Source organism: Scylla paramamosain, chromosome 4 (genome assembly GCF_035594125.1).
Source record: "Scylla paramamosain isolate STU-SP2022 chromosome 4, ASM3559412v1, whole genome shotgun sequence".
Taxonomy (NCBI): Eukaryota; Metazoa; Arthropoda; class Malacostraca; order Decapoda; family Portunidae; genus Scylla; species Scylla paramamosain.
In genome coordinates, this window is record NC_087154.1 from 10,459,284 (window position 1) to 10,603,462 (window position 144,179).

Consider the following 144,179-nt stretch of genomic DNA (forward strand, 5'->3'; position numbering starts at 1 on the left):
CAATGTTGCATATCTAGCTGTCTTCTACCGCTATTTTCATGCTAACTGCTCTTCTGATCTTGCTAACTGCATGCCTCCCCTCCTTCTGCGGCCTCGCTGCACAAGACTTTCTTCTTTCTCTCACCCCTATTGTGTCCACCTCCCTAACGCAAGAGTTAACCAGTATTCTCAATCATTCATCCCTTTCTCTGGTAAACTCTGGAACTCCCTGCCTGCTTCTGTATTTCCACCTTCCTATGACTTGAATTCCTTCAAGAGGGAGGTTTCAAGACACCTATTCATCAATTTTTGACCACTGCTTTGACCCTTTTATGGGACTGGCATTTCAGTGGGCATTTTTTTTATTAGATTTTTGTTGCCCTTGGCCAGTGTTCTTGCTACATAAAAAAAAATAAATAAATAAAAAAATAAATAAATAAATAAATAAATATATATGTATATATATATATATATATATATATATATATATATATATATATATATATATATATATATATATATATATATATATATATATATATATATAGAAAGAACTTTAAACGTGTATAACTAGAGCTATATAAAGCCTATATAAAGCAATGTTTTTAGAAAAAAATGTTGAATATCTGGCTTGGGCAACATTAATAATTGCAGTAATTAAGGTCAATTTTCCCCACCTAAAAACCCCTATTTCTCACAGGTCCCCCAAGATCATTGGGAAAAAGATTTCGGCATAAGTTATTAAATTAATTACTTGAAAACTAAGCATTTGCGATGGAAGTGATGTAGACCATCAGTCAATATAGTACACATTTCACCAGAAACACATAAGCCACATCAGAAAATCGTTGGTTTTGTGAAACTGAAAATTGACCGTAATTAATAATTATAGTAAAGATGATGATGCCAATAATAATAACTAAATATAATATAATGATAACTCAATCAGATGTTGAACAGTGAGACAATAACAAAAAATATACATATGTATATAAGTAGACATGCATATACTTATAAATATATGTAAGTAATTACCATATATACTACTTTAAAAAGTTATTATATCATATATATATATATATATATATATATATATATATATATATATATATATATATATATATATATATATATATATATATATATATATATATATATATATATATATATATATATATATATATATATACACGTATGGATAAACATATACTATGTATAAAAAAAAGAGTAAGTTTGTTAACAGCTCATTATGTGTTTTAATTGGCTTCTGAATATGCTCAGGGAGGGAGGGAGGAAGTCACATGCCTAGAAACATTAGATTACTGACTGATTTTCTTAGCGCATCTTCAACATTCATGTCTCTCGCCCATCCTTTGCCTCACATCTAACATTTCCCCATAGGGAAACCCAACTTTTCTACTCTCTTCATTACACTTCTTCCGTAACGTTTTTCAATTCCAAATAACTATCCTTAGGACTTGGTGTTAGTCCTCATTAATAATTATAACTTAAACACAGATGTGACCTGTTTTTTTTTTCTTCTGTGATAAAGAACAATTCTTTCAGGTTAACAGGAATATACTGCAGCCCTGTATATATTGTACTGTGCAGGCATTTTGCTATGCCGAAAAGTGACTTCTCAGGGTTTTTAATTTCTCTTTTTAGGTTACTATTTTTACTTTGTCAGCATGAAATGTGTTCGTGTGGGAATGGTGGCGAGGACAGTGTAGCAGTAGGTGTACTGGAGTGTCCGACTATGTGGGGCACCAGGGGCAGTGAGGCCGCTGTTGTGTGCAAGTGCCCATCTGTACGGAAGTGTACCTTGTGTTCCACACCCCTCAGTTATCTTTGGTCAAATTCATGTATGAAAGAATCTATGGTCTGATATTGCACCCAGAGCACGATCATCAATTGTCATTATGAGTGCATATAGCGCATCCTCAGTAGTCTTATAATCTATTATTTATCAAATATTTGAAAACTTTGGTGAATGTTTTCCTTCGAACCAAAACTGTGGACCTTATTTCGTTTATATATGTTACCACAATCACTGTGTGTTATCAAATAATTACGAAACACGAACCAAAACTGTAGACCTTATTTCGCTCATATATGTTACCACAATCACTGTGTGTTATCAAATTACGAAACACTACATTTTATTAAGATTTTCTGAGCGGACATCAGCATCGTCGCATCAGAGGTAAAGAGTCGAAGTACTTTGACCAATATATTAGTTTATAGTTAACATTTCTCACTGAAATATTACTTGGAACAGCATGAGTCATTCTTTTCTCTACACTACCAAAGAAACGTGGAATTCACAGTATTTACTTCCAAAGTGAAAGTGCAAGATGATATGTTCATATCGTACAGAACTGTTCGAGTCGGAGGTTTCAAATATTCGATAATTAATTGATTATAAGATGTGTTCAGGATTTGGGTATATAATCACTATATGACACCTGCGACTCACTCTTGCTACAGTTTCACATAGAGCCAATTTCTTGCTTGTAGGTCGAGTTCTTACTGTAGCCGTACTGGCTGGGCATCAATTGGCTCTCAGGTGATCTGTTTTACTGATCACACCCATCATCGTAGGGTCGAGGAAAGGCAGTTCTCCCTGACACGTTTATTGATGAGGTAGGCATGACTGTAAGAACTGTGAACAAGTTCTCGGTCTCAATTTCTTACAAAATAACATTATACACTGATATTAAACACTTTCAACATATTACAATATTCATTAACAATACATGCAGTCAACTTGGCACTATGACAATTAGTTTTTACTACAAAATTAAAGTATTTACCACGGTCACCATCCTGCCTGTCTTTGTCTGAGCGCGACTTGGCCGTGAGTGACGCCTGCAGGCGATCAGTGGGTTAACCACACTCTACCAACAAGTGAGCATCGGCTTCGGTGCTTAATACAGCATTGAATACTGATACTTACACACATTACACATTTTCATGAAAATAGAGAACTATTGAACATTTCACTTATGAATGCTGAGGAATAATGACGTGAGGTACATACGCTTTACATACAGTAACATGGCTCTCCTAAATTGAGTAACAATTTACCTTAAATTAGCATTTAAATACAGCATTGAATACTGATACTTACACACATTACACATTTTCATGAAAATAGAGAACTATTGAACATTTCACTTATGAATGCTGAGGAATAATGACGTGAGGTACATACGCTTTACATACAGTAACATGGCTCTCCTAAATTGAGTAACAATTTACCTTAAATTAGCATTAGTATGTACCTTAAAACTAGGATTAGCACTTAATATGTTTTGTTACACTGGTTCCTTGGTGGGGAATGCTCCGGTCTGTTATTATGCATTACCTTCTAACAGCAATACTAGACTATGTATTGGCCTCTCTATGATGGTCCTGTTTGCCTTTGTGCGTCTTCCCTGGTTGTCGAGATTACAGTCTGACACCAGGACCTTAACCTTTCTTACTAGGCCATCATGATCAGGAGATACTTTATCCATTTAGGTTTGACATAATCTGGCACCTCATTATCCCATTGAACTGCATTCTTACATAATTCTTGTAAAATTTGCTTTCCAGTCACTATGAGAGGTGACACTAAACCTAATGGATCACATACAGAGCTCACTGTTGACAGAATGCTTCTCCTGGTGAGTGGCTTGTCTTTCAGCTTTATTCTAAATTGAAATGTGTCAGATTCTATGCACCACTCAACTCCCAAAGTTCTTTCTATAGGCAGTGTGTCTTCATTCTTACTAAAATCCAAACTTTTAATTCCATCTGCTCTCTCATGAGGAGAAATTGCAGCTAATACATCTTTGTTGTTTGACAAGAACTTATGAAAGTTAAAAACTCCCTTGTAACATAATTCTTTGCTCTGCTGAATAAGAGTGACAGCTTCATCCATTGTAGCTACTGACTTCAAACCATAATCAACATAAAAGTTGTTTCTTACAAACTTGGCTGCATCAGATCCACACCTGTAGTCATCTGCAGCTTTCTTAAGTGCAAAGTTAGCTTCTCTTGGGGATGATGTAGCTCCAAACAGGTGAGCTGTCATCCTGTATTCAGGTATCTCATTATTAAGGTCACCATTTTCCCACCAAAGGAATCTTAACATGTCTCTGTGTTCTGGGTTAACCTTCACTTGATGGTACATTGCTTCAATATCACATACAAGTGCAATGCTTTCTTGCCTAAACCTATACAACACTCCAATAACTTTATTGGTAAGGTCTGGGCCTTGTAACAGGTGACTGTTTAGTGACTGGTTCCTGTAGTTTGCACTACAGTCAAAGACAACTCTCAACCTCTTTGGCTTTCTCGGATGATAGACTCCATGATGTGGAATGTACCAGACCTTACCATTATTCCTAACTAAATCCTTTGTCGGTATAACTTCTGCATAATCTTTTGTAATCATATAATCCATGAACACTTTGTAGTCACCTTTGTGTTGATCATCCTTCTCAAGTTTAGCTCTTAACTTATTGAGTCTCTGCTCTGCTGATAGTTTGTTGTTTGGAAGCTTGACGTTATCATCTTTAAGAGGAAAGGGCAACTCATAATGGCCATCCTTCAGCTGATGTACTCCTTCTTTCATCTTAAAAAAAAAAAAAAACTTTTATCTTCATATGATAATGGAGTGTCAGCTGACTTTCTATCACTGAAGTCAAGTTCAAACATATCTCTCACTTGAGAAGGATTAATCATCTCTTTGGTTTTAATAGAAATTAACCCTCTTTTTCTTCATTGATTTCTACTTCTTGTGTCACTGTTTTGTAGACTACCACTGTATCCTCCAATGGACTTGAATGGGGTGAGATTCTACCAATGATCCCCCAACCTAGCTCTGTCCTACGAGCATAGGGATGCTTCTTGCTATCACCTGGTATTTGCTCTTCTGCCATAATGGCTTCTGCACAATCAAGACCAATGAGGAGTCCTATGTCAACATTTGGGTCATATTTCATTAGTTTGTCAGAAATCGCCTTTAAGTGGGGCCAGTCACAAGCAGTCTCGGGCCTTGGTATCTGACTCCGTCCAGTTGAAATGTTTTCTGTTGAATATGTTGAAGGGACTGATATTTCCACTTCTTCATTATAACCTCTCGCTTTAAGTCCATGAATTTTGGTAGAATCAGTGACTTGTTTTCCACTTATTGTGTGGTTATTAAGTGACCCCGATGGTCCGCTAACTCCCAATTTATCCAGAGTGCTTTCCTTGATGAATGAAGCATCAGACTGCTCATCCAGCAGGGCATACACTAAAACTTTATTCTCTTCATTACTAACATGATGTAACCATACAGGAATAATCATGGCGTGCATGTTATGTGTCACTGATTCTGTAACTTTGACCTTATTTGCTACTACTGTGGGTTTATCATCTTTAAGCTGAGTTGCTTGTGCTGGCACCCTTTGGCTCTCAGTTTTTGTCATATCATCATTGTGAAGAGCTGTGGGATGGTATCTCTGACATACTTTACAAACTTTCCTTCTTCTACAATCCTTTCCTTTGTGACCCATTTTTAGACACCCTGTACATAACCATTTTTCTTTAGCAAATTTGTACCTAGTATTACCATCAAGTTTGGCAAATTCCTTGCAATCATCTAAATCATGATCCTTTGTACAGTAGTGACAGAATCGTCCTTTTCTTCCCTGGTCCTTGGGATACTGTTTGTTGGCTTGTACATTTACTTTACTTTGGAATGACCACATTGGTTTTTCCTCGATTGATTTAGCCATGAAAGTTCTACTCCCTCTATTCTTTGTCATGATGTTTGATTCCCTTGGTTTCCAATTGGTTGCCTTTGTTTGAGTTTTGATCCAATCATTTACTTCCCTACTTACTGAATTCCAGGAAACAAAGGGATTGCTTGCTCCTTTTGCTTCTTTCTGGACAAATTCACATAACATTTCAAAGGGTGGGTGGTGCTCTTCATCACTACTAGGAGTGTTGTTATTACTGTTAGTATCAAGATATATCATTACTTGCTTTCTTCAGTCATGAACAATATGTTCAGGGAGTTTTGCTAGCACCTTTCTCTGCTCTCTAGGGTCATTCAGAAATGACAAATGAGAAGTGTGTTTCATTGCAGCTAAACAGCACTTCAAAAAATCTGAGAATGCTGTTAATGCTGGACCATTATGCGGAGAGATTGGTAGCCAATTCATTAACTTTTTTTGTGTAAGCATCAGCTATGATGCTTTTGTTTCCAAATCTATCCCTAAGAATTCTCTTTGCTTGCACATAGTCAGCATCGGAGTTAAAGTGCATTAACATTTTAATGGCATCCTTTGCCTCACTAGTTGTATACCTGTCTAAGTAGGCAAATCTCTCTCTACTAATGGAAGTTCTAGATTCTACACAAGTTTCAAAGTTTTTCAACCAACTTGGAAATTCCATGGCTTCTCCATCAAAAGTGTTAGGTTCTATTGAAGGGAGGCTCCACTTGGGATCAGGTATGTTGATTGCAAAGGTTCCCCCAGGATGGGAAAAGGATTGATGATTCTGTCTCACATTATTAGGCATGTTGACATTATGACTGTGTCTCCGAGAGCTTGGTACAAGACTTTGAGCTGTAGGGTTGAGATTTATTGCTTGAGGTTCACTAAATATTTGTCCATCTACTTCATTTGTCATCAATTAATTATCTCTATTGCAAGAAGAAGGTTCCTGTGGGTCATGGAATGTAACATAGGCATGAGGCATGGCATTGTCACTTTGTTGATTTGCAATTGCTTGTGCTTTCATTTCATTTTGTGACTCTATGTATTGTTGAAGATAACTTTGCTTCTCTACACTTTCTTCATTATCTGGAAGCATTTTTACTTCTTCTTCAACTAAGCTAAGAGCATTAAGTTCTGCACTAGCGACTGCTAAATCTCTCTCTTTCTTTTTCTTTGAGAACATTGCATCTGCCTCTGCTTTTGTCTTATCTAACATAACTTCTGCCTCTTCTAAACTATCATGATATTCCATTTCCTTTCTAAGTCTGGCTACCTTTGCTGCTACTTCTTGCTTTCTTTGTGCTGATGAACGTGATGCAGAAGATGAGACTCTAGAATGTCTAGACCGTTTGCTCGAACAAATTGATCCATTGTCACTCTTTAACTCTTTTCTTTTACATTCTATACTTTCTAATATTTCATGGTGAACTCGTTGGTTGTGTTCTAGCTCTTCATTTAGCTCCTCTGACTTTTCTGGCACAAGTTCCACCAGTTTTGTGTATTCCACATAATACTGATGAAATGCCTCTATTACTTCACTTGACATGGGCTCTAATTCAAAGGGGCTAATTACAATTTTTAGTCCTTTCTTAATTTTGCTGGTAACACTGCTCCATTTACGCTTACAGGACTCTGCTCTTCCCTTGGTTATACTGACTTGATATTCTCTTCCTTTGTCGGTCGGCACTCGCTCCCTGACACTAACTTCTTCATAACAAGCTTGACCCTTGTCCACTTGCTCACCCTCACCTTCCCTAAGGCCATCTACGGCATTAATTTCCTCAGTATCAGACATATTTAACAACTTAATTGTGTCAATATTGAGACACTGAAAGAGCAATTAAAATTACCACTCTAATACTAGCTAATTGTGAGTAATTTTCGTTCACTTAGGCTACTCAGTTCAGTGCACATACATACTATTATACTTTCTTGCCTGTGACCATGGGTTCTACAAAATGGTGGCGAGGCACAGTGGGTAGAAGGGAGTGGTTGTCATCAAGGGTAGAGCTGACCCCAGGGCCTCAGAGGTCAACCTATAGGCTTACGTCAGCGTCCCCTCGTCCTGTGACTCACTCTTGCTACGGTTTCACATGGAGCCAATTTCTTGCTTGTAGGTCGAGTTCTTACTGTAGCCACACCGGCTGGGCATCAATTGGCTCTCAGGTAATTTGTTTTACTGATCACACCCATCATCGTAGGATCGAGGAAAGGCAGTTCTCTCTCTCTCTTTCGTTTATTGATGAGGTAGGCATGACTGTAAGAACTGCGAACAAGTTCTTGGTATCAATTTCTTACAAAATAACATTATACACTGATATTAAACACTTTCAACATATTACAATATTCATTAACAATACATGCAATCAACTTGGCACTATGACAATTAGTTTTTACTACAAAATTAAAGTATTTACCTTGGTCACCATCCTGCCTGTCTTTGTCTGAGCGCGACTTGGCTGTGAGTGACGCTGGCAGGCGATCAGTGGGTTAACCACACTCTACCAACAAGTGAGCATCGGCTTCGGTGCTTAATATAACATGTAATACTGATACTTACACACATTACACGTTTTCATGCAAATAGAAAACTATTGAACATTTCACTTATAAATGCCGAGGAATAATGACATGAGGTACATACGCTTTACGTACAGTAACAACACCAATTGGGGGCGTTTGCCATGGGAGGGCCTACACACAGGAAAGTCACTGCACTCTTCGCTTGTGTGAGCAATCTCATCTTGTGATTGGTCGCCACCTTCTCAGCAGCTAACCTAACCTAACCTAACTACCCTGTATCAAATTACTGGATAGGATCTTTTATTTATTATGACACATTATTTTGGTTATGGTAGGTTAGTTAGGTTAGCTGATGAGAAGGTGGCAGCCAATCCCAAGACGAGACTGCTTGCTCATGCGCAATGTGCGGGGACTTTCCTGCGTACAGGCCCTCCTGTTCGCCATGGGCTGGAAAAACGGACATATTCACCAGCCATCTTAATTTTACACATGAAAAAAAAAAAAGTTATATTATTAAACCAGCTAATAAAATATTAGCAACATTTTTAGCCACCATCATCAAGCAGAGAATAAGAAATGTGGCAAAACGAGCTAAATACTATGCACATTATCTCGGATTTGGGATATATCATCACCTTGGAAAAAAAATGATATTTTTTCCTCTCTATATAAGTTTAGTTCATCCATTTAGGTTATACAGTTAACATAAAACTATAAATATTGGTATATATGAAAGAAGAAACCACATTTCAATGCCATATCTTAGAAGGACACTGGTGAAGATTGTCTGTTTACATTGTGTCTCCCAATGTCTTCCCTGAATTGCCGCTTTCTTCTTTGGAAATACAACTCATCCTTTCATAACTAGGTTCTTCTTTCGTGACATGTCCTTGCAATCAGCCACAGCACCTGTATATACCTGGGTTTGACAACAGCACTGAAAACACGTATCTCCCGCCTCCGTTCTTTTTATTTATTTATTTATTTATTTATTTATTTATTTTTATTTATTTATTTATTTATTATTTATTTATTTATTTATTTATTTTATTTTTTTTTTAGAAATCGGTATGTCTTATATCAGCCGAGGTTTTCAACTAGCCACGGTTTCGGTCGTCAGAATATCCTGACAGCACAGTCAATACTTGCTCGACTCTTTTTGCGGGATGGTTATGCTGCGGGTGCTGACAGCCACGTACAGGGTGACTAAGAATGTGGTGGACGCGGCGTTGGTTACCTACCGCCACACTGGGGTTGCGTCAGGGCTCCCCCACCTCCTGCCTTCTCTACATTACACTATGTAACATGATTTTTGTTTGATAAGCAAGTGTTATTTTTCGGCTCTTTTCATTGCAAAACAATAGAAAATGTCCATTATTCCTGTCAAACTTTGCTTTTGTGGCTTTTAGAATTATTTTTTTGCCCCAAAATAGCTAAATTTCACCATTTTTCAAGATGCTATCACAGAGAACTTCTTTACTCTTGTCTTAATGATGATGTAGCAGAATGCATCTGGAGAATGACTGCAGCCTCTTGATGCCATTTCACGTCTTGTGATGTGTCTTCTCAGGCAGCCAAAGCAGAACTGATTGGTGGTCTGCAAGTCCCTACTTTATATTGTCAAGCAGTACTCTAAAATATTCTTAATCTTTCTATAATGTGTTCCAGAATATTCTCAATCTTTCTAGAATATTCTTCAACCTACTTTAAAATATTTTGAATCATTCTAGAAAATTCTTGTAGATTCTAGAAAATTCTTGATACTTCTAAATATCTCTACTGTATTCTAGAAATTTCTAGAATATTGTGGAAATGTTTACATTGAATAGAATGTTCTAAAATGTTCTAAAAACTTCTAAAAGTTTCTGGTAGAACATTCTGGAAGATTTGAGATTTCTGAAATGTAAGCAAATTTTTCTAAGTATGAGAAATTTCTTGCTAGATCTGGTCAGTTCAAGAATGATCTTATTAGAATTTAAAATCTTTAGAACACTTTATGCTCTTTCTTTCATTGTTTTAAATTATTTGCAACATCTCAAAAGCAAACAGATAAACAACTGAGATCTTTTACCTGACATGAAAACCAGTAGCAACCCGTACTATAATGAAACAAGGCAAAAATTTTCATTGTTCTAACCACAACCAAAAAAAGCAAACTTTTAGGATCAAAATAACTTTTTTCTATTTTGTTTAGATGAAAATAACTCGAAAATTATGGTATGGGGTCAAGGACAAGACAAAAGTGAAATTTTGTTACATAGTGTTATTTTTGTTAATGGGTTAGTGAAGATGTTTAAAGAACGGTGTATGACAGAGAGATTTTTAGAGTGGTTATATGTTTTATTATCAATAATTCGAAATAATTTAATAGGAAAGGTGGACATATTTGACCATTTTTGTAGAGATTACGGTATGACTACAAACAAAGATAAAACGAATTTCTTTGTTCTTCATGGTGAGGATGGCGACGCAAACACCATCCATGTGAACGATCTGGTCAATGAACACTGCCGTAGTTAATTTAGGATCACTATTCACCAACGATGTTTCTGTGTCCTCTACGGTTAAGACTCATGCTACAGCAAAGCTATGTCATGTGTTGAAATGTGTCTCATTTGTTGGGAAAATTATTTGCCTTTTATTGTGAAACGGCGAGTATTTGAGGCTGCTTTAATGTCTTCAATTTTATATGGATGTGAGTCATGAGTCTGCTGTTAAGTATGACATAATCGGCTTGAATGAAGTTGAGACGTTTCTCCCAGTTACACTCCCCGGCTATGGTTCATTTAAAAGTGAAGTAAGAGGGTCTCCTGAACGAGGGGGAACAGTGCTATTGGTGAAAAATTATTTGCTAAAGCATCTAATAAATGTAGACATAAGTATGATCAGTTTTTGTTCCCATTTCGGTGTATACCGAAGTGTTTGTTTGGGTATTGTTATATACCACCTCCTGATTCAGATTGTTATTCTCATAATTCATTTGCTTCGATACAGGGAAAACTAAAATCAAGTAAGTGTTAAGAATTTTGTGTCATAGGGGATATGAACACTAGATTCGATTTATCCGTTAGGAAGTTGATTAGAAACGTTGAATACCGAACCAAGAATGCGTTGGCTACCCAAGTATTCCAGACAATACACTGTTGTACCAGACATTACCATGTGTACCGAATGAGAATGCACTATCTTGTCAAACATATGTAAGGAGGAAAGACTAATAATTCTAAATAATATGAAAATAGGGACGAAACATTTTGCGAGTAGCAAGACCTACAGAAAGGGTGGTGAATGGGTCTCAGAATTAGATACATGCGTATTGAGTCCCTCGCTTCTGAATCGGGTGACAAGATTCTCAGTGTTTCAGAGCGAGTCGTTACCGTCGGATCACTCTCCTATTGCCACCACCATGACCTTGCCAGGGTGGATATTGAGAGTCTGGCTGCTCGCGCTCATTACCTGGGAGACCATGCTGTACTGCATTATGAGATTGTTGGCGACAAAGAAGTTTAGAGAGCCATACATTGTAGGGATATCTATGAAACGGTGTTCTTAAATAATTTACAGTTAATAGATCTTCCCACTGATATAAATTCAGTTGAATTCAAAGTAATTTCGAACATTATATATGAATGTGTGAACCAAACCAAAGAGTCCTCAGGGCACCCGAGTGTGAACCGAATTTGGGAGGGTGGGAAGGAGGAGGCAATAGGCACCTGCCGAAACTATAATTACTCCCATTGAGGTCCAAAGCACTGGATCAGGGGGTGCTGTGAACTTACCATTAAACCCAGCTGTGACCTCACTGAACGTTTCCCTTTGTGTCTCACAACACAAGGGGCAGTCACAGCCTGCCTTCTAAAGACAACTCTAGTCCTTCACACAAAACTACATGCACCTAATTACACACACACCCTTCACTCAAAATTCAAAATTATCATGGCGATTCCTACACCAACCTCGGGGTCCCGATCTGGGGAGGGGCCCACAAATGTCCCCAAGTCGGACTGCTCTTCTGGTATGGACCCTAAGTGTCTTGACACCCTCCTCAACTTCTTCTTCATTAACTTCTGCAACATTCACGGTCTTAAGTCTAATTTTCAATCTGTAGAACACCACCTCTCCTCTACTTAACCTCATTTTCTTTTCCTCACTGAAACACAGGTGTCTGAGGCAACTGACAATAGCTCCTTTTCTGTTCCCTCCTACTTCCTCTATTCTCATTTTCGATACAAAGCTGGATGTTACGTTTATGCGCACAACGACTTGACCTGCTCGCGTGCCCACGCGCTTGAATCTTCCGAGTTTTCCACCACCTGGCTACGACTACAGAGTTACTCTCTTACTAAATTTATCTGTGCTGTATACCTCTCACCTAATTCCTCTGGCTATAAGAAATTCTTTGACTACTTAACTTCCATAGTGGAGCACATTCTAACTCTCTTCCCTTTTGCAGAGATCTCCATTCTTACAGACTTCAGTGTTCACCAGTAGCTTTGGCTTTCCTCTCCCTTTACTGACCATCCTGGTGAACTAGCCTTCAGCTTTGCTATCCTCCACGACCTAGAGCAATTAATGCAACACCCTACTCATATCCCTGACCGTCATGGAGATACGCCCAACATTCTTGACCTTTTCCTGACCTCTAATCCTTCAGCTTACGCTGTTACCCTCTGTTTTCCGTTGGGCTCCTCTGATCACAATTTCATATCTATATTTTGTCCTATCGCTCCAGTTCCTCCTCAGGATCTCCCTAAGCGGAGGTGCCTCTGGCGTTTTGCCTCTGCTATTTGGGGGGACCTGAGGAGGTATTCTGCTGATTTTCCTTGGAATGACTACTGCTTCCGTGTCAGAGACCTGTCTCTCTGTGCCAAACCCATAACAGAGGTGATAGTGTCTGGCATGGAGGCGTACATTCCTCGTTCTTTTTCTCGACCTAAACCTTCCAAACCTTGGTTTAACACAACTTGTTCTCGTGCTATATATGATAGATAGGTAGCTCAAAAGGTACTTGAGCCTTCCATCACCAGAATCTCATGCACTTTATATTTCTGCCTGGAAACATGCCAAGTCTGCTCTCCTACTGGCCAAAACTCCTTCATTAATAGAAAATGTCAAAATCTTTCAAGATCTCACTCCCCTCGTGACTTCTGGCATCTAGCCAAAAATATCTCCAATAACTTTGCCTCTTCTTTCCCTCCTTTATTTCAATCAGATGGCACCACTGCTATCACATATATCTGAACTAGAGCTGAACTCTTCGCTCAAACCTTTGCTAAAACTCTACCTTGGACGATGCAGGGCTTGTTCCTCCCTCTCCTCCACCCTCTGATTACTTCATGCTGCCTATTAAAATTCTTCGCAATGATGTTTTCCATGCCCTCGCTGACCTAAACCCTCGGAAGGCTTATGGACCTGATGGGGTCCCTCCTATTGTTCTCCGAAACTGCGCCTCCGTGCTTACAACTTGTCTGGTCAAACTCTCTCAACTCTGTCAACATCTACCTACCCGTCTTGTTGGAAGTTTGCCTACATTCAGCCTGTTCCTAAAAAGGGTGACCGTTCTAATCCCTCAAACTACCATCCTATTGCTTTATTTCCTGCCTATCTAAAGTTTTTAATCTATTCTCAACAGGAAAATTCTTAAATATCTATCACTTCACAACCTTCTATTTGATCGCCAGTATGGGTTCCGTCAAGGCTGCTCTATTGGTGATCTTCTGGCTTTCCTCATCCTCTTTTAGAGATTCTGGTGAAACTTTTGCTATTGTCTTAGACATATAAAAAGTTTTTGATAGAGTCTGGCACAAAGCTTTGATTTCCAAACTATCCTCCTATGGCTTCTATCCTTCTCTCTGCAACTTCATCTTGAGTTTCCTTTCTGACCGTTCTATTGCTGCTGTGGTAGACGGTCACTGTTCTTCTCCTAAATCTATTAAAAATGGTGTTCCTCAGGGTTCTGTGCTGTCACCCATTCTCATCCTATTATTCATCAGTGATCTTCTAAACCAAACTTCTTGTCCTATCCACTCCTACACTGGTGATACCACCCAGCAATTTTTCAGGTCTTTTCACAGACGTCCAACCCTTCATGAAGTAAACAATTCACACAGGGAAGCCACAGAACGCCTGACTTCTGATCTCTCTAAAATTTCTGATTGGGGGAGAGCAAACTTGGTATTGTTCAATGCCTCAAAAACTCAATTCCTCCATCTATCAACTCGACACAACCTTTCAGACATCTGTCCTCTGCTCTTCAGTGACACTCAACTGTCCCCCTCTTCTACACTGAACATCCTCGGTCTGTCCTTTTCTTATAATCTAAACTGGAAACTTCACATCTGATCTCTAGCTAAAACAGCTTCTTTGAAGTTATGTGTTCTGAGACGTCTCCGCCAGTTTTTTTTTTTTTTTTTCATTCTCTCCCCCAACAGTGTTGTGCGCAGAATATTTCCTGATAGGAAAACTAGCAGACTGCCTCTTGAGAGATTAGATATTACATAAGTGATACAAGATGAATACTACATGACACGGATTAACTGTAGTTTATATGCTCTATCACTGTCTACTTACCCTTTTATGTAAGTTACCCTTTAACACATGCAGTACATTTTCTTTCGTCTACAAAGGACCAGTTCCGTACAGAGTTTCCAACACTACATAATACAATCTAGTTATATTACTTATGTGCATTTGTTTGATTCACTTATTATTTGAAAATCTTTAAGTTTAAGAACAATATGTAGCAGAACTTCGCGTCTCGGTCCTGTACCAAGCAACAGTACAAGTAAAGCAACAATGAAAAAGGTATTCAATTGTGTTATAAGTGTGATAATCATGTGTTTGTGTGTGGTGTCTTTATATGTAAATAGTAGTAGAGTTACAGAGACGCATTGATCATTTTGAAACCAAGGTTCTTTCATACAGCAAAATCCTCAGATTAGTACAATGCAGGAAGATCGTTTCCCTTCAGCAATGCTTTACAGCAATATCTTTAGGTTTAACCCTTAAACTGCGCAATTATGATTTCAGGATAGCTGCAGGGTGCGCAAAAAATGGCAAAAAATCAACTTGCTTGAAAACTATCTTTGATCTTTTGAAACTCAAAGGAGACATGTAGAGCACTGAAATGTGAAATAAAAAATGAAAAAAAATACATTGTGTGGCAGTGATGGATGGCTGAAGTTCTTTGGGAAGTGGCTGGGGGCCAGCGACAGGGGAGCCGGGAAGGTGTCAAAGAGATCATTTTCCTGTTCTTTCTGCCAGTGTGAATCATCAGAAAGTGTTGAGAGTGATTCCTCAGAATCTTCTATCAATGGTAAAAATTTTGATGGTGTCAATGGCATATTACGGGCTTTGCCTGGCAGTGAGGCAGCGGCAGCGTGCTCCTGACCTTGAGAGGCAGGAGTGTGTTTACGGGATTTCTTGGGCTTTCTCACAGCACCAGAAGTTGATTGCTGTAAATAATCTACATCATCAGGGCCTAGTCCAAGCTTTCTTTTTACTATATTCTTCTTTTTACGACATCTGCCTCCCCCATGGCCATGAATGTGGGAGCCAGGAGACTGGCCAGCATCGGAAGATGATAATGAATCATCGTCTTCCATGACTGCCTAAGGCTGACTGAGACAATAATGCCTATATGGAGCGAAAAAGAGATGATGTTGCCAAATGATGTTCATTGGATTTTACGGTGGCTGTGCGGGAACTTTTGAAATGCAGCTTAGAAAACCTGTCATCTTAAGATGTCTCGCGCAGTTGGTCGAACAGCATCTTAAGATGTCTGGCGCAGTTTACGGTTTAAGGATAATATGTATACCAGCAGTAAACTTGTTGCCCCTCCTGGGCTATTAATTACTCAGTAGCGATACCTGTCAACTACCCAGCAGGCGAAGGCTTTTGTTTTCCTGTGATTGGTGTGACCACTGACCACACGCGGTCACTCATGGAGACGTGACAACGCCTGGATGAAACATTGCCAAGTATTGTGGTGTTTGAAAAAATAAAATAAATAAATAAACTAAAAAATAAATAAATAAACATAAATTGCACTAATTTGCCTTTTCTGGAGCATCACAGTATATATATATATATATATATATATATATATATATATATATATATATATATATATATATATATATATATATATATATATATATATACTAAAACACCATTTAATTTTGAGGTAGGAAGAACCTGACATGAAGTGTCTTGTTATAAGTGTGGCAAGGAATTCCCCGCAGACGGACAGGACAACGCCTAAACGCTCAATTCAAAATGGTCAGACCATAGGTTTTCTTTGTAGTTACATAAAGGGCAGCTTGTTTCTTCATTTATATGTTTACTCCTTCATCCTAATTCCAGGGTATTTGTTCTTTCCTTGAACAGCAAGTCAAATGGTAAGGTGCTATCATATATTGCCGTCTCCGTCTTGATTTCATTTTTATACTTTCTATATATCGCTAAACTGTAGTTTCCAATTCTGCTTTCCAGCATTCAGTGTCCCATTCCTTGATTTTGTTGTTCATCTATTCTTTTCTTATTTTCTTATTTTATTAACATTTATATTTATTTTTAACATATATGTCTTAGCCGTTTTGATGGTGCTACTTTGGCTTATCTACCTGTCATGAATCTTCTTTGGTATGCGATCTACACTTTATATTGCGATTTACCTGTTATGAACTACTTTTGTATGCAATCTACACTTTATATTGTGATCTACAACAAAAGTTGTACTTATCAAGAACAAGAAAAACATGACCTAGTTTCGAGAGAAAATGTCTGGTTAGTGTCTGAAGCATGAGTGGAATGTCTGTTCTGTTGTCGAAGTTCAAAGAGACCGTGAGACACTTCACCCAATTATTCAGAGAGAAGTCTCAATAATCCATCCCGACGACTGGCCTGCTTACTCTAATTTAAACCAACTCAAACTTCGTCACTTTTCTGTAAATCATCAGCAATGTTACGTCGATTCTAACATGGGAGCTCATACTCAAGGAACTGAAAGATCCTAGCTTGATGCGAACATTCGTATATTGAAAATAATGTGAGGCATCAAAGAGTATTTCAATCTTACTGAGACTACTTCTGTTGGCGAATGATGAAAAAAGAACCTCCTGACCTATTTAGCATTTTTAGCTGATGTACTGTACGTCCAGTTTATCGCTAGAATATGAATATAAGAATTTTTTTTTTATATATTTTAATTACATTTTCTCTATGCTATATATCATTCCAAAATAGAAAAAAAAAAATGTACGGTGCAGATACTTTTTCCTTGTAAATAACAAGCCAAAGTACGGTGTAGATATTTTTTTCCCTGTAGATACAAGCCAAAGTAGCACCGTTTTTATCCATGGATCTTTCGAGGTTTCCATTATATCTTCAAAGATTGTTTTTAGTAATATATTGTTGCCTTGTGTAATGTGTCTTATATAGTTGAGTTTGGTCTTCATATCTCTTGCTGTGTGAGATGATGTTCCTATTTCTCATCTTATTGCACTGTTTGGGGTATAGATTGGGGGATTCATTACATATCTATATGCTCTGTTTTCTGCTTCTTGTAGTGTATCTGTTTCTTTTTTTGTATAGTTTATTACTTCACCCCCAAACATTACTAATGGTAAAAACAACACTTTTCCAATATGTTGTTCCTATGAGAACTTTATTGCAACTTCTTGTGATGGATACTATCATGTTTGTATATCTGTTTGCTTCTTGTACAATATTCTTCTTGTGTTCAAGCAGAAAGTTCCTCTTGTTCATTAGTTTTATTCCTAATTACTTTATTTGATGAGTAACTTCTGTTTTCAGTAGTACTGTTCAAGTAAATTTTTTTTTTTTATTTATTTAATTGCAATCCTCTGACCATATCTGGTCTAACTTCACAATTCCTTCATCTCCTGGTATCCTTCTCTCTCCCTTAAGTGACCACTTTCCAGTATTCCTAACCCTCCCAATCCTAGAAAAGCTTAATAAGAACCATAAAATATTCTTCAGGTTAAGAAATAGAGAAAATAGTGAGAAATTCAAATCCATGCTATCAGAAATCAATTGGAATTCCTTATTAACACACCAAGATACAAACATAAACTGCAACATATTTCTGGACACAGTGTACAATATTTACTACTCTTCCTTCCCTAAGGTAACAAAACTCATATCAACAAAAAGACTAAAAAGCCTTGGATCACCCAAGGGATCATCAAATCTATCCAACATAAATTCACCCTATATAAAGCATATAAATTAAGAATTATTAACTTTTCTCAACTATTGTTGATTTATATTAATAATAATAGTTCCTATTAGCTTGTATTACCTCTTCTACTATTTATAAAATATGTTATTAGCTTGTATTACCTCTTCTACTATTTTATAAAATATGTTATTCCCAAAATTAAAATTTTTACTTGCTATTGCCCCATAAAGCTCCTGCTTGTAAAGGGCTGTTTGACCTATTAAAAATTGCATGTAATAATATATGTATACATGTCAAGCACAATAAAGTGTTTAAAGTGAGAGAGAGAGAGAGAGAGAGAGAGAGAGAGAGAGAGAGAGAGAGAGAGAGAGAGAGAGAGAGAGAGGGGGGAATAAGCTCTCTCTCTCTCTCTCTCTCTCTCTCTCTCTCTCTGACTATCTTTATTTTTATGTTTATTCTTTGTTTATTTTTACATGTACCTCTACATTATATTTCCTAGCTAACAGCAATTACCTACCTTTCTAATTTTACACTGTCCTACCTGAATTATCTTTAATAAACATTCCCCACCTCATCTTATCTCCCCTTTCCTTTTTATTACTTTTTCACCACCTTAACTTTTCTCACTTTAAATTTTACTCATTTATCTAGACCCATAATGCTATACTTTAACCTAATGCTCTTTCTAACGTTATATTACCCTTCCTTTATTTCACAACCTAACCTTTTCTATGTGTATAATTTACCTAACATAACCTTCCCTTACCTAACCTTAGTTCAAGCTGTCCTTTCTTACTAACTCCAATAAATTGTTCTCCTGAACACAACTCTACCCTCACTTTATTCACTGCCTAACTTTATCTATCTAAATTTATCAACAACTCACCTACCATAGGTAACCTGCCTTTAACCTAACCATTCTACAAGCTCATATTACCTTAGCAAGCCTTACTTCATTTATACGCTTCACCTAACCCTACTTCACCTGTTATTATTTTCTTACCCTAATTTACCTTACCTTACCCTAACTCTAAGTCTGAATCACCCAACTCAGTCTACCTTACCTTTTTTTTTTTTTTTTTTTTTTTTATGTAGGAAGGATACTGGCCAAGGGCAACAAAAATCTAATAAAAAAAAATGCCCACTGAAATGCCAGTCCCTAAAAGGGTCAAAGCAGTGGTCAAAAATTGGTGGATAAGTGTCTTGAAACCTCCCTCTTGAAGGAATTCAAGTCATAGGAAGGTGGAAATACAGAAGCAGGCAAGGAAGAATGTTGCAGAAGTTAATGAAGAAAAAGTTGAGGGGGGTGTCAAGACACTTAGGGTCGTCGACGGAAAGGCAGTCCGACCTGGGGACATTTATGGTCCCCTCCCCAGATGGGGACTCCGAGGCTGGTGTAGGAGTCGCCATGATTTTAAAATTTTTGGAGTGAAGGGTGTGTGTGTTATTAGGTGCTTGTAGTTTTGTGTGGAGGAAGAGAGTTGTCTTTAGAGGGCAGGCTGTGACTACCCCCTTGTGTTGTGAGACACAAAGGGAAACGTTCAGTGAGGTCACAGCTGGGTTTAATGATAAGTTCACAGCACCCCCTGAACAGTGCTTTAGACCTCACTGGGAGTAATTATCGTTTCGGCAGGTGTCTACTGCCTCCTCCTGTCAAATAACCTTATTCTAACTATGACTTTATCATCAAACTGTATACTTAGTAATGACCTATACATAAAAATAATGCAATCTCTGCAATATATTTTACTCCTGGGTTATTGGTTCGCTGCTTTCCTGGAAGGCTTACTGTACTGTGTTGTCATTACTTTGCTTTATCTTACTGTACCAGCTAGATAATCTCTCACTCTAATTACATCTCATATACCTCATACTTAATCTACTAAAGCCCAAATATTATTTGTGTGTATACTGGTATATGTGTGTGTATATGTATGTATATATGTGTACATGTATATGTATATGCATATGTGTATGTTATGTGTATATATATGTATGTATATATGTGTGTGTGTGTGTATATGTAATTTGTATTTTTTCTTCATTCTAGTTCACTTTACCTAATGTAGCTTGTGTTAACCCAACTCAGTTTATACACTTAAGAATGCTTTTTCCTGCCAAACTTTTTTCCTTTTCTTTCTTTAACTTCTACTTACTAAGTCCATACTTATTCCTATAATCTGCTATTTTACCCATCAATGTTATGCTTAACTAAAACTGCATATGGTGGAAATTATGCCTATACATTATAGTGACTTGCACCTCAGTCACTTGTTCACTGCTTAAGGTACCTGGGGAGCCTACTATGTTCTTCTTTTTTATTATTATTATTTTATTATTATTATTACTATTATTATTATTATTATTGTAGTTATTGTTATCATTATTATTATTGCTATTATTACTTTTCACATCCCTTATGGAGAACCTATATAAATCACTGTCTGATGATGTCAACCAAAATGAGGATAATATTAATGCTTTCAACATTGCAATAGATATAATTACTAAAATCTCAGGTCTATATGATATTAACTCTTTACCTAGATACTTCAATTTTCAGGAATATAGTTCTACTACAATCTCACTAGTAAATGATTATCTTAACTTGTATTTAAATATTAGATCATTACACAAAAACTTTGATTCTCTAAAATTATTGCTTACTTGTTTACCCAAACTACCTGATGTTATTCCCATTACAGAAACATGGTTACAAGAACACACTAAGCATCTTTACTCCATAGAAGGTTACACTCCATTTCACTTAATCAGAACTGATAGAGAGCATGGAGGGATTACTATCTACACCAAGAATATGATAAATGTACAAGTTCTAAATCAGTTCTCTTTTATAAATAGGAATATTTAAATAAGTACAACAAAGCTAATCCTAGGAAGCACCAGTTATATTACCTCAGTAATTTACAGGCCCAATAGTAAACATATCGCTGTTAATGAATTCACAGACATTATCAATAATTTACTAGTTGCTGAAACTTTTGAAAATAACAGAACAATTCTCATTGGGGACTTTAACATTAATTTACTTGAACATTCCACTCATCTTCCTATCAACCTATTTCTCAACACAATGCAAACTTTAAATTACTTTCCTCATATATCTCGACCAACAAGATTTCCTGACAGCTCTGACCTTGGTCAACCATCATTACTAAACCATATCTGGACTAATTTCACACTTCCATCATTATCAGGTATTTTACATTATTGTATGATTGATCATCTCCCTATATTTATCAATATTATACAACAGTCCGTGCCAAATACCAAACTTAAGATTGTCTTAAGGGACTTTAGCACAAATAACCAAAGTTTATTTACCAGTGAACTACAAAGGATAAATTGGGATGAAATACTTAATCTAGTAGACACAAATGATAATTTTAATCTATTCTTTAATATTGTTTATAAACTCTATAACAAATGCTTCCCAGTAAAAACCAAATATATAACAGAAAAAAGACTCCAAAACACATGGCTAACTACTGGAATACTTAATTCTGTTAAATATAAATGTAAACTTTTTAAGATGTATAAACTTGATCAAATTTCACACATGATATTCAAACAACATAAGAACAATCTAGCTCAAGTTATACATGCTGCCAAATCCAACTATTATTGTCAAATATTTAGTAATTTCAGAAGCAACACAAAAAAAAATCCGGCAAACAATGAAATAAAAGGCAATACACAAAATAAAAACACAATTAAGACATTGCAGTATAATGATTTCATATTCAGCAGCCCATCTGACATCTCTGAAGCTTTAAGTAATGACTTCTCTAATATTGCCCTGGAACTAGACAGTAATCTCCCACAATCAAATAAAAACCCAATTCATTATATAAGAGGCAATCACCCACACTACATGGTATTTCCTATCATTACACCATGTGAAGTCAGTGCAGTAATAAAGTCATTAAACAATAAAAATTCTGGTATACAGGACATAACTGCTCCTATTATCAAAAGAAATTCTAATATATTTTCAGTCCCTTTGTCCATACTATTCAATCAATCTATTGCAAATAGAACTTTTCCAGGTATTTTAAAAACTGTCAAAATCACTCCCATACACAAATCTGGACCTGCCAATGATCCTAAAAACTACCGACCAATTTCTCAATTTACATACATCATTTTCAAAGATATTCAAAGCCCTTATGAAAAAAAACATTTAATGCGTTATCTGGAAAGCAAAAACATTCTGAATCCCTCCCAATACGGTTTTAGGCAAAACAATAACACTTTTACAGCACTAAATAAATTTTCTAATGATGTGTTTTATGCCATAGATAACAAATTACCAGTTCTATCAATCTTCATTGACTTCGCTAAAGCATTTGACACTAAACCATAAAATTCTTTTGAACAAAATGCACCAATATGGAATTCGTAGACAAATTCTTTTATGATTCAAAGATTACTTAGCAAACAGAAAACAATGTTATTTTTAATAATGAAAAGCCTTCCACAACAACAACCACACTTGCTGTTCTGCTAGGTAGTGTCTTGGGTCCCTTATTGTTTCTAATATACATTAATGACATTTCAAATATTTTTTTTCTGAATCTAGAAGACTATTATTTGCAGATGACATGACAATGTACTTGTCAGGCCCAAACCCAGATCAACTTATACATAATGCTAAGGATGAAAAAAAAAAAAAATGAAAATAAGAAAATAAAAAATAAAATATATATATATATATATATATATATATATATATATATATATATATATATATATATATATATATATATATATATATATATATATATATATATATATATATATATATATATATATATATATATATATATATATATATGGTGTTTATGCAACAGACTCACTATCAATACAACAAAAACTTACTTCATGCTATTTACAGTAAAACAAACTTTAAATCTTCCCCAATTATGTATAAATGACAAAATAATTTTAAGAACTGATAAAATAAAATTTCTTGGTGTTACTTATGATGATTCATTAACTTTTAGGCATCACATGAACAACCTCACTTTAAAAGTATGAAGACACGTCGCTCTACTTCATCAAGCAAAAGAATACATGCCACAAGAAGTACTTAAGACCATTTATTATGCCCACATATATCCACTATTAACTTATTGCAATCCAATATGGTAATTTATCCAACTTATTTAATTCCTCTTAAATTACAACTCAAGAAAATAGTAAGAATAATAACCAATAGTAATTTCTTAGAACATACAAATCCTCTCTTCAAAGAAACAAAAATGTTAAAGCTAGATGACATTACTAAGTTTGCTATCGCTACTTACATGTATTCAAATAAGAATAAAATACAGAACCTGCTTCCATCTCATGACCATAACACCCGCAACCATGATAACCTCAGCATTCCCCCTCATCGACTTAAAAAATTTCAGCACTCAGTTTCTTATCTAGGGCCTCGTGTAGGGAACTCTGTACCTCTCCAAATTCAGGATGCACACTCTATCACCACATTTAAAAAATAAAAAAATAAAAAATAAAATAAAAATCGGATCTTAGCCACCTACTAATTTGAATTATTACTTCATTCTAAGGCAACAGTATGTCCAGACTCTTGTTATCATATCTAGTACGCTACTTTATATTGAAATCATCAGTATGCTACTGTTATTGTATCTACTATTCATATTCTAGAATATTTAATATTCCTATATTTTATTTATTATATGTTTGATTTATTATTGCTATTTATTATATAATCTGTATTATCTATTATCATTATTATTCATTATATCTGTATCTCTATTATAACTGCATATATATTTATTATATTTGTTTTGTAACCATTTATTGCAAATTCCTTCATAAATCATAGTATCTAATGTAGGAAATGAACTGTACAAGATGTTATAACCTTGTTGCCATCTGCCACATTTCTTATTTATCCATTATTACTCACCATTTTGCCTGAAAAGCTCTGCTTTAAAAAGGCTAACTACAGTCACATTAATCTTCACTATGTATATATGTACCTCCCAATAGTAACTGTTAGTTATTAATAAATGTTCAAATGCTCTCACTCTCAGACACGCTACCCCAGCCACCAGGTCGCGTCCAAGGCCCGTGTACATAACAACCCCTAAAAGACTTTAAATTTACTCCCAGCCAAAAGCAAATGCAAAAAGTGTATACAAGAAACTATAAATTTTTTTCTAAGTCACTTTTAGCTAGAAGTAAAAGTAAAATCTAAATTCGCTATAAGTGCTTTGTTTAGCTTTTAAAAAAAGATCCTAACCATTATATTTTTGCACTTGAATGTCCTGGAATTATTCCACTATCAATGACATTATTTAATGCTTGTAGGAGTGTCCTTTTACATTTATCATTGTGTATCATAGCAATAAGAAGTTCTGTCTTAATTTCATTGGGTCCTGCTGCTTTTTTTTTTTTTTTAGTTTTTGTCTTTTTTTTTATTTGGTAGTCTAACTCAGTCATTGTTATTTCACAATCTTTCATTGGTTTTATATCATCAGTATTCATCATGGATGTTGCATCTAGGTTCTCTGTAGCTGATATGGTATTGTTAATTCATTACCATCTATATTAATTGATTTTATTGTCATAATGGTCCTTAAGTGTATTTTCATATTCTTGTTTTATATTATCGTTCCATATTTCAGGTATATTATTTCTTTGTTATAAATTTTCTCTCAAAATTCTTTAATCTTCATGGGATACTCATGTATTTTCTCTCGTACTCCTTTTTCATCATATAGTATAATCTCTTTTCTTATTATTTTTACCTCAACTTGTTTATATGCTGCCAGATTTTTCTGTTGTTTTTGTCTGCTTTTATTTTTGAAGTTATTTTTCTTCATGTTTTGTTAATTCCCTTTTAATTTACTTTTCACTTTCTTTTTGTTTGTCGCATAGTTTGTTATGTTTTCCCTTTCTTTCTGTATTTGTTGAATTTCGTAGTTTCTGGTTATATTAGTTTCTTTTTCATTCCTGTTCTTATTAAACAAAATTGGTTCTGTTCTTCTATCTTCCTCATTTAGTTTTGCATTTACTATTTTCCTTATGATCCTTTTCATTGTTTTTGCTGCTTGCTGCTTTTTATTTTTATTTCTAAGTCTGACATCGTGCATTCACTGGTACTCAGCTTTTTTTTTTTTTTTTTCTAATTCCTATATAGTATGTTCCTCTATTTTCAAGTAATGTGTTTCTTTGTACTTTGACCCTCCTTGGGTTTCCTGCAATTTTCTATGATTACTAAAGTTCATAGTTATTAGTTATGATCTGATAGATCATACTCATCACCATTTTCATCTGTTCGCATATTATCAAAGTACTTATATAATTTTTTTATTTGCCAGTACAAAGTCAATAGTACCACACTGATCATCTCTTTGCCATGACATTTTACCTTCACAGTCTATATCGTAGTTCAATATATTAAGATTCAGGGGCTGATCATCTCTTTGTTATGTCATCTCTCCTTCACTGTCTATATCGCAGTTCAATATATTACGATTCAGGGGCCACATTTTCGAAGACATTCGTAGCAACGTCTTCTCAGGGTTCTACGAACATCTTAGCTACACCGAGCTAAGACCACGAAGCATTCTTAAATGGCTTCATAGACCTGTGTAACTAAGATGTTCTTAGCTGCACTTCGTTCACTTCAACCAGACAACGTGCGCGATACGAATTGGTTTGGCGGAAAATACAAACAGTTGCCGGAGCTCTGGGGCTGAACCACTCGAACACACCTTCAACAATGGAGCCACCGAAAACCAAACGCGCTTGAAAACCTAACTTTTTCAGTGCTGAAATGTTTATGTTAGTGCAGGAAGTGAAGAGGAAAATTATATTACTGCAGCTGTGTGTGCACATGGGGGTGTTCCAAGGGAGGTGGAGGAAGTAGGAAAAAATGTGCTGATTTGCGATCGCAGGTCAAAACAAAGGCAACAAAAAACGAGAGAATTCATGAAAACAACGGTGGGTTGGATTAGGCTTGATTTGGGTTGGTAAAGTTATGATGGATTATGTTTGAAGCTGTGCTAAATGAGCATGCATCTTGAACCTGAGATATTATGCTTGTCTTATTATCACAGGGATATTATCATAGAAAAGAAACACTCATCTTTTGTACTTCTTACAATTATTTATTTATTTATTTATTTTGTGTGTGTGAATGTGGAAGAAAATGTCCAGACAGACAGAATTATTTTTTATTTTATTTTTTTTAAAGAACATAATGAATAAAAGTTATATTTGCAATTGTCACTTTTAAATATGGGTAAGGTCATGATTGGAATGATCGGGTTAATAATAATTGGCCTTAGTTTGTGTTGGCTACGCACATTGAGTCATGTGTGATGCTGCTCTCCTAGCAAGTCAGCTCAGCACAAATGAATTACACAAAGTAAAAGACTACTCAGTGTGTTTGAGAACTACTTCATATTGGTAATAAGACCAATCTTAATATTTACTTGCGGTTTCTATGACTGCATTTTATTTTCAGGCAAGGATATGTTCATATCGCACGTTATCCATTGTTTTTGTTGTTGAGAAGGAGAAACTGCTGTTCTTAGTGAGCTACGAAAGCCCCGACCCTGCCGTAGCTACGAATGTTCCATGGTTCTTGGTTGCGAATGATCTTGCTTTCGAAAATGACCAACTAGCGCTAAGATGTTCTTAGCCCACTAAGATAATCGTAGAAGGGTTCAGGAATGGGCCCCCAGAAGCTCTGAAATGTTAAACACTTACATACCATTATTATTTATTTTCTCTTTTCCAGCATCAAAACATCACCCAGGTATTTTATATATATATATATATATATATATATATATATATATATATATATATATATATATATATATATATATATATATATATATATATTATCAACTACTTTTTGAGGTTTTATTGACAAATTACTATTGCTTCATTGTATGTGGATATGTTAGGAATGCAGTGAGTGATAATAGTGAGTGATAACAGAGCATCAAAACTTTCTCCCTGTGCAAGTGTCAAGCCCTACTACCATGTTATGTATTTTGCGCATTATCAGTATCGTTATGGAGTTTTATTGAAAAATTAATAATGTTCCATTGCCTGTAGAATATTTTAGGATAGGAATGCAACAAGTAAACAAGAGTAGTGAGTGATAACAACACCAAAAATCTTCTCCTTATGCATATGTCAAGTCCTATCACCATGTTTTATGTTTGAAATATTCCACAGGCAATGGAGCTTTAGTAATTTGTCAATAAAATTCCATACCGATGTTGATAATACGTGAAATACATAAATATAAAACATGGTGGTAGGACTTGACATATACAAAGGGAGAAGATTTTGGTGCTGTTATCACTCACTGCTCTTGTTTCTTTGCTTTATTCCTATCCTAACATATCCACATACAATGAAACAATAATAATTTGTCAATAAAACATTAAAAAGTTGTTGATAATGCGTAAAAATATATAAAATACCTGGGTAATATTTTGATGCTGTCGCCTCGATGTGGTGCCCACGTGTAGTGGCGTCAACCGGGAGAAATGTGGACCCGGGAAAAATTTGGCACAACCGCTCGCGCGAAAATTTGAAGCATCACTGCTGAATATAAATTTTAACTCAACATAATCATCACATACTATATGTCAAATTATGTTGCACATAATGGAACATTATATAGTTGGTAATTTTTAAATGCATCCATAAATATAAGGAAATTTGAGCTATGACTAGATCCCCTGAATTATATTTCGTTATATTAGTTGTAATAAATAAATAGATTTGTGGAAAAAAGCGGAGGTCTGGATGTGTGTGTGTGTGTGTGACGGGACGGAGAGAGAGAGAGAGAGAGAGAGAGAGAGAGAGAGAGAGAGAGAGAGAGAGAGAGAGAGAGAGAGAGGAGGGAGGGGGAGGAAAGAGAGGGAAGAAATACAAAGGAATACAAAGGAAAGCCAAACAGCAACAGACCTTTTGGTCCTTGCAAGGCTGTTTGGTAACTACTTCTAACTAGCTACAGGGAAGAGAGACAGGACAGCATAGCAGAAGGCTCCTCCCCACCCACCACTCCCTCCAGCTTGCGCTGGCATGGAAATAGTTGGGAAAAGTACCGTGCAGTATGAAAAAATTGACATGGAATTTTCATAGGAAAGGATGAAAGGAAGTTCTACTATTCACCCTACGGTGAACTCTATACGCCTATCTGAAAGTTAATGCAATTTATAATAAAACTGGTGTCTGTAAAATAAGAGTTTATTAGTGAATTTAGTAATTATTCGGACAAGAAGAGAGCTTGTTTGGGATTTGATTTTAAATATTTGTCCATTTTATTTTTGAATTATTCAATAGTATTGCTGTTCACAATTTCTGCAGGAAGTTTATTCCATATATTTACTATACGATTAAAAAAAAATGTTTGGACTCGTGGGATTTAAAACGTTTGGGTATAATCTTGAATCCATTATTTCTTATTAGGTTAGAATGATCAATGGTAAAATATTTATGTGCATCAATATCCTTTGAAATTTTTTAACACTTCAGTTAGGTCTCATATCCTGCGCTTTGTTAAACTAAATAGGTTTAGTCCTTCCAGTCATTCCTCATACGGCTTATTATGCAATCTTGGAATAATTTTTTGTGACTGAGCTGTATCTTTTCCAGTTTTTCAATGTCTTTTTTGTAATATGGTGACCAGAACTATATACAGTATTTTAGATGAGGGCTCACCAGTGAGTTATATAAGACAAGTATAACCTTTTCTGATTTAAATTCAGAGATTCTTCCAATGAACCCTACTAATTTATTTGCTGTCTTTACTGTTTCTGTGCAGTGTTGACTCGGCTTTAGGTTGTTTGACACAACGACACCAAGATCTTTTCTTTATCGGCGCTTGACAGTGCCATGTTATTCATTACGTATCTCGCCTGAACATTGTTGCTTCCAATATGCAGAATTTTACACTTTTCTATATTGAATCTCATCTGCCATTTTTCTGCCCAGCTTGTTAGTTTACTGAGATCACACTGCAGTTCTTGCCATTGTGACACAGACGTTACTCTACTTGTTATTTTGGTGTCGTCTGCAAATTTACTTTTTTTTTTTTTATGTAAGAAGGACACTGGCCAAGGGCAACAAAAATCAATAAAAAAAAAATGCCCACTGAAATGCCAGTCTCGTAAAAGGGTCAAGGCAGTGGTCAAAAATTGGTGGATAAGTGTCCTGAAACCTCCCTCTTGAAGGAATTCAAGTCATAGGAAGGTGGAAATACAGAAGCAGGCAGGGAGTTCCAGAGTTTACCAGAGAAAGGGATGAATGATTGAGAATACTGGTTAACTCTTGCGTTAGAGAGGTGGACAGAATAGGGGTGAGAGAAAGAAGAAAGTCTGGTGCAGCGAGGCCGCAGAAGGAGGGGAGGCATGCAGTTAGCAAGATCAGAAGAGCAGTTAGCATGAAAATAGCGGTAGAAGACAGCTAGATATGCAACATTGCGGCGGTGAGAGAGAGGCTGAAGAGTCAGTTAGAGGAGAGGAGTTGATGAGACGAAAAGCTTTTGATTCCACCCTGTCTAGAAGAGCAGTATGAGTGGAACCCCCCAGACATGTGAAGCATGCTCCATACATAGACGGATAAGGCCCTTGTACAGAGTTAGCAGCTGGGGGGGGTGAGAAAAACTGGCGGAGACGTCTCAGAACACCTAACTTCATAGAAGTTGTTTTAGCTAGAGATGAGATGTGAAGTTTCCAGTTCAGATTATAAGTAAAGGACAGACCGAGGATGTTCAGTGTAGAAGAGGGGGACAGTTGAGTGTCATTGAAGAAGAGGGGATAGTTGTCTGGAAGGTTGTGTCGAGTTGATAGATGGAGGAATTGAGTTTTTGAGGCATTGAACAATACCAAGTTTGCACTGCCCCAATCGGAAATTTTAGAAAGATCAGAAGTCAGGCGTTCTGTGGCTTCCCTGCGTGCTATGTTTACCTCCTGAAGGGTTGGACGTCTATGAAAAGACGTGGAAAAGTGCAGGGTGGTATCATCAGCGTAGAAGTGGATAAGACAAGAAGTTTGGTTTAGAAGATCATTAATGAATAATAAGAAGAGAGTTGGTGACAGGACAGAACCCTGAGGAACACCACTGTTAATAGATTTAGGAGAAGAACAGTGACCGTCTACCACAGCAGCAATAGAACGGTCAGAAAGGAAACTTGAGATGAAGTTACAGAGAGAAGGATAGAAACCGTAGGAGGGTAGTTTGGAAATCAAAGCTTTGTGCCAGACTCTGTCAAAAGCTTTTGATATGTCCAAGGCAACAGCAAAAGTTTCACCAAAATCTCTAAAAGAGGATGACCAAGACTCAGTAAGGAAAGCCAGAAGATCACCAGTAGAGCGGCCTTGACGGAACCCATACTGGCTATCAGATAGAAGGTTGTGAAGTGATAGATGTTTAAGAATCTTCCTGTTGAGGATAGACTCAAAAACTTTAGATAGGCAGGAAATAAAAGCAATAGGACGGTAGTTTGAGGGATTAGAACGGTCACCCTTTTTAGGAACAGGTTGAATGTAGGCAAACTTCCAGCAAGAAGGAAAGGTAGGTGTTGACAGACAGAGCTGAAAGAGTTTGACTAGGCAAGGTGCAAGCACGGAGGCACAGTTTCGGAGAACAATAGGAGGGACCCCATCAGGTCCATAAGCCTTCCGAGGGTTTAGACCAGCGAGGGCATGGAAAACATCATTGCGAAGAATTTTAATAGGTGGCATGAAGTAGTCAGAGGGTGGAGGAGAGGGAGGAACAAGCCCAGAATCGTCCAAGGTAGAATTTTTAGCAAAGGTTTGAGCAAAGAGTTCAGCTTTAGAAATAGATGTGATAGCAGTGGTGCCATCTGGTTGAAGTAGAGGAGGGAAAGAAGAAGAAGCAAAGTTATTGGAGATATTTTTGGCTAGATGCCAGAAATCACGAGGGGAGTTAGATCTTGAAAGGTTTTGACATTTTCTGTTAATGAAGGAGTTTTTAGCTAGTTGGAGAACAGACTTGGCATGGTTCCGGGCAGAAATATAAAGTGCATGAGATTCTGGTGATGGAAGGCTTAAGTACCTTTTGTGGGCCACCTCTCTATCATGTATAGCACGAGAACAAGCTGTGTTAAACCAAGGTTTAGAAGGTTTAGGACGAGAAAAAGAGTGAGGAATGTACGCCTCCATGCCAGACACTATCACCTCTTTTATGCGCTCAGCACACAAAGACGGGTCTCTGACACGGAAGCAGTAGTCATTCCAAGGAAAATCAGCAAAATACCTCCTCAGGTCCCCCCAACAGGCAGAGGCAAAACGCCAGAGGCACCTTCGCTTAGGGGGATCCTGAGGAGGGATTGGAGTGATAGGACAAGATAAAGATATGAGATTGTGATCGGAGGAGCCCAACGGAGAAGAAAGGGTGACAGCATAAGCAGAAGGATTAGAGGCCAGGAAAAGGTCAAGAATGTTGGGCGTATCTCCAAGACGGTCAGGAATACGAGTAGGGTGTTGCACCAATTGTTCTAGGTCATGGAGGATAGCAAAGTTGTAGGCTAGTTCACCAGGATGGTCAGTGAAGGGAGAGGAAAGCCAAAGCTGGTGGTGAACATTGAAATCTCCAAGAATGGAGATCTCTGCAAAAGGGAAGAGGGTCAGAATGTGCTCCACTTTGGAAGTTAAGTAGTCAAAGAATTTTTTATAGTCAGAGGAGTTAGGAGAGAGGTATACAGCACAGATAAATTTAGTATGAGAGTGACTCTGTAGTCGTAGCCAGATGGTGGAAAACTCGGAAGATTCAAGAGCGTGGGCACGAGAGCAGGTTAAGTCATTGCGCACATAAACGCAGCATCCAGCTTTGGATCGAAAATGAGGATAGAGAAAGTAGGAGGAAACAGAAAAGGGGCTACTGTCAGTTGCCTCAGACACCTGAGTTTCAGTGAGGAAAAGAAGATGAGGTTTAGAAGAGGAGAGGTGGTGTTCTACAGATTGAAAATTAGATCTTAGACCGCGAATGTTGCAGAAGTTAATGAAGAAAAAGTTGAGGGGGGTGTCAAGACACTTAAGGTCGTCGACAGAAAGGCAGTCCGACCTGGGGACATTTATGGTCCCCTTCCCAGATGGGGACTCCTAGGCTGGTGTAGGAGTCGCCATGATGATTTTAAAATTTTTGAGTGAAGGGTGTGTGTGTTATTAGGTGCTTGTAGTTTTGTGTGGAGGGAGAGAGTTGTCTTTAGAGGGCAGGCTGTGACTGCCCCCTTGTGTTGTGAGACACAAAGGGAAACGTTCAGTGAGGTCACAGCTGGGTTTAATGATAAGTTCACAGCACCCCCTGAACAGTGCTTTAGACCTCACTGGGAGTAATTATCGTTTCGGCAGGTGTCTACTGTCTCCTCCTCCTTATTTTGCAATTTATCCCTTCATCAGTATCATTAATGTACATTATAAAAAGTACTGGTCCTAATACAGAGCCTTAAGGAACGCCGCTATTTATCTATTGCCACTCTGACTCTTTTCCATTTATCACAACACGCTGTTTTCTGTCAGAGAGCCAGTCTCTCAGCCATTTCAGGGTGTTTCCGGCAATGCCGTGAGCTTTTACTTTACTGATGAGTCTCTTATGGGGAACAGTGTCGAAAGCTTTCTGGAAATCAAGGTAGATAATATTAACAGCTTTTGTCTCGTCATACGAGTTAAGTACTTCATAAAAGAAGTCTAGTAAGTTTGTTAAGCAGGAACGCTTGGTTCTGAAACCGTGTTGCGAATCCCTTATGATTTCATTTTCTTCTAAATATTTAATAATTTTATCTCTGATTATTGTTTCCATCAGCTTGCACACTACTGAAGTGAGACTGATCGGTCTGTAATTGGCTGGGAGATATTTATTTCCTTTTTTAAAGATTGGCGTGACATTTGCTAATTTCCATTCGTGGGGAACTTTATCCGCTAGTAAAGTTTTATTGAATAAAATCGTAAGCGGTTTCACGAGCTCATTTCTTGCTTGAGAGAAGCTTGGGTGATATCTTGTCTGGCCCGGGTGTTTTGCGTTCATGCTCTTCGTGACTGAGAGGATTTCAATTTCTGTGATGGTGAAGTCCGGCAGCGTGGTGCCTCGTGACTGAGTCGTGGGGATCGGCAGACTGCCCTGAACATCCTCAGTCGTGAAGACTGTTGAAAAGTACTCGTTCAGGGTGTTCGCCATGTCTGTTTCGCTTTCTATTTTTTTGCCATTTTCTGTTATTAGTGGACCAGTCGTTGATGTTAAAATCCTTTTTGTTTTTACATAGTTGTAAAATTCTTTCGGGTTCGTTTTACATGAGTTCGCGATCTGAGCTTCAACTCTTTTGGGTTCGTTATTACATGAGTTCACGATCTAAGCTTCAGATTTTTCGCTGCATTTGATCAACTTTTTAGTTTTTTTTTTTTTCTACACAATCTGTCGGGCTCTAGTTTATTATTATTTTGTTAATATGTATTCGTGGTACGCATTTTTTTCTTAGCCAGAAGGCAGCATCTGATTTCGTTATTCCACCATTTCGGTTTGGTGTTTTTTACCTTCCGTCTTTTTCGTTGCGGTACACACAAAATCGCAGTTTCATTTAACTTTTTAGCAAACACTTCCCATGCTTTGTTAATGTCTGGTGTTCCCAGCAGTTCATTCAGGTCTATGGATGCAAGCTGCACGCGAAGGAGAGAGAGAGAGAGAGAGAGAGAGAGAGAGAGAGAGAGAGAGAGAGAGAGAGAGAGAGAGGGGGGGGGAGGAGAGAGGGAGAGAGGGGGGAGGGGAAGGAGGGAGAGAGGGGGGAGGGGAAGGAGGGAGAGGGAGGGAGGGGGATGGGGAGGAGAGAGAGGGGGGAGGGAGAGAAGAGAAAGTGGGAGGGAGGAGGAGGGGAAGAAAAGAGAGAGGGAGAGAGAGAGAGAGAGAGAGAGAGAGAGAGAGAGAGAGAGAGCATTCCTCACAAGTTCTATCGCATATAGAATGTCACCAAGGACAGGCAGAACTCTCGATCAGCTGAGCATCACTATATTCTCGTAGGACGCCTCTCCTTTGCTGAAAATTGAGGTGTTGGGCTGTCATCCTGCTGCCTAAAAGTAATTTTAGGCGCTAAAAGTCTTTTAGGTCTTAAAAGTAATTATGTATTACTTTTAAAGAACTTTTAGCAGTAAAAGTAAAACTGGTCACTAAAAGTACATTTAGCCTGCTAAAAATGTTTATGTATACAGGCCCAGGATATATATATATATATATATATATATATATATATATATATATATATATATATATATATATATATATATATATATATATATATATATATATATATATATATATATCCCGTCCACACGAGGGTAGATGCGTTGCATATCATTCCTTTGATGTGACGGCAAAAGACCGACAAATAGTGGATCGAGCCCGTTGCGTATCTTTGTATCATATTTTTGATACGCAACGGTGCAATGCTTTCCCGTCCACACTGCTACGCAACGATGATACGATACGTGGAAATGCAACAAGGTGTGGACGCGGCCTAATAGGTGGAACGCACCCGAAACGCGGAAATAGTGTGAATATTATATGCAGAGACAACATCAGGCATCATTTTGACCTGGAATATCTTGGTCAGGCTGGGTAGGATATGCCTCTTCTTTAAATGTAACAACCATTAAACAAGAATAACCAATGTGTCTGCCTGTCTCTCCTTCGATCAGAAGAAAAGCAATGAATCGGCTCTATGTGACTATTTTTATTCAACTGACATTATCACAAGGTCTGGAGGACCAGCTATTCACTTCTAAATATCATAAACTTAAGGAGAGAGTGGTTAAGGCTGCTGCGGTCTCTGTGAGGGACAAATCGCCAATGAACCTTTTTTCCTTGGGCAGCACGCCAGGCAGCTCCAATGGTCAGTGTGTAACTTAAAATTAGTGATGTATATTAAATTTACATCTATCTGCAGCCTTCTTTCTGTAGTTAGCATTAAAGTTGATCATTTACCTTTTAATCGACAAAATATTATTTACGTGAATTTTTATTTTATTAAGTAATGAATGACTTAAATATTCTAATAAACAGCCGAGAAACGTTAAGTATCGCAGATGACCGATAAATTCCTTGATAACGCAGTGTTGTACCGCGCAATAACAGAATGGTTTGTGTTCGCAGGGAGCGCAGCTACGATCAAAACAAATCGAGTAAGAGAAGGAAGACAGGTTAAAGAAGGCAGGATGTCTTTATTTCTCAAGCGTATGGGAAGGGAAGAGACATTTAATCTCCCACCTGACAAGGAGAAGGTAAGTGTTAAGTGTTTGCGTAGCACAGTGGTCAGTAATAAGTACAGGCAGTGGATGAGGAGGGTTGACACCTATCCCGAGACTGGCGGGAAGCATGTTAAGGACTGTCTGCTGGACACTTCACTTAGATTAATTGTAAGATTTTGCAGTTCAAATTTAGAGGTTATTAGTATTGTCACAGATATTTCTGCAAACAACAATATGTTGATACTTCACGTCCAAGATTACTTAGATCTTACCTGTAATTGGCACAGCTGAGGCTTATCTCCGTCCGAGATCTTACCCCGTCTCGTGCCCCAAGGATAATTAAGCTTTCTCGCAAGAGTGGTTAAGTTTAGTTATCAGTCATGAGGGCATTTTCTACAAAAACTTTTATTTACCCTCTGTAGATGCTGCATCTTATCCTCCACAGTCATGGCAGGAAGGAAAAAAATCCAGTTTTATTGTATTTTAGCTCTATTATATTGTTGATTATAGCATGATCTTTCAGATTTTGATAATTCAGGACTGAATTTCTTAAGGTAATTCAGGATAATTTTTTCAAACAAGTAGTCATAGAACCCACAAGGGGGAGCAATATTCTAGATTTAATTCTTACCAACAGGGAGGAAACAATCATGCAGATAGAGGTTGGAAGACAGCTAGGTAACAGTGACCATAGGGAAATTAGGTACAATTTAAAATGGGAAGAAACTTTTAGAAGCAAAAACACTAGTAAAATACCTGACTTCAGGAGAGCAGATTTTAAGGAATTAAAAAGGTACCTCCAAGGAGTTGACTGGCAATGGATGCAGGGTGAGGTCAGGTCTGGGACAGAGTTGAGAGAGATAAGGCAAAATGAGAGGGATGAGGTGAGGTGTGAAGGTGTAGGACAAGAGGAGGGAAGATGTGTCCAGAAGGGGCAGAGGAGAGAGGGAGGGGGAGATAGGTGTGAGTATGTTGGAAGGTCATGTCATGTTGACATGGGAGAGGTGAGATCGAGGCGAGTAGATGAGGGAGTGGAGAGGATGGTAGGGGCTGAGATGAGGGGATTAGGTGAAGTAAATGTAGATGAGATGCGTAAATATTTTGTAGATAAATTGCATACATGTCAGTTAGCAGACATCCCATATAGGGCAATAAGATCACAGAAAAATTACCCTAAATGGATGACTGCTAGGTTAAAGCATTATGTAGGGCGGAAGAGAAGCATATATAAGAGATTAAGGGCAGGTGAAGAAGTTTAAAGGCCACAATATAATGAATTAGAACAGTCAGGAGGTTAACAAGGAAAGCTAAGGGCAATTATAAATTAAAGGTAGCCAGCCAGGTGAAGACGGACCTCAGGGGATTTTATCAGGTATACAGGATGAAGAATAAGGATACTATAGATCCATTAAAGGCAGCAGATAGGGAGCTGGTTAGTTATGGGGAGGAGATTAATAAAATTCTGAATGAGTATTTTTTAATTGTCTTCACTGAGGAAAACATGAAGGATATGCCAAATAGTGAACAGATGTTTAGAGCAGATGAGAATGAGAAGCTGACAGATATTTCCATAACTAAGGAGATAGTGGAACAGGAGATAGATAGGCTAAAAAAGTTCAAGACACCAGGACCAGATGAAATATAACCCAGAGTACTTAAGGAATGCAAAGAGGTTATTAGTGAGCCATTAATTTCTGTCTTTAGGAAATCACTTGAGTCAGGTGAGGTACCAGTAATGTGGAGGCAGGCTAATGTAGTATGCATCTTCAAGAGAGGAGATAAAACTTTAGCATCTAATTATAGACCTGTTAGCTTAACATCAGTTGTAGGTAAAATATTGGAGTCAATAATAGTGAGGAACATTAGCGAACATTTAGAAACATAACTTGATAAATCAGTCACAGCATGGCTTTATGAAGGGAAAATCTTGCTTGACAAACTTGTTAAGTTTTTACAATAAAGTGTACGATGCAGTAGATAATGGTGATTGTTATGATATCTTATATCTGGACTTTAGTAAAGCATTTGACAAGGTACCCCATCAAGGCTCCTGAGAAAGATTAGGGCACATGGGATAGATGGGAAGGTGTTAAGCTGGATAAGGTCATGTCTTAGTGACAGGTGGCAAAGAGTTGTAATAAACAGCTCTAAATCCGAGTGGGGTCATGTAATTAGTGGGTTGCCACAAGGATCAGTATTAAGGCCATTGTTATTTCTAATATATATCAATGACTTGGATAGTGGAATTAGTAGTGATGTTAGTAAATTTGTGGATGACACAAAGATAGGTAGATTAATTAGGTCAGAATCGGATGCCATCGCCTTGCAGGCAGATTTAGATAGGATTAATGAATGGACGGGCAGATGGCAAATGCAATTTAATATCAACAAATGCAAAGTACTTAGCGTAGGTAGAGGAAACCCACACAGTAGGTACACATTAAACAACGAAACTCTGGTAGGTACAGGGTACGAGAAAGATTTAGGAGTTATAGTTAGCTCTGAACTCCGTCTAGGAAAACAATGGATAGAGGCCAGAAACAGGGCAAATAGGGTACTAGGATTAATTTTTAAGAGTGTTAAAAGTAGAAGGCCAGAAGTAATGTTAAAGTTATACTTGGCGCTGGTCAGACCTCATCTAGACTACACTATGCAGTTCTGGTTCCCACATTACAGAAAAGATATAGGTCTATTAGAATCAGTACAGAGGAGAATGACTTAAAGGATACAGGGGATGAGGAGTATTCCTTACAAGACGAGATTGAAGCTGTTAAATCTACATTCTTTAGAGAGACTTAGGTTAAGAGTGGACCTGATAGAAGTCTTTAAGTGTTATAAGGGGATGTTATAAGGGGGATGTAAGCAAAATTCTTGGGATCAGCAACCAGGTTAGAACAAGAAATAATGGGTTCAAGCTTGAAAAATTTAGGTTTAGGAAGGAGATTGGAAGAAATTGGTTCTCAAATAGAGTGGCAGATGAGTGGAGCAGACTCAGTAATCATGTTGTTAGTGCTAGAACATTAGGGAGCTTTAAGAGAAGATTAAACGGGTTTATGGATAGGGATGATAGGTGGAAATAGATAGGTATATTTCATACAGGGACTGCCACGTGTAAGCCTGGTCACTTCTTGCAGCTTCCCTTATTTCTTATGTTCATATGTTCTTATGACTGTTCTCTTTTATGGAATACCAACCATTAATGCTTTGCAAAGTGCAGGATGGTCAGACTTAGTATTTTTTAGGAAAGGACCATAATGTTCTATACATTTAGAGTATTCTTGATATTACCTTTATGGATACTGAGAAACTCTTTATTGAAACCTTTTGTTGCAAATTAATAGTTTCTGTGATATAGGGAATTTTTGTTAGGTGATGCATGTCTGCTGTGTTTACAAATGCATCCATATTGCCTTCTTATGACCTGTAATCCTGGCTACTGTTGTGGTTCAATCAGATTTAAGGGAAGGATTGACATTTTTTTTAATGTGAAATATATGTAGTTTGCTAGGTTAGGAGTAAATTTTTATTCTTGTACCAGTCTCTCTATTCCAGATGAAACTATTTCTTTCAGATAGTTTTTGATCTGTTTTGAATTAATCTGCATGTTTCTCACACAAATCATTAGTTTTTAATTTTTATCCCCACCCCCATCAGAAAGCAAAGTTTTGTGGTAAAAACGGAAAGTAGATTAATAAAAAGTTACGAGAATTTATCAGAAAAAAATAGTTTTGTTGTCATAAATGAGTAACACAGCAGTAACACTCACAATATTCCATTATATAGGGACTGACTTCCGCTACTCTGTGGCCGCTAGTTAGCTGTCACCACCACCACCACCACCTAACCCAACCCAACCCAACCCAACCCAACCTAACCTAACCTAACCTAACCTAATGAAATTAGTCTGTGGTCGCCAACTGGCTGTCACCACCACCACCACCACCACCACTACCACCACCACCTAACCCAACCCAACCCAACCTAACTTAATGAAATTAATCTAACCTTACCAAACTAACCTAATCTTACCTGCCTAACTTAACCAAACTAACCTAACTAAACTAACCTAACTAAAACTAACCTAACCTAACTAAAATTAACCTAACCTAACAAAACTTAATCTAATCTAACTGAACTAATCTAACCAAACTAGCCTAGCCTTACCTAACTGGCATGGTTAAGAAATTGACACCCACTACTGACAGACATCTTCCTCAGATTAGTTCAAATATTTCAAATTGAGCTGCTTCTTTCTCCGCAGGATGAAATAAAACATGATTGGCTAAATTAATTCTCTATTTTTTTAATTGACCAGCAGCTGCATTTTCAAAGAAAAGAACCAATCACTGTGACTAATTTTGTGCTTGCACAACAGTTATGACTTATGCACACATGAATGAATGCACCTTCATCGGCATGCCTCAGTGCCCGCCTGTCCATGATGCGTGGGTGCATCACTTCTCAGTGTCATCACAGCAACAAGCAAGCTTGTTTCCTCAAAAATGGATAAATATTTAGAAATCAGCATTATAAACAATTTGCAGTGGGTATATATATATGGGACTCAGAATGAGAAGCTCTGTATAATGAGAAGGGTGTGCTGGTGAGGCACACAACTTCTTGATGTATTGTCTTGGCACAAGGAAAACACCAACCACTGTGTAGAGACTCCCGTATATTAAAGAGAATCTTGAGGTACACAGTGTGACTGACTCACCCCAGAGGCAGGTAGTGACTAACTGTGAAACAAAGCGGGCATATGGTTGATGCCACACAAACAAAACAGTGACATGAAGGATCACAAAGGACTAAAAATAGATGATAAATAATAATAAAAATGATGATAATAACAATAATAATAACAGCAATAATAATAAAAAGAAAATTAACTTATAATATGTACATGGACATCCTATCTTAAGGGTAAGAAAAGCCATGTTGAGACTGGTGTGAGAGTAAAAGAATACCAGGTTAGGTTACATTTGTGTTCCCTGCCCATAAACCCTGCTTCTGGATGAGTCCCCAAGATCATAAGGGGATGAGGAAAGAAGAGGCAAAATTAAGTATTTCTGTTGCATTTTATGTTCAAAATTGTCTGCATATCATAGTTTTGTACTCAGAATGGAAGGTTGTGTTGAGTTGATAGATGGAGGAATTGAGTTTTGAGGCATTGAACAATACAGTAAAATCCCTCTTATCCGGCATCAACGGGACCGCTGACATGCCGGATACTTGAATAGAAGTGAAATTATGTCCACAATCACCATCCTACACTCGCGCATCTTACCATAACAAAGATCAGCTGATCTAATCAGCAGCTGATCTGATCAGCTGCTTAAGTGTAAGCACAACACGCTTCCTCTTTTCTACAACTTTAGGCATGATGAAGGCGTCAGGCGATAAACAGTACACACGCGGGACTGAGTCACTGAGTAATCACAGTGCACTGGGTCGCGGGTGGTGCGAAGCAGTGCGCTCTGGTGGCGAGGGGACAAAGTATGCCTCGCGTGGGAATTTTAATTGATTTTATGAGTACACATTGATTTTTTATTGATTTTAAGGCTCGGGGAAAAATGTGCCGGATACTTGAAGCTGCCGGATACTCGAATGCCGGATAAGAGGGATTTTACTGTACCAAGTTTGCTCTGCCCCAATCAGAAATTTTAGAAAGATCAGAAGCCAGGTGTTCTGTGGCTTCCCTGCATGAAATGTTTACTTCCTTAAGGGTTGGATGTCTACGAAATGATGTGGGAAAGTGCAGGGTGGTATCATCTGCATAGGAGTGGATAGGACAAGAAGTTTGGTTTTAGAAGGTCATTGATGAATAATAAGAGAGTGGGTGACAGGACAGAACCCTGAGAAACACCACTGTTAATAGATTTAGAACAGTGACCATTTGCCACAGTAGCAATAGAACGGTCAGAAAGGAAATATGAGATGGAGTTACAGAGAGAAAGATAGAAGCTGTAGGAGGGTAGTTTGGAAATTAAAGCTTTGTGCCAGACTATCAAAAGTTTTTGATATGTCCAAGGCAACAACAAAAGTTTCACCAAAATCTCTAAATGAGGATGACCAAGACTCAGTAAGGAAAGGCAGATCACCAGTAGATCGGCCTTGACGGAACCCATACTGGTGATCAGATAGAAGGTTGTGAAGTGATAGATGTTTAAGAATTGTCCTGTTGAGAATAGATTAAAAAACTTTAGAGAGGCAGGAAATTAATGCACTTTGAGGGATTAGAATGGTCACCCTTTTTAGGAACAGGCTGAATATAGGCAAACTTCCAGCAAGAAGGAAAGGTGGATGTTGACAGACATAGCTGAAAGAGTTTGACTAGGCAAGGTGCAAGCATAGAGGCACAGTTTCAGAGAACAGAGGGACCCCACCAGGTCCCTAAGCCTTCCGAGGGTTAAGGCCAGCGAGGCCATGGAAAACATCATTGCGAAGAATTTTAATAGGTAGCATGAAGTAGTTAGAAAGTGGAGAAGAGGAAGGAACAAGCCCTGAATCATCCAAGGTAGAATTTTCAGCAAAGGTTTGAGTGAAGAGTTCAGCTTTAGAGATAGATGTGATAGCAGTGGTGCCATCTGATTGAAATAAAGGAGGGAAAGAAGAAGAAGCAAAGTTGTTGGATCTATTTTTGGCTAGAGGCTAGAAGTCACGAACGGAGTTAGACCTTGAAAGATTTTGACACTTTCTATTAATGAAGGAGTTTTTGGTTAAATAGAGAACAGACTTGGCATGGTTCTGAGCAGAAATATAAAGTGCATGAGATTCTGATGATGGATGACTTAAGTGTGGGCCACCTTTCTATCATGTATAGCACGAGAACAGACTGTATTAAACCAAGGTTTGGTAAGGTTAGGTTGAGAAAAAGTGAGGAATGTATGTGCACATAAACACAACATCCAGCTTTGGATTGAAAATGAGGATAGAGAAAGTAGGAGGGAACAGAAAAGGGGCTACTGTCAGTTGCCTCAGACACCTGAGTTTCAGTGAGGAAAAGATGAGGTTTAGAAGAGTAGAGGTAGTGTTCTAAAGATTGAAAATTAGATCTAAGACTGTTAATGTTGCAAAAGTTAATGAAAAATAAGTTGAAGGGCAGTGTCAAGACACTTAGGGTCGATATCAGTAGAGAAGTCCAAACTGGGGACATTTGTGGTCCCCTCCCCAGATGGGGACTCTGAGGCTGGTGTAGGAGTTGCCATGATGATTTGAATTTTGAGTGAAGGGTGTGTGTGTAATTAGGTGCTTGTAGTTTTGTGTGAAGGAAGAGAGTTGTCTTTAAAAAGCAATCTGTGACTGCCCCCTTGTGTTGTGAGGCACAAAGGGAAACATTCAGTGAGGTCACGGCTGTGTTTATAGATAAGTTCACAGCACCCCCTGATCCAGTGCTTTAGACCTTACTGAGAGTAATTGTCGTTTTGGCAGGTGCCTACTCTCTCTCTCTCTCTCTCTCTCTCTCTCTCTCTCTCTCTCTCTCTCTCTCTCTCTCTCTCTCTCTCTCTCTCTCTCTCTCTCTCTCTCTCTCTCTCTCTCTCTCTCTCTCTCTCTCTCTCTCTCTCTCTCTCTCTCTCTCTCTCTCTCTCTCTCTCTCTCTCTCTCTCTCTCTCTCTCTCTCTCTCTCTCTCTCTCTCTCTAATACACACACACACACACACACACACACACACACACACACACACATATGAACATGATGTAAAGAGGTATCTGAAAACTAGTAATGTTGAAACCACATGTTATGGTGGCATATAAGTGCACTGGCCATGATCATGTTGCTGTTGCAAAATCAGTCATTCCAATAGATCATTGTTTTAGAGCACAAAAAGAAAAAAAAAATCATGGGAAAATAGTATGTTCTTGGGTGCAAAACAATTTCTCAAGTTACCACATTGATTTTCTTCACCTCAGAAAATGTCCTAGGTGATTTTCTTCACCTCAGAAAATGTCCTAAGTCAGTGGTAAACTAAACTGAAAGAGGATGTTTATATATATCCCAGGATGGGAGTGTGTAGCCATCAGGACATATTCATATGCCCCCAGATGGTAGGAGTTAAAGGTCATGATTTTTTTAGGATGCCTCTCATCTGATGGGCTTCCTGGTACCTGGGATTGACAACTTAGGTGGCCAGCAGAAGCCACACTTTGGTTATGTGCCAGCCTGTCCAGTATTATGTGCTATTATTTTACAGATCTTTAACAATTAGCTAGATAGTGCATCAACATGCAGCAAAAAAAAAAAAAAAAAAAAAAATCATAAAGACAGTCACAGACAGATGAGCAGAAAGGGATGCCTTGAAACCATATACTGTTTTGGCTGAAACAACATTCTTGGAAGAGTTCCAAAGTGTAACTCCTCAGTGAGTGAAAAACAGTTTGTGTATATCCAGTTGTGTTCTCACATGTTGCAGAACATGTCTTTGGAAGCAATTAGCACATGGCTGAAAAATTTGCCAGTGTTTTACTATGTCATGATGCAACAGTCAACTGTGAACCATGTATAAATCCAAAGCTTTCAACCTTTGAAAGTAATGCAGATGTAACTGACTCCATCAGCTTTAGATCTGTAATGTATCCCAGATTCCACAGAGATGAGCAGTACTCCAGTAGGGACTATATAGGTATATAGATAGGATAGAGCTATATAGATAGGAGTGAGAAAAGATGCCTCCCATGCCACTTATTTTCTGAACAACGTTAGCTATATGCTGATGACAGTAGCCCCTTTTCTGTTCCCTCCTACTTTCTCTATCCTCATTTTCGATCCAAAGCTGGATGCTGCGTTTATGTGCGCAATGACTTAACCTGCTCTCGTGCCCACGCTCTTGAATCTTCCGAGTTTTCCACCATCTGGCTACGACTACAGAGTCATTCTCATACTAAATTTATCTGTGCTGTATACCTCTCTCCTAACTCCTCTGACTATAAGAAATTCTTTGACTACTTAACTTCCAAAGTGGAGCACATTCTGACCCTCTTCCCTTTTGCAGAGATCTCCATTCTTGGAGACTTCAATGTTCACCACCAGCTTTGGCTTTCCTCTCCCTTCACTGACCATCCTGGTGAACTAGCCTACAACTTTGCTATCCTCCATGACCTAGAGCAATTGGTGCAACACCCTACTCGTATTCCTGACCGTCTTGGAGATACGCCCAACATTCTTGACCTTTTCCTGACCTCAAATCCTTCTGCTTATGCTGTCACCCTTTCTTCTCCGTTGGGCTCCTCCGATCACAATCTCATATCTTTATCTTGTCCTATCACTCCAATCCCTCCTCAGGATCCCCCTAAGCGAAGGTGCCTCTGGCGTTTTGCCTCTGCTAGTTGGGGGGACCTGAGGCGGTATTTTGCTGATTTTCCTTGGAATGACTACTGCTTCCGTGTCAGAGACCCGTCTTTGTGTGCTGAGCGCATAACAGAGGTGATAGTGTCTGGCATGGAGGCGTACATTCCTCACTCTTTTTCTCGTCCTAAACCTTCTAAACCTTGGTTTAACACAGCTTGTTCTCGTGCTATACGAGTACATGATAGAGAGGTGGCCCACAAAAGGTACTTAAGCCTTCCTTCACCAGAATCTCATGCACTTTATATTTCTGCCCGGAACCATGCCAAGTCTGTTCTCCAACTAGCCAAAAACTCCTTCATTAACAGAAAATGTCAAAACCTTTCAAGATCTAACTCCCCTCGTGATTTCTGGCATCTAGCCAAAAATATCTCCAATAACTTTGCTTCTTCTTCTTTCCCTCCTCTACTTCAACCAGATGGCACCACTGCTATCACATCTATTTCTAAAGCTGAACTCTTTGCTCAAACCTTTGCTAAAAACTCTACCTTGGACGATTCTGGGCTTGTTCCTCCCTCTCCTCCACCCTCTGACTACTTCATGCCTCGTATTAAAATTCTTCGTAATGATGTTTTCCATGCCCTCGCTGGCCTAAACCCTCAGAAGGCTTATGGACCTGATGGGGTCCCTCCTATTGTTCTCCGAAACTGTGCCTCCGTGCTTGCACCTTGCCTAGTCAAACTCTTTCAGCTCTGTCTGTCAACATCTACCTTTCCTTCTTGCTGGAAGTTTGCCTACATTCAACCTGTTCCTAAAAAGGGTGACCGCTCTAATCCCTCAAACTACCGTCCTATTGCTTTAATTTCCTGCTTATCTAAAGTTTTTGAATCTATCCTCAACAGGAAGATTCTTAAACATCTATCACTTCACAACCTTCTATCTGATCGCCAGTATGGGTTCCGTCAAGGCCGCTCGACTGGTGATCTTCTGGCTCTCCTTACTGAGTCTTGGTCATCCTCTTTTAGAGACTTTGGTGAAACTTTTGCTGTTGCCTTGGACATATCAAAAGCCTTTGATAGAGTCTGGCACAAAGCTTTGATTTCCAAACTACCCTCCTACGGTTTCTATCCTTCTCTCTGTAACTTCATCTCAAGTTTCCTTTCTGACCGTTCTATTGCTGCTGTGGTAGACGGTCACTGTTCTTCTCCTAAATCTATTAACAGTGGTGTTCCTCAGGGTTCTGTCCTGTCACCCACTCTCTTCTTATTATTCATTAATGATCTTCTAAAACAAACTTCTTGTCCTATCCACTCCTATGCTGATGATACCACCCTGCACTTTTCCACGTCTTTTCATAGACGTCCAACCCTTCAGGAGGTAAACATATCACGCAGGGAAGCCACAGAACGCCTGACTTCTGATCTTTCTAAAATTTCTGATTGGGGCAGAGCAAACTTGGTATTGTTCAATGCCTCAAAAACTCAATTCCTCCATCTATCAACTCGACACAATCTTCCAGACAACTATCCCCTCTTCTTCAATGACACTCAACTATCCCCCTCTTCTACACTGAACATCCTCGGTCTGTCCTTTACTTATAATCTGAACTGGAAACTTCACATCTCATCTCTAGCTAAAACAGCTTCCATGAAGTTAGGTGTTCTGAGACGTCTCCGCCAGTTTTTCTCACCCCTGCAGCTGCTAACTCTGTACAAGGGCCTTATCCGTCCATGTATGGAGTATGCTTCACATGTCTGGGGGGGTTCCACTCATACTGCTGTTCTAGACAGGGTGGAATCAAAAGCTTTTCGTCTCATCAACTCCTCTCCTCTAACTGACTGTCTTCAGCCTCTCTCTCACCGCCGCAATGTTGCATCTCTAGCTGTCTTCTACCGCTATTTTCATGCTAACTGCTCTTCTGATCTTGCTAACTGCATGCCTCCCCTCCTTCCGCGGCCTCGCTGCACAAGACTTTCTTCTTTCTCTCACTCCTATTCTGTCCACCTCTCTAACGCAAGAGTTAACCAGTATTCTCAATCATTCATCCCTTTCTCTGGTAAACTCTGGAACTCCTTGCCTGCTTCTGTATTTCCACCTTCCTATGACTTGAATTCCTTCAAGAGGGAGGTTTCAAGACACTTATCCACCAATTTTTGACCACTGCTTTGACCCTTTTAGGGACTGGCATTTCAGTGGGCATTTTTTTTATTAGATTTTTGTTGCCCTTGGCCAGTATCCTTCCTACATAAAAAAAAAAAAAAAAAAAAAAAAAAAAAGTTACTCTGAGATCAATTGCAGAATTCTTAATTGGAATTGATGTGTCATTCATATAGTACAGGGTGGTCCAACTTTGACATCTTGGACCACTTCAGCACTAAACTGTTACAGAGAGGGTCACTTATATATATATATATATATATATATATATATATATATATATATATATATATATATATATATATATATATATATATATATATATATATATATATATATATATATATATATATATATATATATATATATATATATATATTTTTTTTTTTTTTTTTTTTTTTTTTTTTGTATGTAGGAAGGACACTGGCCAAGGGCAACAAAAATCTAATAAAAAAAAAATGCCCACTGAAATGCCAGTCCCATACAAGGGTCAAAGCAGTGGTAAAAAATTGATGGATAAGTGTCTTGAAACCTCTCTCTTGAAGGAATTCAAGTCATAGGAAGGTGGAAATACAGAAGCAGGCAGGGAGTTCCAGAGTTTACCAGAGAAAGGGATGAATGATTTGGAATACTGGTTAACTCTTGCGTTAGAGAGGTGGACAAAATAGGGGTGAGAGAAAGAAGAAAGTCTTGTGCAGCGAGGCCGCGGAAGGAGGGGAGCCATGCAGTTAGCAAGATCAGAAGAGCAGTTAGCATGAAAATAGCAGTAGAAGACAGCTAGATATGCAACATTGCGGCGGTGAGAGAGAGGCTGAAGACAGTCAGTTAGAGGAGAGGAGTTGATGAGACGAAAAGCTTTTGATTCCACCCTGTCTAGAAGAGCAGTATGAGTGGAACCCCCCCAGACATGTGAAGCATATTCCATACATGGACGGATAAGGCCCTTGTACAGAGTTAGCAGCTGGGGGGGTGAGAAAAACTGGCGGAGACGTTTCAGAACACCTAACTTCATAGAAGCTGTTTTAGCTAGAGAGGAGATGTGAAGTTTCCAGTTCAGATTATAAGTAAAGGACAGACCGAGGATGTTCAGTGTAGAAGAGGGGGACAGTTGAGTGTCATTGAAGAAGAGGAGATACTCGTAGTTGTCTGGAAGGTTGTGTCGAGTTGATAGATGGAGGAATTGAGTTTTTGAGGCATTGAACAATACCAAGTTTGCTCTGCCCCAATCAGAAATTTTAGAAAGATCAGAAGTCAGGTGTTCTGTGGCTTCCCTGCATGATATGTTTACCTCCTGAAGGGTTGGACGTCTATGAAAAGACGTGGAAAAGTGCAGGGTGGTATCATCAGGGGTGGGGGGTGGTATACACAGCAGCAATAGAACGGTCAGAAAGGAAACTTGAGATGAAGTTACAGAGAGAAGGATAGAAGCCATAGGAGGGTAGATTGGAAATCAAAGCTTTGTGGCAGACTCTATCAAAAGCTTTTGATATGTCCAAGGCAACAGCAAAAGTTTCACCAAAATCTCTAAAAGAGGATGACCAAGACTCAGTAAGGAAAGCCAGAAGATCACCAGTAGAGTGGCCTTGACGGAACCCATACTGGTGATCAGATAGAAGGTTGTGAAGTGATAGATGTTTAAGAATCTTCTTGTTGAGGATAGATTCAAAAACTTTAGATAGCAGGAAATTAAAGCAATAGGACGGTAGTTTGAGGGATTAGAACGGTCACCCTTTTTAGGAACAGGTTGAATGTAGGCAAACCTCCAGCAAGAAGGAAAGGTAGATGTTGACAGACAGACCTGAAAGAGTTTGACTAGGCAAGGTGCAAGCATGGAGGCACAGTTTCGGAGAACAATAGGAGGGACCCCATCAGGTCCATAAGCCTTCTGAAGGTTTAGGCCAGCGAGGGCATGGAAAACATCATTGCAAAGAATTTTAATAGGTGGCATGAAGTAGTCAGAGGGTGGAGGAGAGGGAGGAACAAGCCCAGAATCGTCCAAGGTAGAGTGTTTAGCAAAGGTTTGAGCAAAGAGTTCAGCTTTAGAAATAAATGTGATAGCAGTGGTGCCATCTGGTTGAAATAAAGGAGGGAAAGAAGAAGAAGCAAAGTTATTGGAGGTATTTTTGGCTAGATGCCAGAAATCATGAGGGGAGTTAGATCTTGAAAGGTTTTGACATTTTCTGTTAATGAAGGAGTTTTTGGCTAGTTGGAGAACAGACTTGGCATGGTTCCGGGCAGAAATATAAAGTGCATGAGATTCTGGTGATGGAAGGCTTAAGTACCTTTTGTGGGCCACCTCTCTATCATGTATAGCACGAGAACAAGCTGTGTTAAACCAAGGTTTAGAAGGTTTAGGACGAGAAAAAGAGTGAGGAATGTATGCCTCCATGCCAGACACTATCACCTCTGTTATGCACTCAGCACACAAAGACGGGTCTCTGACACGGAAGCAGTAGTCATTCCAAGGAAAATCAGCAAAATACCTCCTCAGGTCCCCCCAACTAGCAGAGGCAAAACGGCAGAGGCACCTTCGCTTAGGTGGATCCTGAGGAGGGATTGGAGTGATAGGACAAGATAAAGATATGAGATTGTGATCGGAGGAGCCCAACGGAGAAGAAAGGGTGACAGCATAAGTAGAAGGATTAGAGGTCAGGAAAAGGTCAAGAATGTTGGGCGTATCTCCAAGACGGTCAGGAATACGAGTAGGGTGTTGCACCAATTGCTCTAGGTCATGGAGGATAGCAAAGTTGTAGGCTAGTTCACCAGGATGGTCAGTGAAGGGAGAGGAAAGCCAAAGCTGGTGGTGAACATTGAAGTCTCCAAGAATGGAGATCTCTGCAAAAGGGAAGAGGGTCAGAATGTGCTCCACTTTGGAAGTTAAGTAGTCAAAGAATTTCTTATAGTCAGAGGAGTTAGGAGAGAGGTATACAGCACAGATAAATTTAGTATGAGAGTGACTGTAGTCGTAGCCAGATGGTGGAAAACTCGGAAGATTCAAGAGCGTGGGCACGAGAGCAGGTTAAGTCATTGCGCACATAAACGCAGCATCCAGCTTTGGATCGAAAATGAGGATAGAGAAAGTAGGAGGGAACAGAAAAGGGGCTACTGTCAGTTGCCTTAGACACCTGAGTTTCAGTGAGGAAAAGAAGATGAGGTTTAGAAGAGGAGAGGTGGTGTTCTACAGATTGAAAATTAGATCTTAGACCACGAATATTGCAGAAGTTAATGAAGAAAAAGTTGAGGGGGGTGTCAAGACACTTAGGGTCGTCGACAGAAAGGCAGTCCGACCTGGGGACATTTATGGTCCCCTCCCTAGATGGGGACTCCGAGGCTGGTGTAGGAGTCGCCATGATGATTTTAAAATTTTTGAGTGAAGGGTGTGTGTGTTATTAGGTGCTTGTAGTTTTGTGTGGAGGAAGAGAGTTGTCTTTAGAGGGCAGGCTGTGACTGCCCCCTTGTGTTGTGAGACACAAAGGGAAACATTCAGTGAGGTCACAGCTGGGTTTAATGATAAGTTCACAGCACCCCCTGAACAGTGCTTTAGACCTCACTGGGAGTAATTATCGTTTCGGCAGGTGTCTACTGCCTCCTCCTTATATATATATATATATATATATATATATATATATATATATATATATATATATATATATATATATATATATATATATATATATATATATATATATATATATATATAATCCTAATAATCCTGCTTCCTATTACTATTTCATGTACAGGCACAGAAACCTCGTCTGTATTTTTCATGTACAAGATAAATTTATAATACAAGCGGTTGCAGGCCACAGACAATCAACTGGCAGACCACTTGTGACCCGCAGGCCTGTAGTTGAACTACCCTGATATAGTATAAGCCAGAGACTGGTAAAGTTGACCAATCCACAGGCTGTCTACTGAATTGCAATGCTGCACATTTATTGGCATTCATGGACAATCCCCAAGAGGGTGCCACTTCATGAAGAAGAGTAATATCTGTTTAATAAGTAATCATATTTTGCATAAGAGCATTTGGAGAGTTTGTTTTAACTGTGATGTATGATTTAAGGTCATCAACAAAAATTTTTGTGCTTGATTTAATATTATTAGTGAGAAAATTAGTGTATAAAAGCAGCAGTGAACCATCAGGAATGCTCATGTTAGGTTAAGTTAATATTAGGTTATGTTAGGCACAATTTTGCCACTGAAATGCTTGGGAATTTTTCCCCACCACAATTTGTTACGTTTTCAAAGCCCCGCTTCTTTTAGGTTTGGGAAGAGTGGTTGAAAATGAATTTTGGATGCATTTTAGTACCTGAAAACAACTAATTACTAAGAAAAACCCAGAAAATAATGAAAAGATAAGTTAAATCATTTAAAAATAATGAAAAGATAACCTAAAAGGATTATTTAGTATTTCATCATGACAGTCTACAGGTAACTTATTAATACGGCTTAAGATTATATTAAGCAAGACTATTACAGTCACCATAGGCTGAGCTGATCTGCAGTGGCACAAATCAACAGTCATCTAAAGTGTGGTGAGTGTTACCTTAAAAGATGTGCATCTCAACTTCATCTTTCTCTTTCCCTGTCCACAACAAATGTGGGACCTTGGTGGGAATCTGCATTTTTTGGATGGAGGAGCAAAAATCTGTGAAATTTGGTTTCTCAACCTTGCCTGAGTATATAATTTCATGAACTTGACATAGTAGCATTGAATGACTCACTGATACTATTATTGTGTTCATTTGGTTATTTAAGAAAAATTTACTTAAGGCAGGAATATTTGGTTAGATGATTGAAAGTATCTTAATTGTAAAAAAAAAAAAAAAAAAAAGTAAAAATATAACAAGAACATCACAAGTCCAGTGATCAGCCACTCTGCCAAAAACAGGGAACAGGGCCTCAAGATAGGCTTACTCTTTGGTGACTAGTCGTATTCAAGTTCATAGGTTTTCATGAACTTGTTAAAGTTTTTGTAAGTTGATATACTGCTTTCAGTATTATTGTGGGGTAGTGATGACTCATATGGTGTTGCAGTGTTAAGCTATACAGTGTACTTTAAAAGCTTTTTTGCAGAACAGGATGGGTCTCCCAGGAGATGGCTGTCAGCCATAGGTTGGTGCGGCTCACCATCAGTGATATGCAAATGGTGCCCAAAGTTGCTATCCAGTTTGCCCTTCTAACATTGCTTAAATTTAGCCTCATTGATCAGTCTTCTTATGATGTACAAAGCTGGTACTAATTTTGTTGCTGTCCATTGTAGTTTTTGTTTTATCAATATGATTTAGATAGAGTGAACTGGACTAGTCTATAGTTATAAGAAAATGCATTTATCTTAATGTATGCCTTATCCTTTACAGATATTAATTGGTCGCAGTCCTGTATGTGATATCAGTTTTTCCAGTGTTTATATCTCCAGACAGCACTGCCAAATATTACGTGTTCCTCCCAATGGTGCTCTAGTCCTTAAAAACATAAAGGTGAGAAACTGTTAATGCTCTCAACATACAGCAATCTCTTGCAGAAGTGAGGATTGTTGTTCTCTTCAGTATTGAATGGGAATTCTGAGGCTTTTTAGTGAATGTAAGAAACATAAAAACCAGGTTCTTATAGCCAGGGAACAAGTTGAGATTCACTGAAATGGTTATAAACTAGGCAAAGAGATTTTAAAAGGAGATTCCAAACAGGGTTGTGGATGAGTGGCAAAAACTTTACAAGAATGTATGTAATAGGTCTACACACTAGGTTGTTACTAGAGCAGGTTGGATAAATTAATTGAAGATGACAGATAGTGAGTTTTAACCACTTTATTATGCAAACCATCTCACACATTGGTACACCTGTGCATATTTTGGTTCATACAGGGACAGGAGGAACTCTATCTACTTCTGTATCTCAGAAACTAAGCATCATAAAAATTCACATGCAATGTTAGTAAGAAGTTAAAGCTACAAGATTGGCTTGCTGTTATACATTGCATGTTGGCCATAGCTTGGTTTACTTTTTCACTGAGATGTTATTGATCTGACAGTATTCCAGTCTTTATTTTCATTGATCTACATCATAGGGATCAGCTACCATCCCTTTGATAACACTTTGATATGGACCAATAAAAATAAAAAGGCATCACTATTATTGGGACATATGAAAGTGCAATGAACTTTGTAAAGTCTGACTAATGATTGATACAACAATTTAGCAGCAACAGTGTTGCCTCGCAGTCTCCTTATTTTCCAATCCTTCTATTCTGTTTCATTGATTTCAACTTCCAGCTGTCCTGTTTAGTTTTGCTTGCTATTCACTGTTCCTCTTGTGACCTTCTCCAGGTCTTCTATCTGTTTCTTCAAAGTTTTCAACATTTCTTTCTCTTCATCCCATCCTTTTTCTTTTATCTCTTCTTCCCCTTCCCCCTTCACCTCTAATCCAGCTTTGTATTTTAAAATCTCTTATGACTTATAATTCTCTTTAGCCTCTTATTTTGTGTTTAATATTCACCCTCCAACTTTATTTCCTTCCTCTCTGATCTTCTGTTCCTAGTGATTCTAGCTTCTCCATTCCCCACTATCATCAAGTTCCTTTGATTTTTTCTTTCTTTCATTGGAAGTATCTTTTTTTTTATTTCCATGACTTCTGTTACATTTTCTCTTGCTATGAAGCTCATAGTTTTTGTGTCAGCTTTCCATACATATTCATAACTACCATTTTATCCATTCCTTTCATTCTATCTTTGCATTGTATCTTGTTCATCACAACACTCAAGGGTATTGAAACAGGTGTCCCTTGAACTAACCTGATGAGTATCTTGTTATAACTTCTAGTCTGACTTCTGATGTCATGAGTCTTTGAATTCCACATGAGGAAATCTCAGCTGGTAGTAATTTTCTTTCTAGTCACTACTTACTAGAATACCTTTGTAGGACTGGCTATTTATACTGTCAGTCTGATGAGGGAACTGTTCAGGAACTAGATCATACACTGAGATTACCATTAATTAAAGATTCATAACTTTCCTGTCTGAATAGAATTGATGTTATGATCCTAAATTCAATTTATTTTTCAGAATACCAACTGCACATATATAAATGAATCAAAGCTGCAGGGTACAGATATATCATCAGAGCTGCAAGTTGGTTCTTGCATTGGCCTTGGTGTGCCTCTTGAATATGCCACAGGGGCTGGCATGCAAAACAAAGACTTTGTGTTCCTTAAACTTGAGAGTTCACAGTCAGCAATTGAAACATGGGTGAGTTTCATGGAGCAAATCATAGCTGTTGTGCATGGAATCATGCTTTAATGTAAGAAAATACATCGTAGTAGTATCTAACAAATGAAGTAGAGCTAGGATGCAAGAAAGTTTTAATTTAACTAATGCAAGGCCAACAGTAGAGAATTTGGAAATGGAGGATTTGTTCTTTATGCTACTTGTACAGAGGTTCAGAGTTTAGACCATTGTTTATTGGAAGAAATGCTGCAAAGATTTTTTTCCTCTCTAGTAATGGACTAATGTATCAAACTTTGTCTGAGAATCATTACTTTGCTAAGGTTGAGTTCATGATAATGTGAGGACACAGTCCCAGATGTGCCTTAAAACTGTAAGCATTGCTGAAGGAACAGCTGTACAAATTTCCACTTGTATCACACATAGTATCAATGTATTATTGTTTCAAGGTATTTGTGTATAAATTGTAAAGTTATATTAAAGGGTAATTAACATTAATATAGTACAAACTAAGAATTAGTTACCACTATGAATAAATTGGAAATTAGAGATGTGCGGATTCTGGGTAGCTTTTTTTTTCTGATGACGTGGCAAGATGGAACTCAGGCTAGTGGCTTAGCCCATGTTGTTGGTAGCAGTCGCCAGTCAGTCTTTCCAGTCAGTTCTCTGCCACTCTACAGCTTGCACTTGTAAAATTCACTAAGTTGATAAGAACTCAGAAGCACAGAACCCTGCATAACAGCAAAGAGTCAGTCTACTACCAGTCGCTGGTAGTAGACACCTGTAATGGAATCACCACCTCAGCCATCACAGCTTCCTGCTATCCACGTGTACCACATTTAAGTTATCAGTTATTTATAATTATATCTATCAATGCTTTCTGTTAGTGTGCTAGCTGGGAGATTATAGGGTGAGTGAAGTTCTAAAAAGTTCCCACAACAGCACCAGAAATCTTTTTGTGAAAATAAAGATGTACTAAATGAATTTTATGATATACAACATTTCAAGCGATGCTGCTTGATTAGAGATGGCATTTTGTTGTGTTGATTAGTAGGTGTGAGGTTATATATCTGGATTATATTTTCAGTTATCTTAAATTACAGTAAACCCCTGATATAATGAACACATAGTGAAAAGGTGCATTGCTAAAGATGAAAATTTGCTATATCGAGAGAGAGAGAGAGAGAGAGAGAGAGAGAGAGAGAGAGAGAGAGAGAGAGAGAGAGAGAGAGAGAGAGAGAATGTAGCTGTGTGGCAGCTAGTGACCTTAACAATCTCTCTCTCTCTCTCTCTCTCTCTCTCTCTCTCTCTCTCTCTCTCTCTCTCTCTCTCTCTCTCTCTCTCTCTCTCAGTTATAATTTAGCAGAGAGAGAGAGAGATCTAATTGTATGTGTCAGCCAGTGACCTTGACAATGGTTGATGATGCAACTCTCTCTCTCTCTCTCTCTCTCTCTCTCTCTCTCTCTCTCTCTCTCTCTCTCTCTCTCTCTCTCTCTCTCTCTCTCTCTCTCTCTCTCTCTCTCTCTCTCTCTCTCTCTCAAACACACACACACACACACACACACACACACACACACAGATAGGGAGAGAGAGAGAGAGAGAGAGAGAGAGAGAGAGAGAGAAATGTTGCATCAGCCATTGTCAAGGTCACTGGCTGACATATGCAATCAGAACTCTCTCTCTCTCTCTCTCTCTCTCTCTCTCTCTCTCTCTCTCTCTCTCTCTCTCTCTCTCTCTCTCTCTCTCTCTCTCTCTCTCTCTCTCTCTCTCTCTCTCTCTCTCTCTCTGTACTATATGTATAATAATTGTTTTTTTTTATTGTGTTAAAGTGAATTTAGAATGCATTTAATAAATGTGATGTATAATTTATGGTTTAATCTATAAACATAGGTGTTGCTAAGCCTTGTAGGGGTGGTTTCACATATTTGAAATGTAACTCATGCAAATAGCATGGAACACTGTACTCTTTATATTAGGAAGGGTTGTGATATCACCCAAAGCTGCAGCTATGTTTATGTTTAGCTTCTTGAATGGAACATTACCATTTGCAGTATAAACCATATATGAATTTATCAATCTTTTAATCTTATTATAAGAAAATATCATGCCCTGCTCTTCATTATTTTTAATGCCTTGCTCTTCATTATTTTTACACTTTTTTTGTGTTACTTTAAGTAGTAATACTTCATGTTCTACAACCAAACACTTGCTACAATTTATACTAATTTGACATGTTTTTGGCTACCTTGAGACTCAAAAGGAGAACCACTGAAGTAACAGAAATTCTCCCTGAATCTTGTAATACAGTTGTAGGAATCTTACTTCTTTATAATTGAATTCAGAAGTAGTATGCAGAAAAGGTCATAAGTGTTATGAGTTGGATGCAGCTCATAAACCTTGTAAGAGGAGCTCATAAGCCTTATGAGTAATACAGAAAAATTGACATCGAGCTATGAGTACTCCTGCTGCATTGAGACATTATGAGTCATGTATGAGGATTCCTAAGAAGTTTATGAGCTCACAGTGATAATGGTGGAGCAGCAACAGCTCTTGGTACCACAGCACCAAAACATTTTGATTAGGTTTGGTTAGATTTTACTTCAAAACTTTAATTCAAAGTTTTGTAAGAATTTAATGACCATTACAAGGGAGTGAATATGGGGGCGGTGTAGATTCATTTGAATCGTATGCCTGGCACACTGTTCAAGCATGCGTGGGACTCCGAGTGCTGGGTAAACCCTGTGAACCTGCACCAGGAGCAGCACAACCCAAGACCTCACCCAACTAACCCTAACTAAACATTAATTAACGAAACTAACTCATCAAAGTAGTTGACTTAGATTAGGTACGGGTAGGTTTGGTTTAGTCTAGATTGGTTTCATTTAGTTAGTGAAATGAGTTTGAGAGAAAAACAGCAGGAATTCATTGGGCTGTGATTGGGTGGGACTGCATATCTAAACTTGTACCTGGAAAATATGGTGTTGCTATCAGAATGTTTAAATAAATATTAAGCAATTGCATAATGGCAGGGCTGGTTCCATGCTGCAAGGTTTACTGGTACTGCTTGTCAGTGCTCAGTATACTACTACTACTACTACTATGTCTTCTTTTTTCTTTTTATTTTTCTTGTGACCTGTGTTGTTGTGGGCTGAGGTGGGCAGCATCTGTCACCAAAGTAAATCCACATATTCTTTTTGAGGTATAATATATTGATAGATCGTCTGATTAGATTTCTGCAATTATTACATTAACAAAATTTCTGCTTTTCACCATATCCTGATTCTCACGATAGGAGTGTTTTTAGCCAAATGTTAGTGGTATTAGTAGTGGAAGATACACTGCATAATGCCTACTTATGAGTAGCTCATAAATCACTCGGCTCACAGTTAGGAGACACCTTGTGAGTTTCTTTGCATGACTCACATGTCTATCTCCTAACTATGAGGATTTTGAAGTTATGATTGACTTTAAGAGGAGCTTTTATGAAGTTTTCTGCATACTGGCCCAAATGCCTGAGGTAAAACAGATAGATCTTTTGCAGGAAAGAGAAAGTCTCAAAAGTCTCAGCTTCAGGGTATGCTATGGATGAGAGTGGAATTGTCGAGTAGAAAGATGGAGCTGGAGCTGCACCTTTAGTTGAGTCCTCAGGGAGTGATGGTGTAGGTGTGGTTTATGTTATCCATGCCACATCTTGCATTACTTTCAACTTGCATGAGAAAATTTTTCTAACATTTAGATAACTATAGTCACTTTTAATATAGTTACATATGCACAAATTTACATATTCCAAAGTCACACATATGTAACTTTAGTGTATTACATATTATATTTGTTACTGGAACATACTATATAAAGGGTCTGGTTTACTCAGGAAGATCCTCATAGCTGAAAAAGGAATGCTGTGTAATTTTTACTTTTTTTTTTTCAGAATAATGCAAGAACTGAGAGTAATAAAAATTATCAGATACCACCTGTATCTGATGCCTCACACCCTGATGACCCTGGTGAGATGGCTACTCATCAGCAAGATGCTGTTGAGAGTGTTCAAATATCCAAGCAAAACAATCAGACATCTGTGGCATACTTGGAGAAGATGAGGCTTCACCTACCCTCATTTAAAGATGATTTGAGCTTAGGGTCTGTGCCTAATCAGGAGGCTTGCTCTACATCTCAAGTTAGACCAGATGTATCAAAACAAAGTGAGAAATCACAAGTACCCACCACTACCAGTAATATATTGCATGCAGAACATAGGGGTTCACAGAGTGCAGGTGGAAGTGAAGTGGATCCTATAAGGCAACCAGAAAATAACATTGAAAATTTTCATTCTTGTGAACTGGAACCAAGAAAATTTGATCATCCTATAGTCCCTGTCCAAGGCATTGATTCCAGCCTTGAGCCCAGGCAGGGTCTCTTAAAGGAAGACACATCTTGTATAAGAGCAGATGATAGTAAAGTAGATGTAGCTTCAAATTGTAAAAATTTGATAACAGAAGCTGAAGAATCCCACTCTCCCATTCACATTGATTTGACGCAGCCAGATCCAGACTCTCCCACAGGTGCTGCGAGAACAGTGGAAACTCATAAAGACAGTTTTATTTGTCTCTCATCTGATGAAGACTCTGTTTTTTATTCATTATCTAAAAGGAATTCATTACAAAGTGAAGGTAAAGAAGTCTCGGGAAAAAGGAAGAGATTATCATGCGTGGAACCTTCCAGTGGTGTAAGAGTGACTGAAGATAGTGAGGGAAGCTCCGTCAAAAAAAAGATGAGGTCATTATCATTACCCAGTGGTATAAACAGTGATGATGAATCCCCAGCATGTAAGGATGGTAATGCTGAATTGCTAGGGCATAATAAAAGAAATGAGAATAATATCAACAAAAGTAAATTAAATAAAGTTGCAAAGGATAGTGGTAGTGATAATAAAATGGGCCATGGAACTAAAAGTGTGAAGAATTCAAGTGATGTCTTGGAGGTCAGTGATAGTGATGATGAGATATTTCCATTTAAGAAAAAGATAGACAATGATAGAAAGCAAGATAACTCAAGTCAGAGTAAACAGGAAAATGACAGTGAATCAGTAATACATAACAGAAAAATTCAGAAAAAATTAAAAAGAGGTATTTCCAGTACATCTTTGCAGAGCAGTAGCAGTGACGAAGAACCAATAATGTTTAAGAGAAGAGCTAATAAAAATCGGCAGATCATAAAAAGTTCAGATAGTGACTCAGATTTTGAGGATGTTCCTTGTAAAAAAAATAGTGGAAAACCTTTTTCAGTGCTCAGTCTTAAGAAGGTTACAGTTCAGTTAACTAGAATGTCGTGTGAAATTAGTAGCCCTTCAAATACTTCAAGAGCTAGTTTCTCTTTAGAAGGTGCTTCTACGGGTAAAAGTAACAATAAAGAGAATCTTTCGGGAAATGGAAAGAACCATTCTTCTGAGATGTGCACTAATGACTTGGGTAGTTGTAAGCCCAAAAAGGAGGAAACTTCTGTGAAAGAGGCAAGTCTTTCTTACAAAGGTGAAAAAGTAAGGACTCGAAACACCACCAAGGAAAAGAGAGATGAAGTGCAGAAAGAAAGTTTTTCTCAGTTTTGTGGATTACACACTTCTACTGTTACATCAGTCTCTTCTAATTCTACAGATTCAGAGGGAAGAAATCGACTGATAGAGAGTGACAAAATTTTTTCTAAATCTAATTCAGGGGAAGACCAAAAATCAAATAAAGAAGATTCACTGGCAGTCCAGGTTGAGATACCAACAGATATTAAGATAAAAACAGAACCTTTAACATCATGTGACCAGGAAAATAATTTCATGTACTCTCAGGTGGGTGATGAAATATGGCTATCTAGTGATGAAGAAGATGGTTCTCTTCCATCGGGTCGTGACCCGGTTAGCCCAGATGCGGACATCCTCTTTTTGGGTGAGGATGAGCACCAACCAAGCCACATACCAGTAAATAACTTCACTGTGAAAGAGGAACCTGTTGAAAAGGAAGGGGATAGCAGTGGTGATGTAAATGAAGATGACCAGTGGTTTCCTGTTCTTTCACAATCATTTCTGCAGATCTCAGATGATGAGGAAGAAAAAGATGATGATGATGATAAGGATTTTAAAGACAGTGCTGAGAATGCAGAAGAATCTGAAGCCAAACCTGGACCCAGTGGAGCTAGTGACCACTTGCCTGATAATGAAGATGAAGCTGAGTGGTGGCCAGTGCTCTCACAGGGATTCTTTGATGAAGATGATGAAGAGGAAGAAGATATTAGAAAAGAAAAGGCAGAGAGTAGTAGCAAAAGTGAATTGGATACCAGAGATGAACCAAGAAGGACTGATGACATCAATAATCTTCAGTCTATCATAGAGAAATTGAAGACGAAGGCTACCCGGACTTCGCAGTTGACTGAAGTCAAAATTCCTGTACGATACCGTGGAAGAAATTCTCAGAGGAGAAGGAGTAATAGTACAGAAGTAGATGTTCATTCATCTACTTCAGAGGCTGTTGTCAAGAAACTAGTTGATGATTCAAAGATTATTGAGAAACAAAAGTCTAAAAGTGCAGGACTAGTCAAAAAGCAACATAAACAGATTAAAAACTCAGACCTGAGGAAAAATTTAACCTCAAAATATAACTTGGAGTCATATAAAAGTACCCTAGAGCACAGGACCAAAGAAAAGCATCATCTTGTCAAGAAAAGTGAGAAATCAAAAGTGCCTCCCCTAGATTCTGTTGTAAATAATAAAACAGTAGATCCTAAATCTAGAAAAAATATTTCCATCCAGAAGAAAACCAAATCTGCCAGTGTCACCACAGAGGATAATCCTCGTCCCAAAGTGGCAGTTAAGGTTACTAAAAAGACACGCTCTGAAAAACTCACTGATGTAGATCTGTTTTCTTTACCATCAAAAAGCATAACAACTTCAAAAAAGAAAAAGTTTAAGATTCCAAAGTCTTCTAACAATGGAGCTTCTTGTTCTTCCAAGAGCAGTGAAACAACTGGAAGTGGGTTGGTACTAAGTAGGAAAAAAGATGTTGAAGCAGAAAGCATCTGTGTTAGATCTGAAAATCCTTCAAATGATGGCCTTTGTGAGAGACAGAATTTATCTGCTTCTGCAGCTCCTGTAAACAATAATCCAGCAAACAAGGTTGATGAAATTAATAGAGGCATAATGAAGATTAGCTTGAAGCGTTCTAAACTTAAAAATGTTCACTTTCCTGAAAAAGAAGAGGATCTAGTCAAAGTGCTTTTGATATCTCCCCGAAAGAAGGTGGAGAGAACAGGTCTACCAAGTGTAAGGGCGAGTGAAATGTTACCTGAAGAATTGAAACTTCAAAGGCAAAACATTCCTCCCTATTACATGGAGTTGTTTATCCATCACATCTGCCGCTGGAATTATGATTGGCTGGAAAGTTACCATCTTGCTCAAGAGAAATATAGGGCTGGTGTTTCAAAAGGAATCCCTGCACCACCTCCAATAGTTGACAGTACAAATTGCCCAATACTTATCCTATATAGTTCATATAATGACTACAGAGAAACACACAGTAATCTCTTGTATCTTGAGCTTTGGGAGAAGATCTATAATGACTGGATTAGATGCAGGTCCAATAGTAACATTTTTCAGTCACTTATTGAGTATATTCAGCCAGCTTTCATCAGGACCAAAACAAATGTATTGAAGTTTTGGGCCCTGAAGTTAATGGTAGCAATTCCAGCAAAACAAGGTGGCAATAATCACAGTTTTCGACAGGGAACTCTGATCTCCCTTAAAATTCGCAAGGAAAGTAAAAGGAGTGTTATTTTTGGCTATGTTGATCATGTAATGGTCAATAATAGAAGCACAGCACAGAATCAGGCACTTTCCCAGATGGGACCTAACCTTACACTTGGAGTTAGAGTTGTCAAGGATATAATTGAAACTGTGAGGCCTGGAGCAGTAATTGTAATCAGTGATATTTCTTACATTCGTCCTAACTGTCGGGTTTGGGAGACCCTCCAGAAGTTGCCTCTGTCTCCCTTGTGTCAAGATATTCTCTCTCCAACTCCTCTGGCATTCTCATGTAATAGGAAAACTGAATATCTGGTTAAAGAATTACCATTAAATGAAGCACAAACAAGAGCTGTAACTGAAGTGAGCAGCAAGTGCATGTTTGATTCCATTGTGCCAAAGATAAGCCTCATCCATGGTCCTCCAGGAACAGGCAAGACAAGTACCATTGTTGCTCTTATTGCCCAAATGGCAATGATTGGAAGCAAGCTTTATCCAGGAAAAATGCCACGTTGTAAGGTGTTGATATGTGCTCCATCTAATGCAGCAGTTGATGAGCTGACTCTGAGACTCATCAACTTGCGTAATATTGGGCTGAGTCTGCGTGTTGTGAGAGTGGGATTTCGGGCAAATGATCATCCTGTGGTGAGGAATTTTGCATTGGATCAGTTTGTAAACAAGCAAGTTCAGATGGAACTGTCCATTCCAAGAACCGAGTCTGCAAGGCAGGAACTGCAAAGGACCAAAATCTTGGTACAGCAAATTGTAGAGGACCTGGAAAGGGCTCGGATGGAGGGGAGACTTAATGAAGTGCGCCAGTTAGAAATTCATCTAAATGAAATGGCCAGAGCAAAAGCAGAGCTGGAAAAAAGCTTTGTAAGTCAGCCATCTGCCTATGAGAAGCACCAGCTCCATCAAAAATGGCAAGAAGAATTCTTGTTGAAAGCTGAAGTTGTTACCACCACTCTCAACAGCTGTGTTTCAGGAACAATTGGAGAAATGGCTGCTAAATACCCGAACCATTTCACTTGCTGCATTGTAGATGAAGCAGGACAGTGTCAAGAAACTGAGACATTATTACCTCTTCTTTTTGGTATCAGGAAGTTAGTGTTAGTAGGTGATCACCACCAGTTACCGGCCACAGTGTTGTCCCAGCTGGCTCAAAGCAAAAACCTCAGGAAGTCACTATTTGAACGACTACATCATCGCCTGGTTCTAGAGCTGCAGCAAGAGGATGTGGTACACACACTCAATGTGCAGTACCGCATGCATCCCCAAATAGCAGAGTGGCCAGCCTGCTATTTCTACCAGAACAAACTTAGATCTGAAGTCAGCACCCAGCAAAGCACCACTTTCAATCCATACATGATTTTTGATCTCCAGGTTAGTACAGTTGAAGTGTTATATTGGTGGACTTGTACATCACCTTAGTTAGTACTCACCTCCATTACATCTGCCCATTACTCAGTGTCAGAAGATAATAACATTGAATGGACTTCCTCTTTCACTGTGCCTTGACATCCATGCCTAGCACCAAAGCTTCCTCCTCATTATTTTTTCAGCTTAGTGGAAGCAGCTCCACAATACTCCACAAAAGAGTTACATTGGCATTGGTGGCATCCATGCTTTAACAGTTCAGATGACACTGAGCAGGCAGAGTATTGCGGGATCATGCGGCAGCTTGCACCATATACAGTTGGGACAAAAAAAACTTGACATCCACTTTTAGCCAAAAAAAAAAAATAAAATAAATAAATATAATAAATAAATAAAATAGAATAAAATAAATGAATAAAATAATAAAATAATAAATTATAATAATAATGATTAAATAAATAAAAAGAAAAATAAGATAGACTGGGAAAAAATGCATCTTTTTCTTCAGATTTGTACTTTATTCAGTACTTGGACATTTCTCCCTTGTGTTTCAGTACATACTGTATGTGCTTTGGCATAGAATGACATAAATCAATCAAATGTGTCTTATCTAGTTCAAGGCACTAAAGTCTTTTAATGGCATCCTGTAGCTTTGCTACTGATGTGGTTTCCCTCTCCATGGTTCTGAGATGCCTCTTCATGTACCTCCATGCATTTTTTATCAGAATAAAGTCTGGAGGGTTACCTGGCCAATCTAGTATATACCTTATTCCCATTGTCTTGTAGGAATTTCTCGGCCTTTTTTCCTTTATGGCATGGGGTACCATCACACATGATCACTTGCATTGCCAAAGCCTCCTTAAATGGTAGCAGATGATTCTCAATCACTTCACAATACCTTTCCCCATTCATTGTCATATTTTTGGAGAGAAAAGCCAGTTCTCCCCCGCAATCAAGGCCACTGAAGTAGCCATATATGTGGCTATGTGCTTTACTGTCTTGACAGTGTACTTAGGATCAAAGTGATTCACTACAAGTGGATATCTCACCAACTTGCCAGCACTGTATATAACATAGAAGCATAATTCATTGCTAAAAGCCATGCCTTCCCATTCCTCGTCTGTCCATGACTTTTATTTGTTGCAGAAATCAATCCACTTCTTTTTCATCACCTATGTAAAGAGCGGCTTCTTGGCAGTGGTGTGGCTTGGTAGTGCCAGCATGGTCTGCAGGCAATACTGTATTGTCCTTGCTGACATGTTGCTGAACATCAGCCATCAGCCATCAGTTCCTTGCTTGTAAATGAAAGCTGTTTCATAATCATCCTTTTGAGCAGCTGGTCAGTCATCTTTGAAGTTTTTCTTGTTTGCCTTGACCCTTCTTTCTGTTCCAAAGTAGTCTCTAGCTCGCCATTTTGCATCTCCCTGCACTGGATCAAGATGGTGTTTTTGGAGATGTCCATTTCCCTTGCTATCTAGTCCATGGTTTTCCCTTCTTGGCACTTGTTGAATACATCTATCTTCTTCACAATGGATAGGGATTTTTCCAGCATACTTCTTTATTAGACCTCAGTAAGGCAATGGAGGATGAAAGGATGAGGAAGGGATAGGGAGGAGGGAGAAACAAACATGACAACCTCATAGTACCATAGCTTGCCATGCACTGAGCTGTCTCAGAGCAGTATCTACACCAGGCAAATCAGGGGAAAAAAATTAAGCCATGCTTGCTGAGATTAACCAAAAATATAATACATCATAGTTCTGCCTTAAGTTCCCATTGCTTCTCAAGTATTATTTATTTATTTATTTATTTTTTTTTTTCACTGACTGTAATGTGGACATTCATACCCCAATCTCATTTTCCTGCTTCATGCAGTGTGTCACAAGTCCTAATGTTGACAGGACTTCAAGCATTTTATTGTGCAATGATGAATTTAGTCCAAAGCTAGAAGAGGGAGAACAATACAGCTGATTGCTCCACAGAAAAGGGAGATACTGTATTTCCTCGAGTATAGGTCGAGTTCTGAAGGCCAAATATTCAGGCCAAACCTAAACACAGGGATAGGATTTCTTAGGCTGAAAATTCAGGAATCCAAACATGATAGGAAGGACCACTAGCAACTCTTGGCTTTAGGAATGAAATGTATACTTATTATGGCTAGTAAACAAGACAAATCTTTACCAGTTACTTAGGGCTGATTTCACAGTTGCTTCCTATTGTCGTGATTGTTACCAATACATGGTGATCACCACCAACAAGAAACTGATTTCACGGTCACTTTTATGGCATTGTTTTGATCCTTACCAGACATTGGAACCTTTGATAATACTAGTTTGGGCACTGCTGGGCCTCCCCAATGGAGCTTACCAATGCATTTATTTTTTGCATATAGCACAAGTTCTTATCCTCTTGTAGTTGAATTATTTCTCAAATTATATATTATATGTTTGAAAGTACAACAACACTAGGTTCTCATAGTAATATGATAGAATTTAAGAAGAATTTGGATGGTGGTGTGAAGTCACTTCACCATCTGATGAAAACTTCACTACCTGTCACCCTTGTTTTATTTGCTATGCTTCCTTGCTTAAAACTCCTAAAATATGCATAGGGTATATGAAATTTGTCACCTAAGAGAAATATTAGGTAATACTGAAATAACATTACCATTTCCATCAGAGGGCTAGATTTTGTTAAGCTAGGTTTAAATTAATTCAGTTTATTGATTTCATTGCTAATTCTTTCATTGTGTAGATTATGATAAAGAAAATCATAATTTTGCCCAGAAATAAATATACATATATATATAGTCGCTGCCTCAAAATTAGTAGGCTAGAATTATTTCTATAAAACCAGAAAATATTTCAGTCTAATAATGTATGTTTACAGCATTGAGGGAAAAAGAAATAGATGATTTTTTATGTGCCTGGTTGGCATGTGCAGAGTTTGGCAAATGTCAGACAGATATTCAAAGAGAAGAATGTAAATTACAAAATATGATCATAATAATGGATTATGGCATGTTGAAGACATCAGTGACTTTTTTTTTAGTGCTGGCATGGTTAATTCTTCTGTCAAGAATTGACTCATTTTATCTCATGATGCCACTCCAGCATACCAATGTTACCAGTCTTCATTTTGATGATTGTCTCCATTGGGGAATACCAAAACCATGAAAACAACTGTGAAATTGGATCAAGTTGTTGATAATGCCTATTACCAGGTTAGCAAGGCTTTTGGTTGGGAACATTACCAAGCAACTGTGAAATCAGCCCTTAGTAATGAAGAGATGTGTTGGGCCTCTTGCAGATAAAGCTCATGAATATATAATTGAAATCAGCCCTTAGTAATGAAGAGATGTGTTGGGCCTCTTGCAGATAAAGCTCATGAATATATAATTGAAATCAACCCTTACTAATGAAGAGATGTGTTGGGCCTCTTGCAGATAAAGCTCATGAATATATAATAGACTGCTTGACTTAGGTAATTTATATTGTGATTTCAGTGGTCTTTGTTGAAATGCTGAGAACAGCCTTGGTCATCATAATTATACATGTAGTACATAATGAAAACTCTCATAGATTAAAATACATAGAGAACCCATTAGAAACTTTCACATTCAGCATATATGAGTATAGCACCACATCACATCTTTTTGCAATGCAGTGTCAAGAGAGAGAGAGAGAGAGAGAGAGAGAGAGAGAGAGAGGGCACTTCTTCATCAGCCATTGTCAAGGTCATTCACTGGCTGTCACACAGCCACAATTCATCTCTCCAGCATAATATTAACTGTGTGTCAGCCAACTTTCCCACATTTTAAGACCTAGGATGTTCATAAAATAAAGTAAGCATTCAATAATTTTTAAATAAGCTGTAATTTGCAAAGTTTTGTAAAATAAAATGAGTGTTTGATAGCCTTAAAGGAGTCATTATACCCAAAATTTGGTAAACAGAGGTTCGTTATATCAACAGTTTACTATATTTAAAAACACGTAACAATAAAAGCTAGGATGGTTTTTATGGGACTGGAATGGATTACTAGCATTTCAATTAATTTCAGTGGGGAAAATTGATTTGACATAAGGCCAAATCGAGTTACGAGCTCTGTCACAGAATAAAGTAAACTTGTAAGTCAAGATACCACTGTACTAAAAAGCTTGTTTTATTTTTCAATTAAATACCATTTCAAAAATCTTTTAAGAGAAGTTAAAAATTGGATTAAATTAAACAAGCTTTCATATCAACATTTAATGGATGACATGGGAACACACACTGCTCACACATACCACAGCCAGGGTGGGAAAAAAAAACTTCCTATAAGGGGGATATCAGCCAGATATATTGATACTACAATCTAGAGCAAAATATTTTGTGTAGGTATGTTAGGCATTTGGAGGAAAATTACCTGGCTGCAATGATTGTCCTTGTGCTTATTAAATATTATGATGAGTTTTAAATGAAATAAAAATTAAGGTACTTGTTTCTGTATAAAAGACTTCATGTTGCAATTTTTCTCTTTTGCCTATGCATGTTAAAGTTAAAAGGCAGTAAGCAGTTTAGTAGAAGTTTATTTTATAAATGTCTGATGCAGAACACAAATAATGTCAACATAATTTTGGATTTTTAATGAAGTAATACAAAATGGCCCTTAAAATGTAAGATTGCAGCAGCATGGTGTATCCTTACAGACTTCCCAGGAGCAGAGGCACCAGAATATGGAGATCTACAATCCAGCAGAGGCATTCTTTGTGTGTATATTGCTGGAGGTAATGCAACCCCAACTCAATGGGAAGACAGTTGGCGTCATCACACCTTACCAGCGCCAGAGATTCTACCTGGAAGAAAAATTGAGCAAGCTGAAGGGGAAAATGGATATTTCAATAAACACAATTGATGGGTTCCAGGTATGTGATGCAGAGTCTTTATAGTCTAAATGAGTAGGGGAGAAGCCTGGCATTTCCTTCATAATTATTATATCAACATGTTTCTTTGGTGTGTAGTTTGTACAGTTTAGTGATGAGCTACTTTTTTTTATATTTTTTTATGTAAGAGAGTTTGCTGGCCAAGGGAAACAAAAAAGGAAAAAAACCCATTGAGGCACCAGTCCCAAAAGAGATGTCAAGATAATCATCAAAAATTGAAGGATAAATGTCTTGAAACCTTCTTGAAACAGTTTAAGTCATAGAAAGAAGAAAATACAGAAATAGGCAGGGAGTTCCAGAGTTTATCAGAGAAAGGAATGAATGACTGAGAATACTGGTTAACTCTTGCATTAGAGAGGTGGACAGAATATGGATAAGAGAAAGAAGAAAAAGCCTTGAACAGCAAGGCTGTGGGAGGAAGGGAGGCATGCAGTTAGCAAGATCAGAAGGCCAGTTAGCATGAAAATAGCAATAGAAGATAGCAAGAGATGCAACATTGTGGCAATGAGAAAGAGGCTAAAGACAGTCAGTTACAGGAGAGGATTTGATGAGATGAAAAGCTTTTGATTCCACCCTGTCTAAAATAGTAATATTAGTGGAATTCCCCCATACATGTGAAGCATACTCCATACATGGATGGATAAGGCCCCTGTACAGTTAGTAGCTGGTGGGGGGGGGGAGTCCAACCTGTCTAAAATAGCAGTATGAGTGGAAACCATGTGACTTGATCGCTTCTTGCAGCTTCCCTTATTTCTTATGTTCTTATGTGAAGCATGCTCCATATATGAACAGATAAGGCCCCTGTACAGAGTTAGCAGCTGGGATGGGTGTGAAAAACTGGCAAAGATGACTCAGAATGCCCATCTTCTATATTGGAGGCTGTGGGTGCTGGTATTCAATCCTGACCCTAGTTTGGTGTGTTGGGTATGTTGTGGGTCACTGCCAAGGGCAGGGAGGCTCCCACCTCTGCAGAGGAGATGGGAGTTTCCTCCCCTGCGGAGTATCCTGGAGGCAGGGAACAAGTTGTTCCCTTACTGGGTTTAGACTTGATGGGTGATGGCTCATGCAGTGGACCACCTCTGTTAGCCGCTGGGTTGGCAATTAGTTAGGTATCTAGCGAGGAAAGTGCTCCACCCGAACAAGCAAATGGTTCCAGTTTGTACCATAGGTGCTGAAAGAGGGTAAGGGTGTCAGCTTTGCCTTTGCCACCTGACCCTGTAGTCCCAAAGGACCTTAAGGAGGTTGAGCCTTGTGAATTGATTGAGGAGCAACAAAGGGATGGGGAGTTGGCCCCATATTTAGCTAAGGTAGGTGAGGGTTGTGAAGAGGTGGAAGATAAGGAAGAGTTTGTGTTGCTGAAGAAGATTCTGTATCATCAGTGGAGAGAAGTGGATGTGCCTTCTAAGTTTAGAGAAGCACTGATACTGCTGGCATATGGCAGGGCATCTTGGAATTAGGAAAGCTGTGGGGAGACTGCGGAGAAAATTTTGGTGGCCCAGCATGGCTGGTAGTGTTGCTACTATACTTAAGTGCTGTCACACCCATCAAGTGGTGGACAAGCCAGATCAAATGCCGCCGGTGACACCTTTTTACCCCATCCCGGCTGTTGCCTGTCCCTTCATCCAGTTTCTTGTTGATGTAGTGGGTCCTCTTCTCCCTTCTAGAGGAGGCTATACCTGCTGACTGATGGATGTCATGACAAGGTATCCTGAAGCCACATCCCTTAGGAGCACCAATTCCAAGTTGGTACTTAAGGCTTTAGTAAATTTCTTTACTCATTTTGGACTGCCTTCTGAGGTCCAGTCAGACCAAGGGGCCAATTTCACTTCAAAATTGCTTGCTCAAACCATGGCTGAGGGGGGGATTAGGCATGTTCTCTCCAGTGCCTACCAGCCTCATTTACAAGGGGCCTTGGAGAGGCATCATCAAACTTTGAAAACCATATTGAAGTCCTTCTGTTTAGGCCATGACACATTTGCTGTGTGAGAGGCACCTGCCAAGTCGTTGGAGTTCCTGCTGAACCAGTTCCTTTTTGGACACCTTGTATATGGCCTGTTAGATGTGGTTTGTGACACCTGGTGTTGTCCCAGATCTGGCCTACTGGAATCCTTGTTGGGAATGGTGGTGCATACTCAGGAACATTTGCTGAAAGCCCTGAAGGTGACTCGGTTACACCTGGGCCAGGCTCAGAGGAACATGAAGATATACTATGACCAGCAGGCCAAGTGGTTACCAGTGTTTTGCTCCTGGAGATGAGGTGCTGGTGTTGTTTCCAATCCAGGGATAGCTTCTGGCTGCATGCTACAGTAATCCCTATGTAGCGGAGAGGCAAGTAGGTGAGATGGATTATGTGGTTGCCACTCCCGATTGGCAAAAGCAGACCCAGTAATGCCATGTTAATATGTTGAAGCTTTATTACCATAAGAATAGCCAGCAAAGTTCTTTAGTTTCAGCTGTGGAATAGGTGCCTTTAGTTTAGTTTTGTTCTTGGGAAGTGATGGAGAGGAACCTGATAATTTTGGCCCTGAGCTGGTTGTGCCTCTAGAGTATTGGGAGTAGAATAGTGCTCAGCTCCTTGAGAAAAAACTGAATCACCTGGATCTAGTGTGCCAGAGTGAAATGTTACACATTTGAGAAAATATCCCTTGGTCTTCAGCAGTGTTCCAGGAAGGACATTTCTGATGAAGCATGATATTGATGTAAGGGATGCTGCCTCTGTCAAGCTACGTTCTATTGGGTGAACTCCTATAAGCAACAGCTACTGGAGGAGGAGTACATGCTAGATAATGGTATTATCAAGCAGACCTATAGTGAGTGGAGTTCACCCTCTAGGCCTGATGGCCAGGTCAGGTTTTGTAATGATTTCAGAAAGATGAATTCCCTGTCAAAGGTTGATACTTCTCTCCTGCTTAGAGTAGATGATTCTGTGGACCATCAAAGGGTACTGGCAGGTCCTACTGACTGACTGGGCCAAAGAGATCACTAGTTTCATGGGCAGTGGTGCTGTGTATCAGTGTCAGGTCATGTCCTGGCCACCTTCCAGCAGTTGATGGACCAAGTAGAAGCCGTGCCACACTGTGTTGTCTATATTGACAATGTAGTGATTTATGACACTAACTGTCATGATTATCTTATTAATGTGGAGGTGTTGTTTGCACAACTCCAAGATTTGTCAACCTTGATAAATGTGAGCTTGTTAAGGCCCAAGTCCAACACCTAGGATATATGGTGGGTCACAGCTATGTGATTCTTCCCAAGGCCAAAATGGAGGTGATCAGGTAGTTCCCTGCCCCAACCTATCGGTGAACTCTCCAGAGGTTCCTTAGGATAGTTGGATACTACCACCAGTTTGTTCTGGGGTATTCTACCTTACTGGCTCCCCTGAGAGACAGAAGGGGGATTCACTGGGAGTGGACTGTATTGTAAGAGGGCCTTTATGAAACTAAAATCTGTGCTGTGTAGCCTATCGGTATTGAGGGCATCTGACTTTTCACAACCTTTTGCTGTGTTGATGCCAGCCTAGTGAGGGTGGGGGCTGTATTGATGCAGCTAGATGATAATCAAGTCAACCATCCTGTTTGTTATTTTCTAAGAAGTTTACCTTGGCTCAGAAGAATTGCTCTGTTATTGAACAAGACCCTCCTTGCTATAATTTTGGCCCTGCAGCATTTCAAGGTTTATGTGCCTGCTTACAGCCCCAGGATGCCTATTTTCTCAGACCACAGTCCCTTGCAGCCACTTCAAATTTAAAAATGTAAGACTTATCTGATGGAGCCTGCTGCTGCAGGAATACGATCTTGATGTTAAGCATATTAAGGGGGCTGACTATGTCATAGCTGATTGTTGCAGGTTGGGACTTAAATTGTATCATTATTATATAAAAAAAATTAGTAAGTCCTCAGACTTTCAAATTTTTTTTGTTTGGGAAAGGGTGTGCTATGAGCTGTGTAAATAGTAAGGAGTGATGAAAAAGAAAGGAGAAGAAAGGCAAGAGAGAGAGAGAGAGAGAGAGAGAGAGAGAGAGAGAAGGGGGGAGTGCAGGGCATTGATGTGTCCCAGATAGGTAGCTAGATGCACCAGGAGTTACTGAAGTTCTATACAAATCTAAAGTTAGCCTTCCCCACTTAATTTACCTCACCCTCCTTTCATTTTGAGAGTTGAGACTGCAGCATTGTGTAGGGGAGGGGGTGCCCTACATTACTGTGTAATTTGTTTTGACCCAGCTCCCCAGATGAAACCTCTAGAATTTTTAAAACATAAGTGTTGTGAGTGAGAGCAGCTTAGGGTGGAGTGCATGGACTGGCTGCCTGTCATGTTCTTGTCCCCTCCCTGTTCCTTCCTCTCCTGCATGAATCAGTGCATGAGATGAGCTACCAAGTTGCTTTCCCACGCTCAGTGTCTCTGCAGCCCAGGAGATATATGTGCTTGTTGAAGCAGAGCAAGGCAAGGAGATGAAGGGGGGATAAAGCTTAGAGGGCTTTCAGTTTGATCAAACTGTATTTACGTGGTTAAAGCAGTATGACCCTGTTGATACAGATGAGAGATAGGAATCTCCAGGAGCCCAGCTGTGGTTGCTGTGCCTTCTAAATTTAGTAAATATCTTTTGCACCAACTCCTCAGATATGGGGAAGGTTTTAGCATATTGGAGAGCAGTTTACTGGCTCTTTGTCTTTGGGCTACTTTTGTCTTTGGATTACTTGTTCTTGTATCTGTAGTATTTTGTTGTATTGTTAAATGCTACTGGGCTTCATAGTTCTTTAAAGAATTCTGGACCCAGAGGATTCTAGTTTCTCTGCTGTGCAGTAACATCTACTCCTTCTCCAGGCCTTGCTGTTCCTGGGTGGCAGTGGTGTCTTCTTGGAAGCTGTATATGGTACTGTTCAGCAGGAGGAGGTAATATTCTATGAGCATGGGTGGTTTTGTTGTTTCATGAGGGTGGAAGCTCATAGAATATTACAATCCTCATAAGTATGTCACTTATTGTAGCTGTGCTTCCTAGGATGTGGCTTGCAATTCTTTCACAGCAGGTTGGAGTTGTTTGGCAGTTACAATACTTTCCTCCCTGTTGATGGACGAAACAGGATGGCGATCTCATATTTGTTAATTGTTACATGAGACCAGTTGGACCCTGTAAATGTATGTGGACCCCTAACTGGCCTATGCAGGAGGTAGGCTAGGGAGGCTGATTTGAGGTAGTGGCAGCCATGAGGGAGGCTTGAACCTGGCATTGTGACAATCTATTTTACTCACTACTGGAGACCAGAAGAACCCTGTAAAGGTGATTTTGAGTCCCACACAAGACTATGTAGGTGGTAGTCTAGAGAAGCCAGCCAAATTAGTGGCAGCTGTGAGAGGGGCAGAATCTGTGGTCGTAACAACTCCATTACATGCCCTGCAGAATGGAAGAAGCATCCATTGCAATTATTTTCTGGATCAACTCCCTTTCTCTCCAAGGTGCTGTGCCATGCCTTCTCAGTCTTGGATGTGGCTCTTACAGATCACTTGATTTGTATGAAGTAATCTGTGAATGATTCCCCTTTTGCCTGTTTTCAGCTAGGGAATGTAAAGTCAGTGTTGTGGCTCAGTACTCTCTCTTGACATGTTCTTGTAGTTTACCAAGCACCATTTCTACAGAAGGTTGAGAATCAGGAGACAGCTGTAATGTGTGCTCCAGCATTCTGCATCACAGGGGAAAGATGCATACACAGCTGGATGAGTTTGCTTAGACTATGATAAACCAGACAAGTCCACCAATATGGCATAGCCATCCCAGCAACATTGTCTCCTTTCACAGAAATTTTGGTATGTAATGTCCTGATAGAGCAACGAGGCTAATGCCTTTCATGCCACTAGTGGTATGGATGACTTGGAGAGCTTTTTTGCAGTGTGCAGGGGTACCTGTGTCACTGCAGATGGAGTAGGTAAGTGTTAGTCTTGCCAATAGCTCCGCAAACCACTGTGCCATTCCTTGATAGTGCAGGTTGTCACGTGCAGGGTTTTGCTGATGCCTTTTATCCCTTGTACTTAAACAGTGAATCAAGTCAGACAGATGTCGTGACCGAGTTGTTGTATGGATTTGGTATTCAAAGGCTACTGAAAACTCACAAACATTTTCAGATTTTAATTAATTACTACTAATTATTTACATTTCTTACAAGTCAAAATTTCTCACATTCATCTTCAGTTCATTCAAAGTTATCTGGTGTCACTTTATATCTCTTCAGTATATTTATTAATTAATGCAGTCATAAACACAAATAATATTCAATCAGTGCAATTAATGTTCATTTAGGAAAACACAATATCAACATCACATCAGTTACCTTAAATATTCCATAATGAATTCAATCTTCGTACACCATACAACCCTATTATACCAAACATAAAACAACATGTAAAAATCCTACTCCTCCTTTAATAAGGTAAGTGCATTACACTTTCAGGTTCCACTTGCTTTAAGTTATTCCAGCCATCTTGACCCCTCTGTGGTCAGCCCCTCTAGAACCTCTGTCTCTGTGTGCGACTGCCTAATTCTCTCTGTCACTCTATTCATATACAGTTGTTTGGGACTGCCTACTACCTTCAGAAAATTATCTTTATTGTCCTAACATTTTACATATCTACCATTCACATTTCTCATTTATGCATATGATCCACCCACAGGCATGGTACTGCACTTGATAAAGAACACCAGTCAGGGTATAAGGGCAGTTTGGAGGCAAAGCTTAAGTAGGCATAGGTATGTTTATGTAGGCTGACCTTTCTGGTGCCTCACACTACCTGGCCTATTCTGCCTTGTTCTCTACATCCCCATTAATCCCCTTTTGTTCCAGGCTGCCTTCACCCAGACAGTTTATGGCCTTCTTCCTGTTGTGTCCTGCATGGGTCCTATGTCCATGTTTGTTGTTTTCTCAGTTCCTCAATATTAGGTGTAAATTACCTTCTTGGTGGGGTAACCATTTGTTTTCTCCCTACTTCATCCATTTCTTCTTTTTCTTGTTCTACCTTTCTTTTTCTTCTTCCTTATTTTGTCTTCTTTCTTCTTTCATAATAATACAGTATGTACTACCCTCCTGAGTTTTGCACTATCTGAGCTTTGTGATCCTCAGGTTTCACACTTAGTCCTAAATTCTTATCATTTTGAGTTAGTCCTAAATTCTTACCATCCTGAGTTTCATACATTCAGGTTTCACACTTAGTTCTAAATTCTTATCATCCTGAGTTAGTCCTAAATTCTTACCATCCTGAGTTTCATACATTATCACCCAAAGTCTTGCCCTGCTTTGACAAGTATCAGTCACATTTACCTACCATCAGTGTCACACATATACACACACGTATAGTAAAACCCACCTAGTTGGAGCCATCACTTTCTCTTCCCATTTCCTGCTTTCCTCCCCACCCTCCCTCTCCCTCTCCCTCTCTCTCTCTCTCTCTCTCTCTCTCTCTCTCTCTCTCTCTCTCTCTCTCTCACAGACACACACACACACACACACACACAAAGAGAGAGAGAGAGAGAGAGAGATACTCGTACACGCACTTGGAATAGATGGAAGAAGAGAAAAACTGAGAGCAGATGGGAGGATATATTGATGCTAGAAATAAGTATGTTGAGATAATAAGAATGGAGAGAAACTATGAAAGAGATATAATAGATAAGTGTATAAATGAACCCAAACTGTTCTTTAGACATATTAATGAGAAGATGAAGAAAAAGGAAGGAGTATTAAGACTGAAAGTTAGAAGGAAAATATGAGGATGCACAGGACATGGCGCTGGTTATGAACAATAGTTTCAGATCGGTATTTACTGTGGAAGGGGAGTTTGATGCTGGAAGGGATAAGTTGGTGAGGAATATACTAAGTACAGTCCCAGTCAGTTATGAGGAAATACTTAAGATGATGGAAGAACTTGATGTAAATAAAGCATCTGGTCCAGATGGAGTATCAAACTGGATATTGAAAGAATGTAGAGAACAAATGGCTGAAAAATCTGGTCGAGTGGTGACATCCCTGTCACAGGGAAGAGTACCAAAAGATTTGAAGAGAGCAAATATTACACCATTATTCAAAGGAGGAAATAAGGAAAACCCACTGAATTATAGACCAGTGTCCTTGACTAGTGTTTGTAGGAAAATATGTGAAAGAACAATAAAGGAAAGATGGATGGAACACTTGGAAAGAGAAAGTTTTGGTAAATTATCAATTTGGATTTAGGAGGGGAAGATCATGCTCCATGAACTTATTGTCCTTTTATTCAAGAGTAGTTGATATTGTGCAGGAGAAAGACAGATGAGTGGATGGTGTCTACTTAGACTCAAAGAAAGTGTTTGACAAAGTACCACACCAAAGATTGCTATGGAAGATAAAAAAAAATTATGGAAAATTTGGAGGAAGACTGGAGTGGATGGAGGAGTATCTGGATGATAGAGAGATGAGAACAGTAATACAAGACCAAAATTCATCTTGGCTGAAAATAGCTGGTGGTGTCCCACAGGTGTCAGTGTTGGGACTGATAATGTTTGTAATATATGTAAATGACATAAATGAAGAAATATGACCTTATTTGTGGATGATGCTAAGTTGATGAGAAGGGTAGAAAATGTAAATGGCTGTATGGTACTGCATGATGATTTGAATAAGATAAATAGATGGAGTGAATCTTGGCAAATAGAATTCAATTTAAGTAAATGTAAAGTAATGGAGTTTGGTAAGAGTAAGAAAAGAATACAATATAATTATGAGATGGATGGTGTGAAGTTACAGAAATCAAAAGAGGAAGTAGATTTGGGAATAACAGTTACTGAAAATTTGACTCCGGACAGACACATTGATAAAATTACTGGAGAGACGACAAATTTGTTAAAAAGAATAAGAATTTCATTCTCATATTTAGATGAAGGAATGATAAAAAAGTTGTTGATTTCCATGATAAGACTAAGATTAGAATATGCGGCAGTGGTTTGGTCTCCTCATATAAAGTGGAATATTATAAAATTAGTACAAAGAGCAGTCACTAAAATGGTTCCAGAGTTGAGTAAGTCGACCTATGAAGAGAGATTAAGAATGTTGGAAATTCCTACCCTTGAAAATAGGAGAGAGAGAGAGAGAGAGAGAGAGAGAGAGAGAGAGAGAGAGAGAGAGAGAGAGAGAGAGAGAGAGAGAGAGAGAGAGAGAGAGAGAGAGAGAGAGAGAGCAGATTTAATAAACATCTATAGAATGATAAATGGCATGGAAAATGTGGACAAAGAATTTTTTATAAATTTAGGCATACAGAGTACAAGAGGACACAGTAAGAAGTTGAAGAAAGTTAACTGTAGAAGAAACATCAAAAGTATAGTTTTCCTCACAGAAGTGTGAACAAATGGAATGAACTCAGTGAAGATGTTGTCAGTGCCTTAACTGTCCATGCTTTTAAGGCCAAACTGGATAGATATGGAGACGGGATACTATGAGATTACTCCTCTCCTGTAACTCACAACTAGGTAAATATAACTAGGTAAATACACACATACACATGATTTTAGATGTGATGGTAGTACTGCACAGCTACAGTGCTACATCATATCAGATGTGAGGATAAAACATACTCTTTTAGGGATTTTGGCACCCACTCTCTTCCTGTTATTCATGAATGATCTAAACCAAACTTCTTGTCCTATGCACTCCTATACTGATGATACCACCCTGCATTTTTCCACGTCTTTTTGTAGAGGTCCAACCCTTCAGGAAGTAAACAGCTCACACTGGGAAGCCGCAGAACACCTGACTTCTGATCTTTCTAAAAATTCTGATTGATTGGGGCAGAGCAAACTAAGTATTGTTCAGTGCAACACAACCTTTCAAACAACTATCCTCTCTTCTTCAGTGACACTCAACTGTCCCCCTTTTCTACATTAAACATCCTCAGTCTGTCCTTTACTTATAATCTCACAATCTAATTTCCAGCTAAGGCAGATTCTTTGAAGTTAGGTGTTCTGTGTCATCTCTGCCAGTTTTTGTCACTCCCCCACCCCAGCTGTTAACTTTGTACAGGGGTTGTATCTGTCCACATATGGAGTATGCTTCACATGTATGAGGGATTTCTTTCACACCACCATTTTAGAAAGAGTGGGTATTATCAAAAGCTTTTCGTCTTATCACCACCTCTCTTTTAACTAAATCTCTCTCATCACAGCAATGTTGCATCTCTTGCTATCTTCTACTGCTATTTTCATGCTAACTGCTCCTCTGATATTGCTAACTGCAGACCTATCCCCCCTGTGGCATGGCTGCACAAGACTTCTCTCATCCTTATTCTATTCACCATTCTAATGCAAGACTTAACCAGTAATCTTACATCATTCATCTCTTTTTCTGGTAAAGTCTAGAACTCCCTGTCTGCTTCTATATTTTCTCCTTCCTATGATGTGAACTTTTTGAAGAGGGAGGTTTTAAGACACATTTTTTACGGAAATTGGCATTAAGTAGCCCTTTCTTTTATTAAAACTTTTGTTGCCCTTGGCCAGTGGCCCTCACACATGCACAATTTTTTTCTATAACTTTATGATGAAACAAAGTTTTTTCCCACAAAATATCCTTGTAAAATATAAGTGCATGTTATGCTGAGGCACGTCTAATACACCGCCAAATATAATAAGCAGTGTCTCAGTGTTTTTAATACCTCAAGTTTAGTGCTATACCTTAGGAAGAAAGTAACCATGAAACTCAGGAAGGTAATGTATACTGTACTGTGGTGTAGGTTCACCTCACAGATTCATTGCAAGAACAGTGTTGAATTGCACTGTGGTTTGTGTCTTGTCCGTTTCATTTAGTGATGAAGGTAGGTCTCGTTTATGATGTGGCCACCTCAATGAATTCCTAGTGTATTGCCATTCCATGCTTCCTCTGAAGTGTGGCTTTTGCAGCCTTGGTCATGGTTTGGACTGTAACCTGGGAAAAATGTGGGGCATTTGTGCGTTTTGTGCATGCTTACGTGCACATGGGGTGGAACAGTGATAGTTGCTCATTTGTGAGGTAACTAGCATGTCTCTTAATCAGTCACCTCAGTTACCAAGTGGGGAGGTATGTTGATACTCCTTACTCCTATCATGCTCAGTCTGTGGACAAGCACTGTTTACTCACCAACACAGTCACTAGAGCACAGTGTACTCTTTGGGAACTGTCACTACACTGCACAATACACAGGTACTGGCAGTGGTTACTGCACCATACAAAACACTCAAGCACACCACACTGAAGGAAAGCAGGCGTGCAGGTAGCATCTTGTTAAGTGAGTAAGGTGTGTTCTGCTGCTCACTGCTGCTAAACATTTTTTATTTCATGCTAACTGCTGTTCATTGCACTATGTGGGGTGAGGATAACTGATACATAGAACATTACTGGGGTGCAAGAATACACAATCATAATCATCGTAATTTTTTGATGTGGAAAGCAGTACAGAATAGGAGCATGAAACAGTCTGCCTTTAGGCTGGCAGCTATAACACAGGAATTCTTGCTGTCCCGTGAGGCAACATCAGCCAGCCTATCTATCATGCTGAGAGGGTGTATATCAAACATTTACAGCCCACATAAACTGCTTCATGTGTTATGGCTATCAGCCTGAAGGGAGACTTTCATGTTTTCTATGTCAAGAAATTACATGGTAAGATTGTTTATCCTTGCATCCTAGTAATGCTCTGATGACTAGTATTATGTGAATTGTTTCATTGTTACTGCTGTCAAAAAGGAACTCGCCGATAATTCAGTCATAATTTTCTACATACATAGTTTCTAATTTATCCAAAAATCTCCTCTGATCCTTCATCTTTTTCCTTATCCTTGTTATCATTCACTCTATTAGCCTTCTCCTGAACCAAGCTGTTGCAGGTAAACAAAAGCTTATAAGCAGGTGTTAACATGATATGCGTGACTTCTGGGATGAGAGACCAAGAGTAAAGCTGCCTCATTCTCCCCCACACCAAACTCAAGAGACTAGAATAAGTAAACTTCACTCTCATCCCAGGAGCTACACATATCATGTAGTATCTGCATAAAAATTTTGTTAACCTGCAGCAGCTTACTTCAAGAGAAAGTTTATGAATTGATGACAGTCGAGGTAAGGGAAGAGATGAAGACAAGAGGAGACATGTGGATAAATTACAAAGATTGTACATAGAAAATTAAGATTGAATGATGTATTTTGAGTTCCTTTTTCAACAACAGTAACAACTAAACAGAAACAACTAAAGAAATACTATACAATTTTTGGAAGAACTTAGAAAAGTACAAGAAAAATTTAATGATATTTGAGAGAAGCAAGAGAGCAGATCAGACAAAAAAATAAATAAATAAAATATAAAATAATAATAAATAAATGTCTAAATAAATAAATAAATGTAACAATATCAGGGAGATTCCCAATGCAAAGGCTTAACTTCTAGACCTTCAGTCAAAACTTGCACCAGAACCAGCAGCTAAATCATGCCATATCCCATGCAGTAATCATTACTGTGTTGTTTATGTCAAGTTTGGTCTGGCTTCACTTGCTTTAGGCAACATGGTGTGATCCTACAAAAATTTCGCAGAAATCGTCTTTTTGAACAATTTTCCATACCAAATAATGTAGAATTATGGAAGCTTTACTGTACTCTTCTATCATTTTAATTACATTAACATGTTGCAGGACCATGGTGTCCATTACCATTCTTCCTCTTAAGAATAACTGTATTTATCTCATTGCACTTTTATATTGCAGGGTCAAGAGCGAGACGTGATCGTGCTCTCCTTTGTCCGTGCCAATAAGTCTGCCAGCATTGGCTTCCTGTCCCACCGGCAGAGGCTAAACGTGGCCCTGACCCGCGCCAAGGAAGTGTGCTACATAGTTGCTAGTCTCTCCTCTCTGGAAGGCAACAAGGAATGGAGTTCACTCATAAAGAACGGCAGACAACGTAGAATTATTTGTACTGTAACAAGTAAAGAGGAAAACAACAAAGGATTCATAAAATATGCAATAGAAAATAAGGCAAGTGTTTAGAATGTAGTAAAGAGAGATATTATAGCAGCTTCTTCACACCTCTAGGAGAAAATAATGTGATATACAACTTTAACATTAAAAATATGAACGTGTTTTTGTAATGGATCTTTGCTTCTTAAATGGGAGAAGACTGGAAGTCTCTTGTTCATTTGTATTTATGACTATTAAAGAATATCATTTAAATCATTTGAACTATGGACTGATATACCATTGTGATACTGCATCATCATCCATCATCATCATTACTGTAGCATTTTTCCTACAAGATTTTCTTTCATTACCATAGCATTTTTCATACAAAATTTTGTGTTTTCATGAGCAGGTATAAAGCCCACTTTTCTAATCTTATATTGAGGAAATTATTCTGTGGTGTAAATTAGGAAAATTATTAAAGGAATAATTCCTTAGTTTAAGTTTTACTATCTGCATTATGGGAACAAATTAAAATAATGAAATTTTCCCTAAAACACTGAAAGTGACATGCAGTCTGCATTGTGGGACATTATGATACATGCAGGTGTACAAATGCTCAATTAAACTTGATTCATTGTGATTGTGTATATAACTTAAGCTGAATGTCATTATGATTTTACTTTTTGTCATGAAACCATGTCATGAAGATGAATGGCTTACCACTTCAAGAACAGCCAAGAGAAATCTTGTTTTTATGACAACACATGCCAAATGCTAATGTACCCAAATGCTAATGTGCAAACAAGCTTAGTGACAAATTAATTTTTATTACCTGTTAGAGTGGCCATCATCTCGAGCTTGGGCAGCCTCAGTAAAGACTCCCTGATTGGGCCTAGATGAGTTCATTTTGAGGATCATGAAAATAAGTACAAACAATAATGTTATGTAAACCCAACAATCATTAGACCTCACATCTAGCTCACTGCTTGTTGCTACTTACCTTGTATTCAGCAAACATACATGACCTACGATAGGAGCAAGTAACATCACCATGCCATTCTTGAAGTTTATGTGAAGGAAACTGGAAAATGTTGTGAAAAGCTGAGTGCTAATCTTTATTTGTGTATGGACATAACACATTTTTTATATTCATTATTATTATTCTTTGTAATTAATGACATATGGAATAATGTAAGTGGATATGTAATCCCTGTTTCCAACAACTCATACAATATTAAAATTTGTAATGTTTTAAATCAGAAAAATATTTCATGTTCTATCAGTCATATTTAGTAAAACAATACTACCAAAAAATTTTTGGATTTTTCATATGTCATTTATGAAATAAAAAACAATGAAGAAAATTAAATAGATGGGTATAAAGCATGGGTACCTGCATCCTTTTCATATTTTGACACTACTAAAACAAGTAGCTGTTCATCCTCCTCATTCTTTATTCTTCTGGGTGCTTTACCCTTCTCTGTCATAGCACTATATGGATGAGCAGCTCGTACATGACTGGCTACTACATCATTATGTACACAGCAGGAGATGAAGCCACTTCAATCTTGTTTCTGTTCATATTCGAACAAATATTCCATGGAAATACAGTTTTCTTTAACATATCTTATTTTTGAATGAGCAGTTTTTATAGTTTTTACTCTAATATTTGTATTATATTTCATAAATCAAGCCTTAAAATATTTTTCAAGTATTTGTAAATAATGTAAGTAGCTTGGTCTTATTAAAATAATGAAGAATAGGAAACTTAACTGCTTCCATGCCAAGAAGCAAAATTTGGCACTCCTGTTTGTATTGAGTTGTTAGAGATTGGAATTGTACATGTTAACATTAAATGTTTATATAAATATTTCATTCCATTACTACATGTTAACATTAAATCTTTATATAAATATTTCAATCCATTACTCATTCTCCAAATGCCGCAAATCCCCAAGGGTTTGTTCACATCAGAAAGTAACTGTAAGGACAATTTAAGTCAATGGAGGTGTTCACACAAAGACATTCTTATTTTCTTAGTTGCAAGACAGATCATAAAACTGTGATGTGTTTCAATGGCAGTGTGTACACATGACAGAAATCAACACAATTTGAACATAATGACACACTTCACAACATCTCTCTCTCCCAGCATCCCTTTCCTCCTCTTTGGTGTTCTCTCACTTCCCCATGCCTCTCTCTTTTCCCCTCCTTTTTCCTTATGGTGGAGGAGGTGCTTCTATCACCTTTACAAATGTGTTTGTGTGGGTGTGTGTGTGTATGTACTTCACCAAGACCTGATCACGGGCAGACTCGCAACCACCAGCCATTACCCTCTCAGTGTGAGCTCAGAGCTCATTATTACTAATCATTGGGTAAGACTGCAACCTCACACCACACACACCATCCCCCTGGTCAGGGGAGACAGTAACTGATCCGCTTGTTAGTGGGAAAATCCCAGAGGTGACCAGCCCCTAGTAGAGTTCGAACCTATGTGACATAGGTTGGCCATGGCAGCCAACATAGACTTTGCCCCTTTACCAATGAACCACGAGGCTCTGTGTGTGTGTGTGTAGGAAGTGCAATGCTATGTCATGTTACTCACTGCCTCACATGCACAGCTACTGAACTGAAACCAGTCACACAATTAGTCACACTACTATCACTGCTAAGATAATCTTGTGTGAACAGGGGCTATGTGATTATACAGTAAAACTTCCATAAACCAAACTATACGGGGCAAGATGGCCAACAGTTTATCCCAAAGTTCGATTAATCCGACAATATACGTTTTTGGCCGGTTTCTATGTACATAAACATGTACATTTGTTGTTACTGTTATTTACAGCATATTTTTTAGCACATTATAAAGACATTATAAACCCCAAGATAAATGTTTACAGTATATTTTGTTATTACACATTGTACTGTACACAACACAATAACTGGTCACTTAAGAGTTCACTTAGCATTACACAACTACAGGTTGACATTAAAAAGTCTGGCCATCGATAATATGGTTCCTTCAGATCTTGCATGGATTTTGGAGCGCATTTTCAAATTTACCACATTGGTGCACCACTGTTTTCTGGAGGCGCTGTTTATGTTGATGGCACTGTAGTCCAGCTGTTGGGTCTTGATTGAACCTGCTAACAGGCTTTCCTTCTCATTTTATCATGCTAAGAGACATTCCTTCTCATTTCATAATTTATTTGTTGTCATTTCATCATTTATTTGCTGCTGTATAGCCCCATTATGGATTCATCAAGGAAAAGAGTAAAAATGTAAACATTGTGCATTGTCAATCGGAGAGAAAATGAAAGTGCTGGGGGAGGCGTGTAAAGTGGTGCTTGGTCTACCTACATAGTCTGGCTGCTTTTCTTCCTCCTCTGCTACCGTAGTAGCCTTTCCTTGCATTTCCCAATTGTCTGTAGGTTCTCCAGTCTTTCTCTCATTATATGGAGTTTCTTTGAAGGACGTGGCATCACTACATTCTCCAACAAAACAAGTGTAAGTACAAGGAACTGACATCACATCCAAGTCTGTTTAAGTTGTGGTGAAGTCATTGGTGTGTTTACTAGTCACAGCACTCATGCAGTTGGAAGTTGCTAGTAGGAACAATAGTAACACTGTACAGCTGCTAGATGTAAAATAAAATTTCATAAATAGTAAAAAATATGTTTCCTGGTGTGCAAACATGTGAGATTTAAATCCCCTGGTCCATGCAGGTATCTAAATGCCCAAGACACCTCTACCTACTTGCACAAGAAATTCACCAAAAATAAACCATCTGCTGTATAACAAGATTTCAGAGATGTGTAGGAAGGATGCTAGGTTACAGAGATCCATAAAAATTGAAAATAGCCCAAATTTTGAGATTTTCATCTTCTGCCGAGTAACCCCCTCTTAAAGGATTGTATAGGTAGTCATTTTCTGCTAAATATATACAGCATATATAACCATAACAAAATCTGGCATTTTTGAAAATCCAGCACTCCTGAGTTCTGGAGGTTGCCAGATTTTTTTAATGTCAACCTGTACACACTTTGTGTTCACTTAAGAGCTCACTTAACTGTACACAACACACTGGTCACATAACACCTAACATAGTATTATGCACTGTACTACTAGTGTACTTTTGCTTGTCACTCAGAGTTGCCATAAGGGCATTCGGGTTATTTGATATTCAGCTTGTTTGGGTTTAGTTTTGGGAGCTTTTACTATACTATTTTGCCAAGGGCAAAAAAAAAAAAAAGTCATTCCCAAAAAAGAAACGAGGAAAGCCAAAAGTCAACTAATGTATTTTTGAGATGTCTTGATACTCTTCAATAACTTCTAGTCATTGGCAGGAAAATTCTTGAATCTATCAGAAAACAGGATGAAATAATTTAAGATAATGATTGATTCTTGCATTAGTAAGTTGAATGAAATAGAGATGAGATAAGCAGAAGTTTTGTGTAGTTAGGCTGTTGGAGGGCACTACACTCATCATTTGTGAAGGTAAATCCTTAAAAATAAGTAAACTGATCATTCATATGGCAGCACTAGTGTCAGCAAATTTAAATTCCATGTTGTGCTGTCAGTCCGTGCTTACATAATTTTTGGGATTACACATGGAATACCATAATTTTAGGGATTACACTTGGAATACCAGAATTTTAGGGATTACACTTGGAATACCAGAATTAAAAGATATTCTAAAGTGATTCTCTTGAATATCAGGATTTACAAAACTCTTTTAAGTAATAGTACATTTTCACACTTTAAACAAGGCAGGATTTAGGCTGAAGCAGGCTGGAGTGACTGAAGAAGTGTCAGGAATCACTTCAAGAAAGTATGCCAAGACAACTAAAGCAACGGTCAAGTGTTTCATCCCCAAACACAACTCAACAATTAAGTAAAACTAATACCAGGCTTCTCAATAATGTGTTCTTAAGAAGCAATGAGAGATGCTTCAGTAACCCTGAGCTACTTCCACAGACAGCAGGAAGCACACCTCTCCTCACTGCCACCACAGACAACAGAAAGCACACCTCTCCTCACTGCCACCACAGACAACAGGAAGCACACTTCTCACTGCCACCACAGACAGCAGGAAGCACACCTCTCATCACTCCTACACAAATTGGAAAAAAAACTCCACTGAGAATTAAAGGATGGTCTTCAGAAAAATTGGAAGTGTTGTGATCTGATGAGCATAAAAAAAATCAACCAAGAGAAATTAGACATCAAACAAAATGCAAAGTCATGGCCAGGTAGTTGAGAAAAAAATTTTTATAATTAAGTAGAACTTATGCTTTACAAGGTTACACAAACAAGACTGAATGGTAGGCCAATATATACAAGTTTTAATGCACACTGTCTTCCTCGGATTTTTTCACTCACAAAGGAATGGCCATGGAAGGAGAGCCTCCACCTCTCCTTATCCAAACATACTTTCCTTGCTTGCTCAAACTCTAGCACCTATTTCACATTTGTATTCCTTTATACTTCCACCTTCAAAGTGACTGACCCTCCTCTCCCACAAGAGCCTTCAGTTTCACTCATATTTTTTCTTACAGATTCAGGTTTCATCCCTTAAATCTGGTCAAACCATCTGTGTATTCCTCTTAACTCATTCCACCACAGCATACAGTACTACATTCATTACAGGTGTCCATGCCATGTCTTCCCTGCATATTTTCAATACTCAAGCTTTCACTGGATCTGTTCACATGCCTTCTCTGATGCTCATCTCTGCAGTACACACTCTTGACTGTTGTGCCCAATTTCATGTCCATGTGTCTAACCCCAAGGTTAGCAATTGCAAAAAAAAAAAAAAAAAAAAAAAAATACAATTCCCTTCCTTAACTTCTCTCACCTTCATCAGCATATTTCTCCTTTTCACAACCTTAGGAAGTTATCTAATTATGACACTATATAATACTTCTAACAGCTTTACCTATCATTTCTACATCAGTCTCCCTGTTTTTGCATAGAACTGTTCCCAAATACTTAAACTCTTCCTCTTTCTTCCTTCTCTCTTTAACTTACACCTTCCTGCAGCTGATACACTCACCTTATAAGATATACTCGACATAGTTCTAATTCCTTCCCCTCAAAACCTATCAGCTTAATTTTCCCCACATTCAACCTTCAGTTTCCATCTTATACTATAATATTCACACATGCCTCTCTGAAGTTCCCTTTCATTATGTCATTCACAAAAAAGACATGATGCTACCGCACAGCTCACTCCAGTCATCTTTAGCCTTCATTGCATTAACCAATCTACCTTTAATATTCCTCATACAATCATCCATAAAATATTAAACAACCACAGAGACACCATACATCAGTGTCTCACTCCTAACCCTGTAGCAAAACTCTCAGTAAGCTCTCCCTCCATCCTCATACATGCCAAGTTCCTTCCTATAATTGTCTTCCTACAAGACTCAGTTCCTTACTTTAGTTGTCACCCTACACAACTAATTTTAAAATTACCTATTCCACAAAGCTACCCTATTAGTATATAGTTTCTCAAGATCCATGAATGCTATATACAATTTTTTCACCTTTCTATAATTTTAGTTGAAAGTACCTGATCTGCACAACCATTACCTTTTCAGAGACCTTTCTACCCCTTAATAACCTTTCCTTCAGAGAGGAGTCTAGTGTAAAGGGAGGATTTAATGTAATTGAAGCCATAGTTACTACAGTAGCAGCAAAAGTGGTTGGTTATGAAACCTTGCCTTATGAACATTTTTTTTTTTTTTATGTAGGAAGGACACTCACTGGCCAAGGGCAACAAAAATCCAATAAAATAAATGCCCACTGAAATGCCAGTCCCATAAAAGGGTCAAAGCAGTAGTCAAAAATTGATGAATAAGTGTCTTGAAACCTCCCTCTTGAAGGAATTCAAGTCATAGGAAGGTGGAAATACAGAAGCAGGCAGGGAGTTCCAGAGTTTACCAGAGAAAGGGATGAATGATTGAGAATATTGGTTAACTCTTGCATTAGAGAGGTGGACAAAATAGGGGTGAGAGAAAGAAGAAAGTCTTGTGCAGCAAGGCCGTGGAAGGAGGGGAGGCATGCAGTTAGCAAGATCAGAAGAGCAGTTAGCATGAAAATAGCAGTAGAAGACAGCTAGAGATGCAACACTGCGGCAGTGAGAGAGAGGCTGAAGACAGTCAGTTAGAGGAGAGGAGTTGATGATACGAAAAGCTTTTGATTCCACCCTGTCTAGAAGAGCAGTATGAGTGGAACCCCCCCAAACATGTGAAGCATATTCCATACATAGAAGGATAAGGCCCTTGTACAGAGTTAGCAGCTGTGGGGGTGAGAAAAACTGGTGGAGACATCTCAGAACACCTAACTTCATAGAAGCTGTTTTAGCTAGAGATGAGATGTGAAGTTTCCAGTTCAGATTATAAGTAAAGGACAGACCGAGGATGTTCAGTGTAGAAGAGAGGGACAGTTGAGTGTCACTGAAGAAGAGGGGATAGTTGTTTGGAAGGTTGTGTCAAATTGATAGATGGAGGAATTGAGTTTTTGAGGCATTGAACAATACCAAGTTTGCTTTGCCCCAATCAGAAATTTTAGAAAGATCAGAAGTCAAGTGTTCTGTGGCTTCCCTGCATGAAATGTTTACCTCCTGAAGGGTTGGATGTTTATGAAAAGACGTGGAAAAGTGCAGGGTGGTATCATCAGCGTAGGAGTGGATACGACAAGAAGTTTGGTTTAGAAGATCATTAATGAATAATAAGAAGAGAGTGGGTGACAGGACAGAACCCTGAGGAACACCACTGTTAACAGATTTAGGAGAAGAACAGTGACCGTCTACCACAGCAGCAATAGGACGGTCAGAAAGGAAACTTGAGATGAAGTTACAGAGAGAAGGATAGAAGCCGTAGGAGAGTAGTTTGGAAATCAAAGCTTTGTGCCAGACTCTATCAAAAGCTTTTGATATGTCCAAGGCAACAGTAAAAGTTTCACCAAAATCTCTAAAAGAGGATGACCAAGGCTCAGTAAGGAAAGCCAGAAGATAACCAGTAGAGCGGCCTTGATGGAACCCGTACTGGTGATCAGATAGAAGGTTGTGAAGTGATAAATGTTTAAGAATCTTCCTGTTGAGGATAGATTCAAAAACTTTAGAGCAGCAGGAAATTAAAGCAATAGGATGGTAGTTTGAGGGATTAGAACGGTCACCTTTTTTTAGGAACAGGTTGAATGTAGGCAAACTTCCAGCAAGAAGGAAAGGTAGATGTTGACAGACAGAGCTGAAAGAGTTTGACTAGGCAAGGTGCAAGCACGAAGGCACAGTTTTGGAGAACAATAGGAGGGACCCCATCAGGTCCATAAGCCTTCCGAAGGTTTAGGCCAGCAAGGACATGGAAAACATCATTGTGAAGAATTTTAATAGGTGGCATGAAGTAGTCAGAGGGCGGAGGAGAGAGAGAAACAAGTCAAGAATCGTCCAAGATAGAGTTTTTAGCAAAGGTTTGAGCGAAGAGTTAAGCTTTAGAAATAGATGTGATAGCAGCGGTGCCATCTGGTTGAAATAAAGGAGGGAAAGAAGAAGAAGCAAAGTTATAGGAGGTATTTTTGGCTAGATGCCAGAAGTCACGAGGGGAGTTAGATCTTGAAAGGTTTTACCACTTTCTGTTAATGAAGAAGTTTTTGGCTACTTGAAGAACAGATTTGGCATGGTTCCGGGCAGAAATATAAGTGCATGAGATTCTGGTGATGGAAGGCTTAAGTACCTTTTGTGGGCCACCTCTCTATCATGTATAGCATGAGAACAAGCTGTGTTAAACCAAGGTTTAGAAGGTTTAGGACGAGAAAAAGAGTGAGGAACGTATGCCTCCATGCCAGACACTATCACCTCTGTTATGCGCTCAGCACACAAAGACGGGTCTCTGACACGGAAGCAGTAACCATTCCAAGGAAAATCAGCAAAATACCTCCTCAGGTCCCCCCAACTAGCTGAGGCAAAACGCCAGAGGCACCTTCGCTTAGGGGGATCCTGAGGAGGGATTGGAGCAATAGGACAAGATACAGATATGAGATTGTGATCGGAGGAGCCCAACGGAGAAAAAAGGGTGACAGCATAAGCAGAAGGATTAGAGGTCTGGAAAAGGTCAAGAATGTTGGGCGTATCTCCAAGACGGTCAGGAATATGAGTAGGGTGTTGCACCAATTGCTCTAGGTCGTGGAGGATAGCAAATTTGAAGGCTAGTTCACTAGGATGGTCAGTGAAGGGAGAGGAAAGCCGAAGCTGGTGGTGAACATTGAAGTCTCCAAAAATGGAGATCTCTGCAAAAGGGAAGAGGGTCAGAATGTGTCCACTTTGGAAGTTAAGTAGTCAAAGAATTTCTTATAGTCAGAGGAGTTAGGTGAAAGGTATATGTCATAAGACATAAGAACGTAAGAAATAAGGGAAGCTGCAAGAAGCGACCAGGCTTACACGTGGCAGTCCCTGTATGAAATATACCTACCTATTTCCATCTATTATCCCCATCCATAAACACATTTAATCTTCTCTTAACCCGTATGCTTTGGGCGACGGGAATTCCCGCTCGGGCAGAGGGCTTCGGGTGGCGGGAGTTCCCGTCCTCTGCTGTCCCGCCAAGATTTGTACTCCCGTGACGTAATTATTATTTCCTGTGGTTGATGGCATCCCTGCCCTACGTTTCACGCAACTTCCCAGAGCACTACAGACCACTATGGCGGACAGACATGCTGATAATGATTTCCCTGTGTCTGGATGCGTGGAGGAAGGGAGCGCGCCAGCGGGCCCCAGTTCCTCTACCCCTATAATCAGGGAGCGCACTAAGCCACCGCATGTGGTAAATTTGAATAACAGTGGTATCCTAAGAGCCTTGTTCGATGAGACGCTTTCTCCTTTGGAGGAGGAGTTATTTATATGAGTGTCAAACCTGCGTAATATGTAGCCTAATGAGTGTATATATTCGATAATTGTACTGTGTTTATGAAAGTTTTTTTTTCATATGATGACCAAAAAAAAAACATTAAGTTTCGCAATGAGTTATGTATATGAGCATCAAACCTGCGTAATATGTAGCCTAATGTGAATAATCGCGCTGGTATGAGAGAATGCATGCTGTGTACGTGGTGGCGCGGGGAGAGGGAGACCCAGGCCAAGGTCAACAGCACCCGCACGAACAAGTGCGCTCGGCTTGGCCAAAAGTAGCACCTCTTCCCAACATCATATCTCTGCCGGGCTGCAACCTAGACAAATTCAATTTATTTCATCGTAAAGAGGAAGGATTGGCGGTGAGATAACACTACAAACTACTATGTTTTCGTTTGAAATTACCCCACAGGGTACTGATGAAGAACACCTATTTTTCTGAAATTTATCAATACTGCTCGCGCGCTGAGAGGACGACAATAGTCCTCTAGCCCGAGGTCTATGGGTTAAGGCTCCCTAATGTTCTAACACTAACAACATGATTACTGAGTCCATTTCATTCATCTACCACTCTATTTGAGAACCAATTTCTTCCTATCTCCTTCCTAAACCTAAATATTTCAAGCTTGAACTCATTATTTCTTATCCTATCCTGGTTGCTGATCCTAAGAATTTTGCTTACATCCCCCTTGTTATAACCCTTATACCACTTGAAGACTTCTATCAGGTCCCTTCTTAACCAACATCTCTCTAAAGAATGCAAATTTAACAGCTTCAATCTCACCTCGTAAGGAATACTTCTCATGCTCCGTGTCCTTTTAATCATTCTCCTCTGTACTGATTCTAATAGACCTATATCTTTTCTGTAATGTGGGAACCAGAACTGCATAGTGTAGTCTAGATGAGGTCTGACCAGCGCCAAGTATAACTTTAATATTACTTCTGGCCTTTTACTTTTAACACTCCTAAAAATTAATCCTAATACCCTATTTGCCCTGTTTCTGGCCTCTATGCATTGTTTTCCTAGATGGAGTTCAGAATTAACTAATTTCTAAATCTTTCTCGTACCCCGTACCTACCAGAGTTTCGTTATTTAATGTGTACCTACTGTGTGGGTTTCCTCTACCTACGCTAAGTACTTTGCATTTGTTGGGTGATGATACTACTGAATAGTGACAGGCTTGAGGATTCTGCCAAACACAAGACTCAAATATGCCAGGCATACGACCCAGGTTAAAATGAGATGCTTCTCTCTCTCTCTCTCTCTCTCTCTCTCTCTCTCTCTCTCTCTCTCTCTCTCTCTCTGTCCTTTTTGGGTTATACATGCCTTTATTCATATAATTAATTAGGATGGCTGTTGGAAAGCATAAGTTTGGCTATTTGTGGCCTTAAGAGTGGGTGTAGCCAAAGTCCAGCAGGTGTAGCCCTAAGTTACAATACTCTCTCTCTCTCTCTCTCTCTCTCTCTCTCTCTCTCTCTCTCATGCACATTTTTTCCTTTCTCTCTCTCTCCTCTTTGGGTTATACACACTTTTATTCATATAATTTATCAAGATGTCTGGCTGAAACAATAAGACAGGTATGTTTGCCTATTCGTCGACTTATATAATGGAGCAGACTTTCTACACCATGCACCACAACCCTCCTGTCTCTATGCTTCTCAGAGGCTGACTGGCAGAGGTCTGTATGCCATGGAATCTCAAGCCAGACTCACTGTAGTGCAATATGATAAGTTTTTAAATTAAAGTTTAATTTTAAACTAGCATCTCACGATGAACTGCTACAGGGCCTGTGTCCTGGGGCAGTGGGCAGTCCTTTGCTATGCTGGTGCACTGTGTGGGTAGTGGTAAAGTGGTGTACTAGGTGAATATAGCACATAGCACCAAATTTGAACTTTCAGTTAGCAAAGGGAACAATATCGAGAGCACAATTTCATTTTATGAGTAGACTGCTTGTATCTCTGAACATTCATAGCTTGTTACCTCATAATTCAGACAACTTCTGTAGAAGGATTATGATGACTGAGAGAGAGAGAGAGAGAGAGAGAGAGAGAGAGAGAGAGAGAGAGAGAGAGAGAGAGAGAGAGAGAGAGAGAGAGAGAGAGAGAGAGAGAGAGAGAGAGAGAGGATGAGGCAGGCAGCAGCCAATCAGGAGTTTGCTACTCATGATGTCCCTTCAGTGGGTGTGGGAGGGGCGAGGGGGCTAGCTAGCTACCATCTGTGATATAAAAACCTTGCAACTTTTTGTAGGTTTGCACTGCAGCATGCAAACGACAGCTTATCAGATTATGTGACTGGATGCATTTACTGGGTGTATGACTGCTTAGTAATTACAATGGACTCTACTGACTTTATAGACGACCCTAACAAAGATTTGGTAGATGTGATAGGTGACAAAGCTGGTCTTGCCATGGAATTTGAAAGTGACGAGGAAGGGGATAATGACAGATTATGAAGAGTGGGTCCTAAGGAGAAATAGCAAGGCATTAATAACAGATTAGTTAATATATTCACCAGTCTAGATGAAAGTAAATATGATAATTATGTATAGTGAGCTATGGCAATATAAAATCACAGTAGAGAAACCACCAAGAAACTCACATGTAGAGAAGTCCATAACATGGAACAATTGTATGGAAGGTAGAACAACTGCAAACATATCCAGTGTTGTAGAATATTTGAAAGGAGATGCGAGGTCAGTAAATTCAGAAGAAATGGCATGGCACTTGTTTATAACATATGATGTGATTTCCAATATTCTGCACCATACTAATCAGAAATTTGAAGGTATAATTGCAGAAATTTCTCAGAGGTGTTCAAATAATGATAAACTCCCATCACACATCAGGGTAACAGATTGCACTGAAATTATTTATTTATTTATTTACTTTTTGGTTTGTTGTATGCATATGGTTTATTGATCCAAAACAAATATACTTATAAAACACTTTTCAGGGAAGAGTTTGGTCACCCTGTATTTGGTGCAGTAATGTCTGTGAATAGATTTGGATTTTTACATCCAAACCTAACTTTTGACAATGTTGATACCAGGCATCAGAGATGGCTACATGACTCATCTTTTTTAAAATTTTAATGACCTCACATGTTTATTGTTGTAGCCAGGTGACTTCTTGACCATTGATAAAATTTTATTTTCTTGTAGAAATCAAATAGGATTCAGGCAGTACAATAAGAGCAAATGTAAACAATATGGCCTATTGTATAAATCTGTGAATGTGGCAAGAATTCCATTCACCTTCAGGACAATAGTATACTCAGGTAAACCTTCTGGAGAGCCTGGACCCCACTACATCTGTGGTTCACTTCCAACAGTGAAGATTCTTTTAAATCAGATGCAAGAATTTAGACTTTAGTGGTAGGGTAGTAAGTCTAGACAGACTGTATACCAGCCTAGAGTTGTCTGAATGGCTTCAAACACAAGGTATTGCTGGCATAGGTACTGCAGATTGCATGAAAAAAGGGAAGACATTATAACAGGTGTATTGGACTAAAGATAACGAGGAAATGACTGAATTCTTATGTATAGTATCCACCAAAAGTAAAAGTAAGAAAAATGTCTTGTTTCTCAGTACAGTACCCCCAATAATATTAGGAATTACCGAGGATGATGGTGCAAGAAAGCTAACCATATATAAACTGTATGATCTAAGGGAGAAAGTGACATAATAGATCAGAGAATAAATTTTTATACAGTGCACACAAAATCTTGCATATATACAACATACATACATTCTCAACACTGTCAGGGTAAATTCAGAGTTTGTTTAATTAAGACTGTTGACCCTAGAAAATGTATATCACTTACATGTGGCTGAAACTTAGTGAAGGCATTATGTAATCCCAAAATTGAAAGGAGGAAATCTGAGGCTTGTACTTTTATGTGAATTACAATGTGTAAGATGGACTTGATATCAGAACATAGAAGCCAAGTAGAGGAAGTTATGACATAAGTAATACATAAGAATAAAAAGAGGAATAGGTGTCACACTTGCCTAGATTTAGCTTATGGTCCAGACTACAGCAAAAATCGACCAAAAGTAAAGAAAACTATTATTCAGTGTCAACTTTGTCACAAACACTTGTGATTCACATTTAAAGAAAATTTGTGTAAAATGCCATGATAACAGGCCCAATCAGTGAGAATATTCTGCCTTCAATATTGAAAAAGATTATGTTCTTTTAGGACGAATAACTACATGAGGTATGGTTATGCTTATGCAGAACTTCGTATCTAGAAAATGACCAATTTACAATAATCTCTCTCTCTCTCTCTCTCTCTCTCTCTCTCTCTCTCTCTCTCTCTCTCTCTCTATATATATATATATATATATATATATATATATATATATATATATATATACACACACACACACACGCGTCATGCATAGACGTATATGATCATTAATTTATTTGCAAAGCTTATTAGCCTGCATTGGTGTATATATATATATATATATATATATATATATATATATATATATATATATATATATATATATATATATATATTGGAGCTAGAGGGGCGAGAAATGCCAGCAGTGAGTGGAGCTGGGGGAAGGCAGCACGTGACACACACAAAGGCGAGAAATGGGGAGCAGTGAGATTAGTTCAAGAACGACAGCACGGGAGATAAACACGAGGGTGGCAAGGAAAGGCAAGAGCAGTGAGAGGGGCCAGAGGAAGGCAGCACGAGACACAAGCATCATTGGGACATGGAATGTGAGCAATGAAAGAAGTTCAAGGCAGCGCAGCACAAACTAATTTTTATACTAGTACTACATACTGAACATACCCGTGGCGTCTGGATCGATGCGGCCAAGATCTATATACACGGTGTATATATAGACCTTGGATGCGGCCAGGGCAAGCAGTCTGAACGTAGACCCAGCAGCAGCCACACACATCCATCTTGCATTCTTCCTCAAGAATCTGCTATATGTCTACCGGCCTCGGTTTTAGCGGAGATTCAAAGCACGTGTTCAGTAAGCGACTCCGAAGCCTCGAGACGTGAAATCCAATCTGGAGTTACCAATTTGTGGATTTAACGTCACATTCTAGTCTTACTTCAAGCTTTATTTTCAAGTCTATGCGACAGGTAATGAAACATTTTGAACTTCTATAAAATCATAATATAATCTAAATACTTGGCACTTACAGGCAGCTGTAAGAGGGGGTGCGGGTATGCCACTGTTGACCACCAAACTCTCTTACATTAACTTACCACTTGGCATTTCTAACTCAATCTGTGTTCTTTCCTTGTTAAGTCAAAACATTAGTCCAACACCGGAAATCTGTGGTATTCAATGAAATTTTATCATTGTTTCAAGGTGAGACAGCCGCATATATGGGGGTTGGTGCTGAGATGGAAGAGAGCCAGCATGAAATTAAATGGTGGATTAACTTCAGAATTGTTATCAAGCTGCCATCTATTCAACACATAAAATAATATACACTATCAGTACATGTTCTGCAGTATTTTCTTTCCACATCAGTATGCGTATCGATACTGTCATTACTGTAGATTATTTACAAGGAGTGTTAATTATGCGCATATCTTTACAGTTTACCAACTGGCAGTAGATCATGCAAGCCTTCGTAGCGTGTACACAGGGATGGTTAATTTTTATAAATTTATTCTACATATAAAGGTTATTTTGCCATGAAAAAAAAAAAAAAAACACTTCAAAGAGACTTATGTCATTAACTATTAACGTTATATCTTCGTCACAGAAAGTTCTCTTTTTCCTTTGCCTATGCTCGTCTCTACTGATTTCTTCATTCCCACCTCCCTCTCCTCACAGCAGGCCCCAGTAAGATACCTATGTTATAAAAAGCTATATATAGGTAGGAGTCGCGCCGAGGAACCACAGATATTTTCCTTAGCTATAATTTACTCTTGGTTATCTGAAAATACTTGCTGGAATGAATTTTGGAAAGTAATTTTGGTAACCTGATGACAGATTGGTTGTACGTCTCTAACAAAAGAGAACCACAGACCCCAATCGTTACATAACTACCGGGGCTGCGTTCAGTATCTCGACTATCTATCTATCTATTTATCTATATTTATATCTATCTATCTATCTATCTTTTTTTTTTTTTTTTTTTATGTAGGAAGGACACTGGCCAAGGGCAACAAAAATCAGATAAAAAAATGCCCACTGAAATGCCAGCCCAATAAAAGGGTCAAAGCAGTGGTCAAAAATTGATGAATAAGTGTCTTGAAACCTCCCTCTTGAAGGAATTCAAGTCATAGGAAGGTGGAAATATAGAAGCAGGCAGGGAGTTCCAGAGTTTACCAGAGAAAGGGATGAATGATTGAGAATACTGGTTAACTCTTGCGTTAGAGAGGTGGACAGAATAGGGGTGAGAGAAAGAAGAAAGTCTTGTGCAGCGAGGCCGCGGAAGGAGGGGAGGCATGCAGTTAGCAAGATCAGAAGAGTAATTAGCATGAAAATAGCGGTAGAAGACAGCTAGATATGCAACATTGCGGCGGTGAGAGAGAGGCTGAAGACAGTCAGTTAGAGGAGAGGAGTTGATGAGATGAGAAGCTTTTGATTCCACTCTGTCTAGAAGAGCAGTATGAGTGGAACCCCCCAGACATGTGAAGCATACTCCATACATGGACGGATAAGGCCCTTGTATAGAGTTAGCAGCCGCGGGGGGGGGGTGAGAAAAACTGGTGGAGACGTCTCAGAACACCTAACTTCATAGAAGCTGTTTTAGCTAGATGAGATGTGAAGTTTCCAGTTCAGATTATAAGTAAAGGACAGACCGAGGATGTTCAGTGTAGAAGAGGGGGACAGTTGAGTGTCATTGAAGAAGAGGGGATAGTTGTCTGGAAGGTTGTGTCGAGTTGATAGATGGAGGAATTGAGTTTTTGAGGCATTGAACAATACCAAGTTTGATCTGCCCCAATCAGAAATTTTAGAAAGATCAGAAGTCAGGCGTTCTGTGGCTTCCCTGTGTGATATGTTTACCTCCTGAAGGGTTGGACGTCTATGAAAAGACGTGGAAAAGTGCAGGGTGGTATCATCAGCGTAGGAGTGGATAGGACAAGAAGTTTGGTTTAGAAGATCATTAATGAATAATAAGAAGAGAGTGGGTGACAGGACAGAACCCTGTGGAACACCACTGTTAACAGATTTAGGAGAAGAACAGTGACCGTCTACCACAGCAGCAATAGAACGGTCAGAAAAGAAACTTGAGATGAAGTTACAGAGAGAAGGATAGAAACCGTAGGAGGGTAGTTTGGAAATCAAAGCTTTGTGCCAGACTCTATCAAAAGCTTTTGATATGTCCAAGGCAACAGCAAAAGTTTCACCAAAATCTCTAAAAGAGGATGACCAAGACTCAGTAAGGAAAGCCAGAAGATCACCAGTAGAGCGGCCTTGACGGAACCCATACTGGCGATCAGATAAAAGGTTGTGAAGTGATAGATGTTTAAGAATCTTCCTGTTGAGGATAGATTCAAAAACTTTAGATAGGCAGGAAATTAAAGCAATAGGACGGTAGTTTGAGGGATTAGAACGGTCACCCTTTTTAGGAACAGGTTGAATGTAGGCAAACTTCCAGCAAGAAGGAAAGGTAGATGTTGACAGACAGAGCTGAAAGAGTTTGACTAGGCAAGGTGCAAGCACGGAGGCACAGTTTCGGAGAACAATAGGAGGGACCCCATCAGGTCCATAAGCCTTCCGAGGGTTTAGGCCAGCGAGGGCATGGAAAACATCATTGCGAAGAATTTTAATACGTGGCATGAAGTAGTCAGAGGGTGGAGGAGAGGGAAGAACAAGCCCAGAATCGTCCAAGGTAGAATTTTTAACAAAGGTTTGAGCAAAGAGTTCAGCTTTAGAAATAGATGTGATAGCAGTGGTGCCATCTGGTTGAAATGGAGGGAAAGAAAAAGAAGCAAAGTTATTGGAGATATTTTTGGCTAGATGCCAGAAATCACGAGGGGAGTTAGATCTTGAAAGGTTTTGACATTTTCTGTTAATGAAGGAGTTTTTGGCTAGTTGGAGAACAGACTTGGTATGGTTCCGGGCAGAAATATAAAGTGCATGAGATTCTGGTGATGGAAGGCTTAAGTACCTTTTGTGGGCCACCTCTCTATCATGTATAGCACGAGAACAAGCTGTGTTAAACCAAGGTTTAGAAGGTTTAGGACGAGAAAAAGAGTGAGGAACGTATGCCTCCATGCCAGACACTATCACCTCTGTTATGCGCTCAGCACACAAAGACGGGTCTCTGACACGGAAGCAGTAGTCATTCCAAGGAAAATCAGCAAAATACCTCCTCAGGTCCCCCCAACTAGCAGAGGCAAAACGCTAGAGGCACCTTCGCTTAGGGGGATCCTGAGGAGGGATTGGAGTAATAGGACAAGATAAAGATATGAGATTGTGATCGGAGGAGCCCAACGGAGAAGAAAGGGTGACAGCATAAGCAGAAGGATTAGAGGTCAGGAAAAGGTCAAGAATGTTAGGCGTATCTCCAAGACGGTCAGGAATATGAGTAGGGTGTTGCACCAATTGCTCTAGGTCATGGAGGATAGCAAAGTTGTAGGCTAGTTCACCAGGATGGTCAGTGATGGGAGAGGAAAGCCAAAGCTGGTGGTGAACATTGAAATCTCCAAGAATGGAGATCTCTGCAAAAGGGAAGAGGGTCAGAATGTGCTCCACTTTGGAAGTTAAGTAGTCAAAGAATTTCTTATAGTCAGAGGAGTTAGGTGAGAGGTATACAGCACAGATAAATTTAGTATGAGAGTGACCCTGTAGTCGTAGCTAGATGGTGGAAAACTCGGAAGATTCAAGAGCGTGGGCACGAGAGCAGGTTAAGTCATTGCGCACATAAACGCAGCATCCAGCTTTGGATCGAAAATGAGGATAGAGAAAGTAGGAGGGAACAGAAAAGGGGCTACTGTCAGTTGCCTCAGACACCTGAGTTTCAGTGAGGAAAAGAAGATGAGGTTTAGAAGAGGAGAGGTGGTGTTCTACAGATTGAAAATTAGATCTTACACCGTGAATGTTGCAGAAGTTAATGAAGAAAAAGTTGAGGGGGGTGTCAAGACACTTAGGGTCGTCGACAGAAAGGCAGTCCGACCTGGGGACATTTATGGTCCCCTCCCCAGATGGGGACTCTGAGGCTGGTGTAGGAGTCGCCATGATGATTTTAAAATTTTTGAGTGAAGGGTGTGTGTTATTAGGTGCTTGTAGTTTTGTGTGGAGGAAGAGAGTTGTCTTTAGAGGGCAGGCTGTGACTGCCCCCTTGTGTTGTGAGACACAAAGGGAAACGTTCAGTGAGGTCACAGCTGGGTTTAATGATAAGTTCACAGCACCCCCTGAACAGTGCTTTAGACCTCACTCGGAGTAATTATCGTTTCGGCAGGTGTCTACTGCCTCCTCCTCCTGTCTATCTATCTATCTATCTATCTATCTATCTATCTATCTATCTATATATATATATATATATATATATATATATATATATATATATATATATATATATATATATATATATATATATATATATGTATATATATACACACACACAAGATTGCACATCTTATCCTTTATCATCTGCGTCTCAATGCACAAGGAGTGGCGGTTTCCTTTATTTACTAGCAGACCAGTCCGGCGTTGGTAGCGATGTACGCAAAGTTACTTTACTCCAAGACTTGGGCAACCACATACCCTTGGTGATAATTACACGCTAGGGTATATGAAACACACTTCCAAGCATAGGACACAGTTGCAGCATGGGGAACCCTCAGATCATCTCACCCTGGCACTCGTCACCCAAACACACAGCAGACACCCCACAGCCTGGAGTTATTCTCATACTGCATTCTGCCACGTACGCCTGCTCTTGAATGTGTTCCGCCACCAACTACCGGCTTTACTCCCACACTGGCCCTCAAGCAAGATGCTTAGCTTTCCCACCTTTCTCGCTGCACACAGGAGTGATGGACACACACACACACACACACACACACACACACACACAGCTGATGTATCTCTGTCTTTGAAACTATCCACTGATCAAATCAGGTTTGTCCAAACCTCCCACAGAAACTTTTGAGGCCACATCTTCATTTTTCCATTTCCAACTGCTCTCTTTCATCCCCTTCATGTGTAGCCACTCTTCCTTGTTCCAGACATCTCTTTTGCATGTAATATTCTCCACAATGTTCATCCATCATATTACATTTTGTGGTTTTTTTCGTGGAGCTTTATAGCCCTTTTCTTTACCAGTCACCATTCTTCCATCCTCTCCACAAGCCCAGGATACTACAACGCTTTAAACTGTTGACCGCCAAACTCTCTTACATTAACTTACCACTTGCCATTTCTAACTCAATCTGTGTTACTGCACACACACACACACACACACACACACACACACACACACACACACACACACACACACACACACACAATTCATTTGGAAAATCAAAATTATTGGAGGAGTGAAGGATGGTCTCTAATGGATGAAATTTTTTTTTTAAAGAACACAGAAATGAGGGCAGTTACCTATTGAAGATAAAAAATTAGAATAGTGCACAATAATAAACTGAGAACTCCAGAAATGTTCTGGCACCAATCATGTTTGCAGTTATAAACAAGGTGGTGAAGAAGCTTTCTGGATAATGTAAAAACTATTCAGGAAAGTTAAAAATACAGTAGTACCTCAGTATATGCCCTTAACCTGTTTCAGATCCTTGGACTTATATCAAACAGGACATAAACTAAATATTTTTCCATAAGAAATAAAGGGAAAAATGATTAATCTGTTCCCATGAAAAACAAAAAAATCCAATTGTTATTGGCATTTTATACATTATATTGATGGGGCTGTATAAAATAATTTAAACACTGCAAAATACTAAAATACATATCATATTTGATGGGATCTAAGATGCATGAGCATATAAGACACCCCTATTTCAGCAAGATGTATTCAGGAAAGTTTTTAAGCAAGCTAGCAGTACAACTGAACAAAAAGCAAGCAATCACAATAATAAAAATATCTTACATGATTACAGTAATAAAATAGAGGTCTTGTCACGGAGGTGAAGCGAAGAATGCAGCCCAGCTGTCAAGATGTCAACAACACACTTGAACAGAGTCATGTTTTCCTTTTCAACATTTTTGAACAGAGCCATGTTTTCCTTTTCAACATTTCCTTACATAATGTTATGGTTGAAAAATATGATATAGCATCTTTGCCTGTAATACAGTGGTGTAAATCTTTGGGTGTACTGGTGAAGAAAATTTCAAAATTAATTCAATGGGAGTCCTCACATTCACATATAAGATGCATTGTGATTTTTTTGAGCCATTTTTATGAAAAAGGTGCATCTTATATGCCATCAAATACAGTAAATACAAAAGCAATTAGATGAAATAAATGAAAATTTAAACTCACTTTACTTTGCTGAGAAAAGTTAAGTGCCTACAAGGATGGTGCTGAGAAGGGAGATGTTATTGTTTGGAAGGAGAGTTTTTCTTAGAATTCGTGGTTAATGAATTTACTAAAAATTTACACAAAAAGCAGAATTATAGTGCAGGTTGTTCACTGAATGGTAGCAACAGGCATGGGCAGTCATGACTTTCTTGAGATAGGTAAACAAGGGTAGCACGTGCTGTCATGACTCATTTTGACCTGTACAAGTTCTAGCACGTGAGTCGTATTCCAAAGGTCACATACCAAGCAAATTTTTTCACATCTAAACAGGACATACACCAAGTTGGATTTATTCCAAAATGGATGTATACCGAGGTATCACTGTAATGACGACTGTAGTACTGCAAAGGAATCTTGATAGGGTATGGAAATGGAATTGTAGATGGCAAGTGGAATTTAACTTTAGAAGGAGCAAAAAGATGGAGTCTGGCAAAAGCATCAGAAAGGATACATGTGATTGTAAGATGAAAAAAAGAGATTATCAGCAAAGATACAGAGGTATGGGATGTGAGAGAGAGATTTTTAATGACTTATTACCAGAAAAACACAAAAACAAACTAACAGGAAAATTCTAAAACTGTTATGGCATAAAAAAATAGGCATTTCTTTATTTGGATGAAGAGATGATGAAGATACAGTGATATGTCCAAGACTTAAATATGCAGCAACAATGTGGTAAACTCATGAGAAAAAGTATATAAGGGAACTGGAAAGAGCACAGTTAGCAGCAACCAAAGTGGTTGAAGAGATCTGTCATATGAAGAGAGATTTAGGTTGCAGCTTCCAACCTCAAAAATGAGAGAGAATGCAATATTCTAATATATGTAAGTTTTATTTTACTGGTTAAAGAATGCATCACCCTATTTATGGAAAAAACAAGGGAATAGCTGTGATAGAAGAATCTTCTTTTATTTCTGTCATTCTTTCCTTATATGTTAGAGAATCTTCAAAATCATCAAGATGAAATCATGTAGTGAATGAACTAATGACAGTCAATACCTGCAGGTTTCTTATTGTTAAAACTAAAGCTTTCAAGCAAAGAAACAAGGTAGAAAGTAATGGCAGTTTCATTTTCTCCATTAAACAAAATTAAAAGCCAGATTATCAAATAACCTCTTCCCCCTTCCCACCTGGAAGCCACTCTCCATTTATTATCAGCCACAAGGAGGCTCCTCAAGCAGCAGATGAAGAGGTCAAGTGGTAGAAAAATAAACTAATGGTGCTTCTTCATGAAGAGCGGCCCAATACCACCTCTTTGCAAACCTCTTCACTTATTTCATGCCTAATTATATAATTTTTCCATGTTATTGTATTAGTAATTAGTTAAAGGATCAGATAAGACTTTCTAGGCCTCATAAGGAAAATCATACCTTGCAGTAAATACTACTTTTCACTGTGTTAAAGAAGCACAAAGTGATTCTCACTTGTCTGGGACCAGCCAGCCCTAGGTCCCTTGCCCTCCCTCTCCCCACAGGAACAGGGTCCTCATCATCCTTTAGCTCAGCAATTAATTGTAGAGTTTGTTTTAGTTTCTTTTTGAACACCTGTTATTTAATGGCTTTCTATTTAATTTTTATAATATAAATTTGCATTGTGTATATGTTTATTTCATTGGTTGTTTTGAAATGGCCAGAAAATCCCAGGGTGGTAGTGGCTGGCAGGAACACTTCCCCCACCAACCCATTATGATGGATTGGCTTTACTATTGCTTTTCTAAGATCATATCCCAGTCTTATAGCCAGGGAGCAGTGTATTGCAGCTCTTCCTCACTAATGTTCATGGCCAACTCTACCTTGGCAAAAATAATATATTGCTTCATATTAATGAGGCTGCAGTGAAACTGGAGGCTGACAGGCTTCATTTGAAAATGTTCCCAGGACTCGCCTGGTATTTTCTGCTAAACCTAGTATATATCACTATATCTCATATTGTTTTATATAAATATTATTGCGACGGGGGGATGACATTGGTAACACTATGCTGCAAGTAGTGAAGATCGGTGTTGGCAACGCTGAAATAAAGCAGTGAGCTGGTAGTGAGATGAGACTGGAAGCAGGAAAGACTGTCATTAGCCAGAAGAGCAACAGCACGCTGGCCAATCACAGAGGGACCAATGTTATATAAGGGGCTGTGACAGTCCCCAGAAGAGAGAGGCCCCATTCCTTGCCTACGCCACACTGTGACGCCAGAGAGAGAGTCCTTGTTCCTTGCCTTCACCACACTGCAATGCCAGACCAAGAAAAAAGAAGAGAGAAACCACCCGTTTCCTGCCTACGTAACAACTGTACTGATAGTTTGCAACATGCTCTCCTTGTGTGATGCTATGACACCAGTTGCTGCTGCTGCAACGATGTGACTGTGCCCTGGGACATGGTGTAAGGTTTGTGTGCCCTGGCAGACTAAGAGAGTGAGTACTTGATGCTAGCTGTGTGATGTTGTGTATTCAATTCAATTCTCTTCCTACCCTCCTACCGTGGCCAGGATTCGAACCCGTGCGCTTGAGAACCCCCCGGGCCCCAAATCTACCACGTTACCACTGTACCACGGAAGCAGTAATACAAGTTGTGACCTTGTGTGCTGTGCGCCTGCAGCTATTCTGTGGGGTTGGATGTGCTACCCATCGACAGAGATGCTTTGCAGAATGAGGGCCTAGTGTACTGCAGTACTGTTCTGCATGGGTAGTAAAGACAGGAGTGCTAGTGAGCCTGTGTTTTGTTGCCCCTTCCCCCTCTCAGTAGTCTGTTAAGTCCAAATGGGTGCTATGTGTGCGCACCTCACCCCGACTAGCCAAACAAGCCCGACCACGACAGCGGTGGTGGATTCCTGTTGTGTGTGCTGACCGCCTTGGGCTGCTATAGTGGTATGTACATGAAGGTGCCTGAAGGCCAAAAAGGGACATGCACAACAATATGAATCACAGAATATTTTCCATAATTTCAATATATGTAAAATGCATTAATTCTCTTGTTTTCAAAGTTAGTGTGATTTGCACGAGTACCAACACAATAATGAACACCCTCTTGCACAGAGAAACAAAGGAGAATGTCTGCTAATACCATGACGGGAAGCATCTTCTCTAGAAGACTCTCTGAGGAAAGGGGAAGAGGTAGATTGATAATCTGGCCATAACTGTCTTCTTATTGAGGTACAATCTGACACAAATTCCAAATAATCATTGCATTCTTCTGCTGACATGAATAATACTGAGCAGCACTTATCAATCTATCAGTGATCACGATAATCATGTATCCTGCACATGTGAAGAAATAACTATGATGATGAAAGACATAATGAATTCACAGCACTAGTAAGTTGTATGAATTTATACTGTGGCAGCATTTTAGTAATGGTACCTTCATTCAACTAGCACAGATATTGCTAGATCATTAACTGTGATTGCCAATGATCATCAGGTGATTTGATATTAAAATTGGAGTATCCACAGAACAATGAAGCATCAAATATTACTTAAAGATTCTTGAATAGCTTTACTATTTCCTTCATGCATTTTAGTTACTAGAACAGTTACTAGAAGTTATGTAATTATATCCTGAGACTGACAGTATTTATTACAATCATCTGTACAAAACTCTTAGTGCACCTTTTCTTTAGAATTCACTATTCAGCTTTTAAAATAACAATGTTGCATGTGGTAAGAGCTGAAAAGAATGTGTAAAGTATAACTTTGAAAAAGTGTGTTGTTTGTAGCTGCAATCATGAAGGCAAGGCAACCATCAAAGAATCTTAAAAAATCTCATGCTAATATTTATATAAAATCATAAACAAGAGTATTCTACTGTACCAATTACTAAAATGAATGAAAAGGTTATCAATAAATGGATGAAGCAAAGAACACCATTCATCCCTGAGAAGACATGAAATACTCAGATCAGTAATTTTCTTTCTTCTTGACTAGAGTTTAGCCTGTATTCCTTATAGAGATAACTTAATCTATGTATCAGGCTGACATCCCCTCCAGTGTGATAATAGGATATTATTAGTATCTTCTCAAATTGGTAAAGAGATCACAAAAATCAAGTCACTAACTTAGCGCCATCATTTTGAAAGGCTTTATATGTACATGCTTGCACACATCAGCTTTTCAACTTGCTTGGTCTCTAGCAACTTCCCTGCACAGGAAATACTAATAGATTCATAAACCTTTCTCATAATTCTGAAAATCTTATATAAATTTCCATGAATGTTGTCTGCATACCAAAACTTGTGTCTGATGCCAAACATGATTTGATCCAAGCCTTGCTCAACTCATGCCATGTATTTGTGTCTCTTGCTCCTATGGGTTAGATATACCTCTGATGTCTCCCCAACTTAATTAAATGAAATGTCAATAATCCTTATAAGACAAGGAAGAAGTAGAAGAGTGTGCAGGTACCATACTGCTGTCTCCCCTGCCCACTCATTAACCATCAGTTTTAGCTCATGGAATAATTATAATAAACATTGTCCCACTTTCTGGTAGTGAATGCAACCCTCAATACACTGTCATTCTAAGCCATGTTTTCAGTTTTAATTTGTTTTACTGAGAAATTAAGTTATCAAATATGATCTACTTATCTGTCTCTACTAAATGCACTTTAAGATATAGTATTCTAAAAACTGAAATGTGTTATTTTGTTATCTAGCAGATTCTGGATAACAGATTGTGTACTTGTACTCTTAACTCTCATCCTCTTTCACAGACAGCCACCTACCAATTACTCTCTGACATGCAATCTTGGGAGTTAAAATGCATACTCAACCTTCATAATTCTAGCAAGTATAAATGAGATGTACAAAATAAATTGTGTAGGGCTTTGATATATATTGAAATCAGTTAAATTCTGACATTTATAGTTTCACATAATATTGATGGCAAAATGGTATAATTTTTGGCAGTACAAGACTTCCATAATATCATTACAATGGGAGGAAAACTTAATTCTGCTGCTTGATGCACGGATGGCTGGATATAAGTTCTTGTTACGCGTGACTACTTGCAGCCCACTCTGGAACCTGCAAACATTTGAACTTCTTTGAAGTTATATCTAATAAATCCACTTTTTCATTTGACTGCCTCTTTAAGATAAACATTTTTCATTTGTTCCTGAAGGTGCCATGTTCTGTGCAGTGCTGCTCTAGGCTCTGTGTGTGTTCTACCAGTCTCACATCTTCCCTTGGTGCTAAGACACAAACCCTCATACCGAAGTTTCAAAGTTGTCATCAGGAGACACTTTGAGTGATGCTGGCCGATGCAACAATACAACATTGGACTCGGTGATGATGAGGTTGTCATCATCTCCACTGTGGTCATGCTCTGGCTCATCAATGGCAGAATCATGGTCACTTGGAGCCTTGGCTGTCACTGTGCCTCGTCCACTCATCTTCTCCCCATTTCTGCCACTGTAGAATTTGAAACTAAATGTGAATAGACATTTGAATCACTGTACTTTTATGTGTGTGTGTGTGTGTGTGTGTGTGTGTGTGTGTGTGTGTGTGTGTGTGTGTGTGTGTGTGTGTGTGTGTGTGTGTGTGTGTGTGTGTGTGTGTGTGTGTGTGTGTGTTCTTAAATAATCTATTGTCTTGTCTTTCCTTTTCATGTAATCCTACTATATGTGCTCATTTTCTTGCTTACATATTCTTTCACATGTTTGTGTACATATAAACATTCACTGCCAGGGATCACCAAAGGTTAATATTAAACCATAAAATATGATAATAAGGCAAGTAAGAAAACTGTTCTTCAGTTTATTGTGCTTTTGAACCTTTTCTGTTGTTCTGATTATTTACTTTATTTTGAGTATTTTTATCACATTTTCCCAAGTTATCTATTTTTCCTCCATTGCTTATTACTTCATGATCTCTAAAAATTTCTTCTCTTTGTTTCTAACTCAAACCTCACCTGCAAAGTCTGTCGAGTACCAAGTCTCAGTCTTAGATACATTCCCCTGCAACTTCCACTCTCGTTTGGAATTATCTCTTCTAACATGTTTGAGACCTTTCTTTATAATGTAATGATAAGGGTTATTTGCAAAGAATATTTCAACACTGTAGTAAATATCCCTTTAGCATTCAGTAAGTGAATGCATATCAATATCTGCCTCTGCACTACTGGCAAAAGGAGCAACTCACCAGTGCAATATACGTGACAAAAGGCTGTGGTACGGAGTGAACTGAGTTGCAGAGAATTGCATCGGGTGGAACCTGGCATGGTCATAGTGGTCACAGAGTTCATGGATGATGCGAGGCTCCACAGAGGCCAACACTCCTCCAGGACTGGTCAGGTTCATAAGAAAGGCACGCACACTCTCCCTGGCCCCACGGGGGCTCACACCCTCTAGGGAGGACAGCTCCTGTTCTGGTGATGGATGAAACAGCATAGTATTAGAACATGAAATTATAGGTCAGCAAATACATTGGAGGTACAATGTATAACAAAGATAATAAAATTTTCATGGAGAAAATATATAGCATTATGTATGAATTACAGTCACCCCCCATTATGAATTATAGTCACTCCTTGTAATCCACAGGGCTTAGGTAAGACACACTTGTGGATAAGGAAAATTAGTGTCTGCCCTTAAGAAAACTCCAGAGCCCTCAAAACCATTTAAGTAAAGAAAACTGCATGTACATCGTTACAATCATTTTATTTATCAATTGCCTAAAAAAATAAAGAAAAAGCAATGAACAGTGATAAGCTGTCCCTCACTGCCTCCCTTGTTATTTGAATTTGTGGTTGGCAGCAATCTATGTAAAGGTGAAACCATGGAAACCAAAATCATTGTCAATGAAAGATGACTGTACTGTGTTTTGCTTAATTGATAGAGTTAATGCAACACACCAAGATACTTCATGTTGTCAACTGCTTTCATCCTGAAGTAATAAGGAGGCAGATCAGAGTTTGCTTGGTTGTCAATCTCCAAGGTCAGCAGTTTTGGCTCATAGTAAATGTCTGCTACTCTGTCTAGTCGACGCTCTATTTCCCGCCGCAATGCCTGCAAAAGCAGTGACATGTCAATCATACCTTGAACTCTGTGAAATTTATCAGTAACTGCAGGAAGTGCAACCAATTTGCTTAACACTGACCACAGATGTGGATGGTGTGTGTGTGTGTGTGTGTGTGTGTGTGTGTGTGTGTGTGTGTGTGTGTGTGTGTGTGTGTGTGTGTGTGTGTGTTTTTTTTTTTTTTTTATGTAAGAAGGACACTGGCCAAGGGCAACAAAAATCAATAAAAAAAAATGCCCACTGAAATGCCAGTCCCGTAAAAGGGTCAAGGCAGTGGTCAAAAATTGGTGGATAAGTGTCTTGAAACCTCCCTCTTGAAGGAATTCAAGTCATAGGAAGGTGGAAATACAGAAGCAGGCAGGGAGTTCCAGAGTTTACCAGAGAAAGGGATGAATGATTGAGAATACTGGTTAACTCTTGCGTTAGAGAGGTGGACAGAATAGGGGTGAGAGAAAGAAGAAAGTCTTGTGCAGCGAGGCCGTGGAAGGAGGGGAGGCATGCAGTTAGCAAGATCAGAAGAGCAGTTAGCATGAAAATAGCGGTAGAAGACAGCTAGATATGCAACATTGCGGCGGTGGGAGAGAGGCTGAAGACAGTCAGTTAGAGGAGAGGAGTTGATGAGACGAAAAGCTTTTGATTCCACCCTGTCTAGAAGAGCAGTATGAGTGGAACCCCCCCAGACATGTGAAGCATACTCCATACATGGACGGATAAGGCCCTTGTACAGAGTTAACAGCTGGGGGGGTGAGAAAAACTGGCGGAGACGTCTCAGAACACCTAACTTCATAGAAGCTGTTTTAGCTAGAGATGAGATGTGAAGTTTCCAGTTCAGATTATAAGTAAAGGACAGACCGAGGATGTTCAGTGTAGAAGAGGGGGACAGTTGAGTGTCATTGAAGAAGAGGGGATAGTTGTCTGGAAGGTTGTGTCGAGTTGATAGATGGAGGAATTGAGTTTTTGAGGCATTGAACAATACCAAGTTTGCTCTGCCCCAATCAGAAATTTTAGAAAGATCAGAAGTCAGGCGTTCTGTGGCTTCCCTGCATGCTATGTTTACCTCCTGAAGGGTTGGACGTCTATGAAAAGATGTTGAAAAGTGCAGGGTGGTATCATCAGCGTAGGAGTGGATAGGACAAGAAGTTTGGTTTAGAAGATCATTAATGAATAATAAGAAGAGAGTTGGTGACAGGACAGAACCCTGAGGAACACCACTGTTAATAGATTTAGGAGAAGAACAGTGACCGTCTACCACAGCAGCAATAGAATGGTCAGAAAGGAAACTTGAGATGAAGTTACAGAGAGAAGGATAGAAACTGTAGGAGGGTAGTTTGGAAATCAAAGCTTTGTGCCAGACTCTATCAAAAGCTTTTGATATGTCCAAGGCAACAGCAAAAGTTTCACCAAAATCTCTAAAAGAGGATGACCAAGACTCAGTAAGGAAAGCCAGAAGATCACCAGTAGAGCGGCCTTGACAGAACCCATACTGGCGATCAGATAGAAGGTTGTGAAGTGATAGATGTTTAAGAATCTTCCTGTTGAGGATAGACTCAAAAACTTTAGATAGGCAGGAAATTAAAGCAATAGGACGGTAGTTTGAGGGATTAGAACGGTCACCCTTTTTAGGAACAGGTTGAATGTAGGCAAACTTCCAGCAAGAAGGAAAGGTAGATGTTGACAGACAGAGCTGAAAGAGTTTGACTAGGCAAGGTGCAAGCACGGAGGCACAGTTTCGGAGAACAATAGGAGGGACCCCATCAGGTCCATAAGCCTTCCGAGGGTTTAGGCCAGCGAGGGCATGGAAAACATCATTACGAAGAATTTTAATACGTGGCATGAAGTAGTCAGAGGGTGGAGGAGAGGGAGGAACAAGCCCAGAATCGTCCAAGATAGAGTTTTTAGCAAAGGTTTGAGCAAAGAGTTCAGCTTTAGAAATAGATGTGATAGCAGTGGTGCCATCTGGTTGAAGTAGAGGAGGGAAAGAAGAAGAAGCAAAGTTATTGGAGATATTTTTGGCTAGATGCCAGAAATCACGAGGGGAGTTTGATCTTGAAAGGTTTTGACATTTTCTGTTAATGAAGGAGTTTTTGGCTAGTTGGAGAACAGACTTGGCATGGTTCCGGCCAGAAATATAAAGTGCATGAGATTCTGGTGATGGAAGGCTTAAGTACCTTTTGTGGGCCACCTCTCTATCATGTATAGCACGAGAACAAGCTGTGTTAAACCAAGGTTTAGAAGGTTTAGGACGAGAAAAAGAGTGAGGAATGTACGCCTCCATGCCAGACACTATCACCTCTGTTATGCGCTCAGCACACAAAGACGGGTCTCTGACACGGAAGCAGTAGTCATTCCAAGGAAAATCAGCAAAATACCTCCTCAGGTCCCCCCAACTGGCAGAGGCAGTGTGTGTGTGTGTGTGTGTGTGTGTGTGTGTGTGTGTGTGTGTGTGTGTGTGTGTGTGTGTGTGTGTGTGTGTGTGTGTGTGTGTGTGCTGCTGCTGCTGCTTTTTGTCATCAATTCACAACTCACCTGTACCAATCGCTAAAATGTTTGTTGTCTGTTATGTTTAGTGCACCACTGCACTATAACCAACTTCACTGTGACAGATGGAAGCCTTCCTATAAAATAATTCCTTCACTGGTGAAGTAAAAATTTCCATAACTAATGAGCTGCTTCATTAAACATAGTTCAAGAAACAAGTAAAACATATATAATCATGGTCTTGTTACTTTGAAACAAGCTTAAAATCTACATAATGTTCTACATAATGTTCATGGCAGCTGCTGAAATAACCACTATCATTATTATGTAATATAATCAATAATGGCATCAGCTTTCTCTTCTGCTACATGCAGTGTATGTGTAAGTAATCTTCCATCTGGATCCCTTCTTGCCATCTCTCATAACATGCAGAAAATGTAAGACCTGTTCAGGTGAATAACATTTTTATTAAAGAGTAATATTCCTTGAAATATTGTTTGCAACTGAAATTCATCAATCATAATCAACTATAGATCTTAGAATAATTTTTCACTAATGCATTTTCAATATATTAAAATATGAATTTTCAAAGATTTTTATTTGTGAATGCAATTCACATCATAAATCAGAAAACATATGTAGCTCTAAAAATTTATAAACTGAACATTAGCTAGTAAAGTGAGATTCACCTCTTTGGTACCAAGTGTGCACATCTCAACAACAACAAAGACAGAAGTACTGGGATAGTGATGTACAGCACACACTGGGAAAGAAAGGCTTAACACAGCTTACCTTTTTGGCTTCAGAGCCTGGCACGTGAGGGTCTCTTCTGGAGCGCTTCTTCATGCGTCCCACCTGCCTCTTGAAGCAGGTCACAAACAGGATAAAGGCAAAGAGGATGACCCCAATGAACATCAGGGTCATGGCTCCTGCAGTCGGCATGGCTGTGGCGGTGGTGTGTGGGAGAATGATCTTCCTTGATCTACAATTCTTTGTCTCACATCACCCACTTTTTAAACCCTGTCAATTATATATATATATATATATATATATATATATATATATATATATATATATATATATATATATATATATATATATATATATATATATATATATATATATATATATATATATATATATATATATATATATATATATATATATATATATATATATATATATATATATATATTAATATAGTTGGCACCAAAAAAGATGACAAAATCCTCAGTTGGTATCAGCAACTGTGCACCATCCAACTAGTTTGATCTGGTTGCATGGAAGAGCAGAGCACTGATAATATCTGACCTGGGAACTCAAGACAGACAGTGGCCTTGGGCACACTCATACATTAACAGTTTTAGTATAGATTTAACAGTTGAGTGATGAGATGCTTTTTCGTGTGTGCATTGCCAAGTTGACCTCCAAAAGTTACTGTTACATATCTTTCCATATCACTTTCCAATGGCTACCAAACTGGCCATTACTGGTAACGAAATAGCATCTGAAGAATAAAAATATTTAAGAAATAATTAGTATTACTGGAGTTAGATAACTGTGTACTGGTGGGTCAAGAGGTTCAGCGATGGTGGTCACTCTGAATATCACTGCACATAAAGCGAGGCCTGGGTTAGGAAAGAAAGTTGCTCAGCAAACCCTGAGCATTATGAAGAGAAACAGAATGTAATTCTCACCTAATAGTAAAGGAATGAAAGAAAAGAACCCTTGTGTTCTTGGTGGTGGGGCTCTTAAATTTTTATGCCATCATGATCTTGGTAACTCATGTACCGAAAGCAGGTACTCAGCATATGCTATAACATCAGAAGAATTTTTTTTTTTAAACACAGCTCTGCTTGATTTTGCAGTGCTTTCATGCTGCAAAAATTTTAAGAAGAAAAGTTTTCACTTGTCATTTATTTTGTCTGGTTTACAAAAAATTAAGTGAAAAGAATAATTATCTACATTTTTATTAACAGCATTACTCATTGTATTGATGTGTAACTGAAAAATGCATAATTTATGATAACTGAAAGAATAATCCAGACTGAGCTACTGGTGACATCTGGCAGCTCTGAAAACTCTCCATTTCATTAGGAAGGTCTGAAGAATGGCATGAGCCTCTCTAAAAGTGGAGGGATCATCCAACTATGCCTCTAAAATGCACAGGATGCAACCAAGAAGACTCCAAATTGAAGACTTGCAGCACCAGAGAGAGAGAGAGAGAGAGAGAGAGAGAGAGAGAGAGAGAGAGAGAGAGAGAGAGAGAGAGAGAGAGAGAGAGAGAGAGAGAGAGAGAGAGAGAGAGAGAGAGAGAGAGAGAGAGAGAGAGAGAGAGAGAGAGAGAGAGAGAGAGAGAAGTCTGAGCCCAGCAACTGCAGACCCATCTCGCTGCTCTCCGTGGTGGGCAAGTTGCTGGAGCAGGTGGTGGCAGGTGTCATCTGTCATCACCTGAGTGAGCACCGCCTCCTCTCAGACAGACAATTCGGCTTCCGGCCTGGCCGCTCAACAGCGGACCTCCTCACCCTCCTCTCCCAAGGCTGGCAGGATGCCCTAGATGAAGGTCTGGATACTCTTGTGGTGGCCCTGGACATTGCTGGGGCCTTTGATAGGGTCTGGCACGCAGGGCTTGTAAAAAAGCTTTGCGCCAAGGGTATCCAGGGCAACCTCCTTGCACTGCTCGAGGACTACCTCCAGGGGAGAACCTTCCGGGTAGTCATCAATGGACAGGCATCCCAGCCGTTACCTATACAGGCCTCAGTTCCACAGGGTTCAGTGTTGGGCCCGATCCTGTGGAACATATACATCGATGACCTCCTGCGGCAAATCCCGACTCTGCTTGCATACGCCGACGACTGCAATCTCTCCCGCTCCTACTGCCACTCCGACAGTCAGCGAACCGTTAGAGAGCTAAATAGGCAGCTCAGGCTGGTGATGGAGTGGGGAGAGGCGTGGCAAGTCAGCTTCGCTCCAGAAAAGACGCAGGCCATGGTCATCTCACGGTCCCCAGCTGCCTCCCCAGCCGTCTCAGGCTGTCTGATTTTTGGAGGCCAGACACTTCCCCTCCAGGAACACGTCAAGTTGCTGGGAGTGACAGTAGACTGTGGCCTGCGCTTTGACCGCCATGTTGCTGCTGTTGCCCACCAGGTCTCCCAGCGAGTCTCTGCCCTGCGTCGGATGTCAGGAAACCTCGACTCCCGGGGCATCCTCACACTGTACAAGGCTCAGATACGGCCTTGTATGGAGTACAGTGCCTTGTCCTGGATGTCGAGTGCCCCCACCCACTTGCAGAGACTGGATGCTGTGCAACGCCGTGCCCTGCGCTTGGTGGGGATGGACGGACAGCAGCAGCAGCAGCAGCAGCAGCAGGAGGAGCAGACCGGAGTCACGTCGCTGGAGCATCGGCGGGATGTGTCGGCGCTGGTGGTCCAGCACAAGGCCCGGGTTCTGGAGGTCCCTCATCTCAGCTCACTAAGGCTCCCACCACGAGCTGTCCAGAGGGAGTCCAGGACCACCACCTCCAGTGACATGCTGGTGCAAGTGCCTCGATCTTACTCGAGGCAGCACCAGCGCTCTTACACAGCCAGAACCTCCAGACTGTGGAATGTGTTTACGGCAGCCACGAGTGATACACAGACAATGACACTCCAGCAAGTGAAAGTGGTTGCACACAGGTGGCATAAAACACAACCTCCCACACTAGTGCTGTGTTAATCAGGTCTATATATATATAGTAGGATGAGTTCACTTTTTGTATATATTTTCTTCTTTACATTTAAGTATAGGCTTTTCAAATAACAGCATAAAAAACGTGTTGTTTTAAGCCTGATGTAAATTTTTGTTTAAAAAAAGAGAGAGAGAGAGAGAGAGAGAGAGAGAGAGAGAGAGAGAGAGAGAGAGAGAGAGAGAGAGAGAGAGAGAGAGAGAGAGAGAGAGAGATAACATGTCTAATAACAATGTCATTGTCCTAAGGATCCCTCACCCAGACATGACAGTTGTACTGCACCATCAGAAATGGTAAAATTTCACTATAGAAATTTTCATGCAATGCAGCAATTTTGGAATGGATTATGGTGGTATGCCAAGTACACCATTAAATGATATCTGCTGATATTGAAGAAAACCTGAAGTACACTTCATATATTCTAGAGCCTACTGTAATGAAAAGAATGAGTACAAATGCTCATCCAATGTTAACCTGAACTCCACACCACTGAAGAGGCAGGTGATGCTGACCAGTCATCAGAAGAGTCTAGAGGAACCAGCAAGACGTCTGAAGCAAGAGGCCAAGATATACAACACCTGAAGCAGAGAAAAGATTATATTAAATCCATGATGACAAGTTCTGGATTGCAGTAATGGTGTATGCACTTGATTACCCCTTGGATTCAAGAATAATAATTGTAAATTTATTAAGTTATTATTAACATGAATATTGTATTAACACACACACACACACACACACACACACACACACACACAGAAAAATGCACTCAAACTTCAGTGAACTTCCAAAACCATAACGCAATTTCCAAAAGATATGCAAAAATTAGGCAGTGAATATCATGATCTCAAACATTTTTTGAGGCCATCGTGATTTTGATTGTCTACCGGTTATTCTGAGACCAAATTCATTGTCATAGCATATATAATAAGAAAGTTATGGTTGTCAGAAGTTCGACAAACTTTGAGCTAATTTTTTTTCACTTCTTTATTTTGGCATGAGCAGCCCTTCTAATGTGGAACACCTTATATATATATATATATATATATATATATATATATATATATATATATATATATATATATATATATATATATATATATATATATATATATATATTGTTGCAAGCAGTAATATTATGTGAAAGAAGTGAGAATAAAGAATGATGGATGAGAAGGAAGATGAGGTAGAGGAAGGAGAGAGAGAGAGAGAGAGAGAGAGAGAGAGAGAGAGAGAGAGAGAGAGAGAGAGAGAGAGAGAGAGAGAGAGAGAGAGAGAGAGAGAGAGAGAGAGAGAGAGAGAGAGAATCAGACATATAATTGTAGGTGGCCACTCCCCCTATGAGATTACTGTAAGATTTCCTGCGTGCAGACTCTTTCCCCAATTACTGTATTTGATGGCTCATAAGATGCACCTTTTCTAAAAAAAAAAAAAAAAAAAAAAAAAAAAAAAAAAAAAAAAAAAAAAAAAAAACTCAGGAAATCAGCCTGCCTCCTATGAAGCCAAGGTTCAGCATTGAGGCAGTGGTTGGTGGTAAGTCTATGGTAACAGAGGCTCTAAAATCAAAGCCCAGACACCTTTGCACATGTAAACCAAGTGATGACACCACAAAACAACTTTCTTTCTTTCAAGGTAACAATATATAATAGGTCATACTTACCAATAATTCACATAGAATGACACCAGTCAGAAAGAATTTGCCTAAGTGACCATGCACCACGCATTTCATGTACCAAAACAAACATGCGGTCGGTTATGCGCCGAACCCGGTGACATGGGCAAGCTTCACTGCATTCTTTACGCCATATGGCAGGTACATGTTTACATCTCACAACAGGATTGGTACATAAGCTACAAGCAAGTATTAAAGTTTCTAAATGCAAAATATTGGGATCTAATAATGATCTAAGTGCATGTGAGAGTCTTCAAATGTCAGGTGAAATTCTTCACTTCGTATTCAGAGCTTAAATCCACTCACTTATCTTTTTTTTTTCACTTCAATGTCTGCCAAAACTGGGTGTGTCTTATAGGCCCATGCATCTTATGAGCCATCAAATATGGTAATTTACCCTAGTTCTAATTGTTCTTTTAGTTTGAGCTCCACCTAGTTTATAGTAGAAGAGTTGCTCTTAATGATTAAGTAATCAGTATTCACCCAGCCAACATAGCTTCTTCACCAGAATTTTCTGAAGTAAAGCATTTTGTTCATGTTAGCCCACTCTGAGAGAGATATGGCAGGTGGGGCTGGCATATGTATGTATGTATGTATGTATGTATGTATGTACATCACTCCACCCCCTAACTCTCTTGTACCATCCCTGTAGTAACAGAGTAGGAGAACATTTGCTTGTGCATTGTCCACAGTACACACTTAATATCAAGGGCATGACTCCTCAGCTGAACATGGGTGCCAGGAGGGTGCAGGAGGGTAATTCTCTCACTGTAAGTGAGAGAATTACCCTCCTGCTCATTTGTGGGCACTAGTCTGTACTGGTGTCACTGTGTCTGTGCACTTGTTTTGAGTTAAATGCTACTGTGGCTGAGGCTGCTTGGGTATGGAAGATCTAAGTAAATAGCTGTGTAGTGAACTTCACTCTCTCCTCTGGCCCTGAAAAGGCCTGCCATCCAGGAGGCTGTAAACAACACTACTTGACTAGAGGTTATAACACACCACTGAACAGTGGGAAGGATTCATTACTGGGGGGTGGGGGGTAGTCCAGTGGGGTTTTATACCTCGACCCAATGTGTGTCGTTGCTCATTGTAATTGTTTTCCTTAGACATGGCTGGTGATTCTTGCCCAGTGGGTGGAGTTGTTTGTAGTTGTATTATTTCCTTGTCTGTGGGTAAAACAGATTGGTGACCTAATTTGTGTGACATGTCATTATGAATGGCTGTGAAAAGGTGCAGGAGTTATAAGGGGCCCTGTACACCTGTATTTGAGCCCCGCACTGAGTTCAAGTGGGAGGTGGCCCAGGGAAGCTAGTCCAGTTGTGGCAGCTATGTGAAGGTGCTGGAAATTGTGGTTGTAATATATATATATATATATATATATATATATATATATATATATATATATATATATATATATATATATATATATATATATATATCTATCTATCTATCTATCTATCTATCTATCTATCTATCTATATATATATATATATATATATATATATATATATATATATATATATATATATATATATATATATATATATATATATATATATATATATATATATATATATATATATATATATATATATATATATATATACATATATTATTATTATTATTATTATTACAGCCCTCGTACCCGCCTCACCAACCACTAATCTCTCCAACTAACCATCGGCTTCGAATACCGTCTTGACCACACCATGGTGGTACCATAAAGACGAAACTTTGGAAACACATCTTGACTTGCGTCTCGATTGAGCTAACCAAGCTAATGACTGACTTCCACCTCCACACCTCATCAGTCTCACTCGCTTCTCACAGTTGGAACCATCCTCCCTCCTGCTGCCTGGATTCTGTTACATCGGCGTAAGTTATAAGAAGACATGATGAACACGAACACTCACACAAGTACACTCACACTCTTCATTGCATACATGTCTGAGCTACCTATATTTGTGTTGTATTTTGGGTATATATTTGTTTTCCCTTATTGCTTATTATTTGGTATCTGTTACAGTCACTTTGTTGCTTAGTAACTTGTATATGTTTCGTCATCTTTGGTTTCCTTCATTGCTTAATAGCTTGTATATGTTATGTTAAGTGTACACACTTACTTGAACCCAAACGGAATCACTGTCTCCTGGATAAGTTGCATGCACTATGCCCGCTCCAGGTGTTGGATATTTAAGTTAATAATGATTGTAAGTTTTATTTCATACTCGTTTCACTACCTTATGCTACAAGAAAGGGTAGAACACACCCCCAGTCAAACAACTTCTACCCATGTTTGTAACAATATATATATATATATATATATATATATATATATATATATATATATATATATATATATATATATATATATATATATATATATATATATATATATTTTTTTTTTTTTTTATGTAAGAAGGACACTGGCCAAGGGCAACAAAAATCAATAAAAAAAAATGCCCACTGAAATGCCAGTCCCGTAAAAGGGTCAAGGCAGTGGTCAAAAATTGGTGGATAAGTGTCTTGAAACCTTCCTCTTGAAGGAATTCAAGTCATAGGAAGGTGGAAATACAGAAGCAGGCAGGGAGTTCCAGAATTTACCAGAGAAAGGGATGAATGATTGAGAATACTGGTTAACTCTTGCGTTAGAGAGGTGGACAGAATAGGGGTGAGAGAAAAAAGAAAGTCTTGTGCAGCGAGGCCACGGAAGGAGGGGAGGCATGCAGTTAGCAAGATCAGAAGAGCAGTTAGCATGAAAATAGCGGTAGAAGACAGCTAGATATGCAACATTGCGGCGGTGAGAGAGAGGCTGAAGACAGTCAGTTAGAGGAGAGGAGTTGATGAGACGAAAAGCTTTTGATTCCACCCTGTCTAGAAGAGCAGTATGAGTGGAACACCCCCAGACATGTGAAGCATACTCCATACATGGATGGATAAGGCCCTTGTACAGAGTTAGCAGCTGGGGGGGTGAGAAAAACTGGCGGAGACGTCTCAGAACACCTAACTTCATAGAAGCTGTTTTAGCTAGAGATGAGATGTGAAGTTTCCAGTTCAGATTATAAGTAAAGGACAGACCGAGGATGTTCAGTGTAGAAGAGGGGGACAGTTGAGTGTCATTGAAGAAGAGGGGATAGTTGTCTGGAAGGTTGTGTCGAGTTGATAGATGGAGGAATTGAGTTTTTGAGGCATTGAACAATACCAAGTTTGCTCTGCCCCAATCAGAAATTTTAGAAAGATCAGAAGTCAGGCGTTCTGTGGCTTCCCTGCGTGATATGTTTACCTCCTGAAGGGTTGGATGTCTATGAAAAGACGTGGAAAAGTGCAGGGTGGTATCATCAGCGTAGGAGTGGATAGGACAAGAAGTTTGGTTTAGGAGATCATTAATGAATAATAAGAAGAGAGTTGGTGACAGGAAAGAACCCTGAGGAACACCACTGTTAATAGATTTAGGAGAAGAACAGTGACCGTCTACCACGGCAGCAATAGAACGGTCAGAAAGGAAACTTGAGATGAAGTTACAGAGAGAAGGATAGAAACTGTAGGAGGGTAGTTTGGAAATCAAAGCTTTGTGCCAGACTCTATCAAAAGCTTTTGATATGTCCAAGGCAACAGCAAAAGTTTCACTAAAATCTCTAAAAGAGGATGACCAAGACTCAGTAAGGAAAGGAATCGTCCAAGATAGAGTTTTTAGCAAAGGTTTGAGCAAAGAGTTCAGCTTTAGAAATAGATGTGATAGCAGTGGTGCCATCTGGTTGAAGTAGAGGAGGGAAAGAAGAAGAAGCAAAGTTATTGGAGATATTTTTGGCTAGATGCCAGAAATCACGAGGGGAGTTAGATCTTGAAAGGTTTTGACATTTTCTGTTAATGAAGGAGTTTTTGGCTAGTTGGAGAACAGACTTGGCATGGTTCCGGGCAGAAATATAAAGTGCATAAGATTCTGGTGATGGAAGGCTTAAGTACCTTTTGTGGGCCACCTCTCTATCATGTATAGCACGAGAACAAGCTGTGTTAAACCAAGGTTTAGAAGGTTTAGGACGAGAAAAAGAGTGAGGAATGTACGCCTCCATGCCAGACACTATCACCTCTGTTATGCGCTCAGCACACAAAGACGGGTCTCTGACACGGAAGCAGTAGTCATTCCAAGGAAAATCAGCAAAATACCTACTCAGGTCCCCCCAACTGGCAGAGGCAAAACGCCAGAGGCACCTTCGCTTAGGGGGATCCGGAGGAGGGATTGGAGTGATAGGACAAGATAAAGATATGAGATTGTGATCGGAGGAGCCCAATGGAGAAGAAAGGGTGACAGCATAAGCAGAAGGATTATAGGTCAGGAAAAGGTCAAGAATGTTGGGCGTATCTCCAAGACGGTCAGGAATGCGAGTAGGGTGTTGCACCAATTGCTCTAGGTCATGGAGGATAGCAAAGTTGTAGGCTAGTTCACCAGGATGGTCAGTGAAGGGAGAGGAAAGCCAAAGCTGGTGGTGAATATTGAAATCTCCAAGAATGGAGATCTCTGTAAAAGGGAAGAGGGTCAGAATGTGCTCCACTTTGGAAGTTAAGTAGTCAAAGAATTTCTTATAATCAGAGGAGTTAGGAGAGAGGTTTACAGCACAGATAAATTCAGTATGAGAGTGACTCTGTAGTCGTAGACAGATGGTGGAAAACTCGGAAGATTCAAGAGCGTGGGCACGAGAGCAGGTTAAGTCATTGCGCACATAAACGCAGCATCCAGCTTTGGATCGAAAATGAGGATAGAGAAAGTAGGAGGAAACAGAAAAGGGGCTACTGTCAGTTGCCTCAGACACCTGAGTTTCAGTGAGGAAAAGAAGATGAGGTTTAGAAGAGGAGAGGTGGTGTTTTACAGATTGAAAATTAGATCTTAGACTGCGAATGTTGCAGAAGTTAATGAAGAAAAAGTTGAGGGGGGTGTCAAGATACTTAGGGTCGTCGACAGAAAGGCAGTCCGACCTGGGGACATTTATGGTCCCCTCCCCAGATGGGGACTCCGAGGCTGGTGTAGGAGTCGCCATGATGATTTTAAAATTTTTGAGTGAAGGGTGTGTGTGTTATTAGGTGCTTGTAGTTTTGTGTGGAGGAAGAGAGTTGTCTTTAGAGGGCAGGCTGTGACTGCCCCCTTGTGTTGTGAGACACAAAGGGAAACATTCAATGAGGTCACAGCTGGGTTTAATGATAAGTTCACAGCACCCCCTGAACAGTGCTTTAGACCTCACTGGGAGTAATTATCGTTTTGGCAGGTGTCTACTGCCTCCTCATATATATATATATATATATATATATATATATATATATATATATATATATATATATATATATATATATATATATATATATATATATATGGTGTAAAACAAGTTTCTGTGAATATTGCTATAGTTGAAAGTACAGGTTATTATAAGTGAAAAATGTTTTATGCTAATATGCATTCTGAGGCTTTGTTTAGCAATGGTGCAAAATTGAAGTGTGGCTGGGCAACAATGGCTCTGGCCAGGTATCCATGGAGGGATATGTTGGTGTGGAATGTCTGATGGTAAAATTGTGAATTATTCAGTCATCATTTCTACAAGTTTTGGAGCATTACAGTCTTCTTCTTCTTCTTCATACGACCTTAATCTCACTGTATTGCAGGGTTAGCCGCTCGAGTTATCCTTCTCCATCTGTTTCTATCCATTGCATCATCTTGTACTCCCAGCTTGTTCATATCACTCCTTATTACATCTCTCCATCTTATTCTCTGTCTCCAAACCCTCCTTCTCCCCCTAACCTCCATCATCATTGCTTTCCTCACTGGTTCATCCTCTTCTCTCCTTATCACGTGTCCAAAATATCTTAGTTGTGCTTCTCTTGCCTTCTCCTTGATATTACATATTCCACACATTCTTCTTATATCTTCACTTTGTCTCCTTTCTGACAGTGAAATGCCAGCCATCCATCTCACCATCCTCATCTCCGTTCTCTCCAGAATGCCTTTCTCTTTCTTCCTTAAAGACCATGTCTTTGCACCATACAGAAGTACTGGTCTCAACACACTTCCGTATATCTTCATTCTCAGCTTCAATGGTATTTTCTTATCTAAGGTTACTCCACTCACTTCCCTCCATTTTCCCATCCAGCTTGTACTCTTTGTCTAACTGCTTTTTCTGTTCCTCCTTCTGCAATTACTGATCATAGGTATTTGAACTCTCTTGTCTGCTTCAATCTTATGCCATCCTCTGATGTTACATTTATTTCCTCACAACCTTCTCTGTTGCTTACCATTACCTCTGTCTTTTGTGTGCTCACTTTCATTCCCTTTCTCTCCAGGTTGCCTTTCCATAACAAATATCTCTCCTGTAACTCTTCCTCCGTGTCCGCAATGATGACTAGGTCGTCGGTGAACAGCAACTCCCACAAGTCCTCATTGTTTCTCACATCCATCATTATTGTGTCCAACACTATGAGAAAGAGAAAAGGACTCAAAGCTGATCCCTGATGGAGTCCTACTTCAACTGGGAAGGATTCCATTTCCCCATACCTTGTCTGCACTGTTGTTTTTGCTCCCTCATACATCATTTTCACTAGTTTTATCATCTTTTCTGGCACTCCTCTCTTTCTCAAACTCCAGTACAATACTTTCCTAGGCACCCTGTTATACACCTTCTGTAAGTCCACAAAACACCAGTGCACCATTCTGTTTCCTTCTACGTATTTTTCCTGTATCTGTTGCACAATAAATGTTTCATCTACAGTGCTAAATCCCCTCATAAATCCAAATTGGTGGTTGTGTATTTTGACCATCTCTCTCAGTCTCCCTTCTATCACTCTCTCTAGTATTTTCAGACTATGCTCCAACAGCTTAATACCTCTGTAGTTTTCACAACTTAATATATCTCCTTTCTGCTTATACAAATTAACCATTCTACATTCCTTCCAGTCTTCAGGCATTTTCTCCGTGCTCCAAATTTTTTCTAACAATGAGTATGTCCACTCCACTCCAAACTCTCCCAGTGCTTTAATCATTTCTATTGTTACTTCAGATTTTCCTCCTGCCTTGTTAGCCTTTCCCTTCTTTATGGCTTTATCCACTTCCCTTCTACTTATGTTGGGTATTGGCCCTTCCACTGGTAATGTTTCACTCAGTTCTTCATATTCATATGCCATGTTTAACAGGTTTGAGAAATATTCCTGCTATCTTTTTATGTCCTCTTCCATCATAAGAATGTCTCCATTTTGGTCCTTTACTATTGCTACTTCACCAACATCTTTCCTCATATCATTTCTTACCTTCGCTACTCTGTATATAATCTTCTCTCCATCTGGTGTATCCAGCCTCTCATACCAATCTCTGTATGTATTACTCTTTGCTCTGGCTACTGTTCTTTTTGCCTGCTTCTTGGCTTGTCTGTAATTTTCTTTGGTGGTGTCATTCTTGATGTCTTTCATTTGTTTTAGTGCTAATTTCTTATCCTTTATTGCAGCTTGAACCTTGTCATTCCACCACCATGTATCTTTCTCTTCTTTTGGTTTCCCACTCGTCTTACCACAAATCTCTGTTGCTTTTGTTACTAATATATCTTTCATATCTTCCCACCTCCTCTGCTGTTTCTGGTAAGCTGCCAGTTCTGTCTTTCCCTGAACATTTCTTCAACTTTGTTTCTAAACTCATTCTTCTTTTCACTTTTCAGCTCCCAGACTTTAATCTTCTTCTTTCTTTCTTCTTTCCTTCTCTTCCTTCAACTTTTCATCCTAAAATCTGCTACTAATAATCTATGTTGCGTCACCACTGGTTCTCCAGGTATAACTTTGCAATCCATTACAAGTCGTTTGTCTTCTCTTCTTACCAGGATGTAGTCAATCTGTGTCTCATTCTGACCGCTTTTATATGTAATTAGATGGCTTTGTCTCTTCTTGAACCAAGTATTCAATATTGTAATTTCTGCTGCTTCTGCCATTTCCAGTATTCGCTCACCTTCTACATTTTGTCTTCCGAAACCCATTCCACCATGGACTCCTTCATACCCATTACCACTTTCTCCTACATGTGCATTCTTGTCTCCAGCTATTACTATTAATTCTGTTCATGCTATACTTTCTATATACTCTTCAAGTTTTTCTCTAAATTCCTCTTTCTCCTCCTCTCTGCAACCCTGCTGAGGTGCATGTGTAGATACAATATGCCATATTTTTCCATCTCTGATTAGTTTCATTCCCATTAACCTGTCATTAACTCTTTTAACTTCAGTAACCTGTTCCTGTACATCTGGACGAAGAATAATGCCCACTCCATTTTTCTTTGTACTTTCTCCAGCATAATACACTTTGTATCCTTCTCCTATTTTTCTAGCACTGTTTCCTTTCCATTTAGTTTTTTTGGATGCACAAGATTTTGATATTCCTTCTCTACATTACATCCACTAGCTCTCTTCCTTTGCCTGTAAGACTTCCTATGTTCCAGTTGCCTATTCTAATTATATATATATATATATATATATATATATATATATATATATATATATATATATATATATATATATATATATATATATATATATATATATATATATATATATAATGGAGCATTACAGTATCCTGTAATGAAATGAGTGGTATTAATGAACAAGTGATTTACCAATAAACATTACAATGATAGTCTGGCTGTAATTAATGACAAATGCAATGATAGGCTAAGTGGCACCACACCTGCTCTGGTGGGGAGGGGGAAGGAGTAAGGCTAGTGGCAAATCAGCTAATTGTTAGGCAGTCACTTGCAGTTTCACACAAAGACAGTACATTTAGATTTCACTGTATGATTTTGAGATAAATAAACTGTTGACAATGCCACACACTTACAGTAATGTGGAGTAGCCTATAAGGACATGGTGTTTGTCTAACATGGATACCCACCCAGCCTGGCCATAATGTCACCCAGCCACACTTGAATTTAATACCATGGCTAAGCAATGCCTCAAAATGTGTATGTGCATAGAACATTTTCCACTTAGAATAATCTGCACTTTCACCTCTAGCAATATCTGCAGAAACTCCTGTTATATATATATATATATATATATATATATATATATATATATATATATATATATATATATATATATATATATATATATATATATATATATATATCAAGATCAGCCTGGATTTGAGCCACAGCACCACCAATTCTACCATTGCAGCATTTCTGAAATATTTATTATGATTTTCAAAAGAGAGAAAAGAGAAAGTAATTTACCTGGTTATTACCTGGTTGGGCTTCCAAAGAGGGAACACTACAATGGCTAGCATACCAGCCCAAAGGCTGTAAAGTATGCTAGGTGCCCATAAACAATAACAAATGTGAGCAATAAAAAAAACTGATGACCACAACTACATGCAACCACTTGACACAATAATAAGTTGCAAAATTGGTGCAAAGCTTTACCAAAGAAATCACGCAGATTCTTTTTGAAATAATTCAGAGAGGCAGCCTAAAGAAAAATACTGCCTAGTTACATCTGAGGGTATCAGATAGAGCACAAGTACCTTAATCTGACTCACAACTTCATTTATAGCTCTCTGCCATTCTGCTTGCATTGCTGCCGCTGTCATGAAAAGATTAGCACAGCAAAGACTGTCTCAGCGCACATACACAGTAGTGGATCTTTCCTGTTGCAAAGGTAGAAAAACACAACCCTCAACATCTCAATAAAATTGTCCCAGTGGAAGGCCTGTTAGGCTAATCTACTTAAGTTTAATTTAGTTTAGCCTTGGTTAGTTTGGGTTAGTTTTATGTTAGTCAAAATTAAGTTAGTTTAGTTTAGGTTATGTTAGTGTAGGTTAGACTAAGTTAGTTTAGGTTAGGTTATGATAGTTTAGGTTAGATTATGTTAGTTTAGGTAAGGTTATCTTAGTTTAAGTTAGGTTTGTTGGGTTAGGTTAGCTTGGTTAGGTTAGGCTACTGTAGTATGACTAGAATATCTATAATTTTTGTTTGACAGAATGACGAAATGGATGAAGTTAATATTGTACCTACGTATAAAGCTGTGTGTGTGTGTGTGTGTGTGTGTGTGTGTGTGTGTGTATATATATATATATATATATATATATATATATATATATATATATATATATATATATATATATATATATATATATATATATATATATATATATATCCTATTGCATTCCTCTGTAGTATATGAACAATTGGGGACTGGGTCAGTTTTATCACTGGGACAATTTTCTCGCCTGCGCCGATTTTTTCACAACACCGCCCACTGCTACCCCTTTCAATAGCAGCCCTCAACGTGGAAATTTCCGAAGCCACAGCACGACCTTTATTCCCTGTAACGTTAAACAAAGACTGCTTCTCTTTGAATTAATTCTTTACTTGTTTCATTTTCCATCCCTTTCACTTCTTTGGGGGCAGCTGTCGTATGGATGGTGGCATTTTCTAGTTATTCTATATTCCTTTTTCTCACTACTGTCGCAGGGCAGAGTGGCTGTACATTACTCACTTGACTACTGGAAGTCTCCTGTGAACATGTACCTAATATAAACCAGTTAGTGTGCCTATGATGGGAACACTTAAAGGAGCCAGGTTTGCGGTGACAGACTTCAGGGAATCAGTTGTGATGTAAACAAGAGCCAAGTGAGGGCGAGTCTAAAGTACAAGGGGTGAGGGATAAAGGCCCATAATGGTTCGTAATGGTAGTTTTACGGATAGTTTTACGGTGGTATCCGTTGATTTGTAAGTGTAGCAGTAGGTTTCAGTAATCGTAAAGGAATAAAGTTGAAATGATTCTATAATAATGTTACAATCACCGCTAGCTGTTCATCTCTTGCATTGTTTCTTGAATGCATTCTTACCTGATATTCTTTCCTGGTGGGTTTTCCAGTCCCAGTAATCAATAACCAAAGGCAAAGATTTCATAAGCCACATTCTGCTGATGCTCCAGCTGCTCTGTAGGTGAAATATGTGAGTGAGTGGAACAATATTCCATGGATCTAATACATAAAAAAAAAAAAAAAAAATGCTTACAAAAGGCAGTTGTTGTACTGGTTAGGCTAAGTACTAGTATAATATCTCTCATTTCCATATAAAAAGTATAGTACTATATATAATTTTTGACTACTGCTTTGACCCTTTTATGGGACTGGCATTTAAGTGGGCATATTTTTTTTTTTTATTGGATTTTTGTTGCCCTTGGCCAGTGCCCTTCCTACATAAAAAAAAAAGAAAAAAAAAGAAAAAAAAAAAAAAAAAAAAAAAAAAATATATATATATATATATATATATATATATATATATATATATATATATATATATATATATATATATATATATATATATATATATATATATATATTTTTTTTTTTTTCTTTCTTTTTTTTCTTTTTTTTTTTTTATGTAGGAAGGGCACTGGCCAAGGGCAACAAAAATCCAATAAAAAAAAAAAAATATGCCCACTTAAATGCCAGTCCCATAAAAGGGTCAAAGCAGTAGTCAAAAATTTATTAATAAGTGTCTTGAAACCTCCCTCTTGAAGGAATTCAAGTCATAGGAAGGTGAAAATACAGAAGCAGGCAGGGAGTTCCAGAGTTTACCAGAGAAAGGCATGAATGATTGAGAATACTGGTTAACTTGCGTTAGAGAGGTGGACAGAATAGGGGTGAGAGAAAGAAGAAAGTCTTGTGCAGCGAGGCCGCGGAAGAAGGGGAGGCATACAGTTAGCGAGATTAGAAGAGCAGTTAGCATGAAAATAGCAGTAGAAGACAGCTAGAGATGCAACATTGCGGCGGTGAGAGAGAGGCTGAAGACAGTCAGTTAGAGGAGAGGAGTTGATGAGACGAAAAGCTTTTGATTCCACCCTGTCTAGAAGAGCAGTATGAGTGGAACCCCCCCCCCCCCCACATGTGAAGCATATTCCATACATGGACGGATAAGGTCCTTGTACAGAGTTAGCAGCTGTGGGGATGAGAAAAACTGGCGGAGACGTCTCAGAACACCTAACTTTATAGAAGCTGTTTTAGCTAGAGATAAGATGTGAAGTTTCCAGTTCAGATTATAAGTAAAGGACAGACCGAGGATGTTCAGTGTAGAAGAGGGGGACAGCTGAGTGTCATTGAAGAAGAGGGGATAGTTGTCTGGAAGGTTGTGTCGAGTTGATAGATGGAGGAATTGAGTTTTTGAGGCATTGAACAATACCAAGTTTGCTCTGCCCCAATCAGAAATTTTAGAAAGATCAGAAGTCAAGCGTTCTGTGGCTTCCCTGCGTAAAATGTTTACTTCCTGAAGGGTTGGACGTCTATGAAAAGATGTGGAAAAGTGCAGGGTGCTATCATCAGCGTAGGAGTGGATAGGACAAGAAGTTTGATTTAGAAGATCATTAATGAATAATAAGAAGAGAATGGGTGACAGGACAGAACCCTGAGGAACACCACTGTTAGTAGATTTAGGAGAAGAACAGTGACCGTCTACCACAGCAGTAATAGAACGGTCAGAAAGGAGACTTGAGATGAAGTTACAGAGAGAAGGATAGAAGCCGTAGGAGAGTAGTTTGGAAATCAAAGCTTTGTGCCAGACTCTATCAAAAGCTTTTGATATGTCCAAGGCAACAGCAAAAGTTTCACCAAAATCTCTAAAAGAGGATGACCAAGACTCAGTAAGGAAAGCCAGAAGATCAGCAGTAGAGCGGCCTTGACGGAACCTATACTGGCGATCAGATAGAAGATTGTGAAATGATAGATGCTTAAGAATCTTCCTGTTGAGGATAGATTAAAAAACTTTAGATAGGCAGGAAATTAAAGCAATAGGACGATAGTTTGAGGGATTAGAACGGTCACATTCTCAATCATTCTCAATCATTCATCCCTTTCTGTGGTAAACTCTGGAACTCCCTGCCTGCTTCTGTATTTCCACCTTCCTATGACTTGAATTCCTTCAAGAGGGAGGTTTCAAGACACTTATTCATCAATTTTTGACCGCTGCTTTGACCCTTTTATGGGACTGGCATTTCAGGGGGCATTTTTTTTATTAGATTTTTGTTGCCCTTGGCCAGTGTCCTTCCTACATAAAAAAAAAAAAAAAACCCTTTTTAGGAACAGGTTGAATATAGGCAAACTTCCAGCAAGAAGGAAAGGTAGATGTTGACAGACAGAGCTGAAAGAGTTTGACTAGGCAAGATGCAAGCACGGAGGCACAGTTTCGGAGAACAATAGGAGAGACCCCATCAGGTCCATAAGCCTTCCGAGGGTTTAGGCCAGCGAGGGCATGGAAAACATCATTGCGAAGAATTTTAATAGGTGGCATGAAATAGTCAGTGGCTGGAGGAGAGGAAAGAACAAGCCCAGAATCGTCCAAGGTAGAGTTTTTAGCAAAGGTTTGAGTGAAGAGTTCAGCTTTAGAAATAGATGTGATAGCAGTGGTGCCATCTGGTTGAAATAGAGGAGGGAAAGAAGAAGAAGCAAAGTTATTGGAGATATTTTTGGCTAGATGCCAGAAGTCACGAGGGGAGTTAGATCTTGAAAGGTTTTGACATTTTCTGTTAATGAAGGAGTTTTTGGCTAGTTGGAGAACAGACTTGGCATGATTCCGGGAAGAAATATAAAGTGCATGAGATTCTGGTGATGGAAGGCTTAAGTACCTTTTGTGGGCCACCTCTCTATCATGTATAGCATGAGAACAAGCTGTGTTAAACCAAGGATTAGAAAGTTTAGGACGAGAAAAAGAGTGAGGAATGTACGCCTCCATGCTAGACACTATCACCTCTGTTATGGGCTCAGCACACAAAGACGGGTCTCTGACATGGAAGCAGTAGTGATTCCAAGGAAAATCAGCAAAATGCCTCCTCAGGTCCCCCCAACTAGCAGAGGCAAAACGCCAGAGGCACCTTCGCTTAGGGGGATCCTGAGGAGGGATTGGAGCGATAGGACAAGATACAGAGATGAGATTGTGATCGGAGGAGCCCAACAGAGAAGAAAGGGTGACAGCATAAGCAGAAGGATTAGAGGTCAGGAAAAGGTCAAGAATGTTAGGCGTATCTCCAAGACGGTCAGGAATACGAGTAGGGTGTTGCACCAGTTGCTATAGGTCGTGGAGGATTGCAAAGTTGTAGGCTAGTTCACCAGGATTGTCAGTGAAGGGAGAGGAAAGCCAAAGCTGGTGGTGAACATTAAAGTCTCCAAGAATGGAGATCTCTGGAAAAGGGAAGAGGGTCAGAATGTGCTCCATATATATATATATATATATATATATATATATATATATATATATATATATATATATATATATATATATATATATATATATATATATATATATATAACAGCTTTCCAGGCGAGTACATGAGCATGCTGTGTGTAGCTTCATATGAGTACATATGTGATTACTACATATGAATACTTTTTCTTTTTTTCTATGTAAGAGGGTCACTGGCTAAGGGGAACAAAACCGAAGGAAAGAAAAATCACACTTAGGCCCCAGTCCCAAAAGAGATGTCAAGAGAATCATCGAAAATTAAAGGATAAGTGTTTTGAAACCTCCCTCTTGAAAGAGTTCAAGTTATAGGAAGGAGGAAATGCAAAAGCAGAGAGGGAATTCCAGAGTTTACCAGAGGAAGGGGTGAATGATTGAGAATACGTTAGAGAGGTGGACAGAATAGAGATGAGAGAAAGAAGAAAGTTTTGTGCAGCGAAGCCACAGGAGGAGGGCAGTTAACAAGATGCAGTTAACATGAAAATAGCGGTAGAAGATAGCAAGAAATGCAACATTTCGGCGATGAGAAAGAAACTGAAGTCAGTCAGTTAGAGGAGAGGAACTGATGAGACGAAAAGCTTTTGATTCCACCCTGCCTAAAATAGCAGTATGAGTGGAACCCTCCTCCATACATGTGAAGCATACTCCATACATGGGTGGATAAGGCCCCTGTACAGAGTTAGTAGCTGTGGGGGTGAGAAAAAATGGCGGAGGCGACTCAGAACACCGAATTTTATAGAAGCTGTTTTAGCTAGACATGAGATGTGAAGTTTCCAGTTTAGATTATAAGTAAAGGACAGACCAAGGATGTTCAGTGTAGAAGAGCGGAACAGTTGAGTGTCATTGAAGAAGAGGGGATAGTTATCTGGAAGGCTGTGTCAAGTTGATAGATGGAGGAATCCCCCTTGCTTGCTGATGGGGGTACGTTTCAATACTTTTATAAAGCTAAAGTTGTAGATGTAATCCTATTTTATCTGCTACATCTTCCAGTCATTATTTTTTCCTGCCTACCATATCTGTGAATCAACTATTATCTACTTCTAATAAACATGGGTGTTTATTTCTTGCGTCCTTCCTTGACCATACTTCTCTTCTCAACATTCGTTTGTTCGGGTGCTAACTGACATGAGCTATCTTACGAAAGGCTATGGAACCGGCCCCATTTACCATAGAGTCTCTTTCTGCCCTCATTGTCGACCCTCCACCATCTGCACTCTCACCAATTTCTCATACCTTCATGTCCAGGGATTGCATTCACAAAGGTTTCGATGTCTAATTATTTAGATATTAAAAGAAGTTCTGCGGGAAATTGATGAAGTTTTCAATTGTGTTTTCAAGATTCCAGTGATAGTTTAATGAGTGTCTACATCAGTGAAAAAATGGAAACCCAACTAATAATCTCTGTAGCTTTTGAAGTTTATGAGAGCATATAAAGGGTCTCAAAACTGGTCCTCCTAATATCCTTTCCTCCATTCCTTTTTCAACTATCTCCATTTCCTCTCTCTCTCTCTCTCTCTCTCTCTCTCTCTCTCTCTCTCTCTCTCTCTCTCTCTCTCTCTCTCTTTTTTTTTTTAACTCTGTATTATTATTGTGTGAAAGTATTCTAAATGATTCATCTGCTTCAGACACATTCAATGGCAATCACCAATGTTCATTCGTTTGTTTCCTGTCTTGTTACTATACCACTGTCGTTTTCTTTATTTGCAAGTTCACCACTTTCCAAGCACATCTGTTATTTTAGTTCCTCCAGTGTTTCCATTCGAACCTACTTCTGTTTACCTCTTATGGGAAAACTGAACTCATTGCCCTGTAAGTTTCTCGGTTTGCTCTGTTTATATTACTTAGTTTAATACACATTCAGTAACGTCGCTCCGCATCCTTGAACTTTTCCCTTAAATCACTCAGTCATTCTTTTCTGCACTGACTTTAGTTTATCATATGAAGGCGAAAATAGAGTCATAAGCGTAATACGGCCTGAGCATAACTAATTACACAGTCTTGATCTTATCTCGACTAATTCTTACATGCCCTAGTGGAGTTATTGGGAAGATGTACTGTGAAAAACCAATGTTGCCCCTTTCTTTGGAGTCGAGAGCTCAGTCATCACACCACCATATTCACTATAGCTGAGTCTGGCTCCCCTTAGCGACGAAAGAGCCACAGTGGTGTTCAGCTTTCTGTAGTTTCTCATCGCCCTGATGCTGCAGCCACCGCTTGTTGTAAATCTCGGTAAGGAAGAAAGGAAGAGTCATATCTTTTTTGGATGCCACAGTGTTCCTATGATTAGATCTCTCCCGCTGATACTCCAAAGAACACGGGCTGCTATATCACGTTTAAACTGTGCAGCTGTTCAGTGGCCCGTATTCAGTATCGGTTTGTTCTCTCACCACGACTACATATTTTCAGATAATCAGCCGGATTCTCATGAATGTTTCTCCAGTTAATAGTGTAGAAATCTTGTTAATCTATCACCAGAGCCTTAAAAACAATCTTAAAAACTCGTGTAGCTTCAGCTAGAACCCTTTGAATGTAGTTGAGGTGCGGTGCAGAAGTGTTTCAGAATATGGTGCAATGTTTCGACTTTGGTCTCGAACGCCATCACTGGGCACTATCACGTCCTGTGGCTCCATACGTATGTGCGTACATATTTGTGGCATGTTTGGTAATATAATTCTATAACAAGATGACAAACGTTACTTTAAGCATTTATTGCAGGTACTTCGCCAAGAATGAAATAATAAGTTTTTACTTATCTTTACAACCAAATAACACTGTTGTGTTCATTACACACACACACACACACACACAAAAAAAAAAAGTCACTTCTTTGTGCTATATGTAGTATGAAAAGCCTCAGTGCCTGAGCTTGATGACAATCTCTTGGTCTTTGGGAAAGTTATTGCCGGACATCGGTCGAGGACTGAAGTCCACAGTCCGCCCTTCCGGAACACCAAAGGTAAAGTTCTGAAGCAGTGCCGCCGAAAACACGTACAGCTCCATCCTGGATAGGGCTTGCCCAAGGCAACTCCTTTTGCCTGTTGAAAATTATTTACATCACGATAGAGTACAATGAGGTGAATGCTGTGTGATCAATACAAGATCAATAATGGAACGCAATAATCTTTAGCAATGCGTGATTGTAATGGTGCTTTTCAGTCTTGTTATGAAGCTCTAAGAAAACTGTTCTACTCGTTATTCTTTCTCAGAATGCAAAACAAATATATAAGCTTTATTTTTCCTCAGAGAAAAGCATAATAACAAACATTACATAACTCTGTTATTAGGCATCACAATAATTAATGTCATTATTCCCACTCAAGAAGAGGGCCGTTCTCTACTCGCATACAGCATTAACGTGGCAAAATGGTCCAACGGTTGGAGAGCATTATAGCTTCATCGTCTCCGGAACTCAGCTTGCTCACCTGTGCCGAAGGGCAGGAAGGCCTCCTTGGGGATGCTCAGTTTCCCAGACTCATTCAAAAACCGTTCCGGTCGAAACTCCTCTGGCTCATCCCAATAATTTGGATCAAAATGACAAAATCCAATGTTTCCTATGACAATAGTTCCCTGAAAAAAAGTATTTCATGAAGCTGATTTAGGACCGCCAGATTAAAGCACTAAACCTTCCATTAATATGTATCACTGATTGCCGCATGTTCACTTATAATAAGTAACTTTTGGTGCTGAGGGAGGACCTACCTTCGGAATAAAGTGTTTATCGAGGTAGGTGTCGTGCGCAGCAGCGTGAGCTACCCCGCTAGTCACCAGGGCCGACACACGTAGCACCTCATTGATAGTGGCGTCCAGGTAAGGCAGTCTTCATCACATTCCACACAGGTAAACAGATAACGCTAAGAAGTCTTAAGCATATCATGCAATATATTTCGAATTCTAATCTTTGAAAATAACACAGGATATTTATGTAGTTTTTTTGTGATTTATTTGTAAATCTTTCTTACACACAGGTATCAAAATGTATTTTCAGATTCACTCGAATTTAGTTAGTTCTGGGAAGACTTACCGTGGCCGGTGAACATGAGAGGGCAGGGTGGCCCGGTCCACCACCTCGTCCAGTTCCTGCTGGATGCGACGCTGCACCTCTGGCTGGTTGGCCATGTGCAGGATGACCCAGCGTAACATATTGGAAGTTGTGTCGTATCCGGCAGTGAACAGGTCAAAGATGGTCTTGATTAAGTCTTGCTCTGTGTGTTTAAAAAGATGCAGAACAACATTGTTCTCATGTTTGTGGCTGCTCATCTTTAATGAACTTCACAGATCAAGGCACTTATTCCATTTGTATCATTCATCTACTGTTCTACGGTCGTCTGCTGGTCAACCAGCCAGCCGTTCCCCTACGGAAAGAGCTCAGAGCTCGTATTGACTGATCTTTGGGTGGTACTGAAACCACTCACTCGTCACACACTGGGACAGCAAGATCACATCCCGTGTCTACTCACTACTAGGTGAACATGGGGTACACATTAAGAGGCTCGCCCACTTGCCATGTGTGTGTGTGTGTGTGTGTGTGTGTGTGTGTGTGTGTGTGTGACTAACGCTATAAAACTGCTGAGGAGGCTGACCATTAAAAACGGAGTTTGGATCGTTCTTCTGGTTTTCCATCTCCAGCAGAAACTCGTCCAGCACGTCCCTGGGGCTGGCGGGGATGAGGGAAGCGCGGTGCTCCCTCACTGCCTCCTGCAGGGTCCCACATGATAAAGAACCTAATGAACTGTACATGGCTGTGTTGTGTTTATCATATCATGCTCGATAATCGTGTTAACATGTATACTTGCAACTTTACAATTGTTATCCTTACTGACATATAATATTTCCTCACTATGTATTTACCTGTGCGAAACAACTCGCATGTTGAATTGTGATAGATGACTATATTTATTATTTACTAAACAAGAAACCCATCATTGGCCTTGAAAGTGGCGCATTCAAGTATATGCCACATATAATTACTTAATCCTGTCTTGAGTGTTAATGAGGATATGAACACTGTTATTTGAGTAGCTGCATGATTTTGCTAAAAAAAAAAAAAAAAAACAGAGCAACGGGCACTATTATGTATGAATAATTCTTCTTTTCCCGACAGTGATATCTTAAGAAAAAAAAAAAAAAAAAAACTGCCACTCATTCATTACCTTGAAAAGAAACCATAACAGTGAGAGTGTTGATACGAGATCGTTAGAAATGTGTTGCTCTAAATGACTCATCGTCCACAGATCAGGAGTCTCTCCGTCTTCTAAACCAGTGTCTAGCTTCCCTACACTCACCTCCATTATGTCCCTGCCAATCTTAGTGTTCGCTTTCAGCTTATCTTCCCTGCACAGTCGCCGCACGAGGGGCCCTGGCAGGTACTTCAGCCAGGGAAAGAAATCCGGCAGCACCAACCAGGGGATATCTTCTTGGAATTCCTGAACGAGGTCTACAAACCTTATGATTTCCTCGTTATCCATGTTATATCGGCGGCCTGCGAATACACTGCAACCGTGACTTGTTATATATGATGATGATGAAGATGGCAATAATAATAATTAAGAACAACAACAACAACAACAACAACAACAACAAATTAAGATAATGTTATTAAAAGGCATGAGTTATCCTTCTAAACAAGCATGAGAGAGAGAGAGAGAGAGAGAGAGAGAGAGAGAGAGAGAGAGAGAGGGCACGGTGTGAAACACGGCCCAGCACATACTGTACATACTCGCCACCAACTGCCAGATAATGTTGAGTGTGGCCACGTTTATCGAGGGCGGGAAGAAGGCTGGCCCGTGGGTGTACTTTCTGAAGTCTTTCACCAGTTCTTCGGCTTCCCTCAAGATGACGTCATCCAACCGGGACTTCCCCATGCCCATACCCCGCAGGTGGCGCAGCAGGAACCGTCTCAAAGTCTGCCATGGCACCCCGTTCCTGAAGATGACTCCTGTGGCGGCAGCAAGAAAACTGATAGTACTTCACTTCTTTACAACAATGGGACCGCATTCTCAAACACGTCGGCGCACGGTGCTGTAATGGTGCTGTAACATGGAGCATGAGAATTCTTTTTTTTTTTTTTTTTTTTTTTTTTTTAGAGTAAGAAGACCACTGGCCAAGGGAAAAAAAGAAAAAAATAATAATAAAATAGGCCCACTTAAATGCCAGTTCCCAGAGCAGTGCCAAATAGATTGATCAGATAGTAGAGGATAATTAGTGTCTTGAAACCTTCCTCATGAGAGAGTTCAAGTCATATGAAGAGAATAAAGAGAAGAAGCGTTTTTTTTTCTTTTATGTAATAGGGTCAATGGCCAAGGGAAGAAAAAATCCCACTGAGGCGCCAGTCCCAAAAAGAGATGTCAAGAGAATCACTGAAAACTGAAGGATAAGTGTCTTGAAACTTCTCTCTTGAAAGCGTTCAAGTCATACAAGTAGGATAGGGAAAATACAGAAACAGGGAGTTCCAGAGTTTATCAGAGAAAGGGATGAATGATTGAGAGTACTGGTTAACTCTTGCAGTAGAGAGGTGGACAGAATAGGGGTGAGAGAGAGAAGAAAGTCTTGTGCAGCGAGACAGTGTTAGGAGGGGATGCATGCAATTAGCAAGATCAGAAGAGCAGTTAGCATGAAAAAAGCGGTAGAAGATAGCAAGAGATGCAACACTGTGGCGATGAGAAAGAGGCTGAAGACTTGATAGATGGAGGAATTGAATTTCTGAGGCACTGAAGTGAGCCTTGTCCCAATCAGAAATTTTAGAGAGATCAGTATTCAGACGCTCTGTGGCTTCCCTGCGTGAACTGTTTACTTCATGAAAGGTTGGACGTCTACGAAAAGACGTGGAAAAGTGGAGGGTGGTATCATCAGCGTAGGAGTGGATAGAAAAAGAAGTTTGGTTTAGAAGATCATTGATAAATAATAGGAAGAGCGTGAGTGACAGGAACACCACTACTAACAGATTCAAGAGAACAGTGACCGTTTACCACAGCAGCAATAGAACGGTCAGAAAGGAAACTTAAGATAAAGTTACAGAGAGAAAGATAAAGGCCGTAGAAGAGGTAGTTTGGAAATGAAAGCTTTGTGCCAGACTCTATCAAAAGCTTTTAATATGTCTAAGGCAACAGCGCAAGTTTCACCAAAATCCCTAAAAGAGGATGACCAAGACTAAATAAGGAAAACCAGATCACCAGTAGAGCGGCCTCAACGGAACCCATACTGGCAATGAGATTTAAGATTGTGAAGTGACAGATGTTTAAGAGTTTCCTGTTGAGGATAGATTAAAAAAACTTTAGAGCGGCAGGAAATTAAAACAATAGGACGAGAGTTTGAGGGATTAGAACGGTCACCCTTTTTAGGAACAGGACGAATGTAGGCAAACTTTCAGCAAGAAGGAAAAAGTAGATGTTGATAGACAGAGTTGGAAGAGTTTGACTAGGCAAGGTGCAAGCACGGAGGCACAATTTCGGAAAACAATAGGAGGGACCCCATCAGGTCCATAAGCCTTCCAAGGATTAAGGCCAGCGAGGGCATGGAAAACATCACTGAGAAGGTTCTTAATGGGTAGCACGAAGTAGTCGGAGGGTGGAGGAGAGAAAGGAACAAACCCTGAATCATCCAAGGTAGGGTCCTTAGCAAAGGTTTGAGCGAAGAGTTCAGCTTTAGAAATAGATGAGATGATAGTGGTGCCATCAGGTTGAAATAAAGAAAAAAAAAAAAAAGAGGAAGCAGAGTTATTGGAAATGTTTTTTGGTTAGGTGCCAGGAATCTCGAGGGGAGTTAGATCATGAAAGATTTTGACACTTTCTATTAATGAAGGAATTTTTGGCTAATTGAAGAACATACTTGGCATGATTCCGGGCAGAAATATAAAGCGCATAAGATTCAGGTGATGGAAGGCTCAAATATCTTTTGTGGACCACCTCTCTATCATGTATAGCACGAGAACAGGCTATGTTAAACCAAGGTTTGGAAGATTTAGGTCTAAAGAAAGAGAGAGGAATGTACGCCTCCATGCCAGACACTATCACCTCTGTTAAGCGTTCAGCACAGAGACGAGTCTCAGACACGAAAGCAGTTGTCATTCCAACGAAAATCAGAATAATACCTTCTCAGGTCCTCCCAATTAGCAGAGGCAAAAAGTCAGAGGCACCTCCACTCCAGGGGATCCTGAGGAGGGATTGAAGCGATAGGATAAGATACAAATATGAGGTTGTGATCAGAGGAGCCGAAAGGAGAAGATAGGGTGACAGTAGGAGGAGGCCGTAGGCACCAGCCGAAACGATAATTACTTCCAGTGAGGTCTAAAGCACTGGATCAGGGGGTGCTGTGAACTTATCATTAAACCCAGCTGTGACCTCACTGAACGTTTCCCTTTGTGTCTCACAACACAAGGGGGTAGTCACAGCCTGCCCCCTAAAGACAACTCTTTTCCTCCACACAAAACTACAAGCACCTTATAACACACACACCCTTCACTCAAAATTAAAAATTTCATGGCGACTCCTATACCAGCCTCAGAGTCCCCATCTAGGGAGGGGACCACAAATGTCCCCAGGTCGGACTGCCCTTCTGACGACGACCCTAAGTGTCTTGAAACCCCCCTTCAACTTTTTCTTCATTAATTTCTGCAACATTCGTGTTCTAAGATCTAATTTTCATTCTGTAGAACACCACCTCTCCTCTTCTAAACCTCATCTTCTTTCCCTCACTGAAACACAGGTGTCTGAGGCAACTGACAGTAGCCCCTTTTCTGTTCCCTCCTACTTTCTCTATCCTCATTTTCGATCCAAAGCTGGATGTTGCGTTTATGTGAGCAACAATTTAACCTGATCTCGTGCCCACGCTCTTGAATCTTCCGAGTTTTCCACCATCTGGCTACGACTACACTCTCAAACCAAATTTATCTATGCTGTATATCTCTCAGCTAACTCCTGTGACTATAAGAAGTTTTTTGACTACTTAACTTCCAAAGTGGAGCACATTCTGTGTAGCTGCCCGGAGGCAGTTAAAGGATTTTAGATCCACACGGTGACGCGAATCGTTTATTGCATTCGGTCAAACCTGAAGACATACATAATAAACATAAGACGTGCGTAGCACTACTAACCATTACATACTGTATCAACATAATGCATCACTAATCATGGATCATGCTAATTAGGGCAATCGATCCCTCGTAATGCAGATGTGGAACTCGCGTGTTTGAGGTCTTCAGGAGGCCTGTCACCAAGCAACACCTGCGTCTGTATTGTAGTGGTCTGATCTTTCCTGCAGTAGTCACACCCTAACTCGGTGGCGTTACAAAGGAATCTGTCCCTCCGGGCTTCGTTCCTGCTGGCCCTCGGCGCCTCACGCCTGCCCATCTTACCTTTAGGTCAGCAGTAGTTCCCGGGTGACTCATTCCTCTACGGAGATTCCTCTGTGTCTTATCTACCCTACGCGCCATGTCATCAAATTTACCACATAAACACAACCCTCACTGCCTCTCCGCAGCTAAGCTCTCCACAGCTAGTCCCTCTTACACATCTTCACTACTGTGATTAACTACTATAATGAATTCAGTTTCCATAATCTCTACTCTAATTAACTTAGTTTCCTTAGTGTTACCCATGCTTCATATACTAGTTCACTTCAACTCTCATAACACAGATCATATTATTTAGCATACGCTTGCTCAACAACAACTTCTTTTATCCCCTCGGCGGTCTTTCACCCGCTCGGCAGTAACATTCTAACTCTCTTCCCTTTTGCAGAGATCTCCATTCTTGGAGACTTCAATGTTCACCACCAGCTTTGGCTTTCCTCTCCCTTCACTGGCAATCCTGGTGAACTAGCCTTCAACTTTGCTATCCTCCATGACCTAGAGCAACTGGTGCAACACCCTACTCGTATTCCTGACCGTCTTGGAGATAATCCCAACAACCTTGACCTTTTCCTGACCTCTAATCCTTCTGCTTATGCTGTCACCCTTTCTTCTCCGTTGGGCTCCTCCGATCACAATCTCATATCTGTATCTTGTCCTATCGCTTCAATCCCTCCTCAGGATCCCCCTAAGCGAAGGTGCTTCTGGCGTTTTGCCTCTGTTAGTTGGGGGGGACCTGAGGAGGTATTTCGCTGATTTTCCTTGGAATGACTACTGCTTCCGTGTCAGAGACCCGTCTTTGTGTGCTGAGCGCATAACAGAGGTGATAGTGTCTGGCATGGAGGCGTACATTCCTCACTTTTTTTTCTCGACCTAAGCCTTCCAAACCTTGGTTTAACACAGCTTGTTCTCGTGCTATACATGATAGAGAGGTGGCCCACAGGAGGTACTTAAGCCTTCCATCACCAGAATCTCATGCACTTTATATTTCTGACCGGAACAATTCCAAGTCTGTTCTCCAACTAGCCAAAAACTTCATTAACAGTGTCAAAATCTTTCAAGATCTAACTCCCTCGTGACTTCTGGCATCTAGCCAAAAATATCTCCAATAACTTTGCTTCTTCTTCTTTCCCTCTTTTATTTCAACCAGATAGCACCACTGCTATCACATCTATTTCTAAAGCTGAACTCTTCGCTCAAACCTTTGCTAAAAATTCTACCTTGGACGATTCTGGGCTTGTTCCTTCCTCTCCTCCACCCTCTGACTACTTCATGCTACCTATTAAAATTCTTCGTAATGATGTTTTCCATCCCCTCGCTGGCCTAACCCTTCGGAAGGCTTATGAACCTGATGGCGTCCCTCCTATTGTTCTCCGAAACTGTGCCTCCGTGCTTGCACCTTGCCTAGTCAAACTCTTTCAGCTACGTCTGTCAACATCTACCTTTCCTTCTTGCTGGAAGTTTGCCTACATTCAACCTGTTCCTAAAAAGGGTGACCGTTCTAATCCCTCAAACTACCGTCCTATTACTTTAATTTCTTGCCTATCCAAAGTTTTTGAATCTATCCTCAACAGGAAGATTCTTAAACATCTATCACTTTACAACCTTCTATCTGATCGCCAGTATGGGTTCCGTCAAGGCCGCTCTACTGCTGATCTTCTGGCTTTCCTTACTGAGTCTTGGTCATCCTCTTTTAGAGATTTTGGTGAAACTTCTGCTGTTGCCTTAGACATATCAAAAGCTTTTGATAGAGTCTGGCACAAAGCTTTGATTTCCAAACTACCCTCCTACAGCTTCTATCCTTCTCTCTGTAACTTCATCTCAAGTTTCCTTTCTGACCATTCTATTACTGCTGTGGTAGACGGTCACTGTTCTTCTAAATCTATTAACAGTGGTGTTGCTCAGGGTTCTGTCCTGTCACCCGCTCTCTTCTTATTATTCATCAATGACCTAAACCAAACTTCTTGTCATATTCACTCCTACGATGATGATACCACCCTACACTTTTCCACATCTTTTCATAGACGTCCAACCCTTCAGGAGGTAAACATTTCACGCAGGGAAGCCACAGAACGTCTGGCTTGTGATCTTTCTAAAATTTCTGATTGGGGCAGAGCAAACTTGGTATTGTTCAATGCCTCAAAAACTCAATTCCTCCTTCTATCAACTCGGCACAACCTTCCAGACAACTATCCCCTCTTCTTTAATGACACTCAACTGTTCCCCTCTTCTACACTGAACATTCTCGGTCTGTCTTTTACTTATAATCTGAACTGGAAACTTCACATCTCATCTTTAGCTAAAACAGCTTCTATGGAGATAGGTGTTCTGAGACGTCTCCGCCAGTGTTTTCTCAGCCCCCCAGCTGCTAACTCTGTACAAGGGCCTTATCCGTCCATGTATTGAGTACGCTTCACATGTCTGGGGGGTTCTACTCATACTGCTTTTCTAGACAGGGTGGAATCAAAAGCTTTTCGTCTCATCAACTCCTTTCCTCTAACTGACTGTCTTCAGCCTCTATCTCATCGTCGCAGTGTTGCATCTCTACCTGTCCTCTACCGCTATTTTCATGCTAACTGCTCTTCTGATCTTGCTAACTGCATGTCTCCCCTCCTTCCGCGGCCTCGCTGAACGAGACTTTCTTCTTTCTCTCACCCCTATTCTGTCCATTTCTCTAATGCAAGAGTTAACCAGTATTCTGAATCATTCATCCATTTCTCTGGTAAACTCTGGGACTCCCTGTATGCTTCTGTATTTCCACCTTCCTATGACTTGAATTCCTTCAAGAGGGAGGTTTCAAGACACTTATCCTTCAATTTTTGACCACCACTTTGGACCCTTTTCTGGGACTGGCATCTCAGAGAGCTTTTTTATTTATTGGATTTTTGTTGCCCTTGGCCAGT

General features: G+C 39.3%; 3 protein-coding genes across 16 annotated transcripts in view; 1 reads left to right on the top strand and 2 right to left on the bottom strand.

Annotated features, from left to right (window-relative positions):
* The first annotated feature begins 14,904 nt into the window (after positions 1 to 14,904).
* On the top strand, positions 14,905 to 83,332 carry LOC135099729 (uncharacterized). 5 transcript variants are annotated; one of them, XM_064002212.1, is made up of 8 exons: positions 14,905 to 15,059; positions 35,650 to 35,777; positions 52,548 to 52,667; positions 54,248 to 54,430; positions 58,335 to 63,566; positions 68,249 to 68,464; positions 70,147 to 70,224; positions 81,220 to 81,360. In XM_064002212.1, the coding sequence occupies exons 2-7, from the start codon at positions 35,712 to 35,714 to the stop codon at positions 70,192 to 70,194; spliced, it is 5,865 nt and encodes a 1,954-aa protein (XP_063858282.1). In that variant the 5' UTR covers positions 14,905 to 15,059; positions 35,650 to 35,711; the 3' UTR covers positions 70,195 to 70,224; positions 81,220 to 81,360. The 5 variants fall into 5 exon arrangements, with proteins under 5 accessions (XP_063858282.1, XP_063858279.1, XP_063858281.1 ...); XM_064002209.1 differs by lacking the exon at positions 70,147 to 70,224 and having other exon boundaries at positions 81,220 to 83,332; XM_064002211.1 differs by lacking the exons at positions 54,248 to 54,430; positions 70,147 to 70,224 and having other exon boundaries at positions 81,220 to 83,332.
* Positions 83,333 to 107,605: 24,273 nt separating this feature from the next.
* On the bottom strand, positions 107,606 to 128,354 carry LOC135099730 (uncharacterized). Of its 8 annotated transcripts, none has more exons than XM_064002222.1 (7): positions 128,226 to 128,354; positions 116,485 to 116,588; positions 113,079 to 113,230; positions 109,645 to 109,798; positions 108,933 to 109,158; positions 108,005 to 108,203; positions 107,606 to 107,816 (listed from the first exon to the last, which is right to left on the bottom strand). In XM_064002222.1, exons 3-7 carry the CDS (start codon positions 113,226 to 113,228, stop codon positions 107,784 to 107,786), a joined length of 762 nt encoding a protein of 253 aa, XP_063858292.1. In that variant the 5' UTR covers positions 113,229 to 113,230; positions 116,485 to 116,588; positions 128,226 to 128,354; the 3' UTR covers positions 107,606 to 107,783. The 8 variants fall into 8 exon arrangements, with proteins under 8 accessions (XP_063858292.1, XP_063858289.1, XP_063858285.1 ...); XM_064002219.1 differs by having other exon boundaries at positions 113,079 to 113,306; positions 116,523 to 116,588; positions 128,226 to 128,353; XM_064002215.1 differs by having other exon boundaries at positions 113,079 to 113,306; positions 128,226 to 128,353.
* A 6,272-nt stretch (positions 128,355 to 134,626) lies between these two features.
* Positions 134,627 to 144,179, bottom strand: part of LOC135099731 (cytochrome P450 2L1-like) — a 29,670-nt gene continuing 20,117 nt past the window's right edge. For all 3 annotated transcript variants that reach the window (XM_064002224.1, XM_064002223.1, XM_064002225.1), the window contains 7 exons: positions 137,650 to 137,868; positions 137,216 to 137,412; positions 136,514 to 136,628; positions 135,955 to 136,135; positions 135,633 to 135,750; positions 135,356 to 135,500; positions 134,627 to 134,968 (listed from right to left, as the gene is read on the bottom strand). In XM_064002224.1, the coding sequence (XP_063858294.1) occupies positions 134,787 to 134,968; positions 135,356 to 135,500; positions 135,633 to 135,750; positions 135,955 to 136,135; positions 136,514 to 136,628; positions 137,216 to 137,412; positions 137,650 to 137,868 (1,157 nt within the window). In that variant the 3' untranslated portion in view covers positions 134,627 to 134,786. The remainder of the gene's footprint in view (positions 134,969 to 135,355; positions 135,501 to 135,632; positions 135,751 to 135,954; positions 136,136 to 136,513; positions 136,629 to 137,215; positions 137,413 to 137,649; positions 137,869 to 144,179) is intronic.

Coding starts and splice junctions, on each gene's coding strand:
- LOC135099729 (XM_064002209.1), top strand. CDS start 35,712: ATGTCTTTATTTCTCAAGCGTATGGGAAGGGAAGAGACATTTAATCTC. Junction 52,668..54,247: donor TAGTCCTTAAAAACATAAAG/GTGAGAAACTGT, acceptor TTTATTTTTCAG/AATACCAACTGCACATATAT. Junction 54,431..58,334: donor AGTCAGCAATTGAAACATGG/GTGAGTTTCATG, acceptor TTTTTTTTTCAG/AATAATGCAAGAACTGAGAG.
- LOC135099730 (XM_064002222.1), bottom strand. CDS start 113,228: ATGCCGACTGCAGGAGCCATGACCCTGATGTTCATTGGGGTCATCCTC. Junction 109,799..113,078: donor CAGGCTCTGAAGCCAAAAAG/GTAAGCTGTGTT, acceptor CTGCTTTTGCAG/GCATTGCGGCGGGAAATAGA. Junction 107,817..108,004: donor ATGACAACTTTGAAACTTCG/GTATGAGGGTTT, acceptor AAATGTTTGCAG/GTTCCAGAGTGGGCTGCAAG.